Source organism: Scyliorhinus canicula, chromosome 14 (genome assembly GCF_902713615.1).
Source record: "Scyliorhinus canicula chromosome 14, sScyCan1.1, whole genome shotgun sequence".
NCBI classification, from domain to species: domain Eukaryota; kingdom Metazoa; phylum Chordata; class Chondrichthyes; order Carcharhiniformes; family Scyliorhinidae; genus Scyliorhinus; species Scyliorhinus canicula.
This window is the reverse complement of record NC_052159.1, coordinates 18,416,711-18,560,889: the sequence shown is the minus strand read 5'-3', so window position 1 is coordinate 18,560,889 and position 144,179 is coordinate 18,416,711. Positions and strand designations below refer to the sequence as shown.

The 144,179-nt window shown below is 50.9% G+C and overlaps 1 protein-coding gene across 4 annotated transcripts; it reads left to right on the top strand.

The window, feature by feature from the left end:
• Nucleotides 1-57,662: 57,662 nt before the first annotated feature.
• Nucleotides 57,663-113,918, top strand: LOC119977853 (interleukin-13 receptor subunit alpha-1-like). Of its 4 annotated transcripts, none has more exons than XM_038819104.1 (11): nt 57,663-57,886; nt 71,989-72,143; nt 73,841-73,998; nt 83,684-83,834; nt 89,162-89,282; nt 89,371-89,546; nt 90,347-90,486; nt 94,277-94,418; nt 96,108-96,201; nt 98,731-98,821; nt 112,753-113,918. In XM_038819104.1, the coding sequence occupies exons 2-11, from the start codon at nt 72,056-72,058 to the stop codon at nt 112,831-112,833; spliced, it is 1,242 nt and encodes a 413-aa protein (XP_038675032.1). In that variant the 5' UTR covers nt 57,663-57,886; nt 71,989-72,055; the 3' UTR covers nt 112,834-113,918. The 4 variants fall into 4 exon arrangements, with proteins under 4 accessions (XP_038675032.1, XP_038675030.1, XP_038675033.1 ...); XM_038819102.1 differs by having other exon boundaries at nt 73,838-73,998; XM_038819103.1 differs by lacking the exon at nt 57,663-57,886 and adding an exon at nt 57,945-58,013 and having other exon boundaries at nt 73,838-73,998.
• Nucleotides 113,919-144,179: the final 30,261 nt, after the last annotated feature.

Sequence of the window (144,179 nt, the reverse complement as noted above, 5' to 3'; positions counted from 1 at the left end):
CAGGGGGTGTGTGTTCCTTGGTCACAGGCATAGTGTCTGATCAAGGTACATAGCATCGGGAAGAAGCAGTAATGGGGGGAGGGGCGGCTGTTGAAAGCCACACTCCTGCCCTTGCTGGTGGCTCTCCATTTCCATGCAGCACGCCGCCACCATCACTCATTGTGTCTGTGTCCCTCCTCGATCTGAGGCCTTGTGTGGATGTAGTGCTGGCAGCAGTTACCGAGGCCCTTTAGGCACTGTTGAAGGCAGACAATTTCATAGAATAGAATCCCTACAGTGCAGAAGGAGGCCATTCAGCCCATTGAGTCCGCACCAGCCTTTGCAAAGAGCACCCTAACCAGGCCTACGCCCCCATCCTATCCCGATAACCCAGTAACCCCACCGTAACCTTTTGGACACTAAGGGGCAATTTAGAATGGCCAATCCACCTAACCGGCATATTCTTGGACTGTGCGGTGAAACTGGAGCACCCGAAGGAAACCCACGCAGGCACGAGGAGACACATGCAGACTCCACACAGTCACCCCAGGCCAGAACTGAACCTGGGTCCCTGGCGCTGAGAGGCAGCAGTGCTAACCACTGTGCCATCGTGCCACCCTCTAATGGGCCAGCAGCTCACGGCGGGTGAGCCTCCCGCCTCTGGGGTCTTAATCCTGAGGGAAGGCCTGTCCTCGGCCGTCAAGTGCCCAAGCGTCACAAGGTGTACGGGCCTTTCTGAAAAGGGGTAACAGGGGTGACTCATCGGCTCTCCAGCTGTGGCCTTCACAAGACTCTGCCATTAACTCTGTTTCTATCTATCCATGGATGCTGACTGACCTGCTGAGTATGTTCGCATTTCCTGTTTTAATTTTACATTTCCTGAATCCACATTGTGTTGTTTTTGCATTATATCCTGAGAGGTTGTTTCACCTGGCTGGAGAGATCTGGAAATCTCAGGAAAAGGGGTCAGGAATTTAGGGCAGTGATGAGGAGTAATTTCCTCGCTCAGAGGGTTTTGCATCTTCGGAATTCTCCATTCCAGGGGGCTGTGGCCATTCAGTCACTGAGCATATAGATTTTTGGTCACTAAGGGAAAGAAGAAATATTGGGGGAATGTGAAGTTAAGGTAGGACCGTCCATGACATTAGTGAATTGTGGAGCAGGTCAATGGTCTGCTCCTGTAGCACATTCCTCATCACAGGAACATCATTGTAGAAGAGGTGTAACATAGGTTCTGTCACAATTAACATCAGAAGTACACTGGCAGAGTTAACTGTTGACAAGAGATGCCAATTTCAATATATAGGTGAATAAAGCTGTACTTTCAGGATATGTGTGCTTTCATCTGAAAAGAGCAGCTTACAGGGGAGCTAGTGTCAAGGGAAAGTGTTCATCAGGCCAAGCAAATGATCGATAGAGCACAATAGAAAGCAGTACTACATCATGAGAGTGATGATATGTCACTTGTATGTGATGTAAGTGTTGTTCTCCTCTCTCCCAAAAACACAGGCCGGGATTCTCCCTTCTGGGGACTAAGTCCCCTCGCCGGCAGGAAAATCGGCGGCAACCACTCCGGCGTCAACAGCCGCCAACCGAAAGTGAGGAATTCGCCAAACTTTCGGGAGCTAGGTGGACAGCGGAGGGGTTGGCGAGGGTTCTCTTTGCGCCGCCCATGGGCAATATGGCGGCGCCCTACAGGGCCCCTACAAGTGCTCCGGCTCGGAGGAAGAAGTCCCCCCATGGAACAAGTCTGCTCGCAGATCGGTAGGCTCTGATCGTGAGCCAGCCACCGTGGGGGGTCAGCCCCCCCCCCCACCCCCCTCCCCTCCCCCCCCACCCCCCCCCCCGGGGGTCGGATCCCCCTGCGGCCCCCCGAGGACCGCCCCCGCATACTCACCTGCCAGGTCCTGCTGTGCGTGAGGTGAGTAATTCACACCGGTGGGACTGGCCAAAACTGGACAGCCGCTCAGCCCATCGGGGCCTGGAGGAACGCTGTCAACAGCTCCCAACCAGTGTGGCGGGTATCCCGCCACCACCCGAAAAACGGCGCTGGAGAATAGGGCAGTCGGCGTCAGGGCGGCGGGGCGGGATTCACGCCTCTCCCTGGGAATTCTCCGATCTGGCGGGGGGGGGGGGGGGGGGGGGGGGGGGGGGGTCAAAGAATCCCGGCTCCGTAGTTCCATTTGTAACCATGAACTTTCAATTTACCTTGAAAATCTGAAGTATACGACATATCTATATTGGGTGGAATGTTCCAGCTCTAAGGGCAGTCGTTGTAATGGCGGGTGGAGTGGGGAACAATGAGGGGGGAGCTGAAATGTCAGTTTCCCTCTGGCGCCTGGCCGACATGAGGCTCCAGATCCACAGCAATGTGGATGACTCTTTAATGCCCTCTGAAATGGCCGAGCGAGCCAATCAGTTGAAGGACAATTGGGGAAGGGCAATAAACGATGGCCCAGCCAGTTATGCCGACGTCCAATAAACAAATGAAAGAAACGGTCTTGCTCCTGACCTATCTGCTATTGGAAATTTTCCTCACCTACTCTCTCAAGATTCTTTGTGATTTTTAACACCTCTGTCACATCTCCTAAACCTTTCAGCCTTAATGTGAACAATCCCAACATCTCCAGTCTATCAACATAATTGATGCCCTTAATCCTTGATATCACAGAATCACAGAAAAATACAGTGCAGAAAAGGCCATTCGGCCCATCGAGTCTGCACCATCGCATGAAAGGCAACTGATCTGCCAATCCTAATCCCATTTGCCAGCAATTGGCCCATAGCCTGTCATTCTAGTGAATCTTCTCTACAATCTCTCCAAGGCCTTGACATTTTGCTAAAGTGTGTTGCACAGAATTGGCCACAATATTCCAATTGAGACTTAACCATTGTTTTATGAAGGTTCAGCATTAATTGCCCTTGCTTTGTACTCTCTATACAATATGACAAAGGGATCCATGTGTCCTTTTAAGAACATCTCAAATTGTCTTGTACCTTCACATCAGTATCGGTAAACATCCTGGGCATGATCTACCCAAATGATCTACCCGAATGGGAACAGAGATCTGTAACATGCATGATTAGCCAGGTGTTTCCGTGTGCTCAAAGCACCGTGAATACCATGCCATCGAATGGCCATTCAGGTAGATTGGGAACGCCAGCGGAGAACACACAGCCGTGGTCCCACTCGGTCTCATTTTCTGCACGGAGGAGCTCTGCTCAGTTGAACTCCTCAGTGCAGGGTGTGATCAGGACGCCATTTTTAAATGGCATGCTAATCTCCTAATTCCCCAATGGGTCCTCAGGCCAGGCCCATCCTGCACATGGCACCTGAGCAGTACCAGCCTGGCAGTGTCCCTGACAGCCGGCAGTGCCACATGGGCATCTAGGCAGTGCCAGGTGGCACTGTTTGAGTGCCAGACTGGCAGTGCCAAAATGCTCAGGTGGCAGCATCCTTGCCAGGATGCAACCCTGTCCAGAGAGCAAGCACCTGGGGGCCTCCAATCTCCTGACAGACCCCCACAATTGCCATTCTATCTGGTCCCTGTTTGTGGAGAACAGCACTCACCCAAGATCTCCCAGGCAAGGGGTTTAGTTTCCTAGGGGTTTAGACTATGGGAATAAATATTAGAGTGAGACTAGCTGTCTTGCGAGATCTCGTTAAACAAATTTTTTTTAAAAACATCTCACGAGGTGAGCTGGGTAAATCCTGGAAGAGCAATCTCCAGGCATCTACCGGTTGCGTTGCACCATGTTGCCTTTCAGGCGTAACGTGGCCAGTAGATCTCGCCGCTGTCTCCCTGTTTCTGCAACCACTTTAACACAGAACATAGAACAATACAGCACAGAACAGGCCCTTCTGCCCTCAATGTTGTGCCGAGCCATGATCACCCCACTCAACCCACGTATCCACCCTATACCCGTAACCCAACAACCCCCCCCTTAACCTTACTTTTATTAGGACACTACGGGCAATTTAGCATGGCCAATCCACCTAACCCGCACATCTTTGGACTGTGGGAGGAAACCGGAGCACCCGGAGGAAACCCACGCAGACACGGGGAGAACATGCAGACTCCGCACAGACAGTGACCCTAGCCAGGAATCGAACCTGGGACCCTGGCGCTGTGAAGCAACTTTGCTAACTACTGTACTACCCTGCTGCCCTGTGAAGTAACAATGCTAACCACTGTGCCACTGTGTCATCCCTCAACAAAAGGGCCATGACAACAAAACAATGGCCAGGAACGGCCCAGTTGCTCCATCAAGCTGTCCCATGCTTAAGGTGATTGCAGAACGTGATGGGACATTTCTGACCTTGTTCCCAGCCATCACCTCCATTCAACGCTCCAGTAATACAACCTTGTGGGGGATGAAATAAACCAGGGCACAGATAGGAACAGTACACTGTTGTAGCTGTCAGTGAATGGAGTACCAAACTGCCAAGTGTGATTATATATCGGCCGTACCATTTTCAAGAAGTACATGTTCATGCAGTTCCACTACTGTGAAACGGTTGGAATCAATGACGGATGTATAGAGATAATTGATGTCAAACACTTTTCCATCCTCGATGAAGAGGCAGCCCAGATTGAGACTTTGGTTCTGTAAGTATTTGTTGCAATGCTTCACACGCAGGGCATTTTTAGAAAGCCTGGAAGACAGGATTTAACAATCCAGTTAAACGAGAAACAATGTTTAACGTTGGCAGGAGTTTGTTTGATATTTTTTTCAACACCCTATCAGTGAGTCTATGACTGAATTGGAAAAAGTTTTACATGAACACATTTGTAAGAATGTTAAAAGTTGCACAAAACAGAATTATGCTGAGCTTAAAGTTCCCAATTAGTTTTTAAATAAAAAATGAGAGACGTATATAGTGCCTTATATAACCTCAGGAAACCTAAACAACCAATGACGCACTTCTCAGGCGCAGTGGGGAATACGGAAGCCAGTTAATGCACAGAAAGATCCCCAGACTGCAATGAGGTTTTGAGCAGTTCATTTCTTTCAACAAGTTGGTTAAAAAATAAATATCCACCAGGACACCAGGTCCATCACCACACTTATTCAAAAGATGCCGCGTGATCTTTTATATCCACCTGAAGGGGCAGACAGATCTTTGTTTTAAAACCTGATTCGAAAGATGCCATCTCCAACAATGCGACACTCCCTCAGTGGAATGTCAGCCTGGATTATGTGAAAGAAAATAGACTTGCATTTGTACAGTGGCTTGTCAAGATGTCTCAATTGGTTTTCATTATTGGATGTGCCAGTATTTATTTATCGCCCATCCCAAATTGAACTTTCAAAAGCCTCTTGCCCACACCTTGATCTTGGGCTTAATTTTCTGGTCATGCATGCCCCATACCAGAACTTCCCAGCCCAGGTCAAAGGAGTTTTTGCTTGCCCGTCGAACTCAGCTATTGTAACAAATAAAAAGATAAGACATAAAGGCGGAACTTGCTCCGCAAATTCAGCCTCACCATAGCTGATCTGTTACTTTTACTCCACTTCCCCAAACTAGCTACACGTCCCTTAATTCTCTTTGTATCCAAAAATCTACTGACTCCTTGCTCGAAGACTGAACATCCACAGCTCTTCAGTTAAATGATTCCAATGTTTCACAAGCTTTTGAGTGAAGAAATGTTTCCTAATCTGAGTCCCAAATGTCTGATCCCTTATTCTGAGACTGTGACCTTGAGTTCCAGATTCCACAGTGGGGGAAATATTCTCGCAGCATCCTAAGAATCTTATATGATTCAATTAAATAATCTCTAAATGCCAGGAGATGTAGGCCCAGCCTCAAAGTACTTCTTTAAGTCCTCTTTATCAATTTGCTCACTCTCACCTGAACAAATACTGATCTTTACCTGTAATAAATTTCATAACTGCTGTTCTGCTTTGCATCTTTCTCTTGTAGCCACTTGCAGCTTAGGTTTCCGTTGTCATAATAGATACAATTCAAATCAGATGTGTTTGATTTTTGGTTTACCAATCTATGTGGTCCTGTACAACAGATTGAAATTAAACAACATTAGGCAGGGATATCAGATCGGTAATGAAGTATTCAACAGTTGGCTGGGAATTCCTAAAACTGCATTAGAATTCTTAGATGGCCAATCTGTAACTCTGATAGAGAATTCAGGATAAACGTCTTGATTCAGAGAGGTTAAGAATCATGGGGGAAAGTCTCCACTGGTTGGCGTTATACCTGGCACAAAGGAAGATGGTTCTGGTTGTTGGAGGTCAATCATCTCAGTTCCGGGACACCACTGCAGGAGTTCCTCAGGGTAGTGTCCGAGGCCCAACCATTTTCAACTATTTCATCAATGACCTCCCTTCCATCATAAGGTCAGATGTTGAGGATGTGCGCTGATGGCTGTACAATGTTCAGCACCATTTTCCTTTTCCTCAGATAATGAAGCAATCAATGTCCAAATGCAGCAAGACCTGGACAATATCCAGGCTTGGACTGACAAGTGGCAAGTAACATTCATGCCATGCAAGTGCCAGGCAATGACTATCTCTAAAAAGAGAGAATCAATCCACCTAACCTGCACGTCTTTGGACTGTGGGAGGCAGACATGGGGAGAACGTGCAGACTCCACACAGACAGTGACCCAGCCGGGAATCGAACCTGGGACCCTGGAGCTGTGAAGCATTTATGCTAACCACCATGCTACCCTGCTGCCCTTAATGCTAATTAGACTATATTACCTCTGCTCATTCTTCCGAACAAACCTAATCCCTAATCACTCCACACATCTTGGCCTTAAATTACATCTGTGCATTCCACAAATCTGTCCAAAGCCTGTAACCTTCACCTCCTCATTGAGTTTTCATCAGTTCACAGTGGGACAGCCTATAACGCAACGATAGCGATGGCTAAATGATTGAGCAGGCCAAGTTAAAAGAAACGTTCCATTTCTCATAGCCATTTCCATAGTTAATGGGCAAAAACATGTAATAAAAGATTAGTTTCCTCCCTGGCACCAATTTTCTCCTCCGATTCAATGTTCCTCTTTAAGAGCTTTTGGGTGGGATTCTCTGTCCCTGATTGTGTTCCCTGATGGGACGGAAAATCAGGCAACTGGGTTAAATGGGGATCGAATCCAGGAACTGACCTGATCGCGATGCTCCAAACGAGGTCCACATCCACACACCGATGGGCGGAGGTAAATGAGTGCAAATGAGTCTTAATGACCACCTCCGCCAAAGGAATTACTCCCTTAGCCCACCATAACCTCCCCCCTGGAGCACCCCCCACCCCCCCCCCAAACACCACAGCCACCTTCCTGTGGGGGTCTCCCAATTTCAAGGGTCTCTGTCGGAGGTCACTTTGGTCAGGAAGCCCCCAGGGTTCTCCTATTACATGGTCTCTATGAGGGGGTCTCACTATTACAGGGGTCTCTGTGGGGATCCCTTTGTTCAGGGTCTCCCTGGGGGGTCTGCTGATTGCAGGGGTCCCTGTGGAGGCCTCCCTATTACAGGGGTCCCTGGGAGGGTCTCCATATTCCAGGGGTCCCTGGGGAGGAGGCAGGTCGGGTCACCCCCTCTATTTGGGAGAAGGAGGGGCACCCAGACAATCTGGGGCTGTGGGGCTGCTGTGGGATGCAGGAGGGGGATTGGGGCTGACTTGCAGTGCAATCCAGTCAGTCGTAGAAATAGAATAGAAACAATGTGCAGGAGTACGGGGAAAAGACAGGGGAATGGCACCAAGTCATGATACTTGGTAGAGCCGGTGCAGAAACAATGGGCTGATTGGCCTCCTCGTGCACTGTAACAATACTGTGATTCTCTTGAATAGTCCAACCCCTCCCCACAATCTTTCCCCATTTTCCTGCAATCTTTTCTCCTTCAAGGATGTATCCAATTCCCTTTGCAATTCTACAATTTAATCTACATCCATCAAGTAATGCATTTCCAGTCCCAATATTGCCTCATGTCACCTTTGGTTCTTTTGCCAATCTTCTTAATTCCGTGCCCTTGTGTTATCAGCCCTTCAGTCATTGCAGTTTCTCATGATTTGCTTTGTCTAAACACCTTATGATTCGAAACATCTTTATCAAATTTCCGATAAGACTTCTCTTTTCAAAGACAACAACCATTGCTTCTCCATCTAGCCAGGTAACTGTAATCCTTCATCCCTGGACTTATTCCCATAAATCACTTCTGTATGTTCTCCAAAGTTTTTTTCTGAGCTGAATGGGCCAGAACTGGGCACAATACTAATTGAGTTAACATTCAGTCTGATCTATGATGGTAGATTGAGTTTTTCACAACACTGCCAGCATTCAATAGAAAAACTGAGCTTTCAGACTCACAGAAGTTTGATTTGGATTTGTTTACTGCCACGTGTAACAGGGCACAGTTAAAAGTATTGTTCTGTGTAAAATCCAGACAGATCATTCCATACATGAAAAACAAGCATAGGGCAAACATAAATACACAATGTAAATACATTGACACAGACATCAGGTGAAGCAGGCGGAGTGTAGTACTACTCAATAGAGGAGATGTGTGACGAGATGTGATCGGTCCATAAAAGAGAAATTTAAGAGTCTGGTAACAGCGGTGAAGAAGCTGTTTTTGAATCTGTTAGGGCGTGGTTTCAGGCTTTTGTATCTCCTGCCCAATGGAAGAAGTTGGAAGTGTGAATAAGCGTGTGGGAGGGCTCTTTGATTATGCTGCCCGCTTTCCCAAGGCAGTGGGAGGTGTAGACAGAGTCAATGGATGAGAGGTGAGTTCGCGTGATGGACTGGGCTGTGTTCACGACTCTGTGTAGTTTCTTACAGTCTTGGGCCGAGCAGTTGCCATACCAGGCTGTGATGCAGCCAGATAGGATGCTTTCTATGGTACATCTGTAAAAGTTGGTAAGTGTCAATGTGGACATGCCGAATTTCCTTAGTTTCCTGAGGAAGTATAGGCGCTGTTGTGCTTTCTTGGTCGTAGTGTTGATGCGAGTGGGCCAGGACAGATTGTTGGTGATACGCACCCCTAGGAATTTGAAGCTGTCAACCATCTCCAGCTCAGCACCATTGATGCAGACAGGGGTGTTTATGGGGCTGGTTTAGCTCACTCAGCTAAATCGCTGGCTTTTAAAGCAGACCAAGCAGGCCAGCAGCACGGTTCGATTCCCGTACCAGCCTCCCCAGACAGGCGCCGGAATGTGGCGACTAGGGGCTTTTCACAGTAACTTCGTTGAAGTCTACTCGTGACAATAAGCGATTTTCATTTCATTTTCATGATACTTTGCTTTCTGAAGTCAATGACCAGCTCTTTAGTTTTGCTGACATTGAGGGAGAGATTGTTGTCGTTACACCACGCCACTAGGTTCTCTATCTCTTTCCTGTATTCTAACTCGTCGTTGTTCACGATCCAACATACTATGGTCGTGTAGTCAGCTGCAGAAGGGGAAGCAGTGTTAAACTATAGTCAAGCATTTCCCAGCATGCTTCTAAGTGAGCAACTCATTAATTTCCCTTCCACATCATCAAACTTGTAGATAGATTGGAGCCACATTTTGACACATAGTCATGTGTGTATAGGGAGGATAGGAGGGGGCTAAGTACACAGCCTTACGGGGCCCCAGTCTTGAGGACTATCGTGGAGGCAGTGTTGTTGTTTATTCTTACTGATTGTGGTCTATGGGTCAGAAAGTCGAGGATCTAGTGGCTGAGAGAGGGGCGGAGTCCTAGGTTTTGGAGCTTTGATATGAGCTTGGCTGGGATTGTGGCGTTGAAGGCGGAGCTCTAGTCAGGCAGTCTGACATTGCGATGCTCCAGCGATGAGTGTAGGGCCAGGGAGATGGCGTCTGCTGTGGACCGGTTGCGGCGGTATGCAAATTGCAGTGGATCTAGGCGTTCTGCGAGTATGGAGTCATGACCAGCCACTTGAAGTACTTCATAATGATCAAAGGCCAAGGCCACTGGACGATAGTCATTGGCGCATGTTGCCTGGTTCTCCTTTGGCACCAGTTTGATGGTGGTCTTCTTGCAGGAGGTGGGAACCTCGCAACGGAGTAAGGAGAGGTTGAAGATGTCCATAAACACATCTGCCAGCAGTTCCGTGCAGGATCTGAGCGCATGACCTTATGTTGTCACAACCAACGAGAGTCTGTGACGTTAGTATGTTAACAGCACAAAGAAAGGACTTTGGGGCGGGATTCTCCCGAAAGATGTCTAAGTGTGGTAGTGAACGGGAACATCCGTGCGTTTCCCAGCATTCAGACCAGCGAGGCCGTAAACACTATTCAACGTTAATCCGTCCACTTCTCGCTGCAAATGAAAGCTTGCCAGCCGATCTGTCGGCACCGCCAACCTACCGCTAACAAGGTTGAGCAGCCCTTAAACAGCTCTTGCACAGTCAACCCGAGCCAGCTTGTAACAATGGTGTCCAGAGACCAGCCCCAAGATTTGGGGATGCAGATCTGGTCAGGCTCGTGGATGCAGTGGGAGGCCTGTTACTCCGAGAGTCCCGGATAGTCAGTCACAGGGCAGCCAGAGTTTTTGTTTTATACTGAAACACCTACTTTATAATGTGCTATTTTAACTGGCCTAAGAGGACTCTCCTCAGTCTAGTGTGCTATGTGGCATAGTTCAGTGGTGTAATTTTTATGGACTTGGCTAGCAGCCATTCAACTGTTCTGGAATTCCTGGCCTTAGCCTGTTCTCGATTTTGATTGGTAGAGCCAGAAATATCTAGAAGGAGAAGGAGACTCCATTTCAAATTTAGTTCTGCTTCGACCTGCGCAGAAGTAGGAACAGGTTTGGACACCCTCAATCAGCTAAGGCTGGCGATTTAAAACAGTCTCCAGCCAGGTCTGTGAAAGTTTAACCTCTGATCAAAAGGCTGAAAGCAGTTTCTGCAGCCATGTGTGAAAGTCTAACCTCTGTTTGCAAAGCTGAGCAAGATACAGTCCTGATAGCTCTCTCCTGAGATCTCTAGAGGTTTGGAAGAAAAGACTCCTTTTTTTCTCTCTCTCTATCTCTTCACTACAGTTAATCTTGATCTGTAGAACAAGCAGACAAGCTTTCAAGAGGCAGAGTGGTCGGTAAACCCTCTTTAAAATACTCAGACAGAGAGTTCTAAAATTGTCTCAGTGAGACTTCGGGCAGATGTTGTGGGGGTCAGTCAAGTGAAAGTGACTCCACAGATGAAATTCTACAGCCTATGGATTCTAATTGAAGGCACAGATTAGAGGGTCCGATCCAACCACTGGATTTCAACACTTTGCGTTCTGAGAAGATCACTGCCAACAAAGACTGCAACCTCAGCAGCGAAGATAACAGGAAAGAGATAATCATCTCTCATTCCCAGTTTAATCCCTGTTGTTTTGATCCTTCCCTATCCCCACTGTGTGTCTGTCTTGTGTGTGTGTGTGTGTGTGGGGGGGTGGGTGGGTGGAGGATGGGAGATGTTCGGGGAATAATTAGATTATCAGGCATTGTTCTATTATCACCATTACATGTTTCTCTTACAAACAAATAGTTATTATATTTTACTTACAACTCTGGTGCCTGTATTGGAGCAGTCAAGTGTCTAAGTTCTGAGGAAAATATATGAATTATTGGTTAATTCACATGTGTTGGGACTCCAGGGCCTGAGCTGGAATTGACCATGCACTAGCGTGTGCCCACTCAGCCAAGGCTAACACCTACACAGGAACGTAGCCATTTAGCCCCATGCTCTGCTGCTACTCAATGAGATCCTGGCTGACACGTGATCCAACATAATTGCCTTTTGTGGAAGAGAGTTCAAAACTTTCTTACCCTCCGTGTGTTGAAGTGTTTCCTAATTGCAAGGTCTGGATCTAATTTTCAGGCCATGTTCCCTGGTCCCAGACTCATTATTCAGTGGAAGTAGTTTGTTGTTGTCCACCCTTTCTGTTTCCCTTAATATCTTGAAATTTTTGAATGAATCACCCCTTAACCTTCGAAATTCTAGAAAGAGAACCCTTGTATTTGTAAATCCTCTTCCTAATCTAATACAAGGTTATGTTGTATTGATGGATATGGGACTGGAATTTAATCCGTTACCTTGTTCTCTCCTTTGATCTCTCATTGAAACCGCGGGCGTGATTTCACCAAAGAAACAGTCTCGTTTTGGGCGCGAATTGGGGGTGGGGGGGGTCATTCTTAGCATCAGCAGCACCGAGAACGGCCCCGCTATCAAACGGGATTTTGTTAATTTTTTGGCCTTGACGAGGAACACTCTGACCTCAGCTCGTCAGTGCCGCAAGAGATTGGGGCACCATTTTTAAACTCTGCCCGATCTCCCAACACCCTAAGCTACCCAACCGCAGCCTCTGGACTCCATCCAACCTCTTAGAAGTCCTCAAGCCCCCCTCACTCCAACTCTTCAGGGCAGGGCACCCCCGGGCCCGTTCCCTGGCATGAGTGACTTGGAACTCGGTCGCCTTTGCAGTGGCAGCCTGGCAGTGCCACCTGGGTACTCTGGGAGTTACAGAGTGGCACTGCCTAAGTGCCACAGTACCACCTTGCCCAGAGCCCAACCACACAGGGCCTTCTGATCACCTGGGAGACCCCCCCAGGCACCATTACGAATGGTCTACATTTGTGTGGACCAGTACTAAATGGCGCCATGGCGAAGTCTGCCAGGCACAGCCCTTCGATCCCAGGCCTTGGGATAATCGGCCGCAGATATATTCAAATGAACCTAATGGCTTATTTAAATATGTTAATCTGGATCCTGCCTTGTGATTTAACAGGATGGTCGCATCAACGAGTCAGGCGCGTCGAGGCTGTTCGCTCGTGCCGCACTTCTCATTCTGAGCCTTTACACTCAACAACTGAATTGGATAGATTTAACAAAATGTTAAGAGTTGAGAAAACTTTTTAAAATTCATTTCTGGCAGTATAGAAATGATTCGGTTCACCATTGATGCTCATTGAAAGCTGGAGGAAGGATGCCTACTTTGAAAGTAAAAGAAGGAATGTAAAAGGAATTAAACTCACTTTCTGACGGGGCAATATGATCGTGGCTGGGAAGTACATTGCGCAACTCTGCACAGAAACTGGTTCAGGTTAGTGGGATGGTGAACTATCCTCGATCTAATTTCCTGCAACAAACATGGAATTAATATTTTCTGTTTAATTACCCATCCCTTCTTCCCTGCCAATGTTGAAGCCTTCTTCTGCGAAGAAGGCAAATAGTAAATCAAACAGAATAAGTTTGTTGAGAAATGATAATTAAAGTAAACTATTTTAAATGGATTGAAATAACTTATTCCTGAGTTTACAGCTGATTATTTTCCATGGATCTGGTTTCATTAACTCACACGCTTTGATATCTCTTGGTAATGCAGAACTTGAGTATTGCTGAAATAAGAGACATGTCGAAGCTTTTCAACTTGCACTCATCAGGGCAGGTGCACGAATGCCAAACTTCAAAGGGAACAACGATTATCCTGAATTTATATTTTTTTAAATAAATATTAGAGCACCCAAGTAAGGGGCAATTTAGCATGGCCAATCCACCTGAACTGCATATCTTTTGGGTTGCAGACACGGGGAGAATGTGCTAACTCTAGACTGTGATCCGGGGTCAGGATCGAACCTGGGTCCTCGGGGCCATCACCCTGGATATATTATTAATCAGTTAATTGTTGCTGCCTTGGAGATTTGATATTCTTACGAATCTGTCCTGTTGAGTGCAAGATGAAAAGCTTTGACAGCATGTCTCTTTTTTCTCAGCAATCCTTTAATTTCTGTTTCACTGTACAGAGATGAATGTGACACAGCAACTGAACTGGAATTTAGTTGCTAAAGATCGACTGGTTGGATGAAAAACACTGACATCAACACTTGATAAAAGCAAATTACTGCGGATGCTGGAATCTGAAACCAAAAGAGAAAATTCTGGAAAATGTCAGCAGGTCTGGCAGCATCTGTGAGAAGCGAAAAGAGCTAACGTTCTGAGTCCAGATGACCCTTGGTCAAAGCTTTGACAAAGGGTCACCTGGACTTGAAACGTTAGCTCTTTCCTCTCCATATTGATATCAACGTCCTCAATCAAGGGTTGAAACAATGTTAGCTTTGTAAATTTATACCATATCCTATACAGCAGGTGGAATCACCGCCTGGCAGTATTTTTTCAGTCCTTCTAGTGAATAATAGATTAGTGTCGAGGAATACTGACAGCTGTATTATTTCCCATGTGAGTCACGTCGTTTTCACAGGTGAGTGAATAGACCTGTGGGAACAAGAGCAGAGCAGAATGTTCGAGAAGGATTTTATTAATCGTGAATGAAAGGGCTGAATGTTGCACCATTATTGAAGGACAGCCCGCACCTATTCCTATTTCAATCCTCTTGTCATAGGGTGGGGGCAGGGTTTTGGACAAAGCTCAGCGGGGGATGGGGGGGGGGGGGAATAACATATTTCAACCTTTTAGCAGCTAAGTGGCAATTTCTCTGCTTGAGTAGTGTGGGAATCCTGTGTCCTGATGCTCAGCTAATGGTCCAATATCTTTTGTTATCATTCGCAAAATAAACAGGGCACTCCATGCCTATTAACCACATGTTGAGCCGTTCTACACTGTGAGCAATGAAAATAAAAAACAAGGAGTGCTGGAACAAACTCGGCAGCGTATGTGGAGAGGGAAACAGAGGGCGGGATTCTCCGACCCCCCCCCCCCCCCCCCCCCACCGGGTCAGAAAATCGTCGGTGGGCGGCGTGAATCCTGCCCCGCCGCTCCGACGGCGGCTGCCAAATTCTCCGGCTCCGGTTCTCGGGCGGGGGCTGGGATCACGCCACGCCGGTCAGGGGCCGTTGGCAGCGCCCCCCCCCCCCCCGATAATTATCCAGGCCCTGATGGGCCGAGCGGCTGCCCGTTTTCGGCCAGTCCCGCTGGCGTGAAATTGGCATGTTCCTTCACGGTGGGGCCTGGCTTGTAGGCCGGCTAGGTGTGTGCTCGGGGGTGCGCGGGGGGATCCGACCCGGGGGGGGGCCTCCAAGGTGGCCTGGCCCGCGATCGAGGCCCACCAATCTGTGGGTGGGCCTGTGCCCTGGGGGCACACTTTCCTTCTGCGCCAGCCTCTGTAGGGCTCCGCCATGGCTGGTGCGGAGAAGAACCCCCCTGCACGCGCAGGAACACGCCGGCCTGTCTGCACACACGCCGGCGGTTCTGCGCATGGGTCAACTCGCGGCCCTTTGCTGCCGGTTGGCACGGCGCCATCCCCTCCGCCGCCGGCCTAGCCCCTGGACGTGTGTAGGATTCCGCACCTTCCGGTCGGCCCGACGCCAGAGTGGTTCGCGCCGCTCTTGGCGCCTGCGTCGGGCCAGCCGGCCAGTTGCAGGAGAATCCCGCCCTGAGTTTTGCTTCTTCAGAGGTAGAAAAATCTCCAGCTGCTGCCGAGGGTTTTTTTTTCATTTACTGTTTTAAAATGTGGACATTTTGGAAGGAACGTCGTTCATATTTTAGTAACGTAATCTGCAATTTACTTTAATTAATCTTTTAAAACTTTCTGTGTTAGCCTTTCTCTCGAGAAGTCTCAATGAAAGAAGATTTTTCACGTGACCGAATGCAGCGTGTTCACTTGACTTTGATTAAAATGGAAGGGAGAGAATTGGGAACTTGTCCCATCCCATCTCACGTAAGAATCAAACATTTCAAATCTTAATTAACTTAATGCAGCCGAAAGTCGTTATGATGGCTTAACCCCAATGCAAATAATGTTAAATTTTTTTAATTTAAAGAAACCATGCTTCCTTGCTTCCACATTGTGTAAGCATAAGAACCCAGGCTGCAGACTCTATCTCACCTATTGTTGATTCCAGTGGCTCCTCAGTCTGTGCTTTGAGCTTGGGAGAATCCTGAGTTTTTTGTTGATATCTTCCTTACTTCTCCCGCCCTTAATCACACTTTAATGCTCTCGCTCTTTGCTGATTCCTGCTCTGACTATCGTGATCGAAGGCAGGTTAGCAGACAGCCTGAACACGACAACGCTAACCTCCCCCACCCCACCTTGTCAGGCAAAGGATAACAGTGCTTCATTTAACTTGTCCAGGTACCAACTCTCACTCAATAAACCACAGCTCCTGCCCTTCGAGCCAATTATGCATTGAAAAATATGTTTATAATGTGTTATCAAAAATGCAATGCTGGAAATGAGTGGCAGGTCTGACAGCATCTGAAAAGCCAGGCTAACGTGATGTGGCTTTAGCTGAAAGGCAGCTCCTCTCACAGTGCAACACTCTCTCAGTGGTATCCTGGAGTTCTTTGAATAAACACACAGGTGGCTGGAGTAGTGTTTCTCTGAACAGAGATGCTGCCTGATCTGCTGAGTATTTCCAATGTTTCCTGGTTTTATTGCAGGTTCCCAGAATCCAGAGTATTCTGCTTTTTGTTTGGAGGAAAATAAAGATTGGATAAAAAGTGAGATAAAATAAACAGAATTAAAATGTAAATGAAGAAAAGTGCCGGCAATTAAAAGCCAAACAAATGGTATTTCACACTTTTAAAACAAACTTTCATAGCCAGAGAGGATTTATTTTTGGCAGTAATTAGGACACACCACATTGTTACTTACACTGGGTTTGACATGCCCTGATCTAGCATTTACTGGTGAGTTTTATACATATCTGTGAGATGACAACAGGAGCTGCTTGCACTCAAAATATTTGAGCCAGACAGTGGGGAGCCATTTTCAAGGAGCTTATTAAAAAAAAACATATTTTGGACAGTAACTTCTGAATTGTTACTTTCCACTGCACTTGTGACGTCATTGGTGCTGTAGTCTGATTTGCGTATTATAAAACAATGAGTGTTGTTAGCTTCTTAAATCGGGCCCAATACATTAACTCAAGGGGTTAATTCCGATGCCGGAATCACGAAACGCGATTGGGCGGAGATTTGGTTTTGACACCAAATCGCAATTCTCAGGTGTCTCGACAGCTGCATCAATGCTTTCCAGATTGCACGTACGGTAAACACCGTTGGCATATCATTAGTGGGCCTCACCCAGTACTCTCCGGGGCCTCCGCGATTCTCTGCCCCCACTGGGGAAAATGTCTGACGGCGAGGCTCACTTGTGCTTTTAAAAATCGGGAAACATGCTGCTGAGTAGAGAGAGGATGTACGGAAAGTGTCCATCATCGCTGTAGTTTGCTGACAGCGGTGTCGCTGGCCGGGGGGCTTCTGCCAGAGCCGGGGGGCAGTAGCGGGGATTGGCCAGGAGGTGGACGGTGGGGTCAGGGTAGACGGGCACGAAACACCATTGGCACAACCTGCAAGGCAGCCACGCAGCTGCGCACGCCACTGACTGCCCACTATGAACTTAGGGCCACAGGTCATATAGGTATCTCCCCCAGGCCACCCCCCGAAGGGCCCTCTGGCGCCAGCTAGCACCATTGGGATGTACGCGCTGCAGTGGAACCAGTGCCATCTTGTTGGCTGGGATGTGTGTAATGTGGCTGCAGCTTGTCAGCCTCCCGAGTGTCAATCACAGACCCGACGAATCCTGCACTGTTTCCCATTGTAAGCGATTGTGTTCCACGTGACGTCGGTGCTGGCCCCTCAACGGTCGCTGAATTGGTCCAGGCGCGGCGTCGGTTTTACTGTCGTGGAAGTCCACGCATCCTGCCTCAGCATCAACACTTAGTCTCAGAAACGGAGAATCCTGCTATTTTAGCAAAGGCATCAAGCCACGATGCAAAGCAAATCTCGATGCCTCACTCAGATATCAACAGATATAAAGGAAGACAAACAATAGTGGGTATCAGGAGGAATGACTTAATGCACAGATGAAGATGTATGTTTAAAGGGGAGGAATGTGTTTAAAATGGTCTTGCAACAAACTGAGATAATGGGCAGGATTTTCCAGCTCCCCCCCAGCGGCAGCTCACCATTGGCAACCAGCCACTTTCTCCGGTCCTGCTGAAGTCTACGGCGTTTTGTTTGGCTCACTCATCCTGCCGCCAGGGAACCCGCCACAGGGGGATGCCTTAGGCAGGACTGGAACATGCCTGTCAGCATCAACGGGGCCGAGGTGGAGATGGTTAGCAGTTTCAAATTCCATGGGGTGCACAGCTCCAAAAATCTGTCCTGGTCCACCCACATCGACGCTCGCATCAAGAAAGCACAACAGCGCCTAGACTTCCTCAGGAAACTAAGGAAATTCGACATGTCCACATTAACCCTTACCAACTTTTACAGATGCACTATAGAAAGCATCATATCGGGCTGCATCACAGCCTGGTATGGCAACTGCTCGGCCCAGGACCGCAAGAAACTTCAGGGAGTCGTGAACACCGCCCAGTCCATCACACAAACCTGCCTCCTAACGATTGACTCCATCTACACCTCCCGCTGCCGGGGGAAAGCGGGCAGCATAATGAAAGACCCCTCCCGCCCGTCTTACTCACTCTTCCAACTTATTCCATAGGGCAGGAGATACAGAAGTCTGAGAACACGCACGGACAGACGCAAAATTATCTTCTTCCCGCTGTTACCAGACTCCTAAATGACCCTCTTATGGACTGACCTCATTAACACTACACCCTGTATGCTTCATCCGATGGCGGTGCTTATGTAGTGACATTGTATACCTTGTGTTGCCCTATTACGTATTTTCTTTTATTTCCTTTTCTTTTCATGTACTTTATGATCTGTTGAACTGCTCACAGAAAAATACTTTTCACTGCACCTCGGTACACGTGACAATAAACAAATCCAATCCAATCCAAGATCCTAGCGGGGGCAAGGGCTGAACAAACACACGCAATGGCTAGAAAAGTATAGTGGAGGGTGATGGTCAGAAGTTAGTATTGGAGATGAACTCAGTGGATTTGACCTTCTTAATATTTGATTGAATCAAATTGATGCTTTTTCAGATCTGGATGTCAGATAAACACCTTCCATTACACAACTTAATTGTTTCAATCTTTGTTGCACGTTCACTCATGTACAGAAGATAAAAATGGATGAAAAAAGCAATTAACTGGATAAATTTGGATTCCAATCTGTCGAATGAACTGTGTCTATTTTTCTATTGGCATCCTGTGCCTGAAAGTGTAATATCTGAAATTCGAGGAAATATGCTTTGCGATATTCTTCACATTCTTATTTTTTCTACTTTGAAGTCTAGACGTAGAATTTCTCTGTAATCAGTGGAGACAATTAATCTCCAAATCTCCAGCTGATAAGTCATTGTAGAAGTTTAATTCTGTCTAGTCAGATACCATTTTAACATGCAAGCAAGTTCTGAAAGAAATGGCCATTTTTAATCGCAAAATGTCAGCCAATTATCTTCCCAACCCCAACCTCTGATATGTGAGAAATGGCACCAATTGCAACATTTTATAACATGTCTCCATCTTCTTTATTTCAAAGAACTTTAAGATGAACCCTCAAGATCATCAGAGGTGGCACGGTGGCATAGTGGTTAGCACTGCTGCATCACAGTGCCAGGGACCCAGGTTCGATTCTGACATCGGGTAACCACGATGTGGCGATGCCGGCGTTGGACTGGGGTGAGCACAGTAAGAAGTCTTACAACACCAGGTTAAAGTCCAACATGTTTGTTTCAAACACTAGCTTTCGGAGCACTGCTCCTTCCTCAGTGAATGAAGAGGTATGTTCCAGAAACATAGATATAGACAAATTCAAAGATGCCAGACAATGCTTAGAATGCGAGCATTAGCAGGTGATTAAATCTTTACAGCTCCAGAGATAGGGGTAACCCCAGATTAAAGAGGTGTGAATTATCTCAAGCCAGGACAGTTGGTAGGATTTCGCAAGCGAATTGCTGAGCAGAAACTTGTAGCCAAGTTCCGCACACATGAGTGCGGCCTCAACCGGGGCCTGGGATTCGTGTCGCATTACATTCATCCCCCACCATCTGGCCTGGGCTTGCATGAACAGTGACATCAAACTACCTCAACTTTGACAAATTTCTTGCAATAGAATATATTTTCTCACTTAATCACAACTGTCAAAAAAATATATTTTTCCACATACACGTAATGGTTCTGGTTATTTGTAAAGGGGAGAGAAGGGGGGAAGAGGAGGAAGGGAAGGGGGAAGGAGAGAGAGGGAGCGAGTGAGATGAGGAGGGAGCGAAGGTTCAGCCACATCAATTGTTGATTTCACAAACTCAAAGTCCGAAAGCAGTAGCTGCTAAAGTGCAGCCTCCTGGCACACATCTCCTCCGACATAATTTCCTTTGCCTGTGCACTCTTAGGGGTGGGTAACTGATTCACTTCCTCGGCAGGCAGAGGTGGTGCTTGACTCTTCTCCCATGATCTCTGTGCCTACGTCGAAGCTTCAAAAGAAGTTCAAGGATTTTAAGAAGCCACGCTATAAGTGTGATGCCCCAGCAGAGGTGAAGCATGACTACAGATTTTGAATCCACACTGGATTCCGCCAGAGAGAAAGTTCACATTAGCTTACAGGAGGCTTGCATATGTCACTAAGGCATTGAACTTTATTAAAACATTTGAAGTAAGGATGAACATTACATCAGGGAGACTCTTAATCAACACAGCTTAAAATACATTGCAAAATCAAAATGTATTTAGCTCTGAATCAGCTGGGAAGGAAGCCGTGCTAACATTGGTTTCCTATTAGTTTGCTTGAAGGAGGCAACAGCACCAATATCGAGGCCATAATCATCCGAAACCAACTCCGCTGGGCCACCCAGAATCCCGGCGGGATTCCCCCAGCCCTGGGCCGGGCCTGCTCCTCAGGTGAAGGAGCAGTGCTTCGAAAGCTAGTGATTCGAAACAAATCTGTTGGACTTCAACCTGGTGTTGTAAGACTTCTTACTGTGCTCACTCCAGTCCGCCGGTCTCTTCACATCTAGGATTTTTAGTACAGGCATTTCAGCGTGTGCAGTCAAGCCAGTAAAAAAAAAATGGACAGGGAGTTTAACGCTGCACGCTCCAAGTGTGCATTCCCGCTGGTCTGCACTTTCTTCGCGCCGCGCACTGGGGATCGGAGAGAAAGTTGCAGGCTATGTTTTGTCGACATCCATATCAATTTATCTCAATCCTAAACATTGTTGAAAGAATGTTTATAAATGTTGTTCTTTTGTCTTCTTTGTGGCTGACCGAAAATCAATTCTGGGACCTTTCTAGGTTGATTGGCTCAATTTTGCTCTTAACAACTAAGCTAATAATGTTTATTCATTCCTTGAGGCAAGTAGGATTTTTTAACATAAAATCTGACCTAAAATAAGTTTTTGCTCAATTAAAAAGTTTTACATGAATTTTACCCAGAGGGAAACGGATGTGTAAAAGATACACCTTTGAGATTAAAGAGCTGCAGCAGAACATCATGTGCACATGAAGGTGTTAGTAGTCAATGCCTGCTACTTTCATGCTAATCTCAGTGGGTTAATGTCCATCCCAGCTCTAATACACTCTAAAGCACATACAGAGAAAGTAAGCGGTAATGAGATTTTGCAGGGATGTTCTGAAGACCTTTCTTCATTGCACACCCTACTGAGTCTTCCAACCATCTAGTTTAACAGCCTGGACATTATGATTCAACTGCACTTGTCAGTATGAAATTTGGGTGGGGGAGTGGAGGGCTAATTAATACCTTATCAGCCAGGGGTAATAAAATAATGAGGATATCAAACATACATATTACAAGCAGTAGCAAGGCACTGTGAGACTTTGCTGTCAACTTCTTTCTTCCCACTTTGATTAATACTACAGACGGAATGCTTAAAAAGAACTGATTCCGAGCTACTTTGTAAAGGTGCGTATTCATTAGTGGCCTCGGTCTAAAGGAGAAACAACTGAATTTGGCTGTAAAACTTCGATAACCGTTGAATTCTGCAAGAGAAAGAAAGAATGTGCATATTATAGCACCTTTCATGATACCAGGATCTCTCAAAATGCTTAACAACCAATTAATTACATCTAAAGTTTTGCAATGTCAGAGAAGCAGCAACTCGTCTGTCCACAGTATGCTCCCACAAATAGCATAATGACCATAGAATCTGTTTTGAGCTGGTGTTTGAGTGATAAGTCTAGCTTAGCACACCATGGAGAACTCCTCTGCTATTCTTCGAATAATGTCATGGGATCTTTTATGTCCACTTGAGAGGACAAACAGAACCTTTGTTTAATGTCTCTTGAAAAAGCATCTTTAGTAAACTATTTTTGAGCGGCTGCTCCTGTTTCGCTTTGAACAAAATTTTCAGAAGGCTATCAGACTGAAAACCTAAACACAGCTATCATCGTCCTGCTGATGTCCAGCTGCCACCATGTTGGAGCAGGTCAAGAAACAGGCCCGGGCCTATTTTCAATGTGAAAGGTTTTGGCCCTCCACCAGGTGGCCTATGCCTCCACCCATTGGAAGTGAGAGTCAAGTGGCCAAACATAAGGACTAAATGGCCCTTTGCAGGTTACTCAGGAAATTCAAAAAGACTGTGCCAATAACTTAGTGGGGCAAGTAGGAACTTGATGTTCCTTTGTCCTTCAAATATCTTCCCAGCTGTTGATAGTCCATCCACAATGCCCTCCCCCAGATTTCCTCTCACCCCTCTCACTTCTGACTTGAATCCAAAGGGGACATTCCAGAATTCCTGACAACACCACCGCTGCTATCCTCCCATAAGACCATAAAACATAGGAGCAGAATTAGACCACTCGGCCCATCAGGCCTGCTCCACCATTCAATCATGGCTGATATTTTTTCATCCCCATTCTCCTGCCTTCTCCCCATAACCCCTGATCCCCTTATTCATCAAGAACCTATCTATCTCGGTCTTAAAGACACTCAGTGATTTGGCCTCCACAGCCTTCTGCGGCAAAGAGTTCCACAGATTCACCACCCTCTGGCTGAAGAAATTCCTCCTCATCTCTGCTTTAAAGGATCATCCCTTTAGTCTGAGATGGTGTCCTCTGGTTCTAGTTTGTTCTACAAGTGGAAACAACCTCTCCACGTCCACTCTATACAGGCCTCGCAGTATCCTGTAAGTTTCAATAAGATCCCCCCTCTCATCCTTCTAAACTCCAACGAGTACAGACCCAGAGTCCTCAACTGTTCCTCATACGACAAGCCCTCCATTCCAGGGATCATTCTTGTGAACCTCCTCTGGACTTCCCTCTTCACCAACCTCAACTGGTGAGCTGCCAGACTCCACCCAATGCATTCATCTCATCCACAACCTCCTGCTGTGTACAAAAAGTTGCCATATTGGACTCAGCAGCCTAAGTCAGATTAATCAACGTTACTGAAGATATTAAACTGGGAGAGGCATGATAGTTGGAGGATACAGTTCAGAAATGATCGGGAAAGAATAAATCGGTGTGCAGAAAAAAACAGACACATACACCATGAGTGGTGTTGGCACAGGAGTGTATGATGTTAAGAGTCTGGGGAAACTCAGTGGACATCATGACGAACATCTTGAATTAATGTAGAACGGCAAGCAACAAAGAAAATAGAACATGGAACAATATAGCTAACAATAACAATTATGGAAAAGTTGGATCAAACAGCTTAGTACCTCGGGCTGGATTGTCCGCAGCCGGACGGTGTAATCGCGGCTGGCACCGGGGCGGAAAGTCCAGTTTGACGCCGAAATCGGGCCCGGCGCCGGTCCGGCAATTCTCCGGACACCGAACATTGACGTCGCCGTAGAGTACGCCGCGCCACTGGGGGCCCATTGCCAGAGGCCCACTCAGCAAACCTCCGCTCCCAACAGGCCGAGTTCCCGATAGCATGGAACTAAGCACCTATTGCCGGTCGAGATGCTTGCATGGTGGCTGCGGACTCAGTCTGCAGACACCCTGGTCAGGGACGGGCGGATCGGAAACCAGTGGGGGTCCTTATAGGCAGCCGGCGATTAAATGCGCGGGGTTTGAGGGTCGGGCGCACGGCCGATTGGCGGGGTCTCTTCCTTTGGTATGGCTCCGCGGTCTGAGTCTGCTGTGGAGCACGGCACATCACAGCTAAGAACAACCCTTTGACATGCAAAGAGAGGGCCAGAAATTGTCCGGAGATGCAATTATCAGGGCTGTTTTAAACAATGTCTGTACTTAACTACATTATGCAAAGCGTCCGGCATTCAGTAAAACGAATCGATATTTAAATACTAAGTTTCTCCGTTTTTCCAGCTATCTGTACTCAGCAAAACAATTAACACATCAATACGGAACTTTTCAACTTCAGACAGTATATCTGGCCGTTACAATGTCCAATCAGGGAGAGATACTGATTTGCAGGAGCGGCAGCATTCAGGGCCAAGCAGCTGTGACTCCCACATGCATGTGAAATAAAAACCTTTCCTTATAGCTCAACATGGTCTACAGGACTCACCTTAAAACCCTCCAACACAAGGCCAGAATTGAACCTGGGTCCCTGGCCCTTTGAGGCAGCAATGGGGGCCTCACGGTAGCATGGTGGTTAGCATCAATGCTTCACAGCTCCAGGGTCCCAGGTTCGATACCCGGCTGGGTCACTGTCTGTGTGGAGTCTGCACGTCCTCCCCGTGTGTGCGTGGGTTTCCTCCGGGTGCTCCGGTTTCCTCCCACAGTCCAAAGATGTGCGGGTTAGGTGGATTGGCCACGCTAAATTGCCCGTAGTGTAAGGTTAATGGGGGGATTGTCGGGTATACGGGTTACGTGGGTTTACGTAGGGTGATCATTGCTCGGCACAACATCGAGGGCCGAAAGGCCTGTTCTGTGCTGTACTGTTCTATTCTTCTATGGTAATGCTAACTACTGTGCCACTGTGCTGCCGTCGTTTCCTCCCACTGCGCTCCTCCTGTGCCGCGCTGGAGCCTCGAGGCGGCAGCAAGAAGAGGAAGGCTGGCCACGATTATTGAGGGCAGGTAAGTGCACAGTTTTCTATCTCAGAATCGGCGGCCGATGGCTTTCCGCCACTACTCGGAGGTCATGGGCCACGTAACTGATAACATTGAAGTAGTAATGAAAAGAAAAAATGCTGGAAAAACTCAGCAGGTCTGGCAGCATCTGTGGAGAGAGAAACAGAATTAACATTTCGAGGCCATTGATAATGACAGTTCTGTAGATGGGTGAAACATTGGGTGGGATTCACCGACCGCGTGCCACCGGAATTGGAATGCCAGAATTCCGGACCCAGCAGGATCTCACAAGACATCATGATCTGGATCCCGCCGACAATGCGCGGGACCCAGACTCACATTGCTAAAAGACCTTAAAAACTCACTGAGCTATGCTGCCACTGGATCGAACGGCCAATTGGCATTCATCGGCCTTGCCGAGGAGACCCCAACTGGGTGCCTTTTTGCGCTGGTTCCCCACACCGGTGACCGGGCGAAACGGCACTTGTGGGGGGTGGGGGCTGGTCTCCCAGGCCAGTGGAGGCCCCTGGGTGGTCAGCCTTTGGCACTGCTACTACCACCTGGGCAGCCTGGCACCCTGGCAGTTCTACCCGGGTGCCACCCTGGCACTGTCAGGTTGGCAGGGGCAATGCCAGGGTCCCAAGCTGGCAGTGCCAAGGCAATCAAGCCCGGGGGTGCCCGACGTATGTGGTGGGGTACGGGAGGGCGCTTGAGGACCCCCAACAGGTGACTTGCGGCACTGGAAGTGTCAGAGCTCCTCAGTGCAATATATGTGACTAAGTGCGGCCTTGGCATTCCCGCTAGGGGCCGAAAAAAAAGAGTGCCGGGGTCATTCTTGGTGGTTGACCCCTCGATTCCCGCCCATAATGGACTCTGGTTTTTTTTTTAGTTAAATCACTCTCATTAATCGGTTTCTCTCTCCACAAATATGGCCAGACTTGCTGAAGTCATCCAGGGTGTTCTGTTTATTTCAGCATTTGGCTTTTATAAAAATGAAGTTGTGTTGTTTAAGGTTTAACTTGATATGGACATTTTTTTTAAAAATTGTGTCACAATACACAAGTGGTTAAATACTACTCTTTCCCCATTTAAATCATGTCCATGACTTGATGCCTTGGTTGTTGGCATGGTGATCTGATCAGTCACCAGGCAATTTGCTTGAGTGGAGTCAAGCCACTCAATTCAAATGCAAACATCTGTTAAAATTTGTTCAGATATGTAACTGACTGGCAGCCTTTTGAAGCTGACAAAGAATTACTTCTAATCTGCTGGACTCTGATTACTGTTTTCAGAGTCAGCCTCTGCTTTTCAAGTCCATAAGTTTTGATTTGGAGCCCTTGATTGGAACGTCAAAAGAAAATTAACTAAATTAAACAACTTAGATAGTGAGAAAAAGACCAAAGGCAATTATATGAAATCTTATTAATAGCACAAGAGTCATCAACTTATTATTATAAAAAATAACTGACACTTGTTCCCTCATTAAACAACTTCCCTTTTAATTCATCTCACCTCCTCCAAATAAAAGGTGTTGCCTGGGTAACTGCACGGGTCTCAGTGTCGGTGGCAAGGCCTGCATTTCTTGTCCATCCCTAATTGCCTGCGAATTGAGTGACTTGCTGGGCTATTTCAGCAGGCAGTGCTGTGGATCTGGAGTCTCGTGTAGGCCAGACCAGGTAAGGATGGCAGCTGTACTTCCCAAAAGGTCATCATATGGCACCGTGGGGGAATGGAGGAAGACTCCCAGTGGCTGTCAAGGTGACGGTGGCCCTGAACGTCTCTGCAATGGGGTCCTTCCGGAAGCCGATGGTGACTGTTGTGTTCTGCCTCTTTACGCAGCATAAGCTGCTTCCTTGATGTATACTCTGACAAAGGAAGGTTCAGACTTGGAGATAGGTTTAACACATGTATTGAACAGTTAACAATTCTCCTAATTGAGTTCGACTCTCCTGCTAATCTAACTATAGTAACTCAGTCTAACTAACCAGTCTGCTCTAATCCATGCGGTGGGTGTGATGCTTCCTGATCTGCCCCTGTCTCTCTGAGTGTCGCCTCTGGAAAAGAGAAGGAGCATGTGTACCCTGTCCTTTTATATGGGTAGCCCCCTTGTGGTAGTGTCACCTCTGGGTGTGTCTTGACTGCCCATTGGTCGTGTTCTATCTTACTGACCTATTGGTTGAATGTCTGTGTGTCATGATGTCTCTGGCGCTCCCTCTAGTGCTGACCTGTGCTGAATCTCACAGAACCCAATGCACAGGTGCATCTGCTCCGTCACGGAAGCCCTGTATGCTCAGTCAGCACAATTAATCCATTTCAATGTGGACAGGGCCCACCAGGATGCCCGAGCTGCGGGATTCCGCCACCATCGCTGAGATGGCCCGGGTCCAGGGAGTGATCGACGGGACGCATGTTGTCCTCTGGGCACCTGCAGATGACAGGCCGCTCTTCACAATTTGAAAGGGGTTCCACTCGATGAACATGCAGCTAGTGTGTGCCCGATACCCAGGCAGTGTGCACGATGCCTTTATCCTGGCACACTCAATGGTTCTGTCTGGGGGGGTTGGCCCCTGTGCGACAGAGGTTATCCACTGTGGCCGTGGCTGATGGTGCCTACTCGGAGGCCACAGACTGACGTGGAGACCCACTACAACGATGCCCATGCAGCGACCGGATGCGTGATTGAGCAGTGCTTCGGCATCCTGAAGATGTGGTTCAGGTGTCTGGACCGCTCTGGAGGGGCCCTCTACTATGGCACTGGGAGGGTCGCCCGCATCGCAGTGGCCTGATGCGTCCTCCACAGCATCACATAGCAGAGGGGTGGTGTGCTGGGGGAGGAGGGTGAATGGCAGGCCTCGTCCGACGAGGAGGATGCGGGGACGCCGAGGATGAACAGGACATGGAGCTCAGGCAGGCATGGGAGGCTGCACAATGTGTACGTCAGGGCCAATGCGCAAGGGATGCTCTGATTGCCACTGGGGAGGGGTTGGGACTGGCCAGGGGAACGGACACTGCATCCCCCACCAACCCCCCCATCCGCAACCCCCTCCGTGATACATACCTGCCGCACTACAGGATGCGGGTCCTGGGTTGGTAGCAATGTTGAGTATGATCCATGGGATGGAGGATGATGATAACCCGCTCTGCGATGAGTTCTGGTGCTCCGCATTGTTCGACAACGTCTGGCTCCTGCCCACGGTAGCCCTCTCTACCATCCACCAGGTTGATCTCTGCATGCAATCTGCCATTCCGTCACAGGGTCCCATCAAATCCCTGGGATGGCGGAGGTGGGGACAGTGGGGCATGGGGGTGGGACACCGGAGTGGTGAGCGCTGGCTGAACTGTGGTCCCTCAGCCAAGACCACCCCTAACGTCTGTCCATTTCCCCTGTGCCCCCTCTGGGCCAGCCCACCCCTCACACCCTTCTGACAGAGCACCCAAGCAGGTTGTAACATTGAGCACAGGTGTTTATTCTGAAAACAGATTGTGACCTGTGCCCTGCACCCATGCCAACTGAACTGGTGTCTACTATTCTGGCCTTGCGGGCCCTAACACTACATCTGGGGCAGCACAAATGGTTAGCACTGTGGCTTCACAGTGCCAGGGACCCAGGTTCGATTCCCCGTTGGGTCACTCTCTGTGTGGAGTCTGCACGTTCTCCCCGTGTGTGCGTGGGTTTTCTCTGAGTGCTCCGGTTTCCTCCCACAGTCCAAAGATGTGTGGATTAGGTGGATTGGCCGTGGTAAATTGCCCTTAGTGACCAAAAAGTTTCAGAGGGGTTATTGGGTTACGGTGATAGGGTGGAAGTGAGGGCTTAAGTGGGTCGGTGCAGACTCAATGGGCCAAATGGCCTCCTTCTGCATTGTATGTTCTAGGTGGCTCCTCCGACTTGAGCTCCAGTGTGTCCTGGGTCTTGGGTCAATGACTTGCATCCACGTCGGTGTCATTGTCGCTGGTCGGCACCTGTGGTTGGAGGGCCCGCCCCCTCAACAGAAAAGACACAGTGCTGGACAGCCCGACACATGCAGCCCAGGAGGAGGGTGGTGGTTCAAACGCCCCCCCCCTGGTGTGGGGGAGGTGGGGGGGGGGGGGGGGGGGCTGGGTGTTACAGGTGTGTGGGATGGGGGTTTGCGTAAGAAAGCAGGAGTCCAACAGGCACGGGACCATCTCCACGTCCGCGCACCTGTATTGGGTGATGCCCTTTTGGGGGGGCCCCTTGGGGATGCCACCGCTGCCGCGGTCAATCCTGCCGCAACCCAATTAGGTTTTTGACACCGAGATGCCCGATGGCTCGAACTCCAAGATGGAGATACTGCCGCCTGACGATGACGGAGACGGTGTTCCGGGTGGGCACCCATCAGAGGTGGTGCCACCGAGGCGCTCGACCTGAAAGTGTCGGTACCTGACCGTTACACACTGCCTGATCCCGCTCTGACATTGCCCGAACAGCAGCCTCGAGCTAAAAAGTACAGAGGTCCTACCCTGCGCCCTATTTCGACGGGCATATGTTTGGATTTGGTTGGAGGGGGGGGGGGGGGGGGGCGCGGGCAGGAGGAATGCTAAAACTTATATGAGATCAGGCCAATTAGGTTCCTGTAACTCTCGAAGAATACGAGTTACCCCGCCACGGGAGTGGAGCTCCCTCATTAGCGGGGAACAAACCTACATATAAAACCCCAGCCCGGGTGTGGGCCGGTCACAGGAGTCCCTTCGAGATGTGATGGTGTATAGAGTTTTCATTCAACGTTTAAATAAACCTTGGTATCCTTTACGCTCTCATGTGGTCGCTCCCTTGGATCCAACACAAATATCCCTGCTCACCTGCCGGCATATACTCACAACAAGGGAAGCTGCTCCTTCACCGCAATTTGCCGGTCAGGAAGAAGGGATCTCACCAGCTGTACTGAGTACAGAACCACCATCAATCCCAGAGGTCCAGGTGTCCACAACAACCTCAATGGAATAACAACAGTTACCATGGAAATGACACTCCCAGGAAAAGGAACATCATCCAGGCAGATGTCACCGTGTATGCGCACCATGAAGAGACCCGCATGATTTGAAGACTAAGTATGCAATTAGATTGACAAGTAGGACAAACTGTTGATGCATGAGAATAGTGGGTGTACAGTGGGTAACTTGGGTAACTCTCAGTTGCACATGATTGTGCGTGCAAATATGTCATTTGTTCATTCAGAAAAGAGGGATATTTGTACCTTTTTTGGTGTGGAGATGCTGGCGTTGGACTGGGGTGAGCACAGTAAGAAGTCTTACAACACCAGGTTAAAGTCCAACAGGTTTATTTGGAATCACTAGCTTTCATCTTAAGTCTTAATTACCTGCAAAGGCTCACATTCAAAGTATCACCTTGGCTTTGTCTTTATATGCTGTGTTTGTGTAATCTACCTCTTCACTCACCTGATGAAGGAGCTACGCTCTGAAAGCTAGTGATTCCAAGTAAACCTGTTGGACTTTAACCTGGTGTTGTAAGACAGATGGGCTGGTTTAGTACAGTGGGCTAAGACAGCTGGCTTGTAATGCTGAACAAGACCAGCAGTGTGGGTTCAATTCCTGTACCAGCCTCCCTGAACAGGTGCCAGAATGTGGCGACTAGGTGCTTTTCACAGTAACTTCATTGAAGCCTACTTGTGACAAGTGATTATTATTATTACTGTATCTTTTTTGGTATGAAAAGTGGGATGTTTGGATTTGAATTGCAATCAGTTCTAAATCTCCCATCTGGCTTTCCATAGTCAGGTGACCTGTGTCATGAGACCGCCTCTGTCTCTAAGACGTTCAATGAAGACCTCCAACTGAGAGACACTGAGAAGCTCTGCTATCTTTCAACAGTATATGTGTGTGCATGCGTGCACTCGCTGGAGGAAACCTTGACTGAAATATCTAATGTGGTATCAGATAAATTGCAGCTTCTTGATCCTGTCTATTATGAAACCTAATATTCATGCCAGTTCAAAGAAGAGCTAACCGTCAATTTTCCAAACTCCATTGGCCAAAGCTTTATCAAAATTATTTTACAGAAGATGTTCTATATATATATATATATGAATAAGTTGTTAATGTTGCCTTTCTATGTGCTGCAGACTTAAACTCTTGTTAAACTATTGTACTTGCATTGGTGCACAACAGACTTTCGGATGTGCAAGTTCGATCAATGCTCTGAATCTCAGCCACTCCTGTACCAATCCAAATCCGGAAATCAATATTTATATCATTTCAGGACACAGCTCTCTGTCAGGTCTGTCCTCAGTTTAAAAACACTGAGTATTTTGCAAAATAATTTTGATAAAGGCATGATATCAGAGAATTAATGATTAGCTTTTCTACGAATTTGGTAAGTATCATTTTCACAGTGCACACAATCAGGAAGCCACAATTTATCTGTTTCTTCCTTGGTACCTTCAAACTTTATCTGCTCCCAATGGGTTAATGGCTTCATAAATATGACATGATACAGCTAGGTTGTGACTGGACTGGGTGCGATGTCAGGAGAGGCAACTTGAAAGCTCGAGCTCTCTTGATTCAGGAATTGTCCCTTTATATTGGAAAGTGAAACACCATTTTTGAAAAGAAACGGGGTGGGGTTCTCCATTTCTGAGACTAAATGTCACCAAAATCGTCACCGAACCCTCACTGATCCTGGGACGCCACGTCGGGTAACACTCCCGGCTCCCTCAACAAATACGGCTGAAGCATGGCCGGGTCCCTGGCCGCACATGGGCATGGCGACGACCTGCAATGGTCGTGCCGTAAAACATGACGCCAGCTGTGCACGGACCAGGTCTGCCAAATACTGCCCCCCCCACCAGTCCCCCTCAGCCCTCACAGACGCCCCCCCCACCAGTCCCCCTCAGCCCTCACAGACGCCCCCCCCACCAGTCCCCCTCAGCCCTCACAGACGCCCCCCCCACCAGTCCCCCTCAGCCCTCACAGACGCCCCCCCCACCAGTCACCCTCAGCCCTCACAGACGCCCCCACCCCCCACCAGTCCCCCTCAGCCCTCGCAGACGCCCCCACCCCCCACCAGTCCCCCTCAGCCCTCACACACGCCCCCACCCCCCACCAGTCCCCCTCAGCCCTCGCAGACGCCCCCCCCACCAGTCCCCCTCAGCCCTCGCAGACGCCCCCCCTCCACCAGTCCCCCTCAGCCCTCACAGACGCCCCCACCCCCCACCAGTCCCCCTCAGCCCTCGCAGACGCCCCCCCCCCCCACCAGTCCCCCTCAGCCCTCACACACGCCCCCACCCTCCACCAGTCCCCCTCAGCCCTCGCAGACGTCCCCCCCCACCAGTCCCTCTCAGCCCTCACAGACGCCCCCACCCCCCACCAGTCCCCCTCAGCCCTCACAGACGCCCCCCCCACCAGTCCCCCTCAGCCCTCGCAGACGCCCCCCCCCACCAGTCCCCCTCAGCCCTCGCAGACGCCCCCACCCCCCACCAGTCCCCCTCAGCCCTCGCAGACGCCCCCCACCAATCCCCCTCAGCCCTCCCAGACGCCCCCACCCCCACCAGTCCCCCTCAGCCCTCGCAGACGCCCCCTGCACCAGTCCCCCTCAGCCCTCGCAGACGCCCCCACCCCCACCAGTCCCCCTCAGCCCTCGCAGACGCCCCCACCCCCCCACCAGTCCCCCTCAGCCCTCGCAGACGCCCCCACCCCCACCAGTCCCCCTCAGCCCTCGCAGACGCCCCCCACCAATCCCCCTCAGCCCTCGCAGATGCCCCCACCCCCACCAGTCCCCCTCAGCCCTCGCAGACGCCCCCCGCACCAGTCCCCCTCAGCCCTCACAGACGCCCACCCCACCAGTCCCCCTCAGCCCTCGCAGACGTCCCCCTCAGCCCTCGCAGACGCCCCCCCACCAGTCCCCCTCAGCCCTCACAGACGCCCCCCCCACCAGTCCCCCTCAGCCCTCGCAGAAGCCCCCCCCACCAGTCCCCCTCAGCCCTCACAGACGCCCCCCCACCAGTCCCCCTCAGCCCTCGCAGAAGCCCCCCCCCACCAGTCCCCCTCAGCCCTCGCAGACACCCCCACCCCCCACCAGTCCCCCTCTCAGCCCTCGCAGACCCCCCCCCATCAGTCCCCCTCAGCCCTCACAGACGCCCCCCCCCCCAGTCCCCCCCAGCCCTCACAGACGCCCCCCCCCCACCAGTCCCCCTCAGCCCTCGCAGACGCCCCCCCCACCAGTCCCCCTCAGCCCTCGCAGACGCCCCCCCCACCAGTCCCCCTCAGCCCTCGCAGACGCCCCCACCCCCGGCCAGCAGTACAGCACCCGCCCGACTGTGGTGGTGCTGGACACAGTCCGCAGACGCCACGCCGGGTTCCCGACCGCTGAGACCGCTAGTCCCCCGCGCGGTCAATAACTCGGCCCATCAGGGGCGGTGCATTGGGGGAGGGCCTTCAGGTGACACGCCAACGCCATTCCAACGGCATGCGGCACGTGACGTGATGACGCCATTTCAGAGGGGGTGGAGAATAGAAAACCAGCATCAAACCAGCATCAAACCGGCACTCCCCCCGATTTGGGAGTCAGAAGGGATTCTCCGCCGGTCGCCGATTACGATATCAGATTTTAGTCAGATTTACTGCAGAACGTGAACCTGAAGCATTGACTCTTTTTTGGGGTGGTGTCTTAGGCCCAACCATCTTCAGCTGCTTTATCAATGACTTTCCTTCCATCATAAATTCGGAAGTGGAGATGTTTGCTGATGATTGCAAAGACAGGTAGAGAGCGGGAATGTTAGGGCAGTTTAAATTGACCACCCCACCCCCCCTTCCCCCCTCCCCCCTGTCCATGACACCCACATCCTGCAACTGTGATGCCCTTGAAATACCTACCCAATACAAACCCCATCCCATGTTGCCATGACATTGCCTTCAGCGTGTTGCCCACCATGCTCGGCATAGCCTCTCAATATGCACTGCCACATGTGAAAGCATTAGCGAATTCCACCTTCCACCTTCCCAGCCATCTCTCTCCACACATGGGCAGGCAAACAAGGGTGAAGGGTAAATGTCCATTAGACAAGACACAATTCACTCCATCAATGACCCACATCTCAAAGCACAGAACTGATTCATTGAAATCACATTATCAATCCTATAATCTCCTGCTGAAAGGCCACCAACCTGGAATATTAACTGCTACTCTCTTCACAAATGCTGACAGACCTGCTGAGTCTTTCTAGCATTTGTTTTGTTTATCCATCCTTAACATGTGCAAACAAGCAGGTGGGTCGATTTTGCTCATCTTAACATGTTCAACATCACTTCTTCGAGGTGTGATCCCTGCCTTTGGAGCTGGAGTGAAGGTACACTGCTGACTGGACTACCCTGTGACCCGGGATAACTTGATCAGCCATCCCCTGGTTGTCAGTCTGGAGGGTCCCGGCACTCTGAGGCGATGTCACAATGGTGCTGGACTTTTGTTGTCCTTGCAGTTCCTGGAGTTGGGATCGCTGGGGGTGAGGAGCTCATGTCCACTCATGGAGCACCCTGAGAGGAACCCAAGGATGGGAAAGACATTCATTTCTCCTCACGATGCATAAGTGCTCTTCTCTGCCTTCCAGAGATGGAGGAGCACCTGATAGAGGCTTCAGATGCCTTGCACCCCCACATCCATGCTGCTTTCTTGGTCAATGCTACATTGATCTCATGGTCAAGGTAATGAGTTGCAGAACATCGGCAAACCTCTCTGCTTGATCTGATTCTGCTTGAGGATTGTGATCTCCCAGTGGATCTCCCAGTGGAGGCTTTGGCCAATGGTGTACATGTCTGAGATATGGTGGCACTCATAGCTTGGATAGATTCCTTCCATCATCCACCGTTGGTTGTCCATAGCCTCCTGGAAGGTCCCTCCTTATCTATCCCTGAAATTCCAGCAGTTACCATGTGGCAAGCGCCAGAGGCTTGTTACCAGCCTGCGGCTCAGCACAGGTATGGCCTCCAACAGTCCTCCGGCAGACCGTGGCCTCAGCTGTCTCAGCCTTCATCAGTTGCTCAGGTGCATCCGTGCTGTGCTCAGCATGATGTGACCCTGAATTTTCCTGTGGGAATAGTTACACTCGTGTCACTGCACCCTCTGAGGAACCATCCTCCTCCTCAGAGTTAGACTGTAGGACTGCAGGTTTCTGTGGCTGCCCATCCTGCCAAAGTATGGAAATGTGAAAGAAAAACAATTGGGCCTACCGTCGTCACATTTCCTTCTGCCTTCCATGCCTGCTGTGAATCTCCATGTGTGAGCTTGATGCTTTCTCACATGTCAAACATGATGACCTAACCACTTGCTCCTGACAGGGCATTGACCTTTTTGAAGGTGTTATTACTCAAACTTTAAGATCAATGGGGGAATGGATGGTCCCAGGGTGCAGCTACCGCTGTTTGTCAGTCTATAATAATCTTTATAATAATCTCTATTATTGTCACAAGTAGGCTTGCATTAACAGTGCAATGAAGTTACTGTGAAGCTCCCCTAGTCGCCACATTGTTCACATGTTCGGGTACACTGAGGCACATGTGGCTACCCGGGCTCTCATTGAGCGGTGCATCGGACTCCTTAAAATGCGGTTCCGATGCCTTGACTGCTCCAGTGGTGCCCTGCAGTACAATGCCCGGAGGGTCGCCCGCTTTGTGGTGGTCTGCTGTGTCTTCCACAACCTGGCACGGCAGTGGGGCGACATGCTGGATTTGAGGATGAGGAACATGTGGCCACCGAGGAGGAGGAGAACGAGGATGAGGAGGAAGTGCCAGACCAACAGGGGCTGGAGGGCAATCCCAGGAATCCCGGGAAGGAACCAGAGGACCAGCCGATGGCCGCAGGACAGGTGGCAGCAGCGAGAATCCGGCAAGCCAGGAGGGCCAGGGCGGCCCTCATACCCACCCACTTCAATTAGCACGTGGCCTGGTCTATAATCTCTGTTGTCCCACCCAATTTCCCAGCCTCCCAGAGTATGTGTTACATCATTGTGATAATAACCCACAGGGAGCGCTGGTGTTCCTCAAACAATTTCATAGTCTTACCCTGCCTGTCTGCTGAGTGCCTGCTCACCTCCATCACCTGCATGTGGTGTGCCCTGGGGTAGGGGAGGGGAATGCCTGGAGAGATGGGCCGCGTTACGGACGAAAGTGACAGAGGCGTCATGCTGGTTGTGGTGAAGGGTCTTTAATGTTTCACAGGTGTCCACCAATGGCCCACGCTCCTGATGGTGTCACCCCACTCGTTGCCCCCCCCCCCCCCCCCCCCCCCCCCCCCCCCCCCAGCCATCAGTGATCCTCAACGTGCTTAGCCTTCCTTACCTCATCAGAGGGGTGGAACTCTGGGGAGCTTGTGGCCACCATCCCCACTCCATGGGGCAGATTCGTGTTGGCACCCCGCGTGCTCTCCTCCTGTTTGGTGTGCATAAGGCCCTGGGTTCACCTCAGGAGGGACAGGCAGCTGGTTTGAGCCCCGGCCACCCCTGCATCATCTCGTGCTGCCAACCCCGTCGGCTCCCCAATGTCTGCGCCATCTTTAACGCCCTCGGTGATGCTCCTCAGTGATTGGGAAATACTGTACAGCGTCTCGGCAATGCCCACCTGCGACTGGGACAAGCTCCTCAGCGCCTCGGTCACTCCTATCTGAGAGGGGGGCATGTCCCCCAGTAACTCGTCAAGGTACTGGGTCACATATCCCCCAGCGAGTTGGCCATTCTGCCAAGGCCCTCAGCCATGGCTTTAACTGACAGCACCACTCCTTGGACACCTCCACTAATGCTACTGACATCGTGCTGCAGGCTCTCCACTGCAGTCACCATCCTAGCAATGTTGACCTCGGTGCCGCGCATTGCCGGTGACATCTCCTGCACCTGTAGCCTTTGGGACTCCGCCAATCAGCTATGGACCAGTTGGAGTGTCTCTGACATCTCACTCTGAATGTCCCGGCCGCTCCCCAACATCTCCATCAACTCCCGGATAGCATGTTCCATAGCCTTAGCATCTGGCTGGGACACTGCTGGGTGCTGAGGTACAGCAGTCCTCCGACTGCTGCCTCACCTGGGCACTACTGCTTCCACCTGATCTGCATCAGCAACTATGTGGTGCTCATCAGATTGTGCCCCAGAAGCCTGACCACTAATGCGTCGATTGTGGCATCCTCAGAGCTCTCTGCCAAAGTGGTCTCATGGGAGGCAGGGAAGGGGGCCACCTGGATGGGCCGGCGCTGTCGGCTGAAGGACCTGCGGGAGAATGGACATGTGGTCAGTGGGAGGGATGGGTCAGTCTGCATGGCAATAGAAACTCATGTTTGACAGGTCATCCGGGTGATCACTCTGTCCTCGGCCAACCACGTCACCTCCAGGGCCTGCTCCTTGAAGATCGTGAGGTTTCATATGTCCGGCACACCTCCGCAAGTCTGGGCCCTCTCCCAGCGATTGTGGGAGAGCTTTTGCTGAGGGGACACAGAGAGGGCATTGTTAGAGGGCATGCATGGTTGACAGTAGTGGGGGTGGTGGTGAAGGAGAGCTTAGGTGGGGAGTTGAAGGGAAAGAGGGGTGAAGGGAGGGATGCGGGCTGCATAGAAGGTTGGGGGAGGGGGAAAGGTCTGGGGGGGTGCATTGGTGTCAACTCACCCGTGCTGCCCAGTGTAGGTCGTTGACCTTCTTGCGGCACTGGAAGCCTGTCCTCCTGATCACGGTTCCCGAGCTGACGGCCGCTGCTACTTTGTCCCAGGCGGCACAGACTGCCCTGGACCCTCGGGGGAACAGGGCTTCCCTCCTGGCCTCAACCGCATCTAGGAGCCTCCCCAGGTCTGCATTCCCAAATTGTAGGGCCCGTCGTCTTGGCTCCGTGGCTGCGAGCTGAGTGGGGTCGGCTGTGTAAGTGTTCTTTAAGTGCTGCTGGAACTTGTTAGTGGGCGTGAAGCCAGCGGGGCCTCGTTAAGTGGACCAACTAATGTTGGGGAGCGTAGCCGGCCTCGCCGGGCCGAGCGGCGGGAAGCTCGCCGTAGTTCCTGCTCGCTACCACACTTAGAAATCTTTCCGGAGAATCGCACCCAGCATATCTTTACTCAGAAAAGGGGATCGAAACAGCATTCACAGTATTCTAGATGTGGTCTAACTCGTGCCGTCTATAGTTTCAGCAAGACTTCCCTATTTTTGTGCTCCATTCCCTTGAAATAAAAGCCAACATTCCATTTGCCTTCCCTGCTGAACTTGCATGCTGGATTTTTGTGATTTAAGAACCAGGGCCCCAAATTCCTCCGTGCTGCCGCTTTCTGTAAACTTTCTCCATTTAAATTAAGGGTTTAAAGTGTTTCCAGTGCAGCCAGAGGGGTTGAGAGGTTTTCACTGCTGTTGAAGGACTTGCATTTTGTACAGATTAAGGAAGTGCTGAATGCTGGTCAGGCAGCTAGATGGCACCATCACCTGCCTTTCTGTCAAGTAACGTCAAGATTGGCATTTCTCTGCCCGGCCCCATGACAGTTTTACACCAGCCTGCCGCTGTGAGGCAGCAGTGCTAATCACTATGCCACCGTGCTGCCCTTAATAACCAAGAGGGCACATACATTATGCAATCAAAAAGCTGTTTTCAGTCAAATTTGATCACAAAGCTGTCTGATCATCATTAAATCATACGTGGCTCACATGACGTCCTTTGAAGAAACATGCTATCCTAACCCAATAGCCCCCACAGTGACCGAGAAAGCCACTCCGTTGTTTCCAATGATGGCTTCCGTCCAAAAGGAAGGAAGGTCCACTCGCACTTTGTGGAGCTGGGCTGGTAACGCCCTCATCCTGAGAATCAAAACAAAATGCAAAGCCTTGGGGCAGAAATTGGGGCTTAGTTTTGCCTCAAACAAAAGCAGAAAATACTGGACAATCTCAGCAGGTCTGACAGCATCCGAGGAAAGAGAAGACTGCCAATGTTTCAAGTCTGGATGACTCTTTATCAGAGCTTTGCCTGTTTGTTTTTTTGTTGTTGAGGGTTATGAGTGTTCTTAGAGTTCCAAAATGATGCACATAGTCCTCACGCCACTCTGGAGAGCTCTGAGCTCCATTTGGCCACTGTGGAAGCTATTGACAGGCTTGGTGACCACGCTAATAATACATACATCTGAGCAAATCCCACCGCATCCATTGGTAAAAGGATTAGTGCAGATGCACAAAATGCTTGCCAGAGTCTGCAGGGTGGGCAAATTGTGCCGCCAATTAGGGTAGGCGGTGCTATAGTGGTATTGTCGCTGGACTAGTAATGCAGAGACCCAGGGTAATGATCCGGGGACCTGGTTTGAATATCACCACAGCAGGTGATGGAATTTGAACAAAGAACAAAGAAAAGTACAGCACAGGAACAGGCCCTTCGGCCCTCCAAGCCCGTGCCGGCCATGCTGCCCGTCCAAACTAAAATCTTCTACACTTCCTGGGTCCGTATCCTTCTATTCCCATCCTATTCATGTATTTGTCAAGGTGCCCCTCAAATGTCACTATCGTCCCTGCTTCCACCACCTCCTCCGGCAGCGAGTTCCAGGCACCCACTACCCTCTGTGTAAAAAAACTTGCCTCGTACATCTCCTCTAAACCTTGCCCCTCGCACCTTAAACCTATGTCCCCTAGTAATTGACCCCTCTACCCTGGGAAAAGCCTCTGACTATCCACTCTGTCTATGTCCCTATGTTAAAATATCTGGAAAGAAAAAGAAATAAAAAGTCCAATGATGACCATGAAACCATTGACGGTTATCGGAAAACCCCATCTGCTTCACCAGCACGAGAAGGATGAAGATGAGGGTGAAGATGCTGCAGATGAAGCAGGTGAAGATGGAAGATCTGCAGCAAGGGTCAGCAGAGAAGAGAAGCTACTCGAAGAAGGTGGAGGAAGAAAGCTCTCAACAGAAGACTTTTCCCATTTACGGTCTTGTTAGTTTCTGGGGGTGTTTCAATCTCCAAATCCATGAGTTTGGGTGGCACGGTAGCACAGTGGCCAGCACTGTTGCTTCCCAGCTCCAGGGTCCAGGTTCGATTCCTGGCTGGGTCACTGTCTGTGTGGAGTCTGCAGGTTCTCCCTGTGTCTACATGGGTTTCTTCCGGGTGCTCCGGTTTCCTCCCACAAGTCCCGAAAGATGTGGGGCGCAATTCCCCGCCCCCATGCCGGGTGGGAGAATCGCGAGAGGGCCGCTCTGACACCCCCCCGCGATTCTCCCACCCCCCAAAAATGGGCCGACCGGCCTGCCGTTCACGACCGATTCACAACCACACCTGGTCGCTGCCGTCGTGAACGTGGCGGCAGATACTTGTTTGGGGCTTCTGGAAGGCGGAGAGGGGAGTGAGCACCACGGCCGTGCTCGGGAGGGGACTGGCCCGCGATCAGTGCACACCGATTGTCGGGCCGGCATCTCAACGGGACGCACTCTTTCCCCTCCACCATCCCGCAAGATCAAGCCGCCATGTCTTGCAGGGCAGCGGAGGGGAAGACGGCAACCGCGCATGCATGGGTTTGAGCCGTCGTGACGTCAGCCGCGCATGCGCGGGTTGGAGCCGGCCAACCCGCGCATGCGCGGCTTATGTCATTAGGTGCGTCGGCCGCGTCATTCTCGGCACGCCGGGCCTTGACACCAGTGACAAGGCTGGCGGCCGAAATTCACAGCACGGCCCTCCTACCCCCCCGGCGGGGGTAGAATAGGGAGTCAGGAGCGGCCTCCGACACCGTCATAAACCTCTCCGGGTTTCACGACGGCGTCGGGTCTGCCGGAGAACTCTGCCCGTGCTGTTTGCTGAATTGTACATTCTGAATTCTCCCTCTGTGTACCCGAACAGGTGCCGGAATGTGGCAACTAGGGGCTTCTCGCAGTAACTTCATTGCAGTGTTAATGCAAGCCTATTTGTGACAATAAAGATTATTATTATTATTATTAATGTCCTTTAGGAGAGCGGCATGTAGCGCAGTGGTTAGCACTGGGACTATGGTGCTGAGGATCTGGGTTCGAATCCCGGCCCTGGGTCACTGTCCGTGTGGAGTTTGCACATTCTCCCCGTGTCTGCCTGGGTTTTACCCCCACAACCCCAAAGATGTGCAGGTTAGGTGGGTTGGCCACGCTAAATTGCCCCTTGTAGAAACAAACAATTGGGTACTCTAGATTTATATTTTTAATAAAAATTAATATCCTTTAGGGAAGAAAATCTGCCGCCCTTACCTGATCTGGTCCGCATGTGACTCCAGACCCACAGCAATGTGGTTGACTCTTAACTGCCCCCTCAAGGGCAATTAGGGATGGGCAATAAATACTGGCACAGCCTGCAATGCCCACGTCCCATGAACGAATAAAAAGAAAATCAGCACGCAACACTGACGTGAAGCTGCTAGTTTGGGGATTCCACTCCCCAGCTGGTACCCCCTCTTCATCACAAATGGCTGAACACATGTTCAACAATAGAAAAGTCACTGCCACAAGTCTATTTAAACAGATCATCAGCTGCTTTTAGGTTTGTTGCAGGATGATTTCTATTGGCTATTGTTAGAATTTTGCATATTTTTGCTACTATGTCCCAAGTTTCAAAAACCTACAAGGAGTGGCATGTCGAAGGTCTTTTTGCTGATTGCAAAAGTTTTTGCTCTTGGTTATCAATTTCATTATGAGCCGGGTGGTGATGGATGCAGGTTTTGGCAGCTCAGTGGACAATAGACCTGGACGTCGCAGACGCCATCACCTTGCTGGGCGAAGAATCGCGCAAACTCCAAAATGTGACCACCCATCTTGAGTGGAGGGGCACCAAGGTTGCTCCATGCATCAGCTGTGAGAAGCCCAATGCAATTTAGACTGGACAGCAACGAGGCCCTCCTGTCACAATCGGCAACAGAGCATCAAGGGTATTGACCATTTCCCCTATTCGGAAGCAACATCTCCGCGGCTGGCAATGGAGAAATCAAGGTCCACAGAAGAATTGACAAACAGTGTCAGCCTCCCAGCAGTTTCACATGGTATGAGCATCAAATATTACCAACACAGACAAAAGGCTTGGACATAGCCAGAGTAGTACAAACAACAATCAATGCCAGCAATATATTGAATAGTACAGCAAAGGCATCACATAAGGGGCAGCATGGTAGCATGGTGGTTAGCATAAATGCTTCACAGCTCCAGGGTCCCAGGTTCGATTCCCGGCTGGATCACTGTCTGTGTGGAGTCTGCACGTCCTCCCGCTGTGTGCGTGGGTTTCCTCCGGGTGCTCCGGTTTCCTCCCACAGTCCAAAGATGTGCAGGTTAGGTGGATTGGCCATGCTAAATTGCCCGTAGCGTCCTAATAAAAGTAAGGTTAAGGGGGGGTTGTTGGGTTACGGGTATAGGGTGGATACGTGGGTTTGAGTAGGGTGATCATGGCTCGGCACAACATTGAGGGCCGAAGGGCCTGTTCTGTGCTGTACTGTTCTATGTTCTATAGGTTGGACGTCTTTCATCAGCACTACCAAGTGTCCCATGCAGAGACAACATCTAAATGAGGAAGTTCTACAAAGGACTGGTCACAGGTGCCTGGGGGACATTGTGACAGAGAGGTGACGGATGCTGACAGGGCACGGCCTTTGTCTCCAGGATGTCTCCACCAGTGTGGCAGTAGAGTGGATGCCATCTGGTGGCAGATGAAGACAGGGCTGGCTAAATAAGACTTGCTGAAATACATTTAAAGAGGACCTTGAGAGCAGGATACCATCTAGACTGGAGTGAACGGGTTTGTGATTGAACCGGGGACAGTGATAGAGTTTTGCTGCCCATAGTTCTGCCTGTCCCAGGTGAGACAAAGTCTAGGTCAAGGTCTTGACAGAAACCAGTTGCTCCCAGACATTAGCCTTCCCCGTGGAATTGAACATGAGGGGGATACTGAACAGAGAGCAGGACAAGCTGCTCAAGGAAACCATGTTTAACTCATTCACTACATTCATGTAAGATTACATATGCCATTGATAAAGGTGGATGTACTGTACTTAAATTTTCAGAAGGCATTCAGAAGACATCAAAGCTTTTTGCGGAAAATAAAATCTCATGGTACAGCAGGTAACATAGTGGCATGGATTGATGGTTGGCTAACTAACACGAAACAGTTGGCAGATAAAGGGCTTTTTCAGGATGTGACAAGTGGTGTGAAATAGGGATCAGTGCTGGGCCTTTAATGTTTTTGAAGTTACATAAATTAGTTGGATGGAGGGACTGAAGGTTCAGTTGCTACATTTGCTGATGACACAAAGATAGACTGCAAAGTAAATTGTGAAGAGGACGTAAGGAGGCAACAAAAGGACACAGGTTAGGTGAGAAAAAATCTGGCAAATGGAGCATAATGTGGGCAAAGTGAAATTATCCATTTTGGCAGGAGGAATTAAAAAAGCTTCTATCTAAATGGTATGAGATTGCAGAGTTCTGAGGTGCAGAAGGATCTGGGTATCTTGTTGCATGATTCACAAAAGCTAGTACACCGGGGCAGCAAGTAATTCGGAAAGCTTATAGCATGTTATCATTTATTGTGAGGGGAACTGATTACAAATGTAGGGAGGTCATACTCCTGGAGTATTGTGTACAGTATTGGTCTCCTTACTAAAGGAAAAATGTAAATGATTTAAATGCAGTTCAGTGATGGTTTACTAGACTAATACCAGGAATGGGCTTATGAGGAAAGGTTGGAGACATTAGGTTTGTATCATCTAGAGTTCAGGTAATTTGATCAAAACCTTTAAGATCCTGAGGGGTACTGACAGGATGAATGTGGAAAGGATATTCCCTCTTGTCGGAGAATCTAGAACTAGGGGTCACTGTTTAAAAGTAAGGGATCGCTTATTTAAGACAGGCGAGGAAAAGTTTTTTCTCTCAGTCGTGAGACTCTTCCTCCAGAGGAAGTGGAAGCAAAGTCTTGGAATATCTTTAAGGCAGAGCTGGATAGATTCTCGATTCAAAGGGAATGAAAGATTATTGGGAGTTACAGCTGTGATTTAGGAGGCTGTGGGGGGGGAGGCAATAGTTGGGTCTGTTACATTTTCATCTGAAAAGCCTTTATCACATGAAATTGCAAAAAATAAAACTTCTGAGAGAGTTTCGCGACAAAAGTTTGACATGCGATCAAACATTTGGCAAATTGCCAAATGTCACTGGTTGAAACCATAACTTGCATAAATAAATTAGACCCATGTGTTTAATTTAGGTATCAATTGAAGAAAAATAAAATTAATGTTGCCCTAACTTGGAATTATCACATTTTAAAAATTTTTGCTTTGCTATAATTTTTTCAGTCGTCACCTTTAAAATTAAGTTAAACTGAAGTTAAGTAGAATTAAGACTTTTTTTTGGTTATTAATTCTCCTGATAAAATAGTAACAGATTCAGAATACTTTATCATGTCAGCGATATTAGAAACAATTAGGGTGTAAGCATAAAACCAATTCCTTGAACGAGAAGCAATATCTACAAGCTGCAGCTAACCACTTGAAAAGTTGTATTTTGAGCGTGAATTTTGTTAAAATAATTATTTGAAACTGTGATGTGCAGCAGTAATCCCACTCTTCTTGGATTCATCAATTTTTAGGCTTTCTTTTTCATGTTCACGCAATCCAACCAGAAAAGACTGGAAGCCAAAACAGATGTCAAATAGATTCATGGAGCAGGTTGCAGGTTACAAATCCCTCACACAGACGGTCACTTCCTGCCTGGCCTGTACGAGACTGCTGGACCTGCGGTCTCTCATTGTGGCAGAGCAGAGGGCCCTGGATGTGGTCGGTGTCCCGGCGGAAAGGAAGGTCACCGGGGTGGAGATCGGCCATGGGCAAGGAAGTGAGATCCCGCTTTGTTGCTGTTCCCTATGACACGTGTGTCAAATGCCCCACCCCCACACACCACCCTAACCCCCACACCACCCTCAGCCTCAGCATCACCCCCAACCTCACCCCCACCCCTCCCTCACCCCACACCCTCATCTTCACCCTTACCACACACCACACCCCTCACCCCATACCACCCTCACTTTCACAACCCCCGGCCTGCGGTTTAATCATGTGTCTCGTCTTGTGTCTTGCAGGACGTGCTGGTGACGGGGCGGGTCCGTCTCGTGTCCCAGACAGTGCCACAGCCGGAGCTGCGGGTGCTGAGCAGTGATGATGACAGCAATACGGACGCAAACAGGCGCCGGAATGTGGCGACGAGGGGCTTTTCACAGTAACTTCATTTGAGGCCTACTTGTGACAATAAGCGATTTTCATTTCATTTTTTCATTTCAGGAAGTTATGTTAAACCGGTATGAAATGCTGACTTGGTCTCAACTGCAGTGTTGTATCCAGTGTTGGACACTTTCGAGAAGGGATGCAAATCCAATAGAGAGGGTGCAGAAAAGATTCACGAGAATGGTTCCAGCAATGAAGAATTTCAGTTAGGTAAAAGTATTAGAGAAGCTGGCTTCTCCTTGGACAAAAAAAAAGCTGAGAGGAGATTTGGTGAGAGATATTAGAAATTGTGAGATGTCTCGAGAGAGTAGATGGAGAAAAACTGTTCCCATTGGTGGAGGGATTGGAAACAAGTGGGCACAGTTTGAAGACCAAAAGAAACAATGGCGATATGGGGGAAAGCTTTTTCTACATCAGCAGTGGTTAGGGTGTGGAAAACACTGCCTGAAAGTTCGGTGGAGGCTGATTCGAGGCACTCCAGAAGATATTTGATATTATCAGAAGAGGAAAAGGGCTAAGGGCAAAAGGCAAGGGTGTGGCGCTTGATGAATTGCTCCATCATCGAGTCAGCACGGAAAGAACGGGCTGAATGTCCTCCTACTGTACTGCAATTATTCTATTATTCCTTGGCATGCTGTCTGTATTGTGTTGAATGGCCATAGGGTACGTTGCCTGGGGCAGAACGTGGCATACTGCCGCCTACGGCGCTGAGGACCCGGGTTTGAATCCCGGCCCAAAGTCACAGTCCGTGTAAAGTTTGCATGTTCTCCTCATGCCTGCGTGGATTTCAACCCAAAGATGTGCAGGGTAGATGGATTGGCCATGCTAAATTGCCCCTTAATTGGAAAGAAAAAATAATTGGGTACTCTAAATTTATCGACAAAAAAGTTGCCATGGCCCATTGCAACCCTTGTGCCAGTTTTTGGGAGCTATCCAATTTCGCCCCCTTTGTTTTTCAATCACTCAATTTGTTTCCCATTGCCCCATCTTGGCGAACCTCCTTCCAAACAGCACTGTGAGTGTATCTACACTCCATGGACTCCAGTGATTCAAGGAGGCAGTTCACCCCCACTTTCTCAAGGGAAAGTAGGGATGAGCAATAAATGCCGGCCTAGCCAGCGAAGTCCACAACCTGTAAAAATAAATAAATTAGAAAACCTACTGGAGCCCAACATCTCTCAGAGAAAACCCCACTTCTCAACTTGACCCAGATGGAAACAAGTAACAGTGATGAGTTCATCTTGAATGTCATGGAGAGTGGCAACATTGAGGAAGTTAACCTCAACAATTGAGAAAAGGGAAGGATGGAAATTTATAAATAAAGTTGTGACTCTGCGGCCAGTCTGTTCATTTGCTTTTTTATGTTGTTCGTCTTGGTCATATTTAAAAGTATATTTACCTTTTTTTAATTGTTATTCACTTTTGTGCACTCTCTCATTCTCCTTTCCTGCCATTATTAGTGACAGCACCTTCAGCTGCCAGGAATTTAGGGCTGGATTCTCCACAACCCGCCGCCGAAATTGCAGCCGGAGAATCCATTTTCCCGCACGGATTCAGGACCAGTGCCGCTTCCCCCATTCTGTGGGTCCCGAGAAGCGGCGTACTCGGGGGAGGGGAGGAAGGGTACGCCGCGCACCTTGGACCTATCTGGGACCATTGCCAGAGGCCCGCTACGCCATTCTCCACCCCAGACCGGCCGAAGTCCTGTCCGCGTGGAAAAAATGTGGTCCAGCCGGTCAGGATACTCGTGTGGCGGCTGCGGACTCAGCTGCCATGCGCATATGCGGCCTCCGACCCGGAGGTGCGGGGGTATGTATCTGCAGCAAAAGCTGCTGGATCTACGCCGGGTCCCTGCTAGCCCCCTGCAGGGCTAGGAATTTTTGGTCCTTTCACGTCAGTTTTTCTGACGTGAAACTCCACCGTTTTGACGCCGGCGCGGGGACAATAACGGAGAATCCAGCCCCTACTCTTTGGAATTTTCACCCTAAACTTTTCTATAGTACTGCCTCTCTCTCTCCCCTCTTGTAAAACTCCATTTTCGATGTGGTCTTTGTCTACCTCTCCCCATCTCTCCCATACTAACTCTTCTTCTTTATGCTTATCAGGAAAGAACATTAAGCCTTGTTTACATTGACGGTGCTGTATGAAGGTTCCTGTATAGATGTTGATGGCATTCCCAATCCTCTTGCATGTTGCTTGGAGAGGGAGGCCTTCTTGATATTTTCCAAATATAATTGCCCAGTGAGATGCACGCAAAAATTTCATTAGGAATCCATTTAATAATAATAATAATCTTTTATTGTCACAAGTGTGAAGTTACTGTGAAAAGCCCCTAGTCGCCACATTCCAGCACCTGTTCAGGTAAGCTGGTACGGGAATTGAACCCACGCTGCTGGCCTTGTTCTGCATTACAAACCAGCTGTCTTGCCCACTGAGATAAAGCAGCCCTTTGACATAATTGTAAATGTGATCATTTTCCTGTATTCTTTGAAAGCCCGTTTCCATGGCTCTGATATCCTTCCTCTGAGGGAGGGGTGACCTGATAATGTCTTTAAAGTTATGGGTTTGGTCAAGTGATGCAGGCAGAATGCCTCTGTTTATAAAGCAAACATACTGTATGTTTTTTTTTCCGTATTTGTCAAGTTCTCCTGCCACGGCCAAAGATTTCTGCATACAAAGAATGATCAAGACATGCAACGGACTCCTGGAGTGAAGCTGAAAACTCGGGATTAAATGGAAGTCTCTCCTTGACATTCAATCGTATTCCCATTCCTGAACCTCCCATTCTGAACATCCTGGGGGTTACCATTGACTAGAAATTGAACTGGATCAGCCGTAGAAATACTGTGGCTACAAAATCGGGTCAGAGGCGAGGAATCTTGAAGAGAATAACGCACCTTCTGACTCCCCAAAGCCTGTCCACCATCCAGATGACACAAGTCAGGAGTGTAATGGAATACTCTCCACTTACCTGGATGAGTGCAGCTCCAACAACACTCAAGAAACTCAACACCACCCAGAACAAGCAGCCCGCTGGATTGGCACCACATTCACCTCCTTAAACACCTTCCTTCACTGACAATGCCCAGTGGCTGCAGTGTGGACCATCTACAACATGCACTTCAACAACTCATCAAGGCTCCTTTAGCAGCACTTTCCAAACCTCTACCATCAAGAAGGACTAGGGCAGCAGATGCATGGGAACACCGCCAGTTGCAAGTTCCCCACCAAGTCCCATTCGCCATCCTGAATTGTAACAGTAACGCCATTTTCTGTCACTGGGTCAAAATCATGCAACGTCCTCACGAACAGCACTGTGGGTGTTCTTGCCACCATCACCTTCACAAGGCCAATTAGAGGTGGGCAAAAAATGTTGGCTCATCCAAGGGCTTGAAGTGATACATTTTAAAAACTCAATTTGGGAGAACTAGTGTGTTTCTAGATGAATAAACCAAAACACGTTATTCATTATGCGCGTAAGAACTTGTGATCTTATCAAAAACAATTGTTCAGCAACCATTTGCAAAGAGCAAAGAGGGAATTCCTGGTAGATATCATTTCAGTGCAGTGGGAGTCTTGAATTGAGAAACTCTATTTGTACTGAAGAGAAATTACTTTTAAGGAGAGACTAAAATAGAACAACACTGTGGGTGGAAGAGTTCACAGGTTTATTCACAAAAAGAAGAGGCTATTTATTTCTGAAAACAAATAATTGACTGACCTTATTGTGGGTGCTGGTTGAATCTGATAGTTCTGCCTGTAGTGTTACTGAAGGTTTGGAGATATTGAACTCCAGTTAAGAATGGTAGCATGGTGGCTATGTTACTGGACCATTAATCCAGAGACCTTGTTCAGGAATTGCCCCTGGAACTTCAGATATTGAACTCCCAACCAATGGGAGTCCTGCACTGTGCAGGAAACAGTCAGTTAATGCGATTTTCCTGAATTGGCCAGTCAAAGGGGAGAGACTGGGCGTGCTGCCCAATTCAGGTTGGTTGGCAGATTCTGGAAGTTGGAGGGCCAGTAGGAGGTGAGACGGGAGGGAAAGGGCAGCTCAAAGTAGAGGTGGTGCCTCTCAGACAAGGCCTTTAAGGTTGGGCCACCCTTGGGAGGGGGAAATCCTCTCAAGAAGGTGACCTGGAGCTGTTGCTGAATATAGGCAGCTAATGGGAGACTTTTTGCCTGCCTCTAAGCATTTAAACTATCCCCACACCCTGTGAGGATCTGGAGTCAATCAGTAATAATTGGCTTTAACTGGCTATAAACAGCCTCAATTGACGACCTGCCACTTGTGGTTGGGTAACCCAGCTGCTGCTCCTGACCAAACCTGCCATCAACGGGTCCAGGTTGCTGGCGACCGAGGGGGTTGTCTGACCCAACTGTCTGCCCTCTACCGTGGCTAAATTCGCGACCGGTTGTCCCTGGAGAGTGTCTAATCTCCCCGGTGTCTGCCAGCACCTTCAAGACCTTCCGTGCCGGCAAGCCACCTTGATCACATTTTGGTTTGATGTTTTAAATTTCTTTTGTGATTTGTTTTCCCTTTCAGGCAGCATCCCTTTAGGGGCTGATCCTTTAATTTGTCCCATAATTATCAGATTTAATTTAATTGGCTTTAACCTGCAATAGAGTAACCCTGGTGCCTGCCTCTGCTCCCTACCTATCCTCCTAGAAAATGGCTCGTGGCTGGGATGCAGCTGGGAACTGGAATGGAGCTTGGTGGCAGGAAATTCCACACTTGTCTGCCTCCATTGACATAACCAGAGAGCCCTAAAACTTCTGCTCCTAAACAAACAATCTAGAGATGTGTGTTAAAATCTCAACACAATAGTTGGCAAATTTAAAATTAGCAAATTATGACCATCCAGCAATAATTTTAGGCCCATGGACCACACCAAAGTGTACTCACTTCCTATTTTTCTCTACAGAAAGCACTTAACTGTCTTTGAAATGTTCAAGAGAAGTCAATCATAGTGGGATGTTTATAAACATTGCAGTTAGTTTCACAGCTGGGTACTTGAGATACATTCAAGCATGAAGGGAAATAAAATTAAGCAATCCATACAGCTGGCTGTGTGCAAGGTGTCAATCACAGCCTAGAAAAAAAATTCCCATTGAAATGAATGAAAGTCTTGCAGATCAAAGATCTGAGGGGATTTAGACCCAGATGATGTGGTTTTCACTTTCTAGGAATTACAAGGTGCTGCTTTCTCTGCCTGAACCAGCAGGTGTAGATCACTGATGAGTTTTAAAGCAGTGATTATTTTCACTGTCTCTGGCTCTCCTCTCTAGCTTCCAGACAGGGGTCTCTGTAATGGGAGGGTCTCTATAAGGGTGGAGATGGTTAGCAGTTTCAAATTCCTAGGGGTGCACATATCCAAAAATCTGTCCTGGTCCACCCACGTCGACGCTACCACGAAGAAAGCACAACAGCGTCTATACTTCCTCAAGAAACTAAGGAAATTCAGCACGTCCACATTAACTCTTACCAACTTTTACAGATGCACTATAGAAAGCATCCTATCTGGTTGCATCACAGCCTGGTATGGACAGACATGTGGAATGGGATGGAGAGGATCCAGTTGATGTAATCCAGGTGGGTACCACTGACATTGGTAGGACTCGGAAAGAGGTTCTCTGAAGAGAGTACGAGCAGCTAGGGACTAAATTAAAGAGCTGAACCTCAAATATAATAATCTCTAGATTAAACCTCTGGAGCAAATTGACAGAGGGAAATAAATTGAATGCTTGACTCAAAGATTGGGGTGGAAGTAGGTTTTGATTCATGGGCACCAGTACCCAGAAGTGGGGAAAATAGGACCAGCAACATTGGGAAGGTCTTCCTGAACTGTGAAAGGCTTTTTCTTTGAATTCATTAGAGATGGGACTTTCCAGGCCACATTGAGAGCAACAAATAAAGTAGACCAAAATACAGCAAGGAGAGGCAACACAACCATTTTGCCTTCCACACACTTGCCAGCACTTTGAGCAGAGATTGAAGTAGCAGCCACAACACAGGCTGCCAAGGTGGGGCCTTTTCTCTTATCCACTCTAGTGTTGACCCATCTCTGTTTCTGCATCCAGTCTGTCTGTTCATGTGGCAGACCCATCCCGAAGCTCAGTAAGGCCCCAACAAAGGCTCATCCAGTGCCAGTTTCCTGGCGGAGGCGGCTAACAATCCAGCGTTGAGTCTACCCCCACCCCCCAGCCCTTTCGAACTAGTAATGTGTAATAAGCAAGATTTAATTCGTAATCCCATTGCAAAGGGTCCACTTGGAAAAAGCGATCATAATACGATGATGGTTTAAAAGTGACATGCTCCAGTCCCGAACACGAACCTTAAACATAAACAATTACACGGGTATGAGAGGAGAGTTGTTAATGTTGATTCATAACAATAGACTAAATTGTATGACGATAAATAAACAGTGCAAAACATTTAGAGAAACAACTCAAATGCTCAACACAAAACAGACTTTTGAAAAAAACTCAGCAAGAAAGATCCATTCGTAAATTAGTAAGGAAATTAAGGATATTATTAAATGTGGTTTTTCATTTGGAAAAGAATCGTAGTAACACTGAGAATTGGGGGTATTTTAAAAGCAAGCAAAGGGTCAGCAAAAAGATGATAAAAAGAGAACAAAAACGAACATGCATATGATAGTAGGAATATAAAAACAGATTGTCAAAGCATGTATATAGGAAAGGAGAGTAGCTAAAGTAAACATTGGTCTCTTAGTGACAGAGAAGGAGAAATAATTTTGGTGCATGAGGAAATGGCTGAAAAAATTGAACAAATATTTTGGGCTGGATTCTCTGTTTCAGAGACTAAGGGCTGTATTCTCCATTTGCCGACGCCGAAGTCGCAAAATACGTTTGGGTGCAGAATAGCTTCCGATGCCAAATAGTGGTAGGCAGCGGTTTGACACCAAAGCGGGACGCTCCGGCACCCCCAAAATGGCGTAAATGCGTCGCCGGCCACGCGGGGTAAAAGTACAGTAGGCATATCATTAGCGGGCCTGACACCCTATTCTCCGGGGCCTCCGAGATTCACTGCCTCCGATGAGGAGAGTTCACGCCGGCGTGGTTCACGTGTGCTCTCAAAGGTCGTGAACCTGGCGTTGTGGCTGCTGAGCGAGAGAGAGGAGGTAGGAAATGGCATGGAGTGACTGCGGACTGCCGGCCTGACACCCGCCATGCTGGCTGGAGTGGGGAAGTGGGGGGGGGGGGGGGGGAACAAGCCGAGCAGCCGAGGTGATCCCCCACAGGACTGGGGCAGTTCCCAGGCACCAACCGCCATCACAGCGGCCATCTTGATGACACCTATTGACCACCCACCTCAGCCCCTGGCTCTACACAGAGACACCGGCCGCATGGGTGCTCCCACCCCCGCACATCTGCCATAGCGTTCCCCCCCCGCCCCCAAACACCCCGCCCAACCCGCCCCCACCCACTGGGGGACCACCCAGGATGACACCCATGGCATCCCACAATGAGGGCAATGCCAGCCAACAGTACCCCTGGCAGCAGGGACGGGCGCCAGGTCCAGGGGTGCCGATGGTGCCACATATCGAGGGGGGCAGGGGTGCGGGGGTGGGGGACGTACAGGCATGGGCAGAACCCGCAGTGCCAACCGGGGCCAACCCAAAGCCCATGGAACCTGCTGGGCATGGGAGGAGGCGCCATGCTAACATGTTGGTCTTCCACCCCCTGCAGACAATGACGTTCAACCAGCAATGCTGCCCGCCGTGGCCATGGTCGCAGCTCTGCGAGATGCCCTGCTGCTGCACGAGCGAGGGCTGCTCGGAGAGGTGGGGAAGCTGCAGCAGCACAGCGGGCAGCAGCAGAGCGACCAACAGCGGAACGGCCAGCAGAGGACCTGGCTTCAGAGGACCGAGCTGCAGAGGACCGGGCTGCAGAGGACCGGCTGCAGAGGACCAGGCTGCAGAGGACCGGGCTGCAAGGACCGGGCTGCAAGGACCGGGCTGCAGAGGACCGGGCTGCAGAGGACCGAGCTGCAGAGGACCGGGCTGTAGAGGACCGGGCTGCAGAGAACCTGGCTTCAGAGGACCGAGCTGCAGAGGACCGGCTGCAGAGGACCGAGCTGCAGAGGACCGGAATGCAGAGAACCTGGCTTCAGAGGACCGGGCTGCAGAGGACCTGGCTTCAGAGGACCGAGCTGCAGAGGACCGAGCTGCAGAGGACCGAGCTGCAGAGGACCGGGCTGTAGAGGACCGGGCTGCAGAGAACCTGGCTTCAGAGGACCAGGCTGCAGAGGACCAGGCTGCAGAGGACCGGGCTGCAGAGGACCAGGCTGCAGAGGACCGGGCTGCAGAGGACCGGGCTGCAAAGGACCGGGCTGCAAGGACCGGGCTGCAGAGGACCGGGCTGCAGAGGGCCTAGCTGCAGAGGGCCTAGCTGCAGAGGACCGGGCTGCAGAGGACCGGGCTGCAGAGGACCGGGCTGCAGAGGACCGGGCTGCAGAGGACCAGGCTGCAAGGACCGGGCTGCAGAGGACCAGGCTGCAGAGGGCCGGGCTGCAGAGGACAAGGCTGCAGAGGACCAGGCTGCAGAGGGCCGGGCTGCAGAGGACAAGGCTGCAGAGGACCAGGCTGCAGAGGACCGGGCTGCAGAGGGGCAGGTGGTGGCCACACAGGCCTAGGAGGAGGAGCTGCCAAAGAGGTTCTGCATGAGGCCTCTTGTACCGGCACCGTCTGTCATTCGAAGACTTGCCGGACCGGGCATGCCGTCGGAGACTCTGACTCACCAGGGAGAGAGTGCAAAATATCTGCCAGACGATGGCGCACCTGGCACCGCAGGGGTATGGGGGGAGGACACCCGCTCCTGGTGACCATCAAGATGTCGATCACCCTGAAATTCCAGTCGGCGAGTGAGTACCTGTCCGGGATCTCACAGACCTCAGTGCACAGCTGCATCCGCACTGTCATGGAGGCACTATATGACCAGGCGCGTCAATACATCCATTTTGATCCAAACCAAGTCCACCGGGATGCCCGGGCAGCGGGGTTCACTGCCATTGCCGGGATTCCCCCGGGTTCAGGGGGCGATAGACGGGATACATGTCGCCCTACGGGCACCTGCGGATAACAGGCCACTCTATACTAACCGAATGGATACCATTCAATGGTCTATGACCATCAGCTGTGCATCGTGTACCTCTGCACCCGATACCCAGGCAGTGTGCACAACTCCTTCATCCTGGCACACTCGGTGATTCCTGACATGGCCGTGAGGTTGAGGTTGGCTGCTAAGTGACAGAGGTTACCCACTGCGGCCATGTTTGATGACACCTATCCGGAGGTCACAGTCCGACGCAGAGGTCTGCTACCGCAACGCCCATACAGCGAGCATGAGTGTGATCGAGCGGTGCTTCAGCATCCTGAAGATTCGCTTCAGGGGCGCAATTCTCCGACCCCCCGCAGGGTCGGAGAATCGCCCGGGACCGGCGTAAATCCCGCCCCCGCCGTGGCCGGAATTCTCCGCCATCCGAGAATCGGCGGGAGCGGGAATCACGCCGCGCCGATCGGTGTGCCCCCCGCGGCGATTCTCCGGCCCGCGATGGGCCGAAGACCCGCCGCTGACAGGCCAATCCCGCTGCGTGGTTTCAACGACCTCTGGTGGCGGCAGGATTGGCGGCGTGAGCGGGCCCCCGGGGTCCTGGGGGGGACGCAGGGCGATCAGACCCCGGGGGGTGCCCCCACGGTGGCCTGGCTCGCGATCGGGGCCCACCGATCGGCGGGCGGGCCAGTGCCGTGGGGGCACTCTTTTTCTTCCGGCGCTGCCACGCCCTCCTCCATGGCAGAGGCGGAAGAGACCCCCCCCTACCGCGCATGCGCTGGTGGTGACGTCAGCGGCCGCTTACGCACCGGCACATGCGCGGACCGTCGAAGGCCTTTCGGCCAGCCCCGACGCTGGTCGGCGTCTTTGGCACCGATTTTGGCGGCAGTCGGTGTGGCGAAAACCTTTCCGGCGCGGGCCTGGCCCCTAAAGGTGCGCAGAATTCCGCACCTTTGGGGAGGCCTGACGCCGGAGTGGTTGGCGCCACTCCGCTACGCCGGGACCCCCCCGCCTCGCCGGGTAGTGGAGAATCCCGGCCCAGGTGCCTGGACTGCTTTGGAGGGACCAGCCTGCTTGCACACCCATCCACTGTACATACCTGCGGCGCTACAAGCTGGGGACCCTGTGTTGGCAATGACAGCGGGTCTGATCCATAGGATGGAGGATGATGACAACTCGCTCTGCGATGAGCTCTGGTGCTCCACATCACATGACAATGTCTGACTCATGCCCACAGTAGCACCTTCCACCTGGGTGATCCCTGCATGCGAGATGGCAATCACACGGTCCCGTCGAATCCCTGGGGTATGCATTGTGGGGACGGTTGGAGCATGGAGGAGGGAGGGTGGGGGCGCATTGTACTCCCACGGGGCCTTCAAGTAAGTAAAGGAGAGAGAAAGCAGGGAACTACAGGTCAATTAGCCTGACATCCGTCATTAGCCAAACGCTTAGTGCCATTCTCCTGCCTTTCCCCCCGTACCCCTTCACATTATATCTATTTAAGTAGGTGTCTACTGTCCTCTGAATCCCTCAATTGAACTAGCCTCCACCATACTTCCAGACAGTGCATTCCAGACTCGGACCATTCAATATGGAAAAGACTAGTTGCGCACACATTTGCTGCTTTTTAAATCACTTCAAACCTGTGTCTTTACATTCTTGATCCTATCTCCCTATCTACTCTGCCTCATCAGCCTCATGATTTTGAACATCTCTATCAAATCCCCTCTTGGTCTTCTAGCCCTCCAAGGAGAACAGCTCCAGCCTCTCTGAACTATCACCATAACTGAAGCAGAACCATTCCTGAAAATTCTTATTGCGCTTGGAAATTTGTGGTACGATCAGCAAAAATCAAATATGGTTTTCATGAAAGGAAAATGGTGTTTGACAAATTTCTTCAGAGTTTTCAAGGATTAAACATGCAGCGCAGATTAAAGGGAAACCGTGGGGCCCGATTTAACGAAAACAAAAGCAGAGTCCCTTTTTGCGGGCAAGTAGCGGGGTGTTTCTCGGAGCCTGTCGCACCGAGAACATCCCTGCTATCACATGGGGCATTGTGTTTCCTTTTGCCCCGTCTGGGAATGGTGCCCCTATCTCTCGACCCTCACTCGGCCCTCAGCCTTACCCCAGCCCACTCTGGACCTCCCCCCCCCCAACTTGCCTCTTAGGGGGTCTTCGAGCCCCCACTCACCTTGTTTAAAGTTTTTCCAATCCTCCAGCCTGTCACTGACCTTTGCAATGTGGTGTGCCTTTGTTTTTTTGCCTTTATGTAATCTTTAACCTCCTTGCTCAGCCATGAATGCATTTTCCCCTTCTGACAATCTCTCTCCCTCTCTGGAATATATTTTAGTTCCGAGGAATTGAATATCTCCTTAAATATCTGCCGCTGTTCATCAACCTTTTAGTCTTTCTTCCCAGTCCACTAAGCCCAAATCTCTCCTCATGCTGACGTAATTACTTTGGTTTAACACCACAACACTAGTGTGGGACTCAAATTTATTTCCCTCAAACTGAATTTGAAATTAAAGCACGCAATGATCACTCTCTTCCCTCGAGGATCCTTTACAACAAGACCATTAATTAATCCCATCTCATTACATAATACTAAATCCAAAATAGCCTGCTCCATGGTTGGTTTGACAACAGGCCTTGTGATGCAGTGTCAGTTTCCCGCCCTCTGGGTTCAAGTCCTGATGGAACCATCAATTCACCAGACACGTGTTTCCGATATGAATCGAGGCTTTAATCGACTTACTTCAGAGCCAGCCTGTTACCCGTTGATGAACTCTTAGTGAACTCAGGCTGACTCTGGACAAGGGTATTTATACAGCAGCACTAGGGGGAGGAGTCATGGGCGGAGCCAAGGGTGGAGCCCAGTACAAGTTCATGAGTACTCCCAGAGCTACTCCCCCTAGTGGTCAGATAACACTACTGCGCTTACAAAGACAGTGTGAATTATCATGTCATATATATATTACATTCACCACATTCACCCCCTGCAAAAAAATCAAGTCCGGCGGGGCTGGTGGTCCACAACGTCAGTCTGTCCGGTGGTCGAATTGTCCGTTGTGATCTGCGGAGCACCGGGGTTGCAGCCTCTTGCGGTGGCTGGATGGGTGTTGTGTGCTGGGGTACGATGGCGGACTCCAGGTAGGGTTGTATCCGAGCTTCATACTCTCCTGGTTCAACCGGGGACTGGGGGCGCTGGGGGCTGGCCGGCGTGGGTGCGCGGAACTGGTGGAGTGACTCTGGACAACATGCCAGGACTTGTTGTCCATGGAAGGAGCATTTGTGGCGTGGTTCAAGAGGTTGATAATCCTCCTCCTGCCCTCTGTTTCTCACAGGGGAAAAGCGACTTGTGTGAGGACGTGCTTTATTTAAAGAAAGTGCTGTAGGGAATGGGTTCCTTCAGCTTGACCCAGTCACAATGAAGAAAGAGTGATTTGTTTTCAAACGGAGTGATGTGTGACTTGAAGGCAAACTGAACAAAATGGTGTTCCCATACATTTGCTGCTTCAAAATACTTGAACATAGTTTTGTTACTGTCTTCAAAGTTATAAACTGATATGATGCCATCAAGATGTCAATCAGTTTGATGCGCTGCTGCCTGTATAAACCAAAGAATCAAATAAACAGGAAGTTTTGTGAGTGACCTCAGCGGTGGAAGGCAACCAGAGAGAGAGTTCTCTCAAATAGCTGCTCGCACACTATGCTGCACAGGCACAAGAATTAACATCTGGAGGAAAAGCTGCTTACTGTAGCTCCGACAAAAAAGCGCCCCACTTGTCCTTGGACTCGATCACGGGAAGGAAAGGGACAGACCATTTCTCTGCTCACGCACACCCTTGTGAGTTTTTGAATGGATATGGCACGAGTAAAAACTTCTCACAGAATTAACTTTTAGTAATCAATTTGCTTCGCCAGTTTGTATTAACTTAAGATGAATGCAATTGTCTGCAGCAAATCTGGCACAGGTGACTATTTTGAAGCTTTTCTTTAATTTCCACTCGGTGTTCTTTTAATTTATGAGCAGGCAGTGCTGGACATTTTAACTTGGAATTCCTATAATGATCTACTAATGAGGAAGCACGGCTGTGAGTGCATGAGCTGGTTTTTTTTCAAGACGTCAGTATTCCTTTCCGAAATATTGAACCGGAATTATAATCGATGATAATCATGGGCAGCACGGTAGCACAGTGGTTAACTCTGTTGCTTCACAGTAGCAAGGTCCCAGGTTCGATTCACGGCTTGGGTCACTGTCTGTGTGGAGTCTGCACGTTCTCCCCGTGTCTTCCTCTGGGAGCTCCAGTTTCCTCTCACAAGTCTCAAAAGACGTGGGCCGCGATTCTCCGCAACCACGATGGGTGGGAGAATAGTGGGAGGTCCGCTCCCGCACCTCCCGCTATTCTCCCACCCCCCCCCCCAAAATGGTGTGTCCGGTTTTCCGACACGCTGCTCGGAGAATCGCGGGCCGCCGTGAACATGGCGCGCCAGGTAAGTGTGGGGCCTTGGGGGGGCAGATTGGGGATCGAGCACCACGACCGTGCTCGGGAGGGGACTGGCCCGCGATCGGTGCCCACCGATCGTCGGGCCGGCGTCTCAAGGGGACGCACTCTTTCCCCTCCGTCGCCCCGCAAGATCAAGCCGCCACATCTTGTGGGGCGGCTGAGGGGAAGGACGGCAACCGCGCATGCGCATTTGTGAGCTGTTGAACCCGGGCATGCGCGGCTGACGTCATTAGGCACCGCCGGGGCGTTATTCTTGGCGTGCCGGGCCTTGAAGCCAGGGACAAGGCCCGGCCGCCGGGTTTCCCGGTACGGCCCGCCTATCCCCCCGGGTAGGGGAGAATAGGGGGCTGGGAGAGGCTTCCGGCGCCGTCGTGAACCTCTCCAGGTTTCACGACAGCGTTGGGCCTTGCGGAGAATTCTGCCCGTGCTGTTCGGTAATTTGGACATTCTGAATTCTCCCTCCGTGTACCTGAACAGGCGCCGGAATGTGGCGACTTGGAGCTTTTCACAGTGACTTCATTGCCGTGTTAATGTAAGCCTACTTGTGACAATAAAGATTCTTATAAAGATTATTGTTATATCTTACTCCTTCTTGAAAGCACACAACCTTTTGGCTTCAAGTACTTTCTGTGACAGTGAATTACACAGACGCACTACTCTCTGGGTGAGGAGATTTCTCCTTCCCTCAGTCCTAAAAGGTTTACCCCTTATCCTCAAACTATGACCTGTATTCTGGACTCCCCCGCCATTGGAAACATTGGGCGAAATTCTCCCCCCCCCCACGACGGGTGGGAGAATAGCGGGAGGGCCTTCCCGACTTTTTTGACGCCCTCCCGCTATTCTCCCCCCCCCCCGCCGAAATCCCGACACGAATCGCTGCCGCCGTTTTTTTACGGCCGGCAGCGATTCACAGCTGTTAGAAGGGCCGAAGTCCCAGCCCTTTACGACCTTTTTACGAACGGCAAACACACCTGGTCCTGCCATTCGTAAAAACGTCGTGACCACCTGGAAAAAAATAACCATGGCACCGATTGGCACGGCAGTACCACGGCCGTGCCAAGGGTGCCATGGGCCCGCGATCGGTGCCCACCGATCGCGGGCAGCGGGCCCGATGCCCGCGCACTATTTGTCCTTCCGCCGCCCCGCAGTATCAATACGCGGGGCGGCTGAGGGGCAACCCGGACCGCGCATGCGCGGGTTTCGCGCAAAAACGCGATGACGTCACCCGCGCATGCGCGGGTGGAGTCTTCCCACCTGCGCATGCGCGGCTGACGTCATATGACGCGTCAGCCGGCGCTAAGTCCGACAAGCGGGTTTAACGATTTTCGTTAAGCCCGACTTGTCGGGGCCTCCGACGTCGGGCTGCTAGCCCCGACGGGGGACCAGAATCGGTCCCCCGTCGGGAAGGGGCGCGATGCCGTAAAACCCGCCCGGGTTTTACGGCAGTTTGACGATTTCCCCCGTTTTGGGAGAATTTCGCCCATTCTTTCTGAATGAAGTGCACTTTGACAAAGTGCCATCGGACTCAAAACATTAGCTCTTTTCTCTCCCTACAGATGCTGCCAGACCTGCTGAGATTTTCCAGCATTTTCTCTTTCGTCATCGAAATAGTACCTCGGGTCATTTTACAGCATTAAAGGTGCTATATTATTCGCAGATTATTATTTTTCATACATGAAGTGGCCACAACCCTTGCCTTCACCAGCTCTTTTTCTGCCCTTCCTCTAAGAACTGTAGCTTTGAAGTAGAATCCCTAGCTCAACAAGAGGTTTAGGACATGAATCGTGCCTTCCTCTGACTCAAATTCTCACTACCAAAACTAACACTTTCGGGGAACAAGTCTGGTTTTTCATTAGAATGCAATAAGGATGATTAATATTCTCACTTCTGCAACTAGTAACTTACCTGGACTTATTGTTCATTATATGTACCTTTACTCTTCTTTGTGACATGAATAATAAATGCATAGCATACGGATTAATATTTTTGTTCCATCTCATGTTTTGGAGTTCAATGGTAGACCTGCGTTTTGTGTTCAGCTCCATTGTATGCTACACCTCTTTACAAATATATTGGGTGGGATTTTCCAGCCTTCCCCCCCCCCTCCAGCGGGATCTCCTTCCGGGATCTCCTTGCAGCAAGTTCTTCTGCAGCTCTGTACTGTTAGAGGTCATGTCTTACGAGTGAGATATTCAACTGGGGCTCCATTAGATGAACGTTAAAAAAAACCCCACGGGCGGGATTCTCTCAGCTCGGGGCCGGGCCAGAGAATTGGCACGACCAGCGTGAATCACGCCACACCGCCCCAACGCCGGGACGTGATTCTCCGCAGATGTCATGGACGCGGCGTGGTCGGTGCAACGCCGGTGGGGGGACATTCTTCCCCGGGCAATTCTTGGCCCGGGAAGGGCCAAGCGGCTGTACCAAAAATCCCGGGTTATGCCGCCGCCGTTCTAACCGGGTCTTACCCGACGGGACCTCGAAAAACAACCAATAAATTACTTTTGAACCATAGTCATTGATGTTGTGTAAGCAAACACAGCAGCCATATTTGCTTCTAGCATGGGGCTAATAAACAGCAATGTGATCAATGATCATCAATCACTTTCTGACATTGCTTGAAAGGTGAATTTTAGAGAAGACATTGGGATAATTGTCTGCTGTTCTCCAGACAGTACAATGGAATCATTTATAGCCAACTGAACAAACAGACATTCTTGGTTCAGCAGCAAAAAGTAACGCCTCTAACTTTGCAGTAATCCTCCAGGATTGCACAGAAAATTGGCTGGAACTTTCTCCACGCCATTTTTGGCATGCAGGAAGCTTGACTTGTCTGTACCCAATAGGAACACAAGAATTAGGAGCAGAGGTAGGCAATTCAGCCTTTCGAACCTGTTCCGCTATTCAATCAGATCATGGCTGATCTTTTCCTAGTTTCAAATCCATCCCTCCACCTGTTCCCCATATCACTTTAACCCATTTTCTATCAGAAACATATCTATCTTCATTTTGAAACTATTTAATGACTCGGACTCCACTGCACTATGGGGCAGCGAGTTCCACAAATTCAACAAATTCACCACCCTCGGCGAGAAGTAGTTCCTACTCATCTCAGTTTTAAATCTACCATGTCTCAATCTATATTTGCGACCCCTCGTTCGAGGTTGCCTCACAAAGGGGAACGTTTGGTCTATGTTTACTTTATCAATTCCTTTTAATACTTTATACACCTGGATCAGATCCCCTCTCATTTTTCTAAACTCCAGCGAGTATGAACCCAAACTGTTTAATCCCTCCTTATACGTCAATCCTTTCAACCTCGGAATCAATCTGGTGAACCTCCTCTGAACTGCCTCCAATGCCACCACATCCTTCCTCAAATAAGCAGATCAAAACTGGACACAACAGCCTGAAGATAGGTCGCTCACAAATTTAGTTTTGCCTCCTCATTTACCCCAAGGTAGTGTTGGGCTGAACAGCTCCTATACTTCTGGGCACCATAGAAAGCATCCTAATTGGCTCCATCACAGCTTGGTATGGCAACTGCTCAGCCCAAGACCGTAAGAAACTGCAGACAGTCGTGAACACAGCCCAGTCCATCATGTGAACCCTCCTCTCATCCATTGACTATGTCTACTTCCAACCTCTTACATCGGGCAGAAGATACAAAAGTCTGAGAACACGCACGAAGACATTCAAAAACAACTTCTTCCCTACTGTCACCAGACTCTCGAATGGCCCAATTATGGACTGAACTGATCTCTCTCTGCATCTTCTCCACTGTTGTAGCATTATACTCCGTGGGCGCGATTCTCCCGAGTTACGAAAACTCGGGAAGCTGGCGTCAAAAACGGGCGCGTTTGACGCCAGCCTCCGCCCCCCCCCGACCGGGAACCGATTCAGCTCCCCGGTCGGGGCTAGCATCGCGCGGCCGTGAACTCCGGCATCGCTGGCTTAACGAATTTCGTTAAGCCCGCTAGCCAGAGTTAGCGACGGCTGACGCGTCAGATGACGTCAGCCGCGCATGCGCGGATTGGATGATTCCAACCTGCGTATGCACGGATGACATCATCACGCATATGCGTGAAACCCGCGCATGCGCGGGCCGGTATGCCCCTCAGCCGCCCCGTGAATGGATCCAGCGTGGCAGCGGAGGGAGAAAGAGTGCGCGGGTTAAGTATCCGCTGGCCGCGATCGGTGGGCACCGATCGCGGGCCCATGGCACCCTTGGCACGGCCGTGGTACTTCCGTGCCAATCGGTGCCATGGTTCCCCAGATCGGGACTTTACGGCCGTTTTTACCAACGGTGAGAGCAGGTGTGTTTTACGTTCATAAAAACGGCCATTATGGCCTTGGAAATCAGCCCATCGGCCAGGGGTGAATAGCTGCTCGCCGTAAAAAAACGGCGAGCAGCGATTCGTGTCGGGTTCGGCCGTGGGGGGGGGGGGGGGAGAATAGCGGGAGGGCGTCGGACCAGCGTGTCCGTAAAAATTTACGCCGCCCGCTATTCTCCGAATTTTCGTGAGAGCGGAGAATTGCGCCCCGTATGCTTCACCTAATGTCTATTTCTATGTATTTACATTGCGTATTTATCGTACGTCCTATGTTTTTCATGTATGGAACGATCTGCCTGGACTGTACACAGAACAATACTTTTCACTCTACCACGGTACACATGCCAATAAATCCAAATCTACCTCTGTGCTCAGCAGGGAGCCAACAGGTATGCGCTCGTAGCTCGTGGTTTGACGGCTGTATCTTAGAAAGAAGCTGAAGTGCCAACTAGTTTGGCAGGGTGGTAAGAACCAGAACAGTAGGCCAGCAGGGGAAGTAACTAAGGGAGAGTTAGAGACTGAGGCCAGGAAGACTAAGAGGAAAAGCAGGCAGGGAGAGGTTGCTGAACACAATGGGGACTGGTGGTCTGAAGTCCATTTTGTTCAATGTGAGAAGGATAACCAGGTAAGGTAGATGAACTTAGACCTTAGTACTTGGAACTATGATGTTGCTATTACAGACACTTGGTTGAGGGAGGGACAGGATTGTCAGCTAAACATCCAGGATTTAGATGCTTCAGGTGGGACAGAGCGGAATGTAAAAGAGGTGGGGGGTTGCATTACTGGTTAAGGAGAATATCACAGCTGTACTGAGTGAGGACACCTCGGAGGGCTCATGCAGTGAGGCAATATGGGTAGAGCTCAGGAATGGGATGGGTGCAGTCGCAGTGTTGTGGGTTAACTACAGGCCTCCCAACAGCCAGCGGGAGATAGAGGAGCAGATGGATAGACAGATTTTGGAAAGATATAAAATCAACAGGGGTGTTGTGGTGGGTGATTTTAACTTACACTAAATTTTTTAAAGTGTATTTGGTTTTCACATCTTATATTTTACAATTCATAAATTGCATATTACAAAAAGGAAAATAAGAAAGGCAAATAGAAATCAGCACATATATTTACGGTGAATTGTATTCCCTCCCGTTGTCTGCATACGCATGTTATAATCCCCAGTATGGCCAGAGCACGTATTTACCGGTGTCTATTTACAGTTTATTTTGGTATTCAGCTTACCATCGGACCCTGCGGCTTTATCCCTTGTACCTATCATCTTGTTTGCATGCCTTCACCCCCTCACATCCTTCCCTTTCCCCCCCACCCCTCTTTCATTTTCCTCTTTGTCCCACAGCTGGTTCATCCCCCCCCCCTCCTCACCTCGTTGCCCCCTCCCCCGCTTACTCTACTGGTTCCTGGCTACGAACAGCTCTTGGAACAAGTTGGTGAATGGCTTCCGCGTACCCCGGATGGCAACTTTTATTTTCTTCGACCTGATAAATTCCCCAGGTCGGACAGCCAATCTGCAGCTTTGGGTGGTGCTGCTGAATGCTAGACAAGCAGGATTCTCCGGCGGGCACCAGGGAGGCACAAGCTCGGCGGTCGGACCCTGCCCCATGAACAGTTCTAACTGATCTGATACCCTGAAGACCGCCACTCAAAGAAGGTCACCCAGTACCCGACAAGTCTGAGGCAAACCCAGAATCAAGTGGGTGTGGTTGACTGGGCCTCCCTGTCATTGTTCACATTTGCCTTCCACCTCCGGAAAGAACCCACTCATTTGGGTTCTGGAGAGCGCACCTTTAGCTGTGTTAGATTTAGCCATGCACATGTGGAGGTGGAGTTCGCCATGTGCAGTGTTGTGATCCAGAGTCCTCCCTCTATCTCTAGGCCTAGTTCCTCCTCCCATTTTTTCCTCGTCTCGTTCAGGGGGGTGGGTACCTCCACCAACAGTCACCTGTACAGGTCCGCACAGCATCCCTTCACTGTGTCGTCCGCGTCCAACAGTTCTTCCACTTGCGAGTGTCCTGGTATCTACTGGTACGTCATTGTCTCTTTACGAAGGAAGTTTTTGACCTGAATATATCTCATTTTTCCTCTTGGTAACTGGAACCTCTCCCTGAGTTCCCCAGGGTTGCTACTCCATCGTTCTCATAAATGTCCCTAACTGTCAGTGTCCCATCGTCCTGACTCCACCTTTCGAAGGTGGCGTCCATTATTGCAGGGGTAAACGTGTGGTTGTTGCAGACGGGGGCCATGGTGGACATTTTGGTTAAGTTGAAGTGCTGCCTCATTTGGAACCACGTCAGGAGCATGGCTACTACCACTGGGCTCCTTGAATGTTGGCCAGGTGGGGGTGGGAGAGGGAGTGTGGCTAGGGCTTGGAAGGACGTCCCTATGCAGGTGCTGGTTTAGCTCACTGTGCTAAATCAGTGGCTTTTAAAGCAGACCAAGGCAGGCCAGAGGCACGGTTCGATTCCCGTACCAGCCCCCCCGAACAGGTGCCGGAATGTGGCGACTTGGGGCTTTTCACAGTAATTTCATTGAAGCCTACTCGGGGCAATAAGCGATTTTCATTTTAATTTTTTTCATTTCATTTTAACCCACTCTGTTCCCGGTTCCCTCGCCCATCCCCCCTCTCTTTCTGCGAGGTAGAACTGCAGGTTCAGGAGGGCCAGGCCTTCCGCGTTTCTTTTCCTTTGTAGGACCTTCTTTTCGAGCCTTGGGTCCCCCCCCCCCCCCCCCCCCCCCCCCCCCTCCACCACCCCCAAAAGCACCATGATTCCATGATTAGTTGTCGACTGTGTTGATTTGGGTTGCAGAAGGGGAGAGATCTTGAAAGGAAGAGGAACCTGGGCAGTATGTTCATTTTGATTGTCTGTATTCTCCCGGCGAGGGAGAGCGGGAGTGGGCCTCACCTCTGCAGGTCCCTTTTGACTTCACCCACTGGACTCTTCAGCTCCCATTTGTGGTTCCTATCCAGTCGTGGGCTACTTGCATCCCCAGGTAGTGGAATTTGGTCAGGGCCTGCTTGATCAGCAGTCCCCCAGCTCTGTCCCTCCCCCTCCCCCGCACTGTGGGTTCACAGGGAAGGCTTTGGTCTTGCTCAGGTTAAGCTTGTAACCAGAGAAGGCTCAAAACTCCTTCAGGAGTTCCATTATCCCTTCCATGCTGGTCTGGGGATTCGAGATGCAGAGGAGCAAGTCACCCGTGGAGAGTGAAACTCTGCTCTCTGTTCCCCTTTTGGAAAACTCTCCACCAGTTTGCCATTTTGAGGGCAATTGACAGTGGCTCGATTGCCAGAGCAAACAGCAGTGCGGATGGCGTTGCTGCCTCTATGCAGCCAGAAATATTTAGAACTGGTGGTGTTTGTCCGTACATTCGCTATGGGAGCAGAAGGGGAGAGATCTTGAAAGGAAGAGGAACCTGGGCAGTATGTTCATTTTGATTGTCTGTATTCTCCCGGCGAGGGAGAGCGAGTTTCACCCAGGAGGTGAATCCTGGTCCGAACCCAAATTGTTCGAGCACTTCTATGAGGTACTTCCATTCGACTCTGTTGAAGGCATTTTCTGTGTCCAGGGAGATTATCGTTTCTATGTGAACCACAAGCTGTTTCTTATATTGACCGAATGACCACACAACCAGTATATTAGTTCAAAAGACAGTTTATTAACAAACAACTTGTTTTATATGCAATGATTCACGTGCTACGCACTAAACTAAACCTAAGAACTAAGATGGCCTTTACTTAACTTCGGGGTGACCGGCTCTGTGCGGGAGATAAGGCCTTTATCTGTGTCCACGTGGGTTGGTTGGAAGTCCCCAGGTTCGTCTCTGCTGGGCTCATCCTTCAGGTAGCGATCGCGGGTCCTTGAACTTGGCTGGTCGATATGCTGCAATTGGTCGCACACAGGCCGGTCCAAAGGAGGCCGATCCCTAGTGCGCAGGGCTTCTTATCCTTCTTCTCTTCCGCGCCCTTTTGGGCGGTCCTAACTCCAGATCCAATGGCTCGATAGGGTTTCGATCACCCTCATTGATCCTAGCCAATTAAAAGGCGGATACCTCAATGGCTGGACGGGTCCTAGCTGTCATTGTCCGAGGCACGTAGGCCTTTCCAAATAAGGGGAAGTGCCGCCGGTTAGTCTGCTACTGTTGTGGTTCCTTGATTCGAACTGGGGGAAATTCTGATTGACTTTTAATGGGTACAAGCTTCGGTCAGGTCTGGCTTCTTTGCACAATACACAGAGGCTGTACTTCTCTGTGTCCAAGTTGACCAGAGTTCCCATGGCCCTTTGCAGGTGACCATTTTAGATGGCTACAAGTGTTAATGAGGTCAGCCCATAAGAGGGTTGTTTATGAGTCCGGTAACACCGAGGAAGAAGCTGTTTTTCAGTCTGTTCGTGCATGTTCTCAGACTTTTGTATCTCCTGCCTGATGGAAGAAGTTGGAAGAGTGAGTAAGCCGGGTGGGAGGGGTGTTTGATTATGCTGCCTGCTTTCCCCAGACAGCGGGAGGTGCAGATGGAGTCAATGGATGGGAGGCAGGTTTGTGTGATGGACTGGGCTGTGTTCACGACTCGCTGAAGTTTCTTGCGGTCTTGGGTGGAGCAGTTGTCATACCAGGCTGTGATGCAGCCTGATAGGATGGTTTCTATGGTGCATCTGTAAAGGTTGAACGTTCAACTGCACCTTGAGCGCCAGTGGGGTAAGGTGGATGCCAGGATTTGGTTCCTGTCTGTTTGGGCCGTGTGGGAAGGCCTACACAGCTGTGGATCCTGGATGGAGAATGGCACTGATACATTGAACAAGTAACACATTGATGGACAGATCATTTCTACGGCAAAGTTCTGGACATGATAGCACATTCTCAGGCTTCTGTTCCGATTCTGTTGAGGTTTACCGTGTGGTTTTGCTTTGTGAAAATGAGCTGATGTAGCAGTGATGTTTCCTTGTTGTTTGCTGGTTAGTGTGATATGTGAGAAGTTAAGTAGTTTATTTTTAAATCTTCGTTATTGTTGACCTTCTAATGGACAGAATATTCTCAAGTGCATTCCCATGGGTGCAACGGCCACAAATAGTCTCAAATAGTTTGTGGGAGAATGCCTGGTATTCCAGTCAAACTGCAAGGCCTGCATCCTGGAGGCATCAGCACTACAGAGGCAGCAGCCAACAATCGAACACTCGAGAGGTGGGCGCTGCACTGGGGCTAGCCCCACGGCCAGAGGGTGAGTGTGTGGACCAGGGGAGGAGACCTGCACTTGGTTCCCCTAATATTCCCGGCAGGAATATAACAGATATAACAATATGGATGGTGTTGTTTACCCCGCAGCGGCAGCCCTCTCAGTGCTGGTGGCAGCCCCGGCGGCCAGACACCGGGTAAGGCAGCGGCAGCGTCGATGCAGGCTCGAGGCGGCACTCCATGTACAGGGGACCCGCCGCACACTCTGCAGACTGAGTCGCCCATAGGTTGGGGAGAGATACAGAGCAGGAGGCCAGCGATGGCCCAAAGTGTACAGGTGGCATTAGATATTTGAGAATTAGACATTAGACATTTGAGAATAACAGGGCAGCACGGTAGCATTGTGGTTAGCATAATTGCTTCACAGCTCCAGGGTCCCAGGTTCGATTCCGGCTTGGGTCACTGTCTGTGTGGAGTCTGCACATCCTCCCCGTGTGTGCGTGGGTTTCCTCCAGGTGCTCCGGTTTCCTTCCACAGTCCAAAGATGTGTGGGTTAGGTGGATGGGCCATGCTAAATTGCCCTTAGTGTCCTAAATTGCCCTTAGTGTTGGGTGGGGTTATGGGGATAGGGTGGAGGTGTTGACCTTGGGTAGGGTGCTCTTTCCAAAAGCCGGTGCAGACTCGATGGGCCAAATGGCCTCCTTCTGCACTGTAAATTCTATGATATTAAGTCTATGTCGGGCAGCATGTGCCACAAAGCGACAGTGTGGCACCTGTGCCATGTCCTTGAGGACTTGGCACCCCTTGGAGAGGGGAGGATACGCACTTCAGGTGGCCATGGAGGTCACCACAGCCGTGAACCTTTATGCCACCGGATCATTTCAGGGGGCACTTGTGCGGCATATCACAATCTACAACCCACAAGTGCATCCATGATGTCACAGGTGCCATGTATTCCCGGGCAGCTGACTGGATAAATATCAAGTTGGACCAGCCCATCAAGATGCCCGGGCAGCAGGATTCTCCGCCATCACTGCGATGCCACAGGTCCAGGTGGTAACAGAAGGCACGCATGTCATCTTGCTCACACTGGGGCATCAGGGTGTGCCCTTCATTAATAGGAAGGAGTTTCACTCCCTGAATTTTCAACTTGTGTGTGACCCCCACCTTCGGATCATGCACGTGTGTGCATGCTTCCCAGGCAGCTTGCATGACAGCTAGATCCTGGGACACTCAGAGATCCCAGGATGATGTGTTGGCTCTTAGGGGATAAAGAATACCGCTGAGGTCCTGGCCGATGATGCCAGTGCAGAGGTCAGAGTCCGAGGTGGAGATCCGCCACAACGAGGCCCATTTTATCACTCGTGCCGTCATTGAGCGGGGCATTGGACTGCTCAAACTGCGGCTCTGATGCTGAGGATGCTCTGGTGGTGCACTGCAGGACACTTCCCAGAGGCTCACCCGCTTTGTGGTGGTCTGCTGTGCCCTCCACAACCTGGCACAGCAGCGGAGCAACATGTTGACTGAGGAGGAGGAAGGACCAGGAGGAGCCTGACAGGAGGGGCTGGAGGACAAGCCCGGGGTGGAGCTGCGGGAGCAGCCAGGGAAGGAGGACAGCCAGTGGCAAGGGTCCAGCATGTCCAGAGGGCCAGGGAGGCTCTCATCCTCGCCAGCTTCTCACAGGACAAGGCTTTGTCCGTCACCTCTAATGCCCCCCAACCCCCCCATGCAGTCCCCCCCGCAGTGCCCCATTCATCCCCCCTCTACCCCCTACCCACGCGTCCCGATCATACCCTTTCCCTATTGGCCACCATAGTGGGGGGAGCTGAGGGCAACATGGGTGGGGGTGCAGCCTGGCCCACTATTCGGAATAACATGACAGAGGCTTCACATGTATCAGGTGCAACGCGGTTTAATTGTGAACATTCAAAACCCTAACTATCTCTCGTCAACGATGGTGTCCCCCTCAATGCCCTGTTCCCACTCAGTGGCCCTCAATCTTCTTAAGCTTCCGAGCTGTGCCGTCCAGTCTAGGTTCACTTCCAGAGGTGGAGACAACCTGCTGTGTTTCGCCCTCTGTGGTTTTTGATGCCTGTGGCGGGTGTCCTCTGGAGGGCCTGGGGTTAGGCCGCCTTGCTCGTGACTCTGGTGCCGCCATACCACCTTGTTCTGCCCTCTGACTCCAAAACGTGACGGGTAAGGAGGGGGAACTTGGTAAAACTTGAGACCGCCATCTTCTCCCTGGTGGGAGGTTCCAGATCGGTCTCCAGTGCTGCTTCCTCCCTGGCGAGAACCGTGCGGCCTTGGGGGACTCCATGGGATGGTATGGCAACTGGAGTGAGCTCCAGAGGCCTCTGCATCAACCAGTCCTGCTGATCCGGGCGCCTTCCCATTGGCTGCATCATGATGTTGACCCCTTTAGCGATGCTCCTCAGTGACTGGGACATGCTCCAGAGAGCCTTGGCAATGTCCACCTGCATCTGGGGCACGACCCCCAGCCATGGGACATGCTGTCGAGGCCCTCAACTGAGCTGTGCGTTGGACACCACCACTCATGGCTGACACCGCGCTCCGGGTGTTCCTCTGTGGTTGCCACCCTAGCAGTGTTGGCCTTGAATTCCCCGCACCATCTCCTGAGCCATTAGTCTTTGGGACTCCTCAAAATGGCTATGCACTCGCCAGAGTGTCGCTGACATCCCCTCCTGAACCTCATGGCCATGTCCCAGAATTTGCCTCAGCTCCAGGTTAACCGTGCACAGAGCCTGGGCATCTGACTGGGACCCAGCTGAGTCCCGGGATCCTCCAGTCCTCTGCCCACTGACTCCCTCGGATGTTCCTGCCTCCACCCGATGCGCATCAGCCCCTGGGTGGCCCTCACCAGATTGTGCCCCAGAAGCCTGTCTGCTAATGTCACCCACCGATGTGAATGTCTCTGGGCTGGTGGAAGGTAAGTACCACAGCTGTGATGCATCGATGATGGTGTCCTCAGAGCTCTCCTCTGAGGTGTTCTCTTGGAAGGTAAGGTGAGGCGGGGGGGGGGGGGGGGGGGGGATCCCGGATGGCCCTTCCCCATCCAATGGAGATCGTGTGAGAGAAGGGAGATGTGGTGAGGTAGGGAGAAGGATTATGTTGTCTGACATGAACAACTCACTTGAAGCTGGTCATCTGGATGAAGGAGCAATGGATCCTCACCTCTGCGGCGCAGGCCACGCTCACTGCCAATGACTGCTCCATCCTCGGTTAACCCACGACATCCAGGACCCATTCTTTTTAAAAATAAATTTAGGGTACCCAATTCACTTTTTCCAATTAAAGGGCAATGTAGCGCGGCCAATCCACCTACCCTGCACATCTTTGGGTTGGGGGGGGGGGGGAAGGGGGGAAACCCACGCAGACATGGGGAGAATGTGCAAACTCCACACGGACAGTGACCCAAAGCCAGGAGGGGGGGAGGGGGGGGGAGGGGGGAGGGGGGGGGGGGAGGAGGGGGGGGGGGGGGGGAGGAGGGGGGGGGAGGAGGGGAGGAGGGGGGGGGGGTTGTTGGGTTACTGGTATAGGGTGGATACGTTGACTTGAGTAGGGTGATCATTGCTCGGCACAACATGAAGGGCCTGTTCTGTGCTGTACTGTTCTATGTTTCCATATTTATTTTTGTGTAAACTTCCTCTTCCTCTCTTATGTGATAAATCTCTTATCAGTGTGGTTTAGTGGGTGGCATTCTCACCTGATGAGCTGATAATCGAGGCTAACGTGCCAGTGCAATACTGATCTGCACTGTCGCAAATGACATCCAACATGAGTTTACTGCGCTTAATAATTACATGCTAATAGTGAGTTAAAGTTTTGTCAATCGCAGTAAAAATAGATTTCAAGTGTATTTACAAATGTTCTTGCATTTCTATAATATGATATTGTTTTCATTTCTTTTTTTCCAGAGAGTTTTATTATCTGGCATCTGAGTTTATTTCAGAGTCGGCCGTATTTCTGCTGAAGATTTCCACTATGTGGCTACTGGCATCTTGCTTTGCGATCTCCTTTGTGTTAGCCACTGTGTTAAGTGTTGGAAATCTCGAGTTCCGAGCAAACCTGAGTAAGTAAAGAGCTTTCACCAGCTAGAGCCTGTTTTTTCATTTCCTTTCAACAATAATAGCTCCATTTTTTCAATCCCATTGCCACATTCCTTAATGCCCTTCCTTGCCAAGTCAGTGCTAATCTCACCTTTAAAAGGTTCTCTTTGCACTTATGGGGCTTGTTTCTCCCGATTTTAAGACTAGGTGCTGACGCCGGCGTGAGAACCGTGGTATTTCCAAGAAAGCACAACAGCGCCTATACTTCCTCAGGAAACTAAGGAAATTCGGCATGTCCACATTAACCCTTACCAACTTACCAACTTTTACAGATGCACTATAGAAAGCATCCTATCGGACTGCATCACAGCCTGGTATGGCAACTGCTCGGCCCAGGACCGCAAGGAACTTCAGAGAGCCGTGAATACCGCCCAGTCCATCACACGAACCTGCCTCCCGTCCATGGACTCCATCTACACCTCCTGCTGCCGGGGGAAAGCGGGCAGCATAATCAAGGATCCCTCCCACCCGGCTTACTCACTTTTCCAACTTCTTCCATCGGGCAGGAGATTCAGAAGTCTGAGAACACGCACGAACAGACTCAAAAACAGCTTCTTCCCCACTGTCACCAGACTCCTAAATGACCCTCTTATTGACTGACCTCATTAACACTACACCCTGTATGCTTCAACCGATGCCAATGCTTATGTAGTTACATTGTATATCTTGTGTTGCCCTATTATGTATTCTCATGTATTTTCTTGAATTGTTTAATTCCCTTTTCTTCCATGTACTGAATGATCTGTTGAGCTGCTTGCAGGAAAATGCTTTTCACTGTACCTCGGTACACGTGACAATAAACAATTCCAAATCCAAATCCAAATTTAACGACAGGCAAATGGTGCAACAGCTGCTCCGATTCAGCAAATTTAAATGGGGCAAATAAGTGAGATTTAAGGAGATATTCTTTACTTTACAGAGTAAGAAGTCTTACAACACCAGGTTAAAGTCCAACAGGTTTGTTTCAAACACGAGCTTTCAGAGCGCAGCTCCTTCTTCAGGTGAATGGAGAGATATGATCCAGAAACATTTATATAGACAAAGTCAGCGATGCCGGACAATGCTTGGAATGCACCATCTGGCCTGGACTTGCAAAATTCCACCAACTGTTCTGGCTTGAGACAATTCATACCTCTTTAACCTGGGATTATCCCTCTCTCTGGATCTGTAATGATTTGATTACCTGCAAATTCTCGCATTCCAAGCATTGTCCGGCATCGCTGACTTTGTCTATATAAATGTTTCTGGATCATACCTCTCCATTCACCTGAAGAAGGAGCTGCGCTCCGAAAGCTCGTGTTTGAAACAAACCTGTTGGACTTTAACCTGGTGTTGTAAGACTTCTTACTGTGCTCACCCCAGTCCAATGCCGGCATCTCCACATCATTACTTTACAGAAACAGTTTATCCCAGAAACAATTCAAGGTCAAAATAGACATGGGTGGTGTGGGAAGTCATGGAAATATACAGAAGAAAGATGACGCCAACAAAATGGATGGACTTTTTCCTGCCTTGCTATGTTACGAAGAGTTGTACAAAGTACATATATTTTCTCTCATTATCTGCAAATGTTGAACAGGAGCCAGAGTGTGAATTAAACTTATCCATTTCCAGCTTTTTGTTTTGCTCATTTATGTTTTGTTTGTTATCTTTTAAGCAGCCAAACTTAATCCACCGACCAACATCACGATTGTAGACAGACAGCTCGGAGAATTGACAATTACTTGGAAAGACAACCTCAGTGAAGATATAAAGAAGTGGAGTAATGTTCGATATCTATTTGAGTTTAAGTACTTTGATTCTGATGATTGGCAAGAAGTACGATTTAGCTTTTTTTCTCTTGATTCTGTCGTAACCTGATTTCAATATGTTGTCAATCATTTTAAATCGGTGTCCTCTGGTTCTCCATCCTTACATTATTGGGAACAGTTTCTCTCTCTCCCTACCCTGTCCTACCCTCTCATAATTTGAATACCTCCATCTGGGGGTCTTGCGATGGTGGGCAGCATCCCTGTCTTTGAGCCAGCTATGGGTTTGTGTCCGTCTCCAGGATTTGATGGCCAATGAAGGTGCATTTATAACGCAGTCAAACAGGGTGAATGTTGACCTGCAAATCCTTCCAACATGCCAATGACTACCCACTGGGGCACATCTGACACACATAGGGATGGACTTTGCATGGCCAGCCAACAAGTTTGAAGGAATGGGGACACGTGAAATCCAGTGGTTGGCAGATCCTGTCATCTATCCACCTGCCCCCGACCTGTCCACCTGAAATTCGGAGGGTGTACAGTGCAGGGTTCAAAACATTGGAAGTTATAGAGGAGTATAGAAAGGGCCAGGAGTGCTTAAAAACAAAATTAGGAGAGTGAAGACGGGGCATGAAAAACACTGGCAAGCAAAATCCTGGCAAACAAAATAAAGGAAAATACCAAAGGTGTTTTATGTTTATTAAAAGGGTAACTAGGGAAAGGACAGGGCCCATTAGAGACCCAAGTGGCAATCTGCATGTGGAGCCATAAGATGCAGGTGAGGTTTTCAATTAGATTTTTGCACCTGTGTTCACCATTGAGAAGGGTGAAAAATTAAAAAAATGAAAATCGCTTATTGCCACGAGTAGGCTTCAATGAAGTTACTGTGAAAAGCCCCTAGTCGCCACATTCCAGCGCCTGTCCGGGGAGGCTGGTACGGGAATCGAACCGTGCTGCTGGCCTGCTTTAATAGCCAGCGATTTAGCCTGGTGAGCTAAACCAGCCCCTGTAGGTATTGAAAGAAGGGAGGGGGCCTGTGATATAATTGAACAGATTAATGTAGAGAGAGAGCAGGAACTAGCAGTTGTAGTGGGCTTAAAAGATGATAAACTCCCTGGCCCAGACAAGATGTATCTAAGTCGGCTGTTTGAGGGAAGAGAGGAGATTGCTGGGGCTCTGATGATAATTTTCAAATCCTCTCTGACCACAAGGGAAGAGCCAGAGGTCTGGAGGGTAGCTAATGTGGTACCATTATTCAAGAAGCGAAGTAGAAAAAATCATATTATAATAACCTTGAAGAATAATCTTTATTGTCATAAGTAGGCTTACATTAACTCTTCAATGAAGTTACTGTGAAAAGCCCCAGTTGCCACATTCCAGCGCTTGTTCGGGTACACGGAGGGAGAATTCAGAATGTCCAAACTACCTAACAGCCTGGAATCGAACCTGGGACCCTGGCATTGTGAAGCAACAGTGCTAACCACTGTACACTGAAGTAGTTTGTTATCTTCCAAAGTTAACATGATCCAAATTTTCTCTTCACTTTAGAGTATTTAAAGTTGCCTTAGTCTCAGATGATCATTGGTGGTGATTTAACCTGAGGGTCACCACACCTCAGGCGAGGGGCAAGGTTGAGAAGGCGGGGCCTTTATGAATAACCTCAGCCGGTACAGAAATTGAGCAAATGCTGTTGGCCTCACTCTGCATCTGGAACAAGCTTTCCAGCCAACTGGGTTAAACCAGCCCGATAATTACAGGCCAGTGAATCAAACACCTGGGGCGCGATTCTCCGCTGCCCATGCCGGGTGGGAGAATCGCGGGAGGGCCGCTCTGGAACCCCCCGCGATTCTCCCACCCACCCCCCCCCCCAAAATGGAGAATCGCAGCGGCCTGCAGTTCCCGACCTGTTCACGCCGGCGGCAACCACACCTGGTCGCTGCTGCCGTGAAAATAGCGCGAAAGGTGAGTTTGGGGCCTGTGGGGGCGGAGAGGGGATTGAGCTCCACGGCCGTGCTCGGGAGGGGACTGGCCTGCGATCGGTGCCCACCAATCGTTGGACCGGCTTCCCCAAGAGACGCGCTCTTTCCCCTCCGCCGCCCCGCAAGATCAAGCCGCCACGTCTTGCGGGGCAGCGGAGGGGAATTCGGCAACCGCGCATGCGCTTGTTGGAGCCGGCCAACCTGCGCATGCGCGGCTGACGCGTCATTATCGGTGCGGCGATTTGACGCCAGCGTCAAGGCCCGGCAGCCGAACATCACGAAACGCCGCTTCCAGCCCCCCGAGGGGGGGGGGGGGGGGGGGGGGGGGGAGAATAGGGGGCGAGGAGCGGCCTCCGACGCCGTCGTGAAACACTCTGGGCGCGATTCTCCGCACTCACGCCGGTTCGGAGACTAGCAGGCCGTGCATATTTTCACGGCGACGCCGGTCCGACGCCCTCCCGCTATTCTCCGAACCCCGCACAAACTACACGTCGGCATTCCCGGCAAAGGCCTCGAAAGACCCCCTGACACGACCAGAATCCCAACTTATTGGCCCCCCGCTATTCTCCACCCGGATGGGCCGAAGTCCCGACGTCATCACGCAATGTTTTCACGCCGGCCAACACACCTGCTTTTCAAGTTCATCAGCCAGTCGTGCTGACTGACGAGAGCTTCGGGTAGGTGAGCGCACCGCTCAGCGCACCGCTCAGTGCACTGCTGGAGTCTGGCCACAACGGGGAAGGCATCCCCGAGAACGGGAGGGGGGTCCAGAGCGCGGGGAGTGTGGGAGACGGAGGGGGGAGTGGGGAAGACTGAGGGGGGGAGTGGGGGAGACGGAGGGGGGAGTGGGGGGGACGGAGGGGGGAGTGGGGGAGACTGAGGGGGGAGTGGGGGAGACTGAGGGGGGAGTGGGGGAGACTGAGGGGGAGTGGGAGAGACGGAGGGGAGTGGGGGAGACTGAGGGGGGAGTGGGGGAGACGGAGGGGGGAGTGGGGGAGACAGGGGGGGAGAGGGGAGACGGAGGGGGGAGTGGGGGAGACTGAGGGGGGGGAGTGGGGGAGACGGAGGGGGGAGTGTGGGAGACTGAGGGGGGAGTGGGGGAGACTATGTGGGGGAGTGGGGGAGACTGAGGGGGGAGTGGGGGAGACTGAGGGGGGAGTGGGGGAGATGGAGGGGGGAGTGTGGGAGACTGTGGGGGGAGTGGGGGAGACTGAGGGGGGAGTGGGGAGACTGAGGGGGGAGTGGGTGAGACGGAGGGGGGGGGAGTGGGAGTGGGGGGTGGGGGGGTAGGGAGAGAGTGAGCGAGTGACTCGTCCAACCCCGGTTACAAATGTCTGCCACCATGCCATGGCGTGCCAGTCACGAGGACACGGCCGCTGGATCCCCTGTGGCTTACGGCCACAGGCCACTGACGCACCGGTGAAGAGGACGTAGTTAACTGCCCGTTGGATGCAGAAAGTGACCAGGGGTTAGGCTGCCCGCGTGTCAGCAGCGCGACCAGGCCACCGGGACACACAGGTATCCCATGGCAGGCGGCTGCCGAGGTGTCGACTAACCTCCGTCTAACATGTCCTGTTTCTCTGCCCCCCACCACCCGTCTGCAGGTTAGCACAATGTCTGTGAACAGAACGGCTATGTTCAGCGCAGTGGTTGGGGCCGCTGCACTGGATTTGGAGATGCAGCAGCATCCACACCCACAACCCGCAGTGGATGCAGGGCCAGCTGCAGCAGCAGAGGGAAGGGCCGAGGAGTTGCCAGTCGTCGAGCAGCATGGGGGGGAGGAGGAGGAGGAGGGGGAGGAGGAGAGAGTGAGGGTGCAGCCACGGCGCCAGAGGCGACGACCAAGGCCGAGGGTGTACCGTGTCCGGATCTCTTTCCAGACAATGATGGACATCACCTGCAGGAGGAGACTCCAGCTGAGTAGGCAGACGGTGATACATATCTGTCACCTCGTGGCGCACCTCGCCCCACGTGGAACGGGGGGAGGACACGCGATCCCAGTTGCCATCAAGGTGACGGTCGCTCTTAACTTCTATGCGACCGGCTCCTTCCAGTCTCCGAGCGGGTACCTCTCCAGGATCTCCCTGTCATCGGTCCACAGGTGCATCCGGGATGTGACCGACGCCCTCTATGCCATCGCCGATCGCTACATCACCTTTCCCGAGGACCAAGCAAGTCAAGACTCACGAGTTCGTGGATTTGCCAGAGTGGCGGGATACCGATGGTGCAGGGGGCAATCGATTGTGTTCACGTCCCCATGCGCCCGCCTGCAGGGGACAGGGAGGTGTTCACAAACAGGAGGGGGACATACTCCATGAATATCCAGGTGGTATGCGACCCCCACATGACGTTCATGAACGTCTGTGCAAGGTTCCCAGGGAGTGTGCATGACTCCTACATACTGGTGCAGTCGTACATCCCTGCGATGTTTGAGAGACGTCCCCCCCGGCTGAGGGGCTGGTTGCTCGGCGACAGGGGTTATCCGCTGAGGTCTTGGCTGATGACGCCTATACGGAGGCCTCAGACCAATGAGGAAACACGATACAACGAGGCCCATGCAGCAACCAGGGGTGTGGTGGAGCGCTGCCTTGGCCTCCTGAAGATGAGATTCAGGTGCCTGGACCGCTCCGGAGGGGCCCTGCAGTACCATTTCCCTCTCTTGTTCTCTCGCCGCCCTCTGGGCGTCCTGCTCCACAGATTTGGTTGGAGAGGATGGGACTCCCCGCTGATCGGGCACCCTCTGTCGCGCGGCCCTGGGTGAGGTGGGGGCAGATGCCTGTGTCCGCCTGGAGGCAGACGGCCCTGGTCGCTCGGCATCACGTCCTAGGGAAGAGAATGAAACGGGTTATTTAGATACGCTCGGCCGGGCGCTGGACGGTCCCAGTGGGCAGCGTGTGAAGGGACAGAGGATGGGGGAGGTGTCCAAGTGGGCAGGGTGTGTGAAGGGACAGAGGATGGGGGAGGTGTCCCAGTGGACAGGGTGTGTGAAGGGACAGAGGAAGGGGGAGGTGTCCAAGTGGGCAGGGTGTGTGAAGGGACAGAGGAAGGGGGAGGTGTCCAAGTGGGCAGGGTGTGAAGGGACAGAGGATGGGGGAGGTGTTCCAGTGGGCACGGTGTGAAGGGACAGAGGATGGGGGAGGTGTCCCAGTGGGCAGGGTGTGAAGGGACAGAGGATGGGGGAATGTCCCAGTGGGCAGGGTGTGAAGGGACAGAGGATGGGGGAGGTGTTCCAGTGGGCACGGTGTGAAGGGACAGAGGATGGGGGAGGTGTCCCAGTGGGCAGGGTGTGTGAAGGGACAGAGGATGGGGGAGGTGTCCAAGTGGGCAGGATGTGTGAAGGGACAGAGGATGGGGGAGGGGGGGGGGTGTTTGTCATGCAGGGTTATCTCACTTGTTGCAGCTCCGCCAACCTCGCATTGCGCGATCTCCCGGGTGGCAGACCCCCCAACAAGGTCCAGGGCCCTCTGCTCAAACGTGGTGAGGGGGTGCAGGATGGGCGAACCCCCTCCAGTCTTGTTCCGCTCACAACGAGTGTTGTGAGCGGTCTTGTCCTGTTGGGGGAGGGGGCATAGGTAGATCATTACAATACGGCAGGTATCAGCAGTCCTTCAGATACTGGCACAGGTTGGGGTTCAATTTGAAATAAGTCCGTTGCATCTCTCCACGGGGGCCAGAGCGCTGGGTCTGTGACAACTTTGTGAACCACCCCCAACTCACTCTGCCCCAATCCCCCTCCACTCCCTGTGCCGGGGGGGGGGGGGGGGGGGGGGGAGATGGGTGATGAAGTAAAGGGGGGAGGGATGGTTGTGACCCGGGGGCACCCTCTTGGCACTTACCCTGGCAGCCCCGGTGAGGTCGTGCATCTTCTTCCGACATTGCTCTGCAGAGCGAGGGGTCTGCCCCACAGCACTGACGGCAGCAGCCACCTCACGCCAGGCCTGGCGCACCGCGCTGGCAGGGCGGCGATGCCCTCTACGCGGGCAGATGATGCCCCTCCTCTGCTCGATTGATTCGAGCAGCGTCTCCACGTCAGCCTCCACGAATCACGGGGCTGCTCTCCTGAGCTCCGACGTCCTGGCCTAGTTTCTGTGCTCGCCCGCGCCTTTTTATGGCGTTGGGCGGCGTCACGTGGGCGTGTTCGTAGCATCTCTGTGTTCCGGCGTCATCGCGCATGTGATTGACGCGGCCCCGTTCCTAGCCCATTTCCCGGACGTGACTACGTCGGGAACTGGGCCGTGTCGGGCCGTCGCAAAAGTCGGCCGTTTTCACGGCCGACTTCGCGATTTTCCGCGGGTGCGGAGAATCGCGCCCACAGGGTTTCATGACGGCATCGGACGTTGCGGAGAATTCCGCCCCAGTGGTAGGGAAATTATCAGAAAAGATTCTGCAGAACAGAATTAGTCTCCATTTGGAGAGGCCAGGGTTATCAGGGATATCAGCATGGCTTTGTAAGGGAGAGATCATGGGCAGAATTCTCCAACCCCCCGGCGGGTCGGAGAATCAGCACCGTGCCGCGCCAATTGCGCCATGCCGCCCCGTAGCAATTCTCCGCAGGGCCGAGTGGCCATCACAATAAAGCCGAGTCCCACCGGCGCCTTTCTAACATCCTCTGAGCCGACGGGACCTCAGCATTGAAAGGTCCGGGGGCGGCCTGTGCGGGAGGAGGGGGGTCCGACCCAGGGGGGCCTCCATAGTGGCCTGTCCCGTGATCGGGGCACTCCAATTGGCGGGCCGGTGTCTCTGGCTGGGGGCCTCCTTTCCTCCGCACCGGCTCCTGTGGCCCGGCGCCATTTAATGTCGGGGCCAGCGCGGGGAAGAAGGCCACTGCGCATGCGCGGACCCCGCGGCCACCGGGTTCATGCCGGGATCGGCATGGGCTGCTCCAGCAGCGTGCTAGCCCCCTGTGGGCTGGAGAATGGGGTCCCAGAACAGGCGCCAACGCTGGAGTAAAATACTCCCGTTTTTATGCCGGCGTCGACACTCAGCTGCCCGATGGGAGAATCCCGCCCCTTGTCTCTCCGTTACAGTGGGCAAAACATCTGGCTTGTAATGCAGAACAAGGCCAGCAGCGCGGGTTCAATTCCCGTACCAGCCTCCCCGAACAGGCGCCGGAACGTGGCGACTAGGGGCTTTTTACAGTAACTTCATTTGAAGCCTACTTGTGACAATAAGTTATTTTCATTTTTTTCATGTCTAACAAATTTGACTGAATTGTTTGAGCGGGTGACTAGGTGTGTCGGTGAGGGCAGTGCTGTTGATGTAGCCGACATAGACTTCAGTCAGGATTTTGACAGGGTCCCACATGGGCGACTGATCAAGAAGGACGATATAGATGGGTTGGTTAGATGGGCAGAACAGTGGCAGATGGAATTTAACCCTGAAAAGAGTGAAGCGATGCATTTTGGGAGGACTAACAAGGCAAGGGCATACACAATGAACAGTGGGAGGCTAGGAAATACAAAGAACCTGAAGGGCCTTGGGGTGCATGTCCATAGATCCCTGCAGGCACCAGGACAGGGACATATGGCATACTTCCTTTATTAGCCAAGGTATAGAGTGTAACAGCAAGGAGGTTATGATAGCTTTGTATAAAAAGCTGATTGGGGCACATCTAGATTACTGTGTGCAGTTCCGGTCACCACACTACAGGAGGAATGCATTAGAGAGGGTGCAGAGGAAATTCACCAGGATGTTGCCTGAGTTGGCGCATTTCAGCTGTGAAGAGTGTGGTTAGTCTGCGGTTATTTTCCTCAGAACAGACAGGCTGAGGGGGGAGCTGATCAAGCTGTAAAAAAATATGAGGACATAGAGAGGGGAGATAGGAAGGAACACCCTCACCTGGTCTGGGCTACATATGACTCCAGACCCACAGCATTGCCCTCTGACATGGCCGAGCAAGCCACGCAGTTGTATTCAACAGCGACATAAACACGAAAAAGGAATGAAATCGGACCGGCATCGATCCAGGCAAGGGAGCTGACAAAAGCAAACCCAGCCCTGTCACCCTGCAAAGACCTTCTTACTAACATCTGGGGGCTTGTGCCAAAGTTGGGAGAGCTGTCTCACAGACTAGTCATGCAACAGACTGACATAGTCATACTGACAGTATCATACCTCACAGACAATATCCCAGACACCACTATCATCATTCCTGGGTATGTCCTGTCTCACCAGCAAGACAGACCCAGCAGATGTACAGTGGTATACATTCGAGAGGCAGTTGCCCTGGGAGTTTCTAAAATTAATCTACGGGGTGTGGGCGTTGCCGGTTATGCCAGCATTTATTGCCCAACCTGAGTTGCCCTTCAGAAGGTGGTGGTGAGTTGCCTTCTTGAACCGCTGCAGTCTGTCAGGTGTAGGTACACCCATTGTGTTGTTATGGAGGGAGGTCCGGGATTTTGTGCCAGTGACAACGAAGGAACGGCTGATATATTTCCAAGTCGGGGTGGTGAGTGACTTGGAGGGGAACCTCCAGGTGGTGGGGTTCCCAGGTATCTGCTCCTCTTGTCCTTCTACATGGTAGTGCTTGTGGGTTTGGAAGGTCTCCTTCAGTGGTAGCCATGATGTGGAGATGCTGGAGTTGGAGTGGGGTGGGCACAGTAAGCAGTCTTACAACACCAGGTTAAAGTCCAACAGGTTTCACCTGAGGAAGGAGCTGCGCTCCGAAAGCTAGTGATTCAAAACACACCTAGAACAAAGAACAAAGAAAAGTACAGCACAGGAACAGGACCTTCGGCCCTCCAAGCCCGTGCCGACCATGTTGCTCGTCTAAACTGAAATCTTCTACACTTCCTGGGTCCGTATCCCTCTATTCCCATCCTATTCATGTATTTGTCAAGATGCCCCTGAAATGTCACTATCGTCCCTGCTTCCACCACCTCCTCCGGCAGCGAGTTCCAGGCACCCACTACCCTCTGTGTAAAAAACTTGCCTCGTACATCTCCTCTAAACCTTGCCCCTCACACCTTAAACCTATGCCCCCTAGTAATTGACCCCTCTACCCTGGGGAAAAGCCTCTGACTATCCACTCTGTCTATGCCCCTCATAATTTTGTAGACCTCGATCAGGTTGCCCCTCAACCTCCGTCGTTCCAGTGAGAACAAACCGAGTTTATTCAACCACTCCTCATAGCTAATGCCCTCCATACCAGGCAACATCCTGGTAAATCTCTTCTGCACCCTCTCTAAAGCCTCCACATCCTTCTGATAGTGTGGCGACCAGAATTGAAGACTATACTCCAAGTGTGGCCTAACTAAGGTTTTATACAGCTGCAACATGACTTGCCAATTCTTATACTCAATGCCCCGGCCAATGAAGGCAAGCATGCCGTATGCCTTCTTGACTACCTTCTCCACCTGTGTTGCCCCTTTCAGTGACCTGTAGACCTGTTGGACTTTAACCTGGTGTTGTAAGACTTCTCATTGTCCTTTAATGGTGCTGTGGGGACGACAGAGCTGCTGGCCAATGGAATTGGCTCGCTAAGGTGGGACATCCTCCCATGAAAGGGGCGAACGTCTAACCTGAAAGCAATTAAAACTGCTCCCATCATTGAATTGCTGCTGGGCAGCAGGCGGCAAGGTGTGTGGGTGTCCCCTTCACTGGCCTTTTAGCTGGGGTTAGTCAGCAAACACGCTGGCCTGCAAAATCTAACCCGTAATATCTTTTCATTATTTAGCAAGATGGAAAAACACATAAAAGACACTATAAGAATGGTACTGAATGGATGATCTTGAAGGACACTAATTACAGCAAATGTTTTACCATGTAATACAGGATTCGAGGCATCAGGACCCAGAATATATGAGAACATTTGAATTACACAGAGGTGTTTCCCTACGAGTTAAAAATATTCTCCTTGATAAACAACGGTCAATAGTAATAAACGAAAGTAACTGGACTCTAAAGAATATCCAGCCACCGCCAGGTATTACAGCTGTATATGAATATAATTAATGTGTGAGTGAGTGTTCGTAAGTGCCTATTTATGATATATATTGGTTATAAATATATGTACATGTTATGTAATATGTTTTCTGATATTGACATTTATTGCATCGTCGACTTCTAACTTTAATGAAAGGAAGCTTGTTTGAAACAAAAGCACATGGGCTGGTTAGCCGAATGGACTTTTCACTGTGCCAGCTTTCCAATGTATCTTTAATGCAGGGCACCTATGTACACCTAGTGGAACTTTCCTGTTCCACCCACCGGGAATCTGTGGTGGCGGGACAGGAAATTTGACGGACGAGCAAAAGGTCCTTCGACTTCAGGCAGGGGTTTTGAGTCCCGCCCAAAATCCCGGCCATAGTGAACTTTTTAATGCAGTGATTCTAAATAATGCATACGTGGTTGCTGGAAGCAGACAGTCTGCCATTTAAAAAGGACGTTGCATGGACAGTTGAGGGAAATTCACTTTGAAGGTTGCGGGGTTAGAGGAGAACGGGGCGAGCGTAGATTGTTCAATGGAGAAGTGGCACAGGCCTAATGGGTCGACGGGGCTCTTTCTGTGTTGTAATGACTCTATGCTCTGGATTTTCATGGAGTGGGAACAACTGTTGCGGGATTTATAAATGGTGGACGCGACCAGATTACGGGAACAGATGTTAGAACTCTTTCAGTGTGAAACAGTTACACGCAGTTACATCTCCCTTAAACATTCCCCATCTCGACTTGAACCTGTGCCCTCTTGTAATTGACACTCCCACCCTTGAAAAAAGCCTCTGACTATCCACCCTGTCTACGCCTCTCCTAATTTTGTATGATGTAAAGATGCTGACGCTGGACTGGGGTGGGCACAGTAAGAAATCTCACAACACCAGGTTAAAGTCCAACAGGTTTGTTTGAAATCACAAGCTATCAGAGCGCTGCTCCTTCATCAGGTGAAGTGGAGGCAGGTTCACAAACACAGTATATATAGGAGAGACACAATTGCAAGATAATTACAGATTGGAATGTGAAGAATGGTTGGAATGTGAGTCTTTACTGGTAAAACAACCTTTCCAGGTACAAACAGTGTGAATGGAATGGCAGATAACCACAGGTAATCGAGGTGTGTATTGTCTCAAGCCAGGACAGTTAGTAGGATTCTGCAGACCCAGGCAGTATGGTGGGGGTTACATGTAATGTGATATGACCCGAGATCCCAGTTAAGGCTGTCCTCTTGCATGCGGAACTTGGCTACCAGTTTCTACTTGGTGGTTGTAAATTGTTGTGTGTCTTGAAAGTCGCCTTGGAGAATGTTTACCCGAAGATCGGAGGCTGAATGCGCATGACTGCTCAAGTATTCCCCAACTGGAAGGGAACACTCCTGCCTGGCGATTGTTGCGCGATGTCCGTTCATCCATTGTCGCAGCGTCTGCATGGTCTCGCCAATGTACCACGCTTCGGGACATCCTTTCCTGCAGCGTATGAGGTAGACAACATTGGCCGAGTGCCATGAGTATGTACCATGTACCTGGTGGGTGCTGTTCTCACGTGTGATAGTAGTATCCATGTCAATGATCCGGCATGTCCTGCAGAGGTTGCCATGGCAGGGTTGTGTGGTGTCGTGGTCACTGTTCTGAAAGCTGGGTAGTTTGCTGCAAACAATGGTCTGTTGAAGTTAGGCAATTGTTTGAATACAAGGAGTGGAGGGGTGGAGATGGCCTTGTTGAGATGTTTGTTGTCGTCGATGACATGTTGAAGGCTCCGAAGAAGATGTCGTAGTTTCTCCACTCCAGGGAAGTACTGGACGATGAAGGGTACTCTTGTCCCGTGTTCGTCTTCTGAGGAGGTCAGTGCAGTTTTTCACTGTGGCATGTCGGAACTGTCGATCAATGAGTCAAGCGCCATATCCCATACTTACGAGGGCGTCTTTCAGCATCTGTAAGTGTCTGTAGCTTTCCTTCTCCTCTGAGCAGATCTCGTGTATATGGAGGGCTTGTCTGTAAGGGATGGCTTAGTTAATGTGCTTAGGGTGGAAGTTGGAGAAGTGGAGCATCGTGAGATTATCCGTGAGCTTGATGTAGAGTGAAGTGTTGAGGTGTCCGTCCTTGATGGAGATGTGTGTGTCCTGGAATGCAACCGATTCTGAAGAGTAGTCCATGGTGAGTTTGATGGTGAGATAGAACTTGTTGATGTCATCGTATAGTTGTTTCAGTGATTCTTCGCTGTGAGCCCATAGGAATAAAATGTTGTCACTGTATCTAGTGTATGGCATGGGTTGAAGATCCCGTGCAGTGAAGAGGTCTTGCTCAAACTTGGCATGAAGGTGTTGGGAGTATTGAGGTGCAAACATTTCCCCATTATTGTTCCATGTGCCTGGATGAAGAACTGGTTGTCAAAGGTGAAGACGTTGTGGTCCAGGATGAAATGAATGAGTTGTAGAATTGCATCAGGAGTTGGCAGTTGTCGGTGTTCGGTACTGAGGCTGTTGCAGTAATGCCATCGTCGTGGGGGATGCTGTTCTATCTGTATTTCATCTGGGTAAATTGCCAAGGGGCATGGTTCAGCGGTCAAAAGTTAAAATCCGCTTTTGGGTGCGTTTGGTGGGTGTTTCACGGCGGCTGCTCGTGGCAAGAATCACCCCACTATTCAACCGCACTTTGCCTTTTTTTTTGGTCTCAGTGTGTTTCTCCCCACCGAGGCCACACCTTAGTCGATTCCCTGCTGGCGAGCTGATCTCCGTTTTGAACGGCAGCCCCGATCATCCCCCACTGCAGGTCCTCTCCCGCTTTATTGTCACCCCCCACTTTACTCCCACCTATCTTGTTGAGGCCACTGGACTCCACTCCCTTAAATGGAGCCATTGGATCCGAGGCCTGACAGTGCCAACCTGGCACCTGGGTGCCTGGCTGGCAGTGCCAAGGTGCCCAGCTACCAGAGGGAGTTCCAGGGTACTACCCTGTTGTGTCCCCGACTACCCGGGGGTCTCTAATGGTCTGCAAGACCGCCCCCCCCCCCCGAGGTGCAACTGGTGCATGAGGACACCCAGATCTTGTTACACATCCCACTCTCTCAATTTATAGCCATTCAGGTAATAATCTGCCTTCCTGTTTTTGTTACCAAAGTGCATAACCTCACATTTATCCACATTATATATTGCATCTGCCATGCATGTGCCCACTCACTCAGCCTGTCCAAATCACACTAAAGCATCTCTGCATCCTCCATACAGCTCACACGTCCACCCAACATTGTGTTATCTGGAAATTTGGAGACATTACATTTAATTCCCTCATCTAAATCATTAATATATATTATGATTAGCTAGAGTCCCAGTGATAATGTGGTACCCCACTAGTCACTGATTGCCCTTCGGTAAAAGAACCGATTATTCCTCCTCTTTGTTTCCTTTTTTCAAAAAATGTACTTTATTACAAACATGCATCAAGATAGGTTACAGCAAATAAACACCCCGGGAAACATACTTCCCAACAATCAACTATACAGTCTGTACAGATTTTTCAGCTCTTTATTTTCTGTCTGCCAACCTGTTCTCAATACACTACCCCAATCCCATGCACTATAATTTTACATGCTAATCTTTTGTGTGGGACTTTGTCAAAAGTCTTCTGAAAGTCCAAATAAACCAGATCCAATGGCTCCTCCTCATGAAAATGAAATGAAAATCGCTTATTGTCACAAGTAGGCTTCAAATGATGTTACTGTGAAAAGCCCCTTGTCGCCACATTCCGGCGCCTGCTCGGGGAGGCTGGTACGGGAATTGAACCGTGCTGCTGGCCTGCCTTGGTCTGCTTTAAAAGCCAGCTATTTAGCCCAGTGTGCTAAATCAGCCCCTCATCAACTCTACTAGTTACATCCTGAAATAACTCCAGTAGATTTGTCAAGCACGATTTCCTTTTCGTAAATCTATGCTGACTCTGTCTGATCCTGCCACTGTTGGCCTAGGGGCTGGTTTAGCACAACGGGCTAAACAGCTGGCTTGTAAAGCAGAACAAGGCCAGCAGCGTGGGTTCAATTCCCGTACCGGTCTTACCGAACAGGCGCCATCATGTGACGACTAGGGGCTTTTCACAGTAAGTTCATTGAAGCCTATTGGTGACAATAAGCGAGTATTATTATTATTTTAAGTGCTCTGCTTTTAAGTCTTTTATAATGGACTCGAGTATTTTACCCCCTATCGACGTCAGGCTGACTGGCCTATAATTCCCCATTTTTTCTCTGCCTCCCTTTTTAAATAGCTACCCTCCAATCTGTAGTTGTTCAAGAGTCTACAGATTCTTGGAAGATGATGACCAATGCATCCACTATTTCTCAGGCCACTTCCTTAAGTACTTCCTTAAGTAGAAGGCTTTGGCTTAACTGCCCTGCTTTTGTACTCAACGCCTCACTCAAGGGGCTGTTTAGCACTGGCTAAATCGCTGGCTTTTAAAGCAGACCAAGCAGGCCAGCAGCACGGTTCGATTCCTGTAACAGCCTCCCCGAACAGGCGCCAGAATGTGGCGACTAGGGGCTTTTCACAGTAACTTCATTTGAAGCCTACTCATGACAATAGCGATTTTCATTTTCAGGGGCTGGATTCTTCCATCCTGCCCACCGCCAGAACAACACAGGCGAGACGCCGCCAATGGAGAAATCCATTGACCTCGGGTCGGATTCGCTGGTCGCCAGGCGGACACGGCCAGAGAGGGCAGCACGGTAGCATGGTGGTTAGCATAAATGCTTCACAGCTCCAGGGTCCCAGGTTCGGTTCCTGGCTGGGTCACTGTCTGTGCGGAGTCTGCACGTCCTTCCCGTGTGTGCATGGGTTTCCTCCGGGTGCTCCGGTTTCCTCCCACCCCACTTAGGGGGTGGGGGGGTTGTTGGGTTACGGGTATAGGGTGGATACGTGGGTTTGAGTAGGGTGATCATTGCTCGGCACAACATCGAGGGCCGAAGGGCCTGTTCTGTGCTGTACTGTTCTATGTTCTAACCCCGTCCAAGATGTCATGCACCTTCAAAGATCTTTACACATGCACACAGACTGCACTTGTTTAAGAAGAAGGCTCACCACAACCTTCTCAAAGGCCAAGCCATGGCACCAACATCCCATGAATCATATTAAAGAAAAATATGTATTGTAAAAGCAAGGAGCTGGGGAAATATTTATTAATTCTCCCAAACTACTTAGAAATTTGGACTAGCACTTTTCAATCTATATTAAAGTTTATTTTCTGATATAATTTCTTTGAAAAATTCATGTGGACTAAAATTATTGTTAGCATGCCACAATGTATTTGAATTAAAATCCTGTTTCATTTACGAGTGCAGGTGATCGAGAAACGTTAGTTTCCAACTTTTCATGTATTGTGTATAATCATTCATCCATGAATTGTACATGGAGAAAAGGCAGAAAAGCACCTACAGATACTGAATATGTCATGTATTACAGGTAATTGCCAAAATGTGGGCCCATAATAAGTTAAAATACCTCCAAATTTTCTTTTTTTTATATCAATAACAAATGTTTTCCCTTTAAGACAGAGTGAAACCACCAGACAATGTATACATTATTTTACAAAGAATGGGAGATCTGGCTGCCAAGTTGATCAAGGCATATATGATGCCGAGGAGAATATTCTAATATGTGTCAATGGATCAAATAATACTGGAACAATTCGATCATATTACACAGAGCTTGATCCACAGGAATATGGTACGATATAGCTCCTTTCATAATGCATTGGTAACATAGGGCAAAATTCTCCCATCGGGAGACTAAGTGCCGACGCCGGAGTGAAACCAGGAGTGTTTCACTCCGGCGTCGGAGGCCATTCCTCGCCCCCTATTCTCCCACCCCCAGGGGGCTAGGCGCCGCGTAAATTACGTGGCCGGCGTTGCGTAAATGACGTCACCCGCACATGCGCAGGTTGGTCGGCGCCAACCCCTGCATGTGTGGTTGCCGTCCTCCCCTTGCGGGGCGCAAGACATGGAGGATTGATCTTGCGGGGCGGCGGAGGAAAAGAGTGCGTCCTTTAGAGACGCTGGCCCGCTGGTCAGTGGGCACCGATAACGGGCCAGACCCCTACTGGGCACCCCCCTGGTGCTGGATCCTCCCTCTCCCCCTCTCCCCCCCCCCCCCCCCCACACGCATCGTTCGCGCGCTGTTCACGCCGGCAGCGACCAGGTGTGGTTGGCGCCGGCGTGAACCCGTCGGATTGGGCAGGTCGCTCGGCCCATCCGGGCCGGAGAATCGCCGCTCGCCTGTCACAAACGGCGAGAGGTGATTCTCCGAGCGGCCTGTCATGAAACGCGGCACGCCGTTTTGGGGGGGGGGGGGGGTGGGAGAATCGCATGCGAGTGCCAGGGCAGCGTGGCGGGAATCGCCCGGCATTCCCGCGATTCTCCCACCCGGCGTGGGGGCCGGAGAAATGCGCCCATAGTTTGAATTGTTGTGTTTCTCAATGCATTAATGTTCACTTAAATGTGAAAGGTTTTTGTGTCCTTAACTTTCAGAAATATACAACCCGCCAGTAAACCTCAAGGTTTTACCAAATCTGACTGTGAAGTGGGAGATGCCACCAGGTTATGTCATTAATATTAACTGCTTTGCATTTGAATTGGAAGTCACAGATTTGGATAAGTGTAACACTGAGGTAAAGTTTATGCATTCCTCCTTCACTCTCTTGCGAGTTGCTAACAGTTGATACATTCTTTAATCCACCATTGTGTTTGCAGACTATTTAAAACGTACAGTGCAGAAGGAGGCTATTCGGCCCATCGAGTCTGCATCGACCAATTTAAGCCCTCACTTCCACCCTATCCCGTAATCCAATAACTCCGCCTAACCTTTTTGGTCACTAAGGGAAATTTATTATGGCCAATCCACCTAACCGACACGTCTTTGGACTGTGGAAGGAAACCCATGCAGACAGGGGGAGAATGTGCAGACTATGCACAGATAGAGACCCAGCGGGGAATCAAACCTGGGACCCTGGAGCTGTGAAGCCAAAGTGCTAGCCACTTGTGCTACCGTGCTGCCCTTTAAGTAGAAATTACAATCCTATTGTATGATGGAAATGATGTATTCATAACGACAGTGCCAAAAATTATGGTCTGGATTCTCCGATTTCGAGGCTATGTCCGTAGGAAGTGTCTCGTTTTACGATGAAAAAGTTGGCGCCGTCTCCGTACCGATGCTCCGCCCGGTGGGGGGTTGGTGTATCGGGTGAGGGCCTTCAGGTGACGTCCTGTGCCGTCCAGTGGCGTATTCACCGATGATGCTGTTTTGGAGGGGCGGAGCATCCGAAAACAGGCGCCACCCCCGATTTTGCAGTCAGAAGGGATTTTCTGCTTGATCGCAGAATACGATTTCGGCAGGCGGTAAATCCCGGCCTATGGGCGTGATTTACCAGTCACGTCCCGCTGGAACCGGCCACCCCTGGGAATCCCAACGATTGTTACGTCTCGCAAGATCTAATAAGATCTCGTGACACATTGCGATCTGAAACCCACCCACAATGGGCAGGATCCAGGCTCACAGAGTTAACCCTCGGATGCCAGATCTAACCGGCCCTGGGATCAATCGGCCGTGCAGAGGAGAACCCTGCTGGGCGCCAGGGACCAGATGGAACAGCACTTGGCAGGGTGTCCCAGGCAATCAGAGGCCCCCCCGAGTGGTTGATATCTGGGCAAGGTGGCATCCAGGCACCACCAGCGTGGCAGCGTCACCTGATTGCCAGCCTGGCAACGCCGAGGTGCCCTGGTGGCATTTTGCCTGTGCCAGGGTTTGAGCCCTGGGATGCCCTGCCTGTGTGAGATGGGGGGGGGCTCTTCCTGCACGTCGGAGCTCTGCATGTCAGAGGTCTTCAGTGCAGGAGATGCGGCTAAGTATGGCCTCGGCGGTACCTTCCCCTTTGAGGCCTGAGAAAAAACAGTGTGTGGTTAGATAGAACGACCCCTGTAATCTGCCCAGAACAGATTCTGTTATTGGTTAGATTGCATCCTGTATTTGTGGCATAATTTGTATGACTAAAAGTCTGAAATTTGAGAGACTGTGTTTGACAGTGGCTCACACTCCATGGCTCTTTTTTGCTGCTCTTGATATTTGGGCCATTGATCTTAGCAGATAAGGTGAATGGTTCTCTCGATATGTTTCTCCAATCTCTGTTGCCAAAGAGTAATCTTCCACAGAATCTCATTCAGTGGTATCACGTTAAACTTTCCAAGACAGGAACAGGCTATTTGGCCCTGGAGGTCAATGCTCCATATAAGTCTGTTCCAACACACTCACTTCGCCCTCTCAGCTTTGACGTTTATTCCTTCATCCCTCATATAATTATCAAGCTTCACTTTAAATGTATCTATGTTATTCTCCCAGTTGTTCACAGCCATTATTCAATTTCCCTCGCAAATTTGGGCGGCACAGTGGTGAGCACTGTTGCTTCACAACGCCAGGGTCCCAAGTTCGATTCCCGACTTGGATCAGTGTCTGCGTGGAGTCTGCCCGTGTCTGCATGAGTTTCGTTCCAGTGCTCCAGTTTCCTCCTGTAAGTCCCAAAAGATGTGAATGTTAGGTGAACTGGACATTCTGAATTCTCCCTCAGTGTGCCGGAACAGGCGCTGGAGTGTGGCGGTTAGGGGATTTTCACAGTAACTTCATTTCAGTGTTAAATGGGCAGCACGGTAGCACAGTGGTAGCACTGTTACTTCTCAGCTCCAGGGTCCCAGGTTTGATTCCCGACTTGGGTCACTGTCTGTGCGGAGTCGGCACGTTCTCCCTGTGTCTGTGTGGGTTTCCTCCAGGTGCTCCAGTTTCCTCTCACAAGTCCTGAAAGACATGCTATGAGGTGAATTGGACATTCTGAATTCTCCCTCTGTGTACTCAAACAGGCGCCTGAATGTGGCAAAGAGGGGCTTTCCACAGTAACTTCAGTGCAGTGTTAATGTAAGCCTACTTGTGACAATAAAAATAATTATTAAGATTATTATTATGTAAGCCTACTGTGTTGTTCTCTGCCTTGCTCTAACCAGATGGCTTTGATGTGTGATGTTGATCAGAGAACAAGTCGTGTAAACTAACAAAACTATTCTTTTAACGCTACAATTGAAATCAACACTTATCCTTGAGAATTAACAGTTGATTAAACACACATTAAACTATACTCATCTAACATCTAACTCACAAACTCATTAACTACTCTCATGCTCTCTCTCTTCAGTACTCCTTGCTCAGCTCCTGCTCTTACCACCTACTCCAACCTTCTGTCCCACAAGGCTCAGCCTCATCCCTTATATACTTCTAGGATTGCTCCCTCTGGTGGCTGACTGTATCCATTTCATTAACCCTTGCATTACTGTTATGGGCCAGGGTTTAGAGAACCCGAAAGTGTATCATGGAGTTCACCTGACCCACAACTTTTAATAGATTGTGGTATGGGGATCACACGACCCACTCTACAGGGTGTTACAGCAGAAATGGATAAGTACTTCTTAAAGCAAAACAATGTTTATTCTATGAACTCAAGTTAACCTTTTTAAAACATACAGTGAACATCTTAGCAACCATTAATTCAAATACAACCCCCAAAGAATACAACACTAAATAATGCTTAAGCTGTCCTTTTCACATCCATAAGACTTAAAAAACCTTCAAAACAGAAAGACATCAGGCTTAACTTCACTACTGAGAAAAGTTATTAGTTTTAAATCACCAAAGGATCGATTTACAGTGTTTAGATTACAGAGAGAGAGACTCATACGCCTTCTGGCTGTGACTACAGCTATCCAGCTCTGAAAGCGAAACTAAAACACACCCTGCAGCAAACAGCCTAAAACAAAAATAAAAAGCTGACAGACAGCCCAGCTCCACCCACACTCTGACATCACTGATAAACACCTATTTCTTGAAGGTACATTTCTTAAACACTCATTTCTTAAAGGTGCTCTCACATGACATTACCTTCATGACAATACAACACCTACGTGTGACAATAATAAAGGTTATTGTTATTTGTTCTTCCCTCAACCAGGGTTCTGGTAGGAGATGGATAGAATTTCGACAGGATTCCAGAGTCAATTAATCACCGCCCTCAAGTAAGAATCAGGGAAGGCGTCGGCAACGTAGATTCTGCTGGCGAATCACACAACACAGTGCAAAGCCATCTGGCCCATCGTGGCTGTGCTGACCCTTTGAATAAGCCACCCAATTGGTCCCATTCCCCTGCTCTTGCCCCAAAGCCCTGCAGAGTTTTTCTTGTTCAATTATACCCCCAGTTAGCTTTTAAAGTTTCTGTTGAATTTGCTTCCATGACTCCTTTCAGGCAGAACGTTCCAGATCGTCATCACTCGCCGCGTCAAATAGGAAAACGTTTCTCAACTCCCGCCTGCTTTCTTTATCGGGTATTTCATTCCTCAAAGTCTGCATCACCATTTGTTTTGTTTTAGCTTTTGGGTCTCCACGGTGAAACAGAGTATGTCCTTGTGAACATCAACCCAATGAAACGTTACTCAGTGAAAGTAAGGATGAAATTAAAACATTGCAAAGAGACTAAGTTCTGGAGTGACTGGAGCAATGAGGATTTTATTGGTAAGGTCACTGTGTTTTTCTTTTCTTCAACATTTTGTTAATTTTCATGCCCGTTGGGGACTTCTCATAGTTTTGTAGCACTGATTGAATATTTCTGAAACCTGTAACATTTGCACCATTGACGACAGTGAGAATGCGAGCTGATTTTTATTTGTTTCTCTACCATTATTTGTTTCTCAGTTTGAATTGGTGAGGCACAAATTACACTAAATAAACTTACAGTTGATTTTCCCACCAGCCCTCCCACCCCTGAAAACTGCCTGAAGTGGTTTGTGAGAAGGCCTGTATGTAGCTGGCCAATGACCCCGCAGGGAACAGACAGCAGGAACTATATCATTCTGCACAAAATGGGGTCCTGTGATGTGATGTCGCTTTTCCTCAGCCTTCTGATTTTCATTCTCCTGCGCAATGACAGTGTGGCATTATTATACATGCCAGTAAAGTAAGGGTTAATAAAATGTACACAGAGAGCCACTAGAGGGAACTAGTCTCAGAAGTATCTAAGGGATGATGCAGAGCCTTGTGAGACAGAAGGTTGGAGTAGGTGCGAGAGCAGGAGCTGACTAGAAGAACTGAAGATAGTGAGAGAGCAAGAGAGTAGTTTATTATGTTAGTGCGTTTGATGTAGATGAGTATAGTGAGTATAGTTTATGGGTGATCAGTCAACTGGTGGAGAGTGTTGGAGACAGCTGTCACGGAAAGTCAGTGTCTTCCTCCGACCCGAACTCCGGGGTCTCCTGGGATTTGGGCAGAGGGCTGGTGTTCAGACTACTCTCCCCGTCAGTGCTCGGCCATCTGGAGGGGCACCGGCTCTCGCACTGGCTGGGGGCGGGGGGGCTCCGGATGGACCGCCGCCATCTCCGGCAGGTCCTGTAAGACACAAGACGACATGCATGGTTAGACAGTGGGCCGGGGGCAGCGTATAGTGGGGGGTGGGGTGGGGGGTAAGGGTGAAGGGTGGGTGTTTGGCCATCCCCCCGGGAAGGAGGGGCCGGGTTGTGGGTGTGTGGGGAGGGGTTAGTGCCAGGGGTGCAGCGCCGCCTACCCACCCTGGACACCCTGAGGAGGGGGTGGAGTTTCCTCCTGCACTGGGTGCCAGTCCGGACGACGTTGCCCACGGCGTTGACCGCCTCTGCCACCTGCGCCCAGGCACGGCTAACGGCGGCGCCTGGTGCCTTTCCTCTCTGGCCGGGGTACAGGGTCATCCGCCTCTCCTCCACGGTCCAGGAAGGTGACCAGCTCAGCCTCCCTGAACCATGGTGCTGACTCCTTCCAGCCATCTTGTTGACTGGGATGGTGTGTGTGGGGGGGGGAATGGGTCGTTTTGGTGCGGCTGTGGCATGTGAGCCTCATGTGCACCAATCACGGGCCTCGCGAATCCGCCGCTGTTTCACTTGGAACCAGTTTTGATCCATGTGGCGATAGTGCTGGCCCATGTGGAGTTGCTGAATCGGTGTAGCTGTTCTGCCGTTTCTGCTGTCATAAAACACCAGTGTATCCACGCCGACGTGGGCACTTAGTCTCAAAATCGGAGAATCCAGCCCACAGAATTCACCCCTATATCTCTGAACGTGCTCGAACTAATACATTTTACTATATGTCACATTGCATTGCAAGTCCTTTGAAAGCAACTTTCACATTTTTTGCATATCATTTATGATCTGTAATAACTGGCTTGTTTATTTACAGAACGTATCCATTCGTTTAATGCATATCAGATGTTGCTTATGTTGGCTATCATCACAGCAGTGACAGGGCTGCTTCTACTGTTTGTATTCAGAAGGTAATTCTCCATCCAGAGATTCATTGAGTTATAATTAAGATCAGGTTTCTCCCGGCTCCTGTCCTGATGGCACTGACTGGCATCAGGGTTCAGCCCCAAAGGGTTTCAGCTTCCCTGCGGTGCAATCGAGACTCCTGAAATTCAACAGGCTCTCTCCCAATCTCCGGCCGCAGCTTTGATGTGAGACTGGTCGAAACCTCTGAGAGTCAGTTTAACTGGAAGCTTGTGCTCTTCATCAATGGGCGTTGGAGTGGGCGGCACTCACTAATCTCCTGGCAAATCATAGTGGGAAATCCATTCATTAGCCACGCATATACAAGGACATGCTGGTGCCAAGGTAGGTGGATGAAGCAAGGGCACAGCTCACCCAATGATCTAACTAAATGGTGGAACAGGCTCAATAGGCTGAATGGATTCTTCCTGTCTAATTCCAGTCGATTTATTTCCCTTTGTCAACAGTTACCACCAACCCCACCCCCCTCCCGCCCCGTCTCTTCTGAATATACACATTTTGTGCCAGGTCTAAGTGACCATAAACAAGACAGTGGGTTTCTGAAAACCACTGTGTTATGATCAAAAGATGCAATCTGATGGAGGAATAATACAGCACGCTTGTCTTTACCTTCAGCAATTTTATTCTACCTCCAGCTCAGTAGAGGTACAAACTCTTCCTGGTCCCCCTACCCTTACTGTTCCAACGCTCTCAATTTATGCTCCTTTGGAGATTAAGCCAGTAACCACCGCTTGTCTTTAATAAGGCAATTAGCTTAACAATGTAATTGCCAAAGTATGCACTTGCTGTCACAGTAACATGCTGCACCATTAAGCATATTACACCGGAGCACAGCCAACATCTTCACATGTGCAATTTGCAGAATCGTCCATTGCCTTGCTGCCAAATGTGACAATCCTGGCTAGCATTCCATTTCCGAACCAGGGTCACCGAGACTAATCATGGCGACATTGCAAAATAGTCTGAACTAAACCCTCCCATTTAGAAAATTCTGCTCTTCATAGAATTTACAGTGCAGAAGGAGGCCACTCGAGTCTGCCCCGGCTCTTGGAAAGAGCACCCGACCCGAGGTCAACACCTCCACCCTATCCCCATAACCCAGTAACCCCACCCAACACTATGGGCAATTTTGGACACTAAGGGCAATTTATCATGGCCAATCCACCTAACCTGCACATTTTTGGACTGTGGGAGGAAACCGAAGCACCCGGAGGAAACCCACGAACACACGGGGAGAATGTGCAGACTCCGCACAGACAGTGACCCAAGCCAGAATTCGAACCTGGGACCCTGGAGCTGTGAATCAATTGTGCTATCCACAATGCTACCGTGCTGCCCTTGTTTAAAAGAACACTATGAAAATCACAGTGGTTAAGCTAATCTAAAGTCATTTGGTTGGTTGTGCCAAACATATTAACTTGTATTTAAGGTATATTTGAACACGCCAAAAAGTAGATTTTGTAATAGTATAAAATGGGTGACAATAGTTGCAGCTTATTTTACAGCTTTTCCATTGACTTCAATGGAAATAGTAATGAGGAGAGATCTTCGCCAGGTTGCTGACCTGGGGTGAAATTCTCCGATCCCCAGCAAGGTCGCCCCCGCCGTGGCAGAGATTCTCCGCCACCCGGGAAGTGGCGGGGGCAGGAATCTCGCCACTCCGATCGGAGAGGCCCCTGCGGTGATTCTCCGGCCCAGATGGGCCGAAGTCCCGCCGCTGGGGGGCCTCTCCCGCCGAGGTTTGAACCACCTCCGTAACGGCGGGATCAGCGGCGTGAGCGGGCCCTGGGGTCCTGAGGGGGGGGGGGGGGGGCAGGGGGCGATCGAACCCCGGGGGGTGCCCCCACGGTGGCCTGGCCCGCGATCGGGGCCCCCCGCTCAGATTCTGGGCCAGTGCCCTGGGTGCACTATTTCTCCTCTGCGGCCGCCACAGCCTCCGCCATGGCGGAAGCGGAAGAGAAACCCACATCGCGCATGCGCTGGTGGTGACGTCAGCGGCAGTTGGCCGCTGACGTCACTGCCGGCGCATGCGCCGAGCGGCGAAAGCCTTTCGGCCAGCCCCGCTGCCGGAGGCGCCGGTTTTTTGCGCCAGTCTTCTGGTGCCAACCGCTCCGGCGCGGGGCTGGCCCCCAAAGGCGGGGAGAATTCCCCACCTTTGGGGAGGCGCGACCCCTGAGTGGTTGGCGCCACTCCCCTACGCCGGGACCCTCTGTCACGCCGGGTAAGGGAGAATCCAGCCCCTGATCTCACGTGTTCTCCACCATCACACAAAGTCACGATCTTCTGTATTTATTTAGTCTCCTGGCATATCATAGTGGGAAATCCATTCATAAGCCACGCATATACAAGAACATGCCGGTGCCAAGGTAGGTCGATGAAGCAAGGGCACAGCTCACCCAATGATCTAATTGAATGGTGGAACAGGCTTGACAGGCTGAATGATGCTCTTCTGTATTTATATATGCAAAATCAGGTCAAGTTATGTAGTTTTAATTAATATGTTTAACATTGTTTAGGTACAAAGTGTTGGAAACTGTATTCAAACCAATCCCTGATCCTCAAAAGAAGTTCAAAGCATTGTTTGAGGAATACAATGGTGACTTTCAGGTAGGCAGACAGTAACGAAATTCCACATGCTTCATGGTCAGAAAATCAAGTAGTCATTACCTGATTATTTGTATCTTATGTTGCATTTTATGATCACCATGGATTGGGAAACTTAATTTTATAAATAATTTCTATCAGCAATGCAATATTACTTGTCAAAAACAGATTCATTTTACAAGTAATACATGTTAATTTTGAGTGCCCTCGTCTGGAAGTGGAAGGTGCTATATAAACGCTCATTCTTTCAGCTGAGAGTGAATACCGATCCTGTCCGATAATCCAAGTCTCAGATAGCCTCAGAGTTCAAACACTTTATTGCTCAAGTTCACAAAATCAGATATAAAACAACTGGGGAAGCAGAGTCATTGGGGTAAATGATTGTCTTTGTTGTATGGATGGTAATCTGTAGCAGGCCAGCCTCTGGTTACAGACTGTGCCCAGTTTAAATCCCATTAATCGGTTATTGGGGTGAAGCCCTCCGTATACACAGGATCCGCTCAGACGAGGAGGAGCGTAACAGACACCTACAGATACTGAAAGATGCTCTCGTACGAACGGGATATGGCTCATCGATCGACAGTTCCAACGCGCCACAGCAAAAAACCACACCGACCTCCTCAGAAGACAAACACGGGACACCACTGACAGAGTACCCTTCGTCGTCCAGTACTTTCCTGGGGCGGAGAAACTATGACATCTTCTTCGCAGCCTTCAACACATCATCAATGAAGATGAACATCTTGCCAAGGTCATCCCCACACCCCCACTACTTGCCTTCAAACAACCGTGCAACCTCAAACAAACCATTGTTTGCAGCAAATTACCCAGCCTTCAGAACAGCGACCACAACACCACACAACCCTGCCAGGGCAATTTCTGCAAGACATGCCAGATCATCGACTTGGATACCACCATTACACGTGGTAACACCACCCTCGTGCGACTCGACCAATCTAGTCTACCTCTTACGCTGCAGGAAAGGATGTCCCGAAGCGTGGTACATTGGCGAGACCATGCAGACACTGCGACAATGAATGAACGGGCATCGTACAACAATCACCAGGCAGGAATGTTCCCTTCCAGTCGGGGAACACTTCAGCAGTCAAGGGCATTCAGCCTCTGATCTCCGGGTAAGCGTTCTCCAAGGCAGTCTTCAGGACACGCGACAACGCAGAATTGCCAAGCAAAAACTTATAGCTAAGTTCCGCACGCATGAGTGTGGCCTCAACAGGGATCTTGGATTCATGTCGCATTACATCCACCCCCACCATCTGGCCTGGACTTGCAAAATCCTACCAACTGTTCTGGCTTGAGACAATTCACACCTCTTTAACATGTGATTATCCCTCTCCCTGGATCTGTAATGATTTGATTACCTGCAAATGCCTGCATTCCAAGCATTGTCCAGCATCTCTGACTTTGTCTATATAAATGTTTCTGGAACATACCTCGCCATTCACCTGAGGAAGGAGCTGCGCTCCGAAAGCTCGTGTTTGAAACAAACCTGTTGGACTTTAACCTGGTGTTGTAAGACTTCTTACTGTGCCCACCCCAGTCCAACGCCGGCATCTCCACATCATGGCTACCATCGACACCGCTAACTGCCGGCTCAAAGTGGAGAGGATCTCCAGGAAGATCGGGCATGTAGACACTGACATTAAATTTCTACAAAGATGCAAAAAAGCAGACAAGATCCCGAAAGGGCTACAGATCACAAAAACCCACTCAAGTCGACCTACAACACAGACTATCTGAAAGACTCTGCCGCCGCACCTCTGTCACACTCCTCAAACACCTCGTACACCAGCTCTACAGCAGTCGCCGCAACCTGGAAACCAAGATAGAGGCCATATTCTCAACTTGCACTCAGGACACAGCAGACCAGCTGCGTAACTCCGCCAAACAGATGAGACAACGATACTATGCCACCTATATGCACACCAAGAACAGGAAGCTTGAGAAACTCGGCATCACCAACAGCAGCAACCAAGCCTCCCCCAGTACCACAGTCGAAAACAATACAGGGAAATCTATTATCAACTTGTCAGACTACACCCTTCAACCAGATGAAATCGAGGTCCTCAGCAGAGGGCTCAATTTCTGCACCACCACCAAAATGGACCCCATCAGTCTCGCGGCAGACACGGAGGAATTCATCAGGCGAATGAGGCTCCGGGAATTCTTCCACAGACCCCAAGAGGCCGACAGCGAACCCAAGGAGACGACCAATGAACCGGAACAGCAGACCGAGAGATCTGCGGTGCAGCAAACGAAAAGGAAAGAGTCGAATTGGACCCCTCCGGAAGGCCGCTGCCCTGGACTCGATATGTATGCTGAAGCCGTCAGAAGTCGTGTCAATGCCAGATTCATCAGTCGCATTCACAAGGCAGCCCCGAACGTCACCCAAGCACAACGCAACGCCATCCGCGCTCTCAAAACCAACCGCAACATCGTCATCAAACCAGCAGACAAAGGAGGGGCCACCATCATACTGAATAGAACGGACTACTACAAAGAAGTATACCGACAACTCAACAACCAGGAACACTACACAGTTACCCGCAGATCCAACCAAGGAACACATCCGCCAACTCAACAGACTGATCAGGACCTTGGATCCAGACCTTCAGAGCACCCTACGTGCTCTCATCCCACGAAATCCCCGCATTGGAGATCTCTACTGTCTCCCAAAAATACACAAGGCCAACACACCAGGCCGTCCTATTGTTTCAGGCAATGGGACCCTGTGTGAGATCCTCTCTGGCCACATCGAGGGCATCTTGAAACCCATCATACAAGGTACACCCAGCTTCTGTCGCGACACAATGGACTTCCTACAGAAACTCAGCACCCATGGACCAGTTGAACCAGGAACATTCCTCATCACAATGGATGTCTCGGCACTCTACACCAGCATCCCCCATGACGGCGGCATTGCTGCAACAGCCTCAGTCCTCAACACTGACAACTGCCAATCTCCAGACGCAATTCTGCAACTCATCCTCTACATTCTAGATCACAACGTCTTCACCTTCGACAACAAATTCTTCATCCAGATGCATGGAACAGCCATGGGGACCAAATTTGCACCTCAATATGCCAACATCTTCATGCACAAGTTTGAACAAGACTTCCTCACCACACAGGACCTGCAACCGATGTTATACACCAGATACATCGATGACATTTTTTTCCTTTGGACCCACAGCGAAGAATCACTGAAACGACTACACGATGAGATCAATAAATTCCATCCCACCATCAGACTCACCATGGACTATTCTCCAAATTCTGTTGCATTCTTGGACACACTCATCTCCATCAAGGACGGTCACCTTAGCACTTCGCTTTACCGCAAGCCCACAGACAACCTCACGATGCTCCACTTCTCCAGCTTTCACCCGAAACACATTAAAGAAGCCATCCCCTATTGACAAGCCCTCCGTATACACAGGATCTGCTCAGACAAGGAGGAGCGTCACAGACACCTACAGATGCTGAAAGATGTTCTCGTATGAACGGGATATGGCGCTCGACTCATCGATCGACAGTTCCAACAAGCCACAGCAAAAAACCGCACCGACCTCCTCAGAAGACAAACACGGGACACCACTGACAGAGTACCCTTCGTCGTCCAGTACTTTCCTGGGGCGGAGAAACTATGACATCTTCTTCGCAGCCTTCAACACATCATCAATGAAGATGAACATCTTGCCAAGGTCATCCCCACACCCCCACTACTTGCCTTCAAACAACCGTGCAACCTCAAACAAACCATTGTTTGCAGCAAATTACCCAGCCTTCAGAACAGCGACCACGACACCACACAACCCTGCCAGGGCAATCTCTGCAAGACGTGCCAGATCATCGACTTGGATACCACCATTACACGTGGTAACACCCCCCACCAGGTACACGGCACATACTCGTGCGACTCGATCAATGTAGTATACCTCTTACGCTGCAGGAAAGGATGTCCCGAAGCGTGGTACATTGGCGAGACCATGCAGACACTGCGACAACGAATGAACGGGCATCGTGCAACAATCACCAGGCAGGAATGTTCCCTTCCAGTCGGGGAACACTTCAGCAGTCAAGGGCATTCAGCCTCTGATCTCCGGGTAAGCGTTCTCCAAGGCAGTCTTCAGGACACGCGACAACGCAGAATTGCCGAGCCAAAACTTATAGCTAAGTTCCGCACGCATGAGTGTGGCCTCAACAGGGATCTTGGATTCATGTCACATTACATCCACCCCCCACCATCTGGCCTGGACTTGCAAAATCCTACCAACTGTTCTGGCTTCAGGCAATTCACACCTCTTTAACCTGTGATTATCCCTCTCCCTGGATCTGTAATGATTTGATTACCTGCAAATGCCTGCATTCCAAGCATTGTCCAGCATCTCTGACTTTGTCTATATAAATGTTTCTGGAACATACCTCGCCATTCACCTGAGGAAGGAGCTGTGCTCCTAAAGCTCGTGTTTGAAACAAACCTGTTGGACTTTAACCTGGTGTTCAGGGCCGGCTCAAGGCACCGGCAACTCGGGCTGTTGCCCGGGGCGCCATGTGCTCGGGGGCGCCAGAGACTCGGGTCCCGCGCATGCGCAGTTGGGCCGGTGCCAACCAGCGCATGCGCGGTGGCCGCCCGCCCCCAGGGCGGCCCCCTGGCTCGGTCCGCCCCCCCCGCTCGGTCCCCCCCGCCCCGCCCTCGGGTCCGCCCCCCGCCCCGCCCTCGGGTCCGCCCCCCCGCGTGTCCGCCCCCTCGGGTACGCCCCTCCTCGGCCCCGCCCCCCCCTCGGCCCTGCCCCCCCTCGGGTCCGCCCCTCCTCCCCCCGCCCCCCCGCCCCTCCTCGCCCCCGCCCCCCCTCGGCCCCCCCCCCTCATCCCCGCCCCCCCCTCGGCCCCCCCGGACCCCTCCCCGGCCCCCCCCCCCCCCGGGCCCCCCCCGGCCCCGCCCCCCCCAAGGGCGCCGAAGTTCAGCTTGCCCGGGGCGCCAGCAACCCTAGAGCCGGCGCTGCTGGTGTTGTAAGACTTCTTACTGTGCTCACCCCAGTCCAACGCCGGCATCTCCACATCAAACCTAACTGATAACCTCCTACTGGCTTGGCCAGACTAGCTCTCTACCACATGGTGATAATGTTCATTGGCCTGTGCACTGTGACTATCTCCCTAGCCGTGTCCTGTGAGAGAGGGAGAGCCTTAATGCCCTGTGGGCTTTATAGTGGTGGTGTCCTGACTGGTGATTGGTTGTTCTGTGTCGTGTGTGTTCATTGGTTATCCTGTGTGTCAATCACGGGCTGTCTGCATCTCATGATATACATGAGTGGATATTATGACATTGATAATCAAGGAGGGTCGCAGAATTAGACCACATGGACGAGATGAGAGATAAAGTGCAGAGTTCACTCAAACCATATTTTAAGTTACTCCACGAAGAAACCTTGGGTGGAATCGTCCCAGATTGCACTGGGTCTCTGGATTACTAGTCCAATGACAATACCTCCGTGCCACCACCTCTCCTTGACCTCAGCTGCTCTGCCAGGAAAAGGCAACCATCTCATCACTCTAAACTCACACACACTCAAGTGCATCACACACTCACTGGCATCTCACTCACTGCCAGCTCCAGGGACATTGTCACTCACTCTCCCCCTCCCCCTCCCCCAAGCAAGCCCTAGCCGAGCAGCCACTGAAAAAGCACTGACAGCTTACTGCTGGTCTGGTAGGTAGGCACTTGCCTGTGAGACTCCCTAAAAGCAATGTGATGCTACCTGGGAAGCCGAGCACTGATGACTGTGAATATTGCCCTCAGCAAGGTGGGCAGAGTAACTAAATTTCGAGCGAAGTGCAGGTGGCCAGGTGCACGTCGCTGATGTATCCTTGTGAAACAAATCAGTGTGGTGAGCTCCTGATCCAGCACGGGGCGATGATCCCAGTGGGCAGTGTTATATTTTATATAATGACTTATCTAAAATATATATATTACTCTTGAATCCACCAGGGTGATAAATGACCAATAGTTTTCTTGTTGAAAGATGAACTATTTAATGAGTAATAAAATAATAAACTGTGAGTCCTTTTACTCAATACTAAACAAACAATAAAGAATTAAAGTACAATATAGACAATTATATAACTATACACTATTATAACCAACCAGTTCTAACTTCTCTCACTCTGTTGGCGCGATTCTCCGCTGCCGATTCCGGTTGGGAGAATAGCGGGAGGGCCTCCCGACATTTTTTGCGCCCTCCCGCTATTCTCCCCCCCCCCCCCCCCCCCACGCCCGACCCACGTCACGAATCGCCGCTCGCCGTTTTTTATGACGAGCGGCGATTCTCCGCGGCCGATGGGCCAAGCGGCCGGGCCTTTATGCCCGTTTTGTCACGGCAGCAAACACACCTGCTTGCTGCCGTCGTAAAAACGGGCGCTGGATGCCGGTTTGGGGCATCCAGAGGCCCGTTTGGGGCGGGAGCACCACCGTTAGGCTCGGGAGGGGACAGGCCCGTGATCGGTGCCCACCGATCGTCGGGCCTGCGTCCAAAACGGACGCACTATTTCCCCTCTGCTTGCCGACAAGATCAAGCCGCCATACGCCTGGTTCACGTTTTTAAAAAGGAATGGGAAACCTTGCCAACATGGCATGACGTTGGCGAGGGAATAATTCCAAATGTTGGGAGAGGATATGGCGGGGAATCCTGCTAATTATGCGCAGAATCATCTAGTGCCCCAGTTGCGTACTTCTCTACTCCCGCTGCTTGTCAATGGTATTTCCCATTGAAGCCACTCCACGTCGCTGGGAAACCCGTGTGCTGGAATGTTCTGTAGGTGGGAACAAACAATCCTAACGGCCGGAGATTTTTAACTAGTATTTGTGTTTATTGAGATGGGGTTCCCAGCTTTCTTTGGCAAGAACGTCGTTACATTAAAGTCGGGAATGGGGAGGGGGAGAGAATCGGGAACAAGATCTCGCTGGCAGCATTCCCGCTTTGCAAGTCTCGTGATATGTTGTGTCCACATCGCCGTGGGCGCAAAACCGCGGCCATAGACACACTTACATTATGATTGGATGCATGTCAGCGGTTTCAAGCCAAATAGTTATTCGAGGAGGCGATTCACCGGCCACTTTGCATCCAATGCAAATCCTGCTATGTGGGGAGAATTCCGGGAGAGGTCAAAATGGGGGGGGGGGGGGGGGGCGGCAGGATTCTCTGTCCTCCCAGCTGCATATTCTCGGTGGCTGGAGGCAGCCCACTGTTCGTTGGTGGCATAATTCTCTGGTCACGCCACTGTAATTGGGAATTCAGATTGAAGCCACGGGAAGGAACCAAGATTCTCGCACGGCGATGTGCTGCTGGCAGAACCGGAGGAACCTGCCGGTGTAAATGGCTTGTGCATTCCGGCCAAGATTTGTGACAAGCACCAAACAGTATCTGATTCTCCCTGCCTGCCTTAACCGATGTAGTCAGGGGCAGGATTCCGCGAAAACCGGCGGGGCGGACAACTCGGGCGCGAAGGAGTGGCGTGACCCACTCCGGCGTCAGACTGCCCGGAGGTGCGGAATCCGCCGCACCTTCAGGGGCTAGGACAGCCCCAGAGCAGTTTGCGCAGCACTGGCTGGCACCGAAGGGCCTCCGCTGACCAAGCGCGAGGTGGCGCATGCGCGGGATCGCAGGGGTGTTCATCTCCACGTCGGCCATCGCGGACTGTTACAGCGGCTGACGCGGAGGAATAGAGTGCCCCCCAGGGCACAGGCCCACCCGCGGATTGGTGGGCTTCGATCGCGGGCCAGGCCACCTTGGGGGTACCTCCCGCGGCCAGATCCTCCTGCGCTCCCCCGAGGGCCCTGGAGGCCGCACGCGGAGCCAGGTCCCACCGGAAAGTACCTGCAGGACCAACCGTAAACCCGTGGCCACTCGGCCCATTGCGGGCCGGAGTATCGCCGGGGGTGGGGGCCCGCTGTTAGCGGCCGCCGACTGGCGCGGCGCGATTCCCGCCCCTGTCAAATCCCCGGCGCTGGAGAATTCGGCAACCGGCGGGGGCGAATCTCCGACCCAGCGGGTGGGGGGGGGAATCCCGCCTCTGGTTCTCACCCATGCTAGGATCTGTTTTAAGCCAGATTCTCCCAGGTCTGGCAATCCTGCAGTGGGGCAGCACTTCGGAGGAGAGCCAACAGTTGGTGTGCCCCTAATTGAGTTCGGGCGCAGTCACTTCTGGTGAATAAGTGCTCGGGCCTCCTTCATTGCCGGGGCGTCAGTGCTCGGGCCTCACTCACTGCTGGGGCACCAGTGTTCGGCCCTCACTCATTGCTGGGGCGTCAGTGCTCAGGCCTCACTCACTGCTGGGACGTCAGTGCCCAGGCCTCACTCACTGCTGGGGTACCAGGCTCGGGCCTCACTCACTGCTGGGGCGTCAGTGCCCAGGCCTCACTCACTGCTGGGGTACCAGTGCCCAGGCCTCACTCACTGCTGGGGCGTCAGTGCCCAGGCCTCACTCACTGCTGGGGTACCAGTGCCCAGGCCTCACTCACTGCTGGGGCATCACTGCCCAGGCCTCACTCAATGCTGGGGCATCAGTGCCCAGGCCTCACTCACTGCTGGGGCGTCGGAGCCCAGGCCTCACTCACTGCTGGGGTACCAGCGCTCGGGCCTCACTCACTGCTGGGGCACCAGGGCTCAGACCTCATTCACTGCTGGGCGTCAGTGCCCAGGCCTCACTCACTACTGGGGCACCAGTGCCCAGGCCTCACTCACTGCTGGGGCACCAGTGCCCAGGCCTCACTCACTGCTGGGGCATCAGTGCCCAGGCCTTACTCACTACTGGGGCACCAGTGCTCGGGCCTCACTCACTGCTGGGGCGTCAGTGCCCAGGCCACACTCACTGCTGGGGCATCAGTGCTCGGTCCTCACTCACTGCTGGGGCGTCAGTGCTCGGGCCTCACTCACTGCTGGGGCGCCAGTGCTCAGGCCTCACTCACTGCTGGGGCGTCAGTGCTCGGGCCTCACCCACTGCTGGGGCGTCAGTGCTCGGGCCTCACTCACTGCTGGGGTACCAGTGCTCGGGCCTCACTCACTGCTGGGGTACCAGGCTTGGGCCTCACTCACTGCTGGGGCATCAGTGCCCAGGCCTCACTCACTGCTGGGGCGTCAGTGCTCAGGCCTCACCCACTGCTGGGGAGTAAGTTCCCAGGCCTCAATCACTGCTGGGGTACCAGTGCTCAGGCCTCACCAACTGCTGGGGCGTCAGTGCCCAGGCCTCACTCACTGCTGGGATACCAGTGCTCAAGCCTCATCGACTGCTGGGGCGTCAGTGCCCAGTCCTCACTCACTGCTGGGGTACCAGTGCACAGGCCTCACTCACTGCTGGGGTACCAGTGCCCAGGCCTCACTCACTGCTGGGGTACCAGTGCTCGGCCCTCACTCATTGCTGGGGCGTCAGTGCTCAGGCCTCACTCACTGCTGGGACGTCAGTGCCCAGGCCTCACTCACTGCTGGGGTACCAGGCTCGGGCCTCACTCACTGCTGGGGCGTCAGTGCCCAGGCCTCACTCACTGCTGGGGTACCAGTGCCCAGGCCTCACTCACTGCTGGGGCGTCAGTGCCCAGGCCTCACTCACTGCTGGGGTACCAGTGCCCAGGCCTCACTCACTGCTGGGGCATCACTGCCCAGGCCTCACTCAATGCTGGGGCATCAGTGCCCAGGCCTCACTCACTGCTGGGGCGTCGGAGCCCAGGCCTCACTCACTGCTGGGGTACCAGCGCTCGGGCCTCACTCACTGCTGGGGCACCAGGGCTCAGACCTCATTCACTGCTGGGCGTCAGTGCCCAGGCCTCACTCACTACTGGGGCACCAGTGCCCAGGCCTCACTCACTGCTGGGGCACCAGTGCCCAGGCCTCACTCACTGCTGGGGCATCAGTGCCCAGGCCTTACTCACTACTGGGGCACCAGTGCTCGGGCCTCACTCACTGCTGGGGCGTCAGTGCCCAGGCCACACTCACTGCTGGGGCGTCAGTGCTCGGTCCTCACTCACTGCTGGGGCGTCAGTGCTCGGGCCTCACTCACTGCTGGGGCGCCAGTGCTCAGGCCTCACTCACTGCTGGGGCGTCAGTGCTCGGGCCTCACCCACTGCTGGGGCGTCAGTGCTCGGGCCTCACTCACTGCTGGGGTACCAGTGCTCGGGCCTCACTCACTGCTGGGGTACCAGGCTTGGGCCTCACTCACTGCTGGGGCATCAGTGCCCAGGCCTCACTCACTGCTGGGGCGTCAGTGCTCAGGCCTCACCCACTGCTGGGGAGTAAGTTCCCAGGCCTCAATCACTGCTGGGGTACCAGTGCTCAGGCCTCACCAACTGCTGGGGCGTCAGTGCCCAGGCCTCACTCACTGCTGGGATACCAGTGCTCAAGCCTCATCGACTGCTGGGGCGTCAGTGCCCAGTCCTCACTCACTGCTGGGGTACCAGTGCACAGGCCTCACTCACTGCTGGGGTACCAGTGCCCAGGCCTCACTCACTGCTGGGGTACCAGTGCTCGGGCCTCACTCACTGCTGGGGCACCAGTGCTCGGGCCTCACTCACTGCTGGGGCACCAGTGCTCAGGCCACACTCACTGCCGGGGCGTCAGTGCCCAGGCCTCACTCACTGCTGGGGTACCAGTGCCCAGGCCTCACTCACTGCTGGGGCGTCAGTGCTCGGGCCTCACTCACTACTGGGGCGTCAGTGCCCAGGCCTCACTCAATGCTGGGGCACCAGTGCTCAGGCCTCACTCACTGCTGGGGCGTCAGTGCTCGGCCTCACTCACTGCTGGGGTACCAGTGCCCAGGCCACACTCACTGCCGGGGCGTCAGTGCCCAGGCCTCACTCACTGCTGGGGCGTCAGTGCCCAGGTCTCACTCACTACTGGGGCGTCAGTGCCCAGGCCTCACTCACTGCTGGGGCACCAGTGCTCAGGCCTCACTCACTGCTGGGGCGTCAGTGCTCGGGCCTCACACACTGCTGGGGCGTCAGTGCTCGGGCCTCACTCACTGCTGGGGTACCAGTGCTCGGGCCTCACTCACTGCTGCGGTACCAGTGCTCAGGCCTCACCCACTGCTGGGGCATCAGTGCCCAGGCCTCACTCACTGCTGGGGTGTCAGTGCCCAGGCCTCCCTCACTGCTGGGGCGTCAGTGCCCAAGCCTCACTCACTTCTGGGGCGTCAGTGCCCAGGCCTCACTCACTGCTGGGGTACTAGTGCCCAGGCCTCACTCACTGCTGGGGCGTCAGTGCTCGGGCCTCACTCACTGCTGGGGCGTCAGTGCTCGGGCCTCACTCGCTGCTGGGGTACCAGTGCTCAGGCCTCACCCACTGCTTGGGCATCAGTGCCCAGGCCTCACTCACTGCTGGGGCGTCAGTGCCCAGGCCTCACTCACTGCTGGGGCGTCAGTGCCCAGGCCTCACTCACTGCTGGGGCGTCAGTGCTCAGGCCTCACTCACTGCTGGGGTACCAGTGCCCAGGCCTCACTCACTGCTGGGGCGTCAGTGCCCAGGCCTCACTCACTGCTGGGGTACCAGTGCCCAGGCCTCACTCACTGCTGGGGCGTCAGTGCCCAGGCCTCACTCACTGCTGGGGTACCAGTGCCCAGGCCTCACTCACTGCTGGGGTACCAGTCCTCAGGCCTCACCCACTGCTGGGGCACCAGTGCCCAGGCCTCACTCACTGCTGGGGCGTCAGTGCTCGGGCCTCACTCACTGCTGGGGTACCAGTGCTTGGGCCTCACTCACTGCTGGGGTACCAGGCTTGGGCCTCACTCACTGCTGGGGTACCAGTCCTCAGGCCTCACTCACTGCTGGGGTACCAGGCTCGGGCCTCACTCACTGCTGGGGTACCGGTCCTCAGGCCTCACCCACTGCTGGGGCACCAGTGCTCGGGCCTCACTCACTGCTGGGGTACCAGGCTCGGGCCTCACTCACTGCTGGGGTACCGGTCCTCAGGCCTCACCCACTGCTGGGGCACCAGTGCCCAGGCCTCACTCACTGCTGGGGTACCAGGCCCAGGCCTCACTCACTCCTTGGGCTTCAGTGCCCAGGCCTCACTCACTGCTGGGGCACCAGTGCTCAGGCCTCACTCAGTGCTGGGGCGTCAGTGCCCAGGCCTCACTCACTGATGGGGTGCCAGTGCTCAGGCCTCACTCAGTGCTGGGGCGTCAGTGCCCAGGCCTCAATCACTGCTGGGGCGTCAGTGCCCAGGCCTCACTCACTGCTGGGGTACCAGTGCTCGGGCCTCACTCACTGCTGGGGCGTCAGTGCCCAGGCCTCACTCACTGCTGGGGCACCAGTGCTCAGGCCTCACTCACTGCTGGGGCGTCAGTGCCCAGGCCTCAATCACTGCTGGGGTGTCAGTGCCCAGGCCTCACTCACTGCTGGGGTACCAGCACCCAGGCCTCACACTGCTGGGGCGTCAGTGCCCAGGCCTCAATCACTGCTGGGGCGTCTGTGCCCAGGCCTCACTCACTGCTGGGGTACCAGTGCCCAGGCCTCAATCACTGCTGAGGTACCAGTGCTCGGGCCTCACTCACTGCTGGGGTACCAGCACCCAGGCCTCACTCACTGCTGGGGCGTCAGTGCCCAGGCCTCACTCACTGCTGGGGTACCAGTACTCGAGCCTCACTCACCATTGTTGCTCTGGTCCTCAGGCCTCAATCAGTGCTGTTGCTTCAGTCCTTGGGCCTCACTCACCAGTCCATGGAATGGAATGATATATTATAAGCAACATGTGGATATATATACTCAAATATAGAAATTGAAGAAACGACTTTATTTGATATACCATGTTGTTAATTCTTAACAGTCATGGTGTGTGCTGGCTTGATATCCACTCCACCATGATGATTTTGAAAGAAAAATGCCAATGTTGAAAATATGTTCCCCCATTAATTATGCCTTTAATGTCATTTGAATGCTTCTGAGTACTTTGGATGCAAATACACTGTAGAATTGTGGATGTCATGGATATCATAGAATTTACAGTGCAGAAGAAGGCCATTCGGCCCATCGAGTCTGCACCGGCACACGGGGAGGATGTGCCGTCTCCGCACAGGCAGTGAGCCAAGCCGGAATCGAACCTGGGACCCTGGAGCTGTGAAGCAATTGTGCTAACCTCAATGCTACCGTGCTGCCCCCTGCTAATAGTTTAGACTGGTCAGGATAGGCATAGGTCTTCAGTTTAATCTAACATAGTGTCGACCCACAGTGAAAGAATGTTCAACAGTTCCTAGCTTAATAAAATAGAGTTGTACTATTACAAGTGTTGGTAGCCTGTCTATGTCACTGCTGAGGTAAAGGCAGTCTCCACAGATCCAGAGTACCCAACACATCAGTTTACATTGAGTAAATAATGAGAAATGGTAATCAAAAGACAGACAGTTTTAAGGTTATTGGAAAAATAACCACAGGCAACATGAGGGAAAGTTTATTTTACAGAGTTGTAATGATCTCAGATGTACAGCCTGAAACAGATTCAATAACATTCAAATGATCATTGGCTAAATAGTTGAACGAATAAAATAATGGGCAGAATTTTCTCATTTTTCAGCAGCGTGGCACAGCGGGTAGCAAAAACACGGTGGTAGCTGCTGGACCCAAGGCCATATTTGTCGAAACCTTAAAAAAAAATAAGTTAAGCGGCGGGACCCATGACGTCATGCTGGCGACTTGGGTTTTTAAAATATAAGACCCCTTTTTTAAAAGGCGCCCCAGCGCAAATAATTAAAAAGGGAATCGCACCATCACCACCCACCCCCGTCCCCCATGGACCTCTCCCACCACGGAACACTGCCGGCCTCGTACTGCCCCCAGTACTGTGCCTGCTTCAGCAGCGTTTCGTTTTAAGGTCCTATGATAACTGAAGAAAACCAAATGAATTAATATTAAATTGAGTTTTTCCTTCCTCTGCAGAATTGGATTAACTGTCAGATACCAATCTCAAAAGCTGACGAATGCCATCCAGTTGCCGTCGAAGAAAGTTCCGAGGCATGAATGAAGAACCTGTCATCAGAACAAATGTTTGCATTTGGCAACCACCTGTGTATAAACTGGTGTTCAGGATGCTTAATTTCTCCCACGTCTTATCTGTTAGAAACTGCTAGTTATTGGCAGTCAGTGTTTCTACATGGCTCAGGATCAGTAAGACCTGCAGGTGGGAGCATTAGACTGAATTTACCTGGCTCCCAAGGTCATGGACTTGGAAGCCGGCGTGCCAGGGAAATAGTTACAAGCTGGTGTCAGAATGTTTCCCTGACATCATCTCATCACTGGCGAAGTTTCCCAGGGTGACGTGGGAAATAGATCGTTGACATCTACCACAGATTTGGGCAGCCAATTTGGATATTTAAGGCTGCAATTATGGGGAAATTTTGACGATTCACCAGCATTTTGTGGATTGTGGAACAGCCCCGCCAGCTGGTCCAAAGGCCGCCACTTATTGGAGGTGGCCACCCTGTCGCAGTCCAGGGAGGTCACTGGAGCAAGAGGTTGCATTTTGATTATCTGCCCGAAAGACCACAACTGAGGTTGAGAGAGATGCAGTGGAGGGTTTGCCCCGACATGACGACCATCAGTATAGATTTAATGCTTCATATGTAGGTCAATGAGGGCAAGTCCATGTTGTGATGTCCTTGCAGTCAATAATCTGCATGAGCTGCACTCAAACCTCCCATTGGGGCTGCAGTGCTTGTAGAGCCTCCAACCCTTTGATTGGGCCGGCAGCAACTAAACCCTGGCTCCATTCCTAAATAAGATGGCGAGCTTGGACACAACCAATTTTTCCATCGCAAAAATCTGTCCATTAACTCTGTCTCTCCATAGGTGCTGCCAGTGTTGCTGAGCATTCCCAGCATTTGTTGTTTAATTCCAACCTATTCAGTTATGTTCAAAAATCCTCACATCTTATCTTAAATATGAAGCTATTTCAAACAATGAGTGTACATTTATCAAAATTTTGCTTGTTCAGCTTTAATATTCATATTTGTTCCACTTTGTTGTGACAGATTTTGCTTGCTACTGGAGCAATGGGTGAACAGCTATGCACACAAATAAATAAAAAAGAATACTTCAGTTTAATATGCATTGCCTTGCTTCAAAAGGTGAAAGGGATACTATAAAAAAACTCGAACGGCTAAGGGAAAGCCAGGGGATTACTAGAGTAGGCAGAGAGAAGGCATTTCCACTGATTGGGGAATCTAGAACCAGGTATTTTAGTGTAAAATTGCTGGGCTAAAAACCACAAAAACCAAACCGGTGTGCACATCTCATTTCCACGTGCAGAACATATATTTTTTTCTTGTAGTTGGGCAAATAAAAAATTGAGGCTGGAGTTCTCCGTTCCCTGGGTTGGGAATCCCGATTGGGCGGAGAATCCACTGGCGGGGGCACAGAGAGTCGCGTCGGGCGACAAATCGGTCACGGGTCTCCATGCCCACCCCGCCGACCATAGCTGGTTCCCCGACAGCCCAGTCGGGATTCCTGCCCCAGCTTGCTGAGACCATGCAAATAGCTCATTCGACCTATTTTACATGTCATAGCCAGGCAGGACATGCCATTCACAAGCCAGGTGAGATGCTCCAGCCCCAGCAGCCAGGAGTCCCGCTGGCGTGAATTGGTGCAATTCACCAATGGTGGCTTTTAGTCCGAGATGTTGGAAGGTGGCAATTACCCTCCCAACAATTTTTGCCAGGGTGCCAAGGATAGCCGTTCCTGGGACGTGGGGGTCAGAGGGCTTTTGCTGGGCTGGTGGGGCTCATTGGGAGTCTTCCTTGGTTTGGGGTCTCTTTGGCTGCTCTCCCCGTTGCAGCCATTAAACCCATTAAGGTGTCAGTTTTTGTTTTGGAGTGCTTCATGGAAAGTGAAGGGGCAGTCCCCACACCTGTTCTTTCCCCGAGATCAAAGAGGCAGACTGATTAAAAAATTGTCGTTGGAGAAATAGCTTCTACCCTGACTTAATGGATCTCAGCAGAGCTATGAAACTAAATAATCTGATTCTACCGTTTGAAGTTCTAACGAGCTGTCAATCATGATGCTTTCAGCAGGCAATGGAGTATGAAATTCAATGTTAACAATCTAGTTCAAAGCAGTCAGCCTCCTGGCCATACGCACTGACTTCAATGCTTGAAAGGTAATAAAACTGACTGTGAAGACCACTTTGAAGGTTTCCACCGCTTTAAAGGGATTACCTTTACCTTCATCTCACAGACCTTGAAACTTGGCATACTGACAGACATTTTAAAGGATTTAGGGGTACAAATGGTATCATTATCACTTTATTATGAGAAAACTTACATCCTTACTTTCTGGGCTGGGATTCCGGTCCCCCAGCTATGTGTTTCTCGGAGGTGCACTGCTCGCTGGTGATGGCATTCTACACTCCCACTGCTTGCCAATGGAATTTCCCATTGAAGCTAGCCCATGCCACTGGGAAACCCATATGCTGCCAGCGGAAAACGTGAATCATAGCGGTTGGAGAATTCTGGCCATTGTTTGAAGAGTGTAGATAAGAACACTTACACTATTATTAGCGATCTGTATTTGTGAGAGTGACTGTCTAAATGGTTTAGGGGTACAGAGGAGTACATTTTCACTTTATAAGACCATAAGACATAGGAGCAGAATTAGGCCACTCGGCCCGTTGAGTCTGCCCCGATTCAATCATGGCTGATATTTTTCTCATCCCCATTCCATCCCCCCATTCTCCTGCCTTTCCCCCATAACCTCTGATCCCCTTATTATGGGAAAACCTTATCTTTTATATACAGATTGACTGTTTAATGATTTTAAGGGTTTCAGATGGGAAGAGCAGTCCAAGGTGCTCCATCCCAAGGAATACCCACTATCTGAGCTCCTCCAGTCCAGCACAAGCCCCCCCGCCCACCCCCCCCCCCCCCCCCCCCCCCCCCCCCCCCTGTCCCCCACCTCCCAGGAAGGGCCCCTCTTGGCATCCTGAAAACAATTGTTGGGAGGGTTCTTACCATCTTGCCACCCCCTCAGACTGTAAGGTGCCAGGTTGGCATTGCCAAGGGGCAGGCCTTGAAGGGGGAGGAGAATGAGGTGGGGTCTGGGGGGTGCTGAATGGGGGGGGGCATGGGGGGTGTTCTGTGTTCTGAGGGCGGTGAGTCTTGCCAGTGATTAGGATGGGGTGGTGCCCTGCTTGTTCTCCGATCTCAAAGGTGCGGCACCTGTCTGAGATATTAGGTTCGCCCTTCTCAGTAGCCGATGTATCAAGAAGCTGATTCCCAAAAGTTTATTTTTTTCAGAATGGCATGCTCCTAGTGCCAACGGGAACCAATCCCTATTCACCGCTGGCAGGCACACTTATGGACTCCAGAATGTGGAATCCTGGCCGAAAACTCTTAATCATTAAAACTAGAGCCAGACCATTCTTGAAAGCAGAATTTAATACCTTCCTGTGAGTCAGCTTTTGTGGGGCGATGGCATTAAATTGGGTCGGGAGGTTCCGGGACGGGACTCTACCATTTGCCCCGATTAAGTCAAGGGCAGGGAGCCCCATGGACGGTCTTCCCACTGCGCCGCAAAAGGATGGTCGAGGTTTGGAAATCTCTCCTGAAAATGATAGTTGATACCCAGGTAATTGATCATTGTGAGTATAAATTTGATTTTGTCAACCAAACCTTTTCAGGAATATGAGCAAATAATATGAAGTTGGGTCACAGACCAGCCATGATCTCACGAACGTTGGAACAGACTCAAGAGGTTAAATGGCCGACTCTTTTCCCAGGGTACAGCCAGTGTCAATGCTCAAATACACATTAGTTTCCAATGTGGTTACCAATCACAGAATGACGCAGCACAGTAGGAGGTCATTCAACCCGTAATGTCTTTGCCTGATATACTGGAAAAATTGCAGCTGGCATTGAGGGATATGGTGGGTTTAAAAAAAACTTTAACCTTTGGGGATTCTGTTCAAATTGAATCATAGAATTTACCGTACGGAAGGAGGCTATTCGGCCCATCAAGTCTGCACCGGTTCTTGGAAAGGTCCACCCAGGCCCACATCTCCACCCTATCCCCATAACCCAGTAACCCCACCCAACACTAATGCAATTTTGGACACTAAGGGCAATTTAGCATGGCCAATCCACCTAACCTGCACATCTTTGGACAGTGAGAGGAAACCAGAGCACCTGGAGGAAACCCATGCACACACGGGGAGAACGTACAGACTCCTCACAGACAGAGACCCAGTGGGGAATCGAACCTGGGACCCTGGAGCTGTGAAACAATTGTGCGAACCACTATGCCACCGTGCTGCCCAAAATCCAGCCTCATTGGAGACAAATAGGATTTCCTTTTCCTTCCAGTTCCAACGATCATGAGGAAAATGATTTTTTCAGACAGAGAAAAAAACTAAAATACAGAAAGAGTATACCAACAAAATCTCATGAATTTGTGAGTGCGGGACCATTATGTGGCATTGTACACTGAGGCTCATCAATTTTTATCTTATTATTCAATGCAAAGCAAGTTTTCTTTTGCAGAAAAGTGTTACTTAGCAAAACTGACAGTAGATCAAAGCTGTTAGTTCACATCCGGCTCTTCTATTTATAAATAGTCGGTTGCTGATATTAACAGTGGGCTGCTTGACATGTCTGCCTGCTATTTTAATGGAGGTGTTAATTTTCATTGAAGTACTGCGGTTGTTGAAATAAAGGACACAATAATGTCAAACAAAAATATTTAAGTGTTTTCCTGGTAATAATGCTATCGGCGATGTCTGCACTTGAACCGCAGAGGTTGACTTGGACTTCCCTTTTGTAGCATTCTTCACACCGAAAGGGAAAATCTTGGTGCAACAGCTGTTTCTGTGTCAACATAAGAGATGTGGAAACGCATCAGCATGTGTTAAGAACGACACTGTTAAAACAGTTTTTTAAACTTAATACTCTGATGGAAGTTATCTATTCCAGCCTGTCTTGAACATCATTGCTATTTTTATCATGTTTTTTAAAACAATACTGCAGCTTGGAGGCAGAGAAGTAGGTGGCACAGACGCTAGCACTGCTGCTTCAAGTGCCAGGGGCCTGGGTTTGATTCCTGGCTTGGGTCACTGTCTGTGCGGAGTCTGCACGTCCTCGCTGTGTATGTGTGGGTTTCCTCCAGGTCCTCTGGTTCCCTCCCACAAGTCCCGAAAGACGTGCTTGTTAGGTGAATTGGGCATTCTGAATTCTCCCTCTGCGTACCCGAACAGGCGCCGGAATGTGGCGACTGGGGGCTTTTCACAGTAACTTCATTGCAGTGTTAATGTAAGCCTACTTGTGACACTAATAAAGATTATTATTATTATTAAATGTGCAAAAATTTCAGGGACGTACGTTGTTTTAAAGGTTACTCTGGGTGATTCGCGGGAATTTCACAGTATATTAAAGATATTGGGCTGGTTTATCTGGTCCGCCAGCTGCATTTTCTGGTGGGCCCCCACGGCCAGCGGGATTCTCCATTCCCACAGCCGGCCAATGGGGTTTCCCGTTGTGGCCACCTCACGCCATTGGCAAACTTACAAACGTGGGTGTGCTGCCGGGGGTCCAGAGGAACCCGACGGGGAATATCGCTTTTTTTTTAAAGCTTAAACTGACCTTTGGGTCTTTTCGTGTCTTACTTTAGGCAAGTAGTCACGTGGTAATAGTATCTAAATGAAGATTAATGTACAATGGAAAGAGATTCCAGATACTGATTTGTGATAAATTTACTCATGTGCCCTAATAATAATTAATAATAATAATCGCTCATTGTCATAAGTAGGCTTCAATTAAGTTACTGTAAAAAGCCCCGAGTCGCCACATTCCGACGCCTGTTCAGGGAGACCGCTACGGGAACCTCCGCCTCTGCCACGATGCCTATCATGCAAGTTATCGGGGGTAACTGTGATTTTGCAGTTCTCCTTCCTGAACCGACATGTGTTTTGAGGGGAAGAAGAGATTCCCATATGTCAGACGAGGACAATTCACGTGGCTTGAGGGTGTTGCTCCAGTGCCTCTTCTGGCTACTGCAGTGCTGTGCATTGTTGGGCTGGAGAGCTGCCGAGTAGGAGCAGACGTACCGCTTTATGCCAATCAACGCTCGCTAGTGTGTAAAATGGCATCAGGGCTTCCAGAGTCAGCGGGGTGTGTTTTCTGTCAAGCCTTTGGCATCCTCTGCTTTTTAAGTGCGAAATATTGGTACCGGGAGGCATTTATTTCAAACCATGTGATATTTTGAATCATTGGTCTTTAGCAGAGCCAGAATTTCACTGGGCAGCAGTTTAATTAATCAGACTGAATTAAATAAAAACATGAATTACTTTACTCACCTCTGGCAGAGGAAGGTATATGGAGAGATCACTGCTTTTCTTGATTTCTCTTTACAGCACAGACCTGCTTGTACAGGGCACAATTTCAAAATTTGAAGATCATGCGAGACTTGGAAGTGCTGTGAACAGTGAGAAGGGCAGTGATAGACCTCAAGAGGATGTGGACAGGCTGCTGGAGTGGGCAGGCACGTGGCAGGTGCCTTTTAATGCAGGGAAGTGTGAAGTATTACATTTTGGTCGGAAGACCCAGGAGAGGAACAAGATAAGGGGTACAGTTCCAAAGCAAATGCAGGAGCAGAGGAAACTGGGTGTATATGTGACTAAATCATTGAAGGTGACTGGGTAGTTTGAGAAAGCAGTTAATCAATGATACTGGGCGCGATCGAATGGCCATGGAAAGCCGTGGCGGAAATCAAACGCGATCCCGCGAGACGTTGCAATGTAAATCCCGCCCATTGTGGGCAGGATCACTTTGGGCAAATCTGCATGTTAGAGATGGCTAAACCCACTGCAATATTCAGATTTGAGAGCAACCTGAGACTTTGGGATGTCTCCCCTTCTCCTCAGAGACCTCGCGCGAGCGCCGTTCAGTACTGGTCTCCACAAAGAGGGATTCTCCCCTACCCGGCGGGGTGGGGGGTCCCGGCGTAGCGGAGTGGTGCCAACCACTCTGGCATCGGGCCTCCCCAAAGGTGTGGAATTCTCCGTACCTTTAGGGGCCAAGCCCCCACATTGAGGGGCTAGGCCCGCGCCGGAGCGGTTGGCACCACGCCGACTGGCGCCAAAACCGGCAACAACGGCGTTTGACGCCCGTTGCCCAGTGCCAGGGCTGTCTGAAAGGCTTTCGCCGGTTCGCGCATGCGCCGGTGCGTCAGCTGCCGCTGGTGGATTCTCTTCCGCCTCCGCCATGGTGGAGGCAGTGGTGGAAGAGAAAGAGTGCCCCCACGGCACTGGCCCGCCCGCCGATCGGTGGGCCCCGATCGCGGGCCTGGCCACCATGGGGGCACCCCCCGGGGTCCGATCACCCCGTGCCCCCCCCCAGGACCGCGGGGGCCCGCTCGCGCCGCCGATCCCACCGCCACCAGAGGTGGTTCAAACCATAGCGGCGGGATTGGCCTCTCAGCGGCGGGTCTTTGGCCCATCGCGGGCTGGAGAATCGATGTAGGGGGCTCGCCAATCGGCGGGGGGGGTGATTCCCACCCCTGCCAATTCCCGGGTGGTGGAGAATTTCTGCCATGGCGGGGGCGGGATTTTCGGCGGCACCGGGCGATTCTCCGACCTTGCAGGACCAGGGGGAGTGGCACTTGTGGGGGTCTCCCAGGCGATTGGAGGACCCTAGGTGTATGCTCTTTGGGCAGGGTGAGACCCTGGCACTGCTGGTGCCACCCGGGTACCCTGGCACTGCCAAGATACCCAGGTGCCAGTCCTTAGTTTAGTGGGGGAGCGTCCGGCAAGACTGGGAGAGTAGCGAGGGGTGGCCAGAGGATAGTCCGTGCAGTTGGAGTGACTCTGGGACTAGGGTTGCTGGGCATGGGCCACCATTGCTGCGGCCTGCAAGGCAGCCATCTTGCAGCGCACACCACTGACCGTCCACCTTGGCCCGTAGTTGTGTAGAGCGCCATGGACCATGTTGGTGACCCACCCCCCACACAAGGCCGCCCCCTGAGGAGCCCGCAGACCCCTCCCCTCCCACCCACAATCAGGTAGCACCCTGCTGACGGGGCACCACGTGGCCCACAGTAGATCCCATGACAGGGTGAAGGACAGGGGCCGCAGAGCATGCCAGCCACTGGTACCTCTGCCAGCTGGGAAAGGAACCAGGGCCTGAGGCCAGCTCTGGTGCCAGGCAACAACGGAGCCAGGTGCGGAGGGCGACGTGTCTAGGGGACAGGCCGGGATGGGGTTGGGAGGGGAGGGGCGGAGGGGGACATGCGTGCGCAGAGGCTGCAGTGCAGAACAGGACCACCATGTAGCCCGTTGGATCTGGATGGGCACAGGGGGAGCAGTCATGCTAATATGTCTGCCTTTCACTCTGTACCAGAAATGATTTACTGCATTGCCACCACAGCCCTGGCGGATGCCATGAGGCTGTACTGGCAGGATCTGTAGGGGGGAGGGGGGGGGGGGGTGGGGGGAGCACCCTGCAGAACAGGAGCCTCCAGTCCTCAGAGGAGCAGGGACCAGTCGGTGTGAGTGTGTCACCAAAGACTCCGGCTGAGCAGGGAGACTGTGCAACATCTCTGCCGCATCATGGTGCACCTGGAACTGCGGGGGTATGGAGGAGGACACCCGCTCCCGGTGGCCATCAAGGTGACAGTTGTCCTGAACCTCTATGCGACAGGGTCGTTGCAGGCGCTGAGTGGGGCCCTGTCAGGATCTCACAGACAGGTTCATGTGTGCCATTACGGAGGGCCTGTATGCCGCAATGCATTAAGCTGAATGTGGACCAAATCCACCAGGTTGCCTGGGCAACGGGATTCACCGCCACTGTCAGGATGCCCCAGATCCAGGGGTGATCAATAGGACACATGTCCCCTACGAGCATAGTCGCATGAATGGGGTGCCCTTCACAAACCAAAAGGGGTTCCACTGGATGAATGTGCAGCTGGTGAGTGTCCACCAGCAGCTCATCATGCACGTCTGTGCCCGATACCTGGGCAGCATGCTCGGTGCCTTCATCCTGGTGCATTTGACGATGCTCGACATATTCGAGATGCACACCCAGGTGAGGGGTTAGTTCCTGGGGTTATCCGCTGCGGTTGTGGCTGATGAAGCCTATCCATAGGCCTCAGACCGACGCGGAGAACTACTTCAACGATGCCCATGCCGTCACCCGGGCCATGATTGAGCGGTCATCGGCATCCTGAAGATGGAGTTCAGGTGCCTTGGCCACTCTGGAGTGCCCGCCAGTATAGCGCCGTGAGGGTTTCCCACATCGTGGTACATTGCTGCAACCTGCACAACATTGCACAGAGGAGGTGCAACGTGTTGGAGGGGGAACAGGAACTCCAAGCCACAGGTCCAGTTGGTCTCCTCTGGTCTTCTCTCTCTCCCTACGATTGTGGACCGCCTTCCCCTGTCTGCGGTGGGGGGTTGAGGGATGACAGACACTGCACAGTGTGAGCCACTGGGGCGCGGACAACACAGGGGGGGTCCGTGGCTAGTGGCGTGTGTGTGCAGAGCACCAGTCCATGATGGGCAGTGCGGGTGTTGGCATGTGGTTCAGGTTGGGGTGAGCGCGGACTGCCGACGGGTGGCTTTTGATTGATCATTGGGAGGGGGGGGGGGGGGGGGGGGGGCTCCGGCTGTGTGGGATGGGGGTTGGTGCGAGGGCACTGTTTTGGATGTGGCTCACCCTGACTGGCCTGGGGGGTTGCAAATCCACACCCAGCGCTGTCTGATGGTTCACCTGGTGGAGGCCATGTGGGCGGGGGGGGGGGGGGGGGGGGGGGGGTGACTTTGGGAGGGGGTTATGTGTGTAGGGAATGTGTGGGGGGGGGGTGCCAGGAGAATGGAGGTAGTGGCTCACCCTGGCCGCCCTGAGGAGGCTATGCAGCTTCTTCCTGCACTGCTGTCCGGTCCTGGCTTTCAGGCCCATGGCACTCACAGCCTCTGCCACCCTGCACCCAGACCCGGTTTATATCCCACCCCTGAGAACAGGGTGTCCCACCTCTCCTCCACGGCATCCAACAATAGTTTCGGCTCCGCATCTGCGAATCTCGGGGGCTGCTCTTCGGGGTGGCATCACCTTGGCTGGAATGAGTGTGTGTGGGGAGAGGGGTGTTTATTTGCGGCTGCAGCCTGTCAGGTTTTCCAGTGCCAATCCCGACACCAGCCAATCATGTACCGGTGTTTGCCCATAAATGTGTCCTGAATCGCTCTGGGACTGGCACCGCTTTTGTCAACATAGTACTCTCACCATTCAGTCCCGGCCTAGTCTCTCAAATGGAGAATCCTGGCCAATTTATCAAATGGCCTCCTTCTGTGCTGTAACCGTTCTATGGTTGGGATTCGCCATTCAGGAGATAATAGAATCATAGAAATGATACTCCACAGAAGGGGGCCATTCGGTCCATCTCGACCATGCTGACCCAAAGACACCGAGGTACCCTTTTTAATCACATCTTCCTGCAGACAGCCCATAACCTTGCAGCTTCAGCACTTAAGGTGCAGATCCAGGTACTTTTTTGAAAGTTTCAGGCCTCCACCACCAGCAAAATGTAGGGGACAGGCTCCCCTGTCTCGCCCCAGTTAATTCCCCACTTTCTCGTCACCTTCCTCCTCCCAGTGATCCATTGAGAAGGAAAGGTGTATCAGTTATCCCTTCTCAACCTGCCCCAGGCCCACTTTGCATTCTCATGTTGTGCAGGACACAGCCGATGACCACATTATATGGGACACTCTGCCTGGCCTATTCTGGAGGGCACAGCTGACCAGTCAATGCCACCAATATCGAGGAGAACCTTGTCGAGTTGTACTGAAGGGTGCATCCAGGTCACTCAAGGTATCATCCAAGGGGTGACCATTGACCAGAAGCTGAACTGGACTGGCCATATAAACGGTGGCCGGGATTCTCCAAGTGGAGAAGCCCCGGGGGGGCCACGCGAAACCCGCCATGCTCCTCCGGCGCGGAATGCGATCCTCCGGTGAGCAGAGAATCGGAGCCATTGGCGCCGGCATGGTCGGCGAGGCGGCAGTTGGGGGCCGCTCTACACGCCCCCCCTCCCCCCCCGGCAATTCTCTGCCCGGGCTGGCGAGCGGCTGTTCAAAATAACCTGAGTCACTCCGCCGCCGTTCTAACCTGGTCTTACCCGGCTGGAACTCGGTGTGAATGGATCCGGGGGCGGCCTGGTAGGGGGTAGGGGGTTTCGACCCCGTGGGAGGGGACCTCCGCTGTGGCCTGACCGGGCCGGCCTATCGGACTGGGGGCCTCCTTTGTTCCAAGCCGGCCCTTGTAACCCTCCACCATGTTGCGTCAGGGCCGCCGCGGAGAAGCGAGCCACCGCGCATGCGCAGCAAACGCGCCGCTCCCACTGCACATGCGCGTGTTTGCGCTGGCCCCACTGCACATGCAAAGACCTGCGGCGCCCATCTGATGCCGGGATTGGCAGCTGGAGCTACGTGGATCGCTCCAGTGCCGTACTGGCCCACTGTAGGTTTCAGAATCGCTGCTCCTGAGGCCATGTTTACGGCGTCGGGAAACGCGACGGCGTTTACGACGGCGTCCAGACTTATCCTCAGGATCAGAGAATCCCGCCCATTGTGGTTACAAGAGCAGGTCAGAGGCTGGGAATTCTGCAGTGTTTAACTCACTTCCTGACTCCCCAAAGCCTGTTCACCATCTGCACGGCACAAGTCAGGAGTTTGATGGAAAGCCCGACACTTATCTGGATGAGTCTTGGTAACCAACCCCTCAGGATCGACAGAAGAATTGTTTCCACTCTGGTTTAATGGGCTCTGAAATGTACGATATTTCCAGCACAATCTCTACCACACGAGGGGAATGTGGTGCTCAGAGGATTGGATAAATAAATTGTTTGGAGGCTTTTGATTTCCCTCTGATGCTTCAACTTCACCTCTGTGTGTCCTCAATGAAGTCCCTCGATATATTTGGTGCCCTCCTGAAAGAACTTTCTCCATTTTGGTGAACCACGAGCGAGGGATCCCATGAGTTGGTGGGGATATTTAGCTTGGGAGAGGACGCTGCTGTTTGACCGCCTTTCGTGCCGTTGGATTTGGCAGACCTTGCAAAGGCAGCACTGGCGGTATTCCTCCAGTGCTTTTAGGTGCCTGCTGTCAGTTGTGCAAGTCTCTGAAGCATTTGGGACACGGAGATCACTTAGTCTCTGCTCACCACCACCTTCTCAAGGGCAATTCGTGATGAGCAGTAAATGATGGCCTCGCCAGTGATGTTCACATTAATTGAATAAATATAAAGTTAATGTTTCGTGGTGGCTGTTCATGTTATGGGTTTCCTTGCTGAGCTGACAGTGACTATCAGATATTACCATGCGTTTTTGAGAAAGTTTCCGACAGTATTAAAGGTGTTATTTCAGTAAGAGGGAAATCCTGAAAGGCACACCCTAATGAACAAGACATGAAACGTGTACAAACGTAGCACAAACAACACATATAATGTAGACGTAAGGCAGTTCCTGTCGTGCAGGGACAGGGCAGCAAGCATTTGTGCTACAATTGTGCTGGTTCAGTCATACAGGTACAGTGCTGAGTTTGCTGAACGGTGGCTCGTTGGCTGGTGTTATTTGGAGGCTGTGGGACGTGAAGACAAAGGGCTGAACATGAGGCCAAAGCCAGCAGTGTACCCAGGTGAAACAAATGCGTGGACGCTCCGCCAAGATTCTCTTGGATTCTCGGAGGGAGGAACACGAGGATGACGAAGACCAAGGCTTCCTAGTGAGGCCTGGAGGAGGATTCCTGCTCCAACCTGAACCAGTGATGGCGAGATGCAGATCGCGCCGGGCGGAACGAGTCAGGTGACTTGCGATTAGCCCAGCTTCTGGCGCGACTTGGGGCTCTCTCGGACTTGACCCCGTGTGCTTGAATCTGCGTCTGGTGCGACGCGATCATTGAATCATGCCCAATGTCTCTTTTTTGTTTCAATAAATATTTTTATTTCAGCATTTATCTAAACAGCAAATGCACAAATAAGAGCAAACACAAACAGGAACATCATAATAAATAACTAACCAACACCCAAAACCCCCCTGCCCCCCTCTCCTCCCTCGGCTGACACCTTAATCCTCCTTAAAGAAGTCGATGAATAACTTCCATCTCCGGGCAAACTCATCAACCGACCCTCTCAAAACAAACTTAATCTTTTCCCACCTCAGGAATTTCCCCAGGTCGCTCACCCACACCCCCGATTTTGGTAGATCCGAGTCCCTCCACCCAAGCAAAATCGATCTCCAGGCTATCAGGGAGGCAAAGGCAAAGACGTCAGCCTCTCTAACCCCGTGGACTCCCGGGTCTTCTGACACCCCAAATATCGCTACCGCTGGGCTCGGGAAACACCGTCACACTCAGCACCTCGGATATTACATCCGCAAACCCCTGCCAGATCCTTCAACTTCGGGCATGCCATGTATGTGGACATGATTTGCAGGACTCCCCGCGCACTGCCCACATCGATCCTCTACCCACTGAAAAAACCTCATCCTAGCCACCGTCATATGCACCTTGTGAACTACTTTGAACTAGATAAGGCCTTGCACACAACAAGGACGCATTCACCCTCCTCAGGACCTCCTCCGACATCCCGGCCTCCAATTCCTAATGTCCCCAATGCACTACTCTCCAGGGAAGCAGCTCAATATAAACAAAATTCATTAGCCCAAACTTTTACGATGCTTTACTTGAACGTCTGGCTCCCAAAAAGCCTAGCTGGCTCGCAAACCAGGATTTTAAAAAACCTTACCGCAGTTGCAATACGCACACTAACCCAGGCTTTTAGCCCTTACTGCACTAAATAAATATAACACAATGGGCAGATATCTCTTCCGTAATTGGGATACACGATTGGGCGGAGAATCGCTTCCGAAGGCGAAATTGTGGCGGGTGCCGCTTTCACACCAAATCGCAATTCTCCGTCATCGCGACAGCTGCATCAATGCGTTAAAGAAGCACATACAGTCAATACCGTTTGCATATCATTAGCGGGCCTGACCTGGTATTCTCTGGGGCCTCCGCGATTCTCCGCCCCCAATGGGCCGAACTCCTGACGGCGCGGTTCATTTATGCTTTTAAAAATTGTGAAATCAGTGTTGTGGCTATTGAGGGAGAGAGGTCAGACACGAAGAGATGCGCCCGTAGGTTGCTGGGCGGGACACTGGCTGAGCTGGCTGATGTGGGGCTGACAGGCGATGGGTGTGAGGGTCCGCAGGTCCGGCTGTCCCCCTCCAGTCTTCTCCCACTCCAGGCGGTCATGCTTGGGAAGAGGGGTTGGGGGGGGGGACGACACAGAAAATGTACGGTCTTAGACGGCTCGATGCATGCAGCCTGGGGGTGGGTAGCTGGTGGCTTCAGTAGCCAGGGCACCTGGGCATAGTGGCTGGCAAGTGGTGAAAGGTGGGGGTTCAACTGTCCTCTGAGTGTGGGGGGGGGGGGGGGGGGTGGGGGTGGGGGGGCAACGGTAGGGTCATCGGTGTGTGGGACGGGGGTTAGTGGCAGTGCTGCCTACTCACCTTGGCCACCCTGAGGAGGTTGTTCAGTTTCTTCCGGCACTGCTTACTGGTCCACATGGTGTTGCCCAAGGCACTGACGGCCTCTGCCACCTGCGCCCAGGCACGGTCAACGGCGGCCGCTGGCAGCCTCCTTCCCAGGCCGGGATACAGGGTCGATCTCCTCTCATCCATTGCGTCCAGCAGGGTCTCAAGCTCGGCGTCTGTAAATGGGGGTGGCACTCTACTCACTACCATCTTGTTGGCTGGGATGGTGTGTGTGTGGAGAGTGAAGTGTGCATCTGCAGCTGCAGCTTGTCAGCCTCCTGAGTGTCAATCTCAGACCTGCCAAATCCCACACCGTTACTCATTGAAATCGATTGTGTTCCACATGGCGTCGGTAATTGAGTAATTAATTAAGTAAGTAATTACTAATTAATTAATTAAGTCAGTAATTGCTAATTGCTTAGTAATTGAGAATAAAGGTCTACATAGACTGAACACATCAGGATTAACCGTCACACTGTCTGAAGTGTTATAATTATCTAAAAAGTTGGCATGGATTGACACTGGGGCAAGTGCCAACATACACCTTTGCAAATTCTCTAAGAGATGTACCCACTGAAATGGAGGGCCATGGTGAAATCTACTTTGGCACAACTTTCAATGCGCAATGGTTCATTAATTCAATGTGCAGGGTTCATAATCCTGGCATGCAAGTACAATCAATCCTTCTGTGCATCACAGATGTTTTATGTAATGGAAACTGAAGGTCCAGCAATTGAGGTCTACCGGTATGTTGAGACCACACACCAGGAAGGCTCCATGGAATAAGTTGGACATCACAAGGCAGATCAACCTCAGAAACTAACATCAAAATATCCATAAAGTTTCAACAAAGTTTGCAGATTCGTGGAAGCTACAATGCTACACTTGCAACGTAATGCAAGTTCATCAATTGATCTCGTATGTTATCCACAGACTAGAGGAGAGCAATTTATATATTCTTAGCTCTTCTACTTTCTCATAAACTAGAGAGAAACTTCTACTACGGCAAAAGAAGGTCACCAATCAGCATAATAAAAATGCAGCTCAAGATCTGCCAAGTTTACAGTTGGAATAACAAATTTGCATGCAGGATCCCACAGTAAGTATGTGCAGCCAGGCAAAGTGACAATGATTTGTTCGGAACCAAGGTCCTATGAAGTCATTATGCACAAAGGTGCAATGGTGAGCTGTAACTGAGGAAAAATCAGATCGATTCTGGCTCCTCAATCACCATGTAGTCCTATTGGATCAAGGGATAAGATTCCAAAAACAACCAGGAATAACATCTAAGGATGAGAATTTCACAGATTACTTTGAGCAATTAAAGAAACTTCCAGATAAGGATACCATCAGAATGCCGGCATAACAACAGATTACCTCGAAGGTTTAGAAATTCATATATCTGTCTGATGTATGTGCTGAAGTCATGTTGATTAAACATGAATATGTATTGTAAATAGTTTTACTCCTTTGGAAGGGGGAAAGAATATTTAAAAGAACTTTCTATCCAGGTATATCTGTGTTCATGCGCCCACTCCAAATAAATTAACTCACAATGTTTACCCAATCCCTTATGAGTTTTTTGTGCCTTTATATCATTATAACACAACAGGAGGGAATCTCTGATCCTGAGTCTAAGTGTTGGCGCCGTCAGAAACGTTGTTGTGTTTCTCGACGGCATCAACACGGCCCCAGGAACAGCAATTCTGGCCCATAGAGGGGGCCAGCAGGGCGCTGGAGCGTTTCACGCCACTCCAGCTGCTGATCCGGCCGTGGAATGGGCACCGGGGGATGTGCACATGAGCAGTGGGTTCCGGCTCGAAACCGCGCATGTGCAGTCCCACCGGCGAGATTTCCGCGCATGCGCGGTGTCTCCCTGGTCCGCGCCGACCCCAATGCAACATGGCGCAGGAGTACAGGTGCCGGCACGGAAGAAAGGAGGCCGGGAGACAGAGAGGCCGGCCCGCCGATCGGTGGGGCCAGTTCGTGGGCCAGGCCACATCGGAGGCGCCCCCTGGGGCCGGAACCCCCCTCCACCCTCACAGACCGCCACCCGACCCTTCAACGCTGAGTTCCCGCAGGCTCAGAGCAGGTGTGGATGGTGGCGGCGGGACTCGGCATTTTCACGACGACCGCTCGGCCCATCCCGGACACGAGAGTCGGCGGGCCGGCCGCGTAGAGCGGCTCGCGATTGGTGCCGCGCCAACCACGCCGCCACCAATAGTGCCGATTCTCCACTCTACGGAGAATCACGTGCCGGCGTCGGGGCGGCATGGCGCGATTCGCGCCGGTCGTGGGGATTCTCCGCCTGGCCCCGGGCTGGGAGAGTCCTGCCCAACATCTCTCACTCACATGCATACAAAATCAGCTCCACTCCCCCAATTCACGCATATGTAGCTGTCTTTCCTCATCCCCACTCACTCACCCATCCCCTCCTCCTTCTCCACCTTTCCCAACTAGGACTGGTCGAGTCAGCCCACTCCCCTATCCTTCTCCCATTGGTTCTGCTGGAGCATTCCCTGCTTCCCTAGTTCCTCAACTGTCATGGATGTCCTTTCCTCCTCCGTCTCTTCCCAATGCCCTATGATCTTCTCCTGCAATAAGACAAATATAATGGGCCGGGTTTTCAGGTGCCCCAGACACGTATTTATCAGCAGCGCGCCATTCACTGCCGGCGAATGATTCTCTCTTCCCACCGCTTGTCAATGGAATTCCCAATTGAAACCACTCCTCGCCACCGGGGAACCCGCGTGTGGGGGTGCACTGCCGGCAGGGAGGAGCAGAGAATCCCAACGGCTGGAGAATTCCAGCCAATATCTTTATGGCTGTACTTGTAATTTCGTCACACAAGCATCCAGACATTTTAATGTACAACAGGTGGGTCCAGCGATACAATTTTCTATTCCAGCAGCCTTTTATATGTATCACCTAATACAAATCATCAGGGGCAATGTTTCCAGGGTGGCACGGTAGCACAGTGGTTCGACTGTTGCTTCACAGCGCCAGGGTCCCAGGTTCGATTCCCGCTTGCGTCACTGTCTGTGTGGAGTCTGTACGTTCTGTGTGGGTTTCCTCCGGGTGCTCTAGTTTCCTGCCACAGTCCAAAGATGGGCAGGTTAGGTGGATTGACCATGCTAATTTGCCCTTAGTGTCCAAAAAAGGTTGGATGGGGTTACTGGGTTATGGGGATAGGGTGGAGGTGTGGGCTTGGGTAGGGTGCCTTTTCCACGGGCCGGTGCAGACTCGATGGGCCGAATAGCCTTGTTCTGCGCTGTAAATTCTATGATTCCAGCATTTGTCCCCCTCAACCGAAACCTGACACCACCCAACCATTTCCAAGTTTAATATACCCTGCTCAATAAGACTGAACAGTTACAGCAATCAAAGAGCAATTTGGTACTGCTCATCTCTTCGGGTGTGCCAGGCTGCCAACCCCTGGTTTACTTTAATTCCACCACGCGATTGATGTTCTGATTGTGAATGCTCCTGATGTTTACAATCACCTTTTCAGAGGATGCGTATGTGTGTATTGTGTGTTATTTCTATTTAAAGTTGCATTCAGCCATTCAGCTACAGTTCCCCTTCCCTTTCGTGCAAACAGAAAGTGCTAAAAAAAGAGCTCAGCCCAGCCTGGCAACATCTGTGAATGGGGAACAGAGATGTCATTTTGAGTCCAATATGAATCAGCTTCGGAACTCCCTCCCTCGCGCGTCCAGAACAGTTTTTGCTGGATTCAAAGTATTCATTTGAGGTTCCACACTTGCCAACTTCGGCTACTTTCTGGGAGCTAATTTTTCTTTTCCAAATTTCTTTGGCATCAGACAGCTTACCACTGATTGGTTCGACTTTCAGTGCCCTTGTTTGGCCATTCAGTCAGTCCAAAGATTTGCAGGTTAGGTGGATTGGCCATGCTAAATTGGCCTTAGCGTCCAAAATTGCCTTTAGTATTGAGTGGGATTACTGGGTTATGGGGATAGGGTGGGGTTATGGGGATATGGTGGAGGTACTGACCTTGGGTAGGGTGCTCTTTCCAAGAGCCGGTGCAGACTCGATGGGCCGAATGGCCTCCTTCTGCACTGTAAATTCTATGTCTAACTCTCTGATTGGATAATCAAGGATTAGGTTCCAACCAAGCAAAATAAGTCTCCGATTAAAGCAATGGAACGGACAAGGCAGGCAGAACTTTCATAGAGTGCTCGAGAAGTAAACTCTTGACAGGAAGTGAACTAACCAGTCGGCTAATCAGTTTGGAGCAGCAGCATTGCCCTGTAGCCAGTTGGTTTATTGCAGGACATGTAACTGTACACAAATGTTTCCACTCTCTCAGACTGTGTTAGCTAAAGTGCCATTTTAAATGATCTCGGTGTGGTGATCCACTGTGTGCACGTGTATTAGGGGATGTACAGTAGGACCCACACTACAGGTTCGCCGGTAGCCCCTGCTGGCTAGCTCCGCCCACAAGGAGCCGTATAAATATGGCATAACCTCCTCCTGATCAGCCATTTCGCCAGCTGCAGCAGGAGGCCACGCATCTAACTGTAATAAAGCCAGTTGTACCAATCTGAGTCTTTCGTGCAATTGATCGTGCATCACTCGGGCAACATGTAATGTTTAATAAAATATAAGAAATGTATACAGTATGATGCACGATCAATTGTACAAAGACTAAGGTTGGATACAACTGTGGCTTTATTGCAATAAGATGTGTGGCCTCCCACAGCAGCTGGCGAAATGGCTGCTGAATAGAGGACATGCATATTTATACTCCTCCTACTGGGCGGAGCCAGCAGGCAGGGGCTACCGGCGAACCTGTAGTACAGGTCCTACCTTACATCCCCTAATACAGGTGTAACAGTGGTTTACCACACAGTATAAGCACATTTTCACAGTAACTTCATTGCAGTGTTAATGTAAGCCTACTTGTGACACTAATAAAGGTTATTATCATAAAGAAATGTCCGAAATAAACCTTGGTGTCTGGACTATTGCAATGTTAAAATGTGCTCCCAGAACCCACCAGATACCTCATTCCCTGGGATCATACAGTGAGTTAGAGTGATGTGGGGTGTGACATTTACTTGTATAAGTAAGTATTTGTGTTTTTTGTGTTTAAACAAGGGAGATTACAAGGGGATGAGAGAAGAACTAGCTAAGGTAGACTGGGAGCTAAGACTTTATGGTGGAACAGTTGAGGAACAGTGGAGAACCTTCCAAGCGATTTTTCACAGTGCTCAGCAAAGGTTTATACCAACAAAAAGGAAGGACGGAAGAAAGAGGGAAAATCGACCGTGGATATCTAAGGAAATAAGGGAGAGTATCAAATTGAAGGAAAAAGCATATAAAGTGGCAAAGATTGCTGGGAGATTAGAGGACTGGGAAATCTTTAGGGGGCAACAGAAAGCTACTAAAAAAGCTATAAAGAAGAGTAAGATAGAGTATGAGAGTAAACTTGCTCAGAATATAAAAACAGACAGTAAAAGGTTTTACAAATATATAAGACAAAAAAGAGTGGCTAAGGTAAATATTGGTCCTTTAGAGGATGAGAAGGGAGTTTTAATAATGGGAAATGAGGAAATGGCTGAGGAACTGAACAGGTTTTTTGGGTCGGTCTTCACAGTGGAAGACACAAATAACATGCCAGTGACTGATAGAAATGAGGCTATGACAGGTGAGGACCTTGAGACGATTGTTATCACTAAGGAGGGAGTGATGGGCAAGCTAATGGGGCTAAAGGTAGACAAGTCTCCTGGCCCTGATGGAATGCATCCCAGAGTGCTAAAAGAGATGGCTAGGGAAATTGCAGATGCACTAGTGATAATTTACCGAAATTCACTAGACTCTGGGGTGGTCCCGGTGGATTGGAAATTAGCAAACGTGACACCACTGTTTAAAAAAAGAGGTAGGCAGAAAGCAGGAAATTATAGGCCAGTGAGTTTAACTTTGGTAATAGGGAAGATGCTGGAATCTATCATCAAGGAAGAAATTGCGAGGCATCTGGATAGAAATTGTCCCATTGGGCAGACGCAGCATGGGTTCGTAAAAGGCAGGTCGTGCCTAACTAATTTAGTGGAATTTTTTGAGGACATTACCAGTGCAGTAGATAACGGGGAGCCGATGGATGTGGTATATCTGGATTTCCAGAAAGCCTTTGACAAGGTGCCACACAAAAGGTTGCTGCATAAGATAAAGATGCATGGCATTAAGGGTAAAGTAGTAGCATGGATAGAGGATTGGTTAATTAATAGAAAGCAAAGAGTTGGGATAAATGGGTGTTTCTCTGGTTGGCAATCAGTAGCTAGTGGTGTCCCTCAGGGATCCGTGTTGGGCCCACAATTGTTCACAATTTACATTGATGATTTGGAGTTGGGGACCAAGGGCAATGTGTCCAAGTTTGCAGATGACACTAAGATGAGTGGTAAAGCGAAAAGTGCAGAGGATACTGGAAGTCTGCAGAGGGATTTGGATAGGTTAAGTGAATGGGCTCGGGTCTGGCAGATGGAATACAATGTTGACAAATGTGAGGTTATCCATTTTGGTAGGAATAACAGCAAACGGGATTATTATTTAAACGATAAAATATTAAAGCATGCCGCTGTTCAGAGAGACTTGGGTGTGCTAGTGCATGAGTCACAGAAGGTTGGTTTACAAGTGCAACAGGTGATTAAGAAGGCAAATGGAATGTTGTCCTTCATTGCTAGAGGGATGGAGTTTAAGACTAGGGAGGTTATGTTGCAATTGTATAAGGTGTTAGTGCGGCCACACCTGGAGTATTGTGTTCAGTTTTGGTCTCCTTACTTGAGAAAGGACGTACTGGCGCTGGAGGGTGTGCAGAGGAGATTCACTAGGTTAATCCCAGAGCTGAAGGGGTTGGATTATGAGGAGAGGTTGAGTAGACTGGGACTGTACTCGTTGGAATTTAGAAGGATGAGGGGGGATCTTATAGAAACATTTAAAATTATGAAGGGAATAGATAGGATAGATGCGGGCAGGTTGTTTCCACTGGCGGGTGACAGCAGAACTAGGGGGCATAGCCTCAAAATAAGGGGAAGTAGATTTAGAACTGAGTTTAGGAGGAACTTCTTCACCCAAAGGGTTGTGAATCAATGGAATTCCTTGCCCAGTGAAGCAGTTGAGGCTCCTTCATTACATGTTTTTAAGGTAAAGATAGATAGTTTTTTGAAGAATAAAGGGATTAAGGGTTATGGTGTTCGGGCCGGAAAGTGGAGCTGAGTCCACAAAAGATCAGCCATGATCTCATTGAATGGCGGAGCAGGCTCGAGGGGCCAGATGGCCTACTCCTGCTCTTATTTCTTATGTTCTTATGTTCTAAGTGAGGAAATTGCAATCTTTCATTATTGATGAGTTGTCCAATCTTAGCTGCTGTAATGTGCTCCTCTTTTATCTTTGGGCAACATAATTTTGGTCCTGTCCTTGGCACAACACAACTTTTGCCTCTGGGAGTTCAAGTCTAATGCCACCTTATGGTGGGAATGCAGTGGAGATGCAGCCCCCCCACCTCCCCTGCCGATAACAGCCTGCAATATTTCCCCGTTACATTTGGTCAGCTCCTTGGTTTCTCTTCCCCCATCCACCCAACGCTTGCCCCGGTCTCAGCCCAATATGTTTGCTGTTATCTCCCCCCATTTTGCACTCTTCCCTGTTGCCCCTTCCCTCCACCACACTCGGGCTGGTTTAGCACACAGGGCTAAATCGCTGGTGTTTAAAGCAGACCAAGACAGGCCAGCAGCACGGTTCAATTCTCGTACCAACCTCCCCGAACAGGCGCCGGAATGTGGTGACTAGGGGCTTTTCACAGTAACATCATTTGAAGCCTACTTGTGACAATAAACGATTTTCATTTCATTTCAATCCTCCAACATCCCCAGTGTTGTCACCCATCCCACCCCCCCAACAGCCCCCCCCCGACCCGCCATCTCCTGCTCTTCACCATATCCCCCCCACCACCCCCCGCCTGCCCCAGTTAGCAAGCTGATTGACCATTCCCCTGGACCAGATGGAGCTGTGGAAATAATGTGGCGGAAGGGGGCGGGGTCGGGGCATAGGCCGCAGCGTTTCGGGCCCCGCGGGCCTGTGGGTGTGGGGAGCGATTACTTCGTGCCGCTGGGGAGTTGGAAGCTGGGGCCGTTTTTGCGAGGCACACTCTCGGAAAGTGGCCTTTCCGCCCGCAGCTGTTGCAGGTCGCGTTGCGGGCCGGGCAGTGCTGCCGCGGGTGCTGATTCTGGCCACAGAAATGGCAGACTGGAGCAGCCTGGTGGCTGGGCGGCCGTGTGGCACAGGCCTGGGAGAGTCACTGGTCGGGGGCCCATAATTGGGTCGCGGGGTCCTCGGGGAATGAGGTGAGGTTGCGGAAGGAGACCTCCATCGTGGTAGCAATTTCCGCAGTTGTTTCTAAGTCTTGGGCCCCCTTTTCCAGCAGTCGTTGGCGCACATAATTAGACCTGAGGCCCGCTACAAAAACATCGCTTACAGCAAGTTCTCTATGTTCAGCCATGGTAACCGTTTGATAGTTACAGTCATTAGATAGATTATTGAGCTCTCTTAAAAATTTGGCGAGTGATTCTGTAGGCCGTTGGCGGCGAGTCGTGAACACATGGCATGTGTAAACTTCGTTAATGGGCCTTACATACATCTTATTGAGTATCGCTAGCGCTACATGAACCCGCCGAGTTTAGTTGCGTAGAGATTCTGTGGCTCACCCTCGCGTGCAGTAGACTTAACTTCTGTTCCTCTGTTGTTTCGGCTGTGCTCGCTTCTGCCAGGTAGGCCTTAAAGCACCGCAGCCAGTGGGAGAAGATTTATTTTGCCTCTGCATCCTGTGGGTCGAGTTCCAGGCGTCCAGGCTTGAGGGCTGATTCCATGATCGATCCTGACTGTTTTAAGTAGATTAAATTGATGGAACCATCAATTCACGAGACACATGCTTTAAGATATGAACAGTGGTTTTAATCTACTTACTACTAATGTACTTATTGCAGAGCCAGCCTGTTACGTTGAACTCTCGATGAACTGCAGGCTGGCTCTGGACACGGTTATTTATACAGCAGTCAAGGGGGAGGAGTTGTGGGCGGAGCCAAGGGTAGAGCCCTGTCCAAACTCCTGAGCATTCCCAGAGCTACTCCCCCTAGTGGTCGGATAACGCTACTGCGCTTACAATGGTATTGGTAAATACAGTGTGAATTACTACGTTACATTCACCACAATATGTGTGGTGAATCACAATCTAGTAATTCACACTGTGTTATATTGTATGTGTTGTGTTCTTGTAAACTCGGTATACGAGCAGTTGCGCGGCTCTGCCCATAGGGGGAGATGAGGAGTTTGTACTGGGCTCCACCATTGGCTCTGCCCATGGTTCCGCCCATGGCTCCTCCCACTAACTGGAAGTATAAAGCTTTGCAGTCGTGAGCCTGCCTGCCAGTTCATCTCGTCGCAGGCAGGCTCTGTTGTAAGACTATTAAAACCACTGTTCACTTCCAACCACGTGTCTTGTGAATTGATGGTCACATCAATATATATTGCTCATTTTTGTTCAGCCAAGTTGTTGAAATATAGACGTAGTCTTCTAGATGATGACAAAATAATTTAATGAGTAATATGAAATAAACTAGTGAGTTCTTTTTACTTCGATACTGAACTAATAAACAAACAAATAACTGTAGATTAGATTATTAAATAAGATAATCCTATATACTAAGATCTGTTAACTTCCTCTCTCTAGCTGTTTCCCTTCTGTATTCTCCACACTCCTAATACACCCTCCTTGAGGAAAGAGCAGAAAACCTTTTTATAGGGCTTGGTAGTGTGGCCATCTAGTGATCATTTGCCTGTACTTGCTGAACATGACTTGATCATGTATTACTACTTACAGAGATCACTACAAAGGGGAGACTGGGCCCAGGCCTAGCCAGCATTTGCAAGGTTAACTTGTGGTTTTAAAAATCATCAAACCGCTGCTGAGGGAGAGAGAGAGGACGTAAGACATGGAGAGGAGCGACTTTGAGCTGTCGGGCTGGACACTGGCCGGGTTGGCTGGGGTGGGGGCTGCCAGGATAGGTGGAGGGGAGGAACGGGACGGGGGAAACAGGCCGAGTGGCCGTGGTGACCCCTTACACGGGACTGGGGCGGCGTGTAGGCACGGACCGCCATTCACGGCCTGCAAGGCAGCCATCTTGCTGCGCACCCCACTAGTCATCCAGCCTGGCCCCTGGTTCTGCAAAGTCACACCGTATGGATGCCCTCATCCCTCATTCCCTCCACCCCACCCTCCCCAACCAGCCGCCACCCGCTGGTGGTCCACTCAGGATAACAGCCAACGTAAACCCTCGGGGGGCTGCGGTGCTTGCCCCTGGCAGGAGCAGTTCCAGGTGCCGAGTGGTGAACTGTCTGGGATCTCACAGACCTCGGTCCATCTGAGCAGTGATGGAGGCCATACAACTGATGATGCCTCTCCGGAGGCTGCAGACCAACGGGCAGACCTGCTACAACGAAGCCCATTCAGCAACCAGAAGCGTGGTCGAGCGGTACTTCGGCCTTCTGAAGATGCGGTGCAGGTTTCTGGACCACTCTGAAGGGGCCCTCCAGTATGATGCTGAGAGGGTCTCATGCATGTGGCGGCCTGCTGCATCCTCCACAACATCGCACAGCAGCGGGTTTGATGTTTTGGAGGAGGAGGAGGAATACCAGGCCTCATCAAGATGAGGAGGATGCGGGAGAGGGTGAGGGTGGGCAGGAGCCCAGGCATGCACGAGAGGCCATACGACATATGCGCACCAGGACCAATGCTCTGAACTGGCCAAGGGCACAGACACGGCACTGCATCCCAACCTCACACTTTCTCACTCCACCGACCCCCCGTCATTGTCAACCACGGCCAGGGCCTTCTGCTCGGCCGCGGTGAGGAGTCGCAGGTCCAGCGGTCCTGAAAATAGTGTCATCACATTGCGCACGGCACGCCATTGGAACGGCATTGGCGTGTCACCCAGAGGCCCTCTCCCAATGCTCCACCCCCCATGAGCCAAGTTCCCGACCACACAGTTGACGTGTTGTCTCAGCGGTCGTGAACCCGGCGTGGTGGCTCTGCAGACTGTGTCCTGCGCCGCCCCAAAGGCTCAGAACTGTGCTGCTGGCTGGGGGGGATTCCGTGAGGGCTGGGGGGAATGGTGGGGGGTGGCCAGGGGGGCACTATTTGGCAGATCAGTTCCACGCACGGCTAGCGCCATGTTTTATGGCACGACCACGTCAGGTCGTCGCCGTGCGCATGCATGGCCATGGACCTGGACATTCTCCAGGCGTTTATATCATGGGAGCCGGGAATTTTACTGGCGCGGCTGCTGGCCCCTCACCGATCGCAGGATCGGTGAGGGTCCGCTGCCGATTTTGCTGTTGTAAAATGCCACAGTTCCCACGCCGGCACTTAGCCTCCAAAACGGTGAATCCAGCCCTTAGCCTCAGAAACAGAGAATCCTGCCCCTTAAGTGGTATTGTGGGATTGTTATCCAACCCAAATCACATTTCCTTTGTGTGGTATATTGATGGGACATGAGTCTTCAGGTCTAACATAGGAAACTTGTGGGTTACTTACTTTGTGATGAATGAACTCCATCACACTAAGTGAGAGAATGAACGCAGGCAAAAGCATCCTTGGTCTTTCATGAAGGAAAGCCATGCGTGAATTCTTACCTGAAGCCATGTTGCGATTCACTCAAAGAATGGTTGGTTCTGATCTGAGCTATTAGTATTGTGGAGGTGAAATCAATATCAAGGTATTTCCTCCATGTAGGACCTTTGATTTGCCTGCAAAAGCTAGTATCATGAACATGACACAATTCAATGGTGAGTTTTGTTGTCTCATTGCAGACAACCAGGGCAAGGTGTAGAAACTGTTAGGCATCATGCCACGGCATTTCCTTTTGACCCTGGGAAAGTTGATGGGCCTCATCGGAATCACAGAAAAACCATGCAATATGCATCTAAAACCAAAGCAACTGGAAAGCAGGAATATGGAATAAAGAGCCCTTCATTTCTGCAAAACAATGATTTGATACATGGTACTGATATTGACTACATGCATGGCATTCTAGCAGCTACTTAGGCTCTGATTTCCACCAAAATATCACCTGAACACATTCAGTGTTAGTAGATATTGACTCAGTTTATCAGAGGTTATTCACTATAAAGCCACCAAACATCAAACATACATACATAGAAAATAGAAGCAGGAGGCACCATTTGACCCTTCGAGCCTGATCCGCCAATCATTATGTCATTGCTGATCATCAAGTTCAATACCCTCAACCTGCCTTCCATCCTTGATCCCCCCCTTTCCTTGATCCATTTAGCCCCAAGAGCTACATTGTAATTCCTTCTTGAAATTACACGTTTTGACTTCAACGTCTTTTTATGGTCGTGAATTCCACAGATTCACCACTCTCTGGGTGAAGGAATTGCTCCTCACCTCAGTCCCAAAAGGTTTACCCCTTATTCTCAAACTATGACCCCTAGATCTGGACTCCCCCACCTCAGGAACATTCTTTCTGAAGCTACCTTGTCTAATCCTTTTAAAAATTTGAAAGTTTCTACGAAATCCCCTCTTACTCTTCGAAACTCCAATGAATATAATCCTAACCGATTTAGTCTCTCATATGACAATCCTGACATCCCAGGAATCATCCTGGTAAATCTCCGCTGCACTCCCTCCATAGTATGAACATCCTTCTTCAGATAAGGACACCAAAACTGCACGCAATATTTCAGGAGTGGCCTCGCCAATGCCCTATAGAATTGCAGTAAAACATCCTTATTCCTACACTCAAATCATCTTGCTGTGAAGGTCAACGTACTATTTGCCTTCTGTACTGCCTGCTGTACCTGCATGCTTACTTTCAGCGACTGAGGCACATAGACACCAAGATACTCGCTGAGTATCCACCTCTCTCAATTTACATCCATTCAGATAATAATCTGGCTTCCTATTTTGCTATCAAAGCGGATTGTCTCACATTTATCCACATTATACTCCATCTCTGAATCGCCTCACAGTTCACCCTACCACCCAACTTTATATCATCTGCAAATTTGAAGATAATGCATTTAGTTCCCTCATCCAGATCATGAATATATAATGTAAACAGTTGGAGTCCGAGCACAGATGCCTGCAGTACCCCAGTAGTCACTGCCAGCCAATCGGAAAAAGACCCGTTTATTGCGAATTTTTGCTTCCTGTCTGCTAACCAGCTTTCTATCCATCTCAAGTCACTACTTGCAATCCCAAGCACTTTAACTTTACATTTTAATCTGCTATGTGAGACATTGATGAAAGCCTTCTGAAAGTCTAAATAAACCACATCCACCGGTTCTCCCTGGTCAACTCTACTAGTTACATCTTCGAAGAATTCTTGGTTTGTCAAGCATGATTTTGCTTTCATAAATACATGCTGACTTTGTCTGATTATACCACTGCTTTCCAAATGCTGCGCCATGAAATTCCTGATAAAGCACAAGTGAACCACGCCATCGGGAAATCTCCGCCTGCCCTGATTTTGCCGTCGGAACCTAGTCTTCGTCCAATCGCGTTTCCCGATTTTAGCGCCAGCCAACGGAGAATCCCACCCGATAGCTGTTGCATGGTGTACGAAAGTTGGACTCTACAATACGTTAACGGGGACTACACTTCAGCAGATGTATTTTGTCCAAAGTAAATCTGGTCAGCTTGCAGCAGTTCCCATCAGTTCTATGAAAGATGCTTGTGTGCAGATCAGTGTTAGTATGGCCAGGGACATCTTGCCTGATCTTGAATATATTTTTTTGTCCCCAACCATGTTGGGAGGTGATTGGGAGGTCAAGAGGGCTAGAATACAAGACCAGAGTTGTACTTCTGAGGCTGTATAAGGCTCTAGTCAGACCCCATTTGGAGTATTGTGATGAGTGTTGGGCCCCATATCTAAGGAAGGATGTACTGGCCTTGGAAAGGGTCCAGAGGAGGTTCACAAGAATGATCCATGGAATGAAGAACTTGTTGTATGAGGAACTCTGGGTCTGTACTCGTTGGAGTTTAGAAGGATGAGAGGGGATCTTATTGAAATGTACAAGATATTGTGAGGCCTGGATAGAGTGGACATGGAGAGGATTTTTCCACTTGTCGGAAACACTAGAACCAGATGTTGCTCGGTGTGCTTTTACTTAATTGCTCTGTTTTAATAACCTTTGCTCTAGAGTCGCCAGGTATCTTTCTGATACCACCACGAGGTTCAAAGCCAAGTGCTGATCAATAACTCAATACACCAGTTAGTAAGTTTCAAATCAAAACCCATTTATTATACACACAGTCAATCACTACTCATGCATAGTCTCTCCTTGTTGAGAGTCAAGATCAAGAGTTCTTTAGAGCTGCTAAGAGAGCCTGCCAAGAGAGCGAACTGAACTTGGGGACTCTACTTTATAGTCCCCAGGGGTTTCGCGCCCTTGTGGGCGGACCCCGGACCTGGTCCCAATTAATTGGACCATGTCCCAATCGTTTCAATCGATTTCTCCAATGCTGGAGCTGTTCCCTGATAGCTGGGCGGTTCCTATGTGTCCGTTGGCCTTCCTTTGTCCTGGCTCCCGCTGGCGCCGGGGAGTCTGTCTTGGTCCCGATTGCTTCAATGTATCTAATTGTTCCTGGGGATTGCTCATTAGTATGTAGATGGCTATTGGTTTCGGTTCTGTCTGGGTTCTGCAAGTCTTAATACACAGGAAACCTTGCACCTGCTTGTTTTCCTGTGCCTGGCCGATTTTCCCTGTATTCTTTGCAGGCCTCCATTTTGGAATCGGGAAGTGGCCACCCCAGGTGGCTACAAAGAGGACACCATCTTAGATTAAAGGGACGATCCTTTAAAACAGAGATGAGGAGGAATTTCTTCAGCCAGAGGGTGGCGAATCTGTGGAACTCTTTGCCGCAGAAGGCTGTGGAGGCCAATTCACTGAGTGTCTATAAGACTGAGATAGATAGGTTCTTGATTAATTAGGGGATCAGGGATTACGGGGAGAAGGCAGGAGAATGGGGATGAGAAAATATCAGCTATGATTGAATGGCGGAGCAAACTCAATGGGCTGAGTGGCCTAATTCTGCTCCTATGTCTTATGGTGATTGAAATTGTGTTAAGTCAGCACTGACTTCACCAAGTTCTGCTCAAATATAAAATACCTACTTTGAAGAGCTGTTGCCTTGCATATCTTTGAAGCAATACATGGGTTCCAAGAAATTTTAAAACCTGTTTTGCCACATGCCTTGATTCAGTACACCTTTCATGTTATAACATTGATTTTACTTGTCTGATTTCAGTTAAAGCATAGCACAGGGTGAGCATGGACAAGTTGCCATTTTCTAGCTCCTCAATTAACCTGTGTTGGCTCAATGCCAGTCTCAAATTATTTAAACCAACACAATTCCTGTGTATAAGTTAACCTTCAAGGAACTTGGCCAAAATAGTCTAGTCCTGACAATGCTGCATTATGCAAGTTCATCTATACATCAAACTTGACCGTAAAGTGCCGCCCATACTATCTTCCACGTGAGTTCACTTCAGCCATTATCACAGCGGTCTACATCCCACCCCAGGCAAAAGTGAGGAAGGTGCTGGATGAACTGTACAAAGTCATAAACAACTATGAAACAGAACACCCGGAGGCCTTGTTCATTGTGGCCGGAGACTTCAACAAAGCCAACCTCAAAGAGTGTACTGCCAAAATTCCACCAGCACATCTCCTGTCCCACCAGGGGCGACAACACTCTTGACCACTGCTACTCAAAAATCAAGGGCGCCTACCGTTCCATCCCCCGACTGCACTTTGGGAAATCAGACCATAAGACTGTGCTCCTTCTCCCGGCTTACAAACAGAAACTCAAGCGGGAGAATCCAGCTAAGAAGGTTGTGCAGTGCTGGTCCAAGGAGACAGAAGAGCTCTTACGTGACTGCTTAGAGACAGTGGATTGGTCCATATTTAAGAACTCAGCGACTAACTTAAATGAGTATGCCACCACCGTCACAGACTTCATCAGCAAATGTGTGGACGGCTGCGTGCCAAAGAAAGCAGTACGTACGTTCCCCAACCGGAAACCATGGCTCAACCGGGAGATTGACTCCCTACTGAAGGGCAGATTTGAGGCGTTCAAGGCAGACGACCCTGTGCTATACAAGAAATCCAGGTACGACCTCCGCAAAGCCATCCGAGATGCCAAGAGAGAATATCAAACTAAGCTAGAGTCACAGACAGACTCTCGGCGGTTGTGGCAAGGACTAAACAACATAACGGGCTACAAAGCGAAGCCGAGCAGTATTTCTGGCAGCAGCGCACCCCTCCCCAATTAACTTAATGCATTCTATGCTCGGTTTGAGCAGGTAACCAACAATCCGCTGTCGAGTGCCCCAGCAGCCCATAATTCACCCATACCCACCATCACAGTTTCCGAAGTCAGATCGGCCTTCCTGAAAGTGAACCCACGGAAGGCGATGGGCCCGGACGGGATCCCTGGTCGTGCACTCAGAGCCTGCGCATACCAGCTGGCAGAGGTATTCACAGACATCTTTAACCTATCCCTACTCCACTCCGAGGTCCCCACCTGCTTCAAGAAGACCACCATCGTACCGGTACCAAAGAAGAACCAGGCAACATGCCTCAATGACTACCGCCCGGTGGCCCTGACGTCAGTTGTAATGAAGTGCTTCGAGAGGCTGATCATGAAGCGCATCACCTCCATACTCCCGGAACGCCTTGACCCACTTCAATTCGCATACCGTCGCAAC

Excerpts from the sequence above, each read along its gene's own strand:
- LOC119977853 (XM_038819102.1), top strand. The coding sequence starts at position 72,056 with ATGTGGCTACTGGCATCTTGCTTTGCGATCTCCTTTGTGTTAGCCACT. Across the intron at positions 73,999-83,683 it reads ATTCTGATGATTGGCAAGAA|GATTCGAGGCATCAGGACCC; the intron begins GTACGATTTAGC and ends CATGTAATACAG. Across the intron at positions 89,283-89,370 it reads GAATATGTCATGTATTACAG|ACAGAGTGAAACCACCAGAC; the intron begins GTAATTGCCAAA and ends TTTCCCTTTAAG.